Genomic DNA, 121,896 nt, shown 5'->3' with positions numbered 1-121,896 from the left:
CCTTTCCTTTTTTTAAAAAAAGATTTATTTATTTATTTCTCTCCCCTCTCCTGCCCGCCCGGGTTGTCTGTTCTCTGTGTCCATTTGCTGCATGTTCTTTGCCCACTACTGTTGTTGTCAGTGGCACGGGAATCTGTTTCTTTTTGTTGCATCATCTTGTGTCAGCTCTCCGTGTGTGCGGCACCATTCCTGGGCAGGCTGCACTTTCTTTCGCGCTGGGCGGCTCTCCTTACGGGGCACACTCCTTGCGCGTGGGGCTCCCCTACGCGGGGGACACCCCTGCGTGGCACGGCACTCCTTGCGCGCATCAGCACTGCGCATGGGCCAGCTCCACACAGGTCAAGGAGGCCCGGGGTTTGAACCTTGGACCTCCCATGTGGTAGGCAGACGCCCTATCCATTGGGCCAAATCCTCTTCCTTCTTTATTTTTTTTGGTTGAGATATAATTCACCTAGCATAACATTCATTCTTGTAAAGTGTACTATTCAGTGGCATTTAGTACAGTCGCAAGCTTAGGCAGCCCTCACCAGTATCTAGCTCCAGGACATTTTCTTCACCCCAAAAGGAAGCCCTGGACCCAAGAAGCAGTCATTCCCCACCCCTTTTTCTCCCAGGCCCTAGCAACCACCAAGCTGCTTTCTGTCTCTAGGGATTTGCCTATTCTGGACGTTTCCTAGGCATTGAATCAGACAACATGGGACCTTCTGTGCCTGGCTTCTTTCACTTAGCATTGCGTCTTTAAGGTTCATCCGTGTTATAGCATGTGCCAGTACTTCATTTCCTTTTTTTAAAAAATTTATTTCTCTCCCCTTCCCCTCCCCACCCCACCCAGTTGTCTGCTCTCTGTGTCCATTTGCTGTGTGTTCTTCTTTGTCCGCTTCTGTTGTTGTCGGTGGCACGGGAATCTGTGTTTCTTTTTGTTGCATCATCTTGTTGTGTCAGCTCTCCATGTGTGCGGCGCCATTCCTGGGCAGGCTGCACTTTCTTTCGCGCTGGGCGGCTCTCCTTACGAGGCGCACTCCTTGCACATGGGGCTCCCCTACGTGGGGGACACCCCTGGGTGGCACTGCACTCCTCGCGTGCATCAGCACTGCGCACGGGCCAGCTCCACATGGGTCAAGGAGGCCCGGGGTTTGAACTGCGGACCTCCCATGAGGTAGACGGACGCCCTAACCAGTGGGCCGAGTCCACTTCCCTACTTCATTTCTTTTTATGGCCAAACAATATTCCACTACATTGATGTACCATGATTTGTTTAACCAGTCATCTGTGGATGGATTTTTGGATTGTTTCCCCTTTTGGGATCTTATGAATAACACTGTGATGAATGTTTGTGTATTAGCTTTTGTGTGTGTGTGAAGAAAGTATGTTCTCATTTTTCTATGGTATATACTTATACCTGGGCTTGCTGGAGCGCATGGTAACTCTATGTTTGATAAATTGAGGAACTGCTAAACTGTTTCCCATTTGCGGCTGCACCACTTTACAGTCCCACCACGAGGGCTTCACCAACACTTGTTGCCTTTTTTTTTTTTTAAGATTTATTTTATTAATTTATTTCTCTCCACTCCCTTGCTGTTTGTGCTCACTGTCTTTTCATTGCGTGCTTGTCTTCCTTTTAGGAGGTGCTAGGAACTGAACCCAGGACCTCCCATGTCGTAGGAGGGTGCCCAACTGCTTGAGCCACATCCGCTTCCTGTTGCTTGTCTTCTTTTTAAATTGTCTTTTTTAAAAAAGATACATAGATCACAAAAAATGTTCCATTAAAAATGTAACATATTCCCTTATACCCCATCCCCCATCCCCCCCACTCCTCCCACATCACCAACCTCTTTCACCAGTGTGGCACACTCATTGCATTTGGTGAGTACATTTTGGAGCACTGCTGCACCACATGGATAATAGTTTACATTGTAGTTGACACTCTCCCCTAGTCCATGCAGTGGGTTATGGCAGGATATATCATGTCCAGCATCTGACCCTGCAATATCATTTAGGACAACTCCAAGTTCAGAAAATGCCCCCACATCACACCTCTTCTTCCCTCTCTCTGCCCTCAGCAATTACTGTGGTCACTGTCTCCACATCAATGATACAATTTCTTCCATTGCTAGAGTCACAGTAGTTCTATAGTAGAATACCAGGAAGTCCACTCTAATCTATATTTTACTCTTCCATCCTGTGCACCCTGGTATGGTGATGTCCACTCCACCTCTAAATCGAGAGGGGGTTTAGATCCCACATGGATGATGGATGCAATTTTCCTGCTTGCGGTTGTAGGCACTGTCAGTTCCCTGGTGTGGTGGTTGACTACCTTCTCCTCCCTGTTAGCTGACCTGGGTAAATCCAATGATCCGGAGAGTAGGATCTGCAACCCTGCGGAGGCTCAGGGCCCAGCTGGCACATGGCCAGTCCAGAGATTCAAGTCTCCTGAGTGTACACCAACCCCAGCGCCAACCACAGGTTCAGTAAAAGTGACAGAAGAGGCATGTGTAGAAAGGTCACATCTGAGTCCAACCCGATCACGCTCAGGAGCACAAGTTACAAAGTAGGGCCCACTGGCTAGGCCCTGAACTCCAGAGCCATCTGCCATGACTGTACAACTTTTTGATAGTAACCATTTTAGTGGGCTTGAAGGGGTGTCTCACTGTGGTTTTGATTTGCATTTCCCTGATGGCTAATGAAGTTAGCATCCTTCCAGGTGCTTATTGGTCATTTGTATACTTTATTTGGAAAAATATCTATTCAAGTCTTTTGTCCATTTTCTGAAAAAGTGGGTTGTCTGTCTTTTTGTTGTTGAGTTGTAGGAGTTCCTTATATATTCTGGACACTAGATCCTTACCAGATATATGATTCGCCAATACATTTCCTCATTACAGTTGTCTTTCCATTCCCTTTAGAGTGTCCTTGGGATTGCAAAAGATATTAATTTTGATGAAGTCTAACGTATTACCATTATTTTGTGTGTGTGCATGCTTTTGGTGTCTACTAAGGAACCATTGCCTAATCCAAGGTGGTGATAAGTTGCATCTATGTTTTATAGTTTTGGTTCTTACACTTAGGTTGTGATTCATTTTCAGTTAAATTTTGTGTATGGTGTGAGGGAGGGGTCCGACTTCATTCTTTGCCATGTGTGATAGACGGATTTTTTTCTTTGTATATTAGAGCCATTGTAGCGACAGAGGCATTTGGAATGAATGACTGCAGCAGGGCACAGGGACTCTGGGTTGACCATGTGTCTCCTCCCCAACCCTTTGACCATGCAAGTGCAGAAGCAGCCTCAAGATCTCACCTGGCATCCTTAGTCTAGGCTACTTGTGGTTCCATGGAGTTCCAGGCATTGCTATCCTCTTGGTCCTGCCTGTCTCCCCTGTTCTAAGGCCATCTGTCCTCCAGGAAACCTTCCTTGGCCTGGCCAGCCTGCAGTCTCCACAGCTTTCTCCAAGTGCCTGAAGGCAACAGAGTTTGTGCTACACGGTGGGGAGATCTATCTGATTAGAAGAGGTAGGGGGGAGAGAAACAGGAGCCACCCACGTGGACATTCCCATGCCTGTGAACTCCAGGGGGAGGCCAGCCTGGCCGCCCACATTCCTAGCCCTCACTGGAGGCCCAGCCTCTCAGCCACTCTTAACGGCGATGCAGAAATTGAACTTCTTCCTTGACACTGTCCACTTCCAGTCTCTTTCCTGACCTTTTCTCCATCCCATCCGAGGTACTAGCCTGACATTCCAGGGGCACTCAAGGCTGTTCCCAGAAATTAGTTCTACCCTTCAGAGGTCAGGTTCTTTGCCTAGAGCAGCTCCCACACAAAGGAGGCCAGAAATGCCTTGAAACTGCCCATAAATCCTCCCCTGCAGAGGAGGCCCCTTGCCAAAAGGGACAAGTTCCAACTGATGACTGGATAGTCAAGCATCAGGGCCTTTAGGCCACTCGGTGGACTGGTTCCCTAACTGTGCAGGAACGGAGCCCAGAGCAGGCCTCCTCTCCCGCTGAGCTGAGCAGAGACAACAGTTCTGCGTGGGGTTGCTTGATTTACAACAGAACATCAGAAGTCGAAAACACAGGCGAACAGGAAGAGAAGAGGACGGACAAAATGGAACAGAGTCTCAGGGAATCGAATGACAGTGCAAAACACACAAGCATTCACATTACTGGTGTCCCTGAAGGAGAAGAGAATGGAAAAGAGGCAGAAAGAAGATTTGAGCAAATAATGGATGAAAACTTCCCAACCCTTATGCAGGACATAAATATCAATATCCAAGAAGGACGACACACCCCAAACAGAATAAACAGAATAGACCTACCCCGAGACACCTACTATTCAGAATGACCAATGTCAGAGATAGAGAGGATTCTGAAAGCAGCAAGAGAAAAGCAAAGTATCACAAACAAGGGAACCTTGATAAGATTAAGTGCTGACCTCTCATCAGAAACCATGGAGGAGAGAAGAAAGTGATATGATGTACTTAAGGTGCTGAAAGAGAAAAACCGCCAGCCAAGAATTCTGTATCTGGGCTTCAAAAATGCGGGTGAGCTAAAAGTCTTCACAGACAGACAAAAACTGATAGAATATATTAGCAAAAGATACTACAGGGGTGCTGCAGCCTGAATGGAAAAAAACAAAGGCGAGAGATTTGGAGAAGAGTGTAGAAATGAAGATTGTTAGGAAGGGTAAACTAAAGGATAAGAAGACAGACTATAGAACAATACAACAACAGAGAGCCAAAGGACGAAATGGGTGAAGCAGTGTGAAGTTATCAAGGAGCCCTTCCGTCTCTCCAACGAACCCTGAAGTAAGGAAAGAGGAGCTTTCTTGGGCAGGAGCACGCCAGGAGCAGCAGAAAGTGGCACAGGATTAAAAAGAGTGACTCATCAGTGGAAGTAACAGATTTTTCACCAAAGTCCATTCCTGACTATGACTTTGAAAGAGATGAGATTGTTGCTGTTTGTGCAGCTATTGCTGAGAAACGGAAAACAGCTTCAATGAATAAAACAATGGCTATTGTGTCTGCTTCTGGGGCTGCAGAGTCTGCATCTGAGAAGGATGATGGTGCTCCAACACCAGAAGGCTCTGTTTTTATCAAAGCCTGATGAAGGAAAATGCAGAGCAGGAATTATTTGAATCCATCTTTTTAAACTATCATGTAAAGTTTTAGACATAGGGACATTTATTCTGGAGAAACAGGGCAAAATTCCTCTTTGTAAGTTTTTCAGCTGAAGCATCTAAATCTAAATGCTAGCATTGTTGTATAGTGTTTGGACTATACTTTGATAAGTTATGGTTGATATTTAAGGTTAGACTTCTAAGCAAAATGTTTTTTTTTTGTTTTTTTTTTTTTAAAAGATTTATTTATTTATTTAATTCCACCCCCCCCCCCCTCCCCGGTTGTCTGTTCTTGGTGTCTATTTGCTGCGTCTTGTTTCTTTGTCCGCTTCTGTTGTCGTCAGCGGCACGGGAAGTGTGGGCGGCGCCATTCCTGGGCAGGCTGCTCTTTCTTTTCACGCTGGGCGGCTTTCCTCACGGGCGCACTCCTTGTGCGTGGGGCTCCCCCACGCGGGGGACACCCTTGCGTGGCACGGCACTCCTTGCGCGCATCAGCACTGCGCATGGCCAGCTCCACACGGGTCAAGGAGGCCCGGGGTTTGAACCGCGGACCTCCCATGTGGTAGACGGACGCCCTAACCACTGGGCCAAAGTCCGTTTCCCTTAATATTCATCTTGATTCAAAGTTGTGGTTTTGTTACTTGGGAATCTTTGAATGTTCAGCCAAAAATGCATGCAAATGTTTTCACATTCTGAAGTTTCTCTTAATTCTGAGTTGTGCTTAAATTTTTGGCTTTAAAGAAGTTTTAACAATGGCAGTTGCCTCCTTCAGTATTTGTTCGATGTGTGCAGTACTGATGAATATCACAGTGATGGTTTTCTTTTTTAGATTATTACTGTAGGTAGGTTAGTCCTTACCACAAGTGAGTCATTTTTAAAATGTGCATTTTTTTTAATGAGCAGATTTTACAGATATAATATGGCTACTGTTTAAAAAAATAGGGGGTGATTATGGAAGTAAGAACAAGAGCGTGGCATGAACATGGGGAAGCAAAAGAAAGCAAGGAAGTGTGTGACCACGAAGCGAATGCTTAGTCTCAGAGATCAGAGGCTTAAAGGGAAGGACAGATTAAAATCTAAAAAGAAAGAAAAGAAAGATCCCAGCGCACTCAAGGAAAGAGAAGTGCCCCAACACCCTTCCTGCTTATTTTTCCAATATAACACACAGCTGGGCCCGCCTTACCACATCCTGGTTGATACCAACTTTATCAACTTTTCCATTAAAGCCAAACCGAATTGAGTGCAGTCGATGATGGACCGTTTGTATGCCAAGCGTATCCCGTGTATAACTGACTGTGTCGTGGCTGAAATAAAAAAATTGGGACAGAAGTATCGAGTGGCCCTAAGGATTGCCAAGGATCCAAGATTTGAACGATGACCATGCACACACAAAGGAACCTGTGCAGATCACTGCTCAGTACAGAGAGTAACTGAGCACAAGTGTTATGTTGTGGCCACAGTTGATTGGGATCTTAAGCGAAGAATTAGAGAGATTCCTGGAGTTCCTATCATGTACATTTCTAGCGAGAGGTACAACATCGAACGGATGCTAGATGATTATGAGCCCCTCGGTTCTAATCCTTGCAAGACAAAGTTTCTCTACCTTCCTTCTACTGACTCTCTATGAATAGTTCACTAAACACGCTCTGTTATGAGCCGATTGTGTGTCATTAAGTGCACTCGATTTTTGATACTATTCTGAAAATGATATCTTGTATCATTTAAAAACTCATTTCTCTCTTTTGTAAACCAGAAGCTTGTTTGGTTGCTCAAAAAAAGGTGGGGGGGGATGATGTGGGAGAGGGAGGGGGGTACATGGAAATCCCTCATACTAATGTAACTTTTCTGAAATCTAGAACCTCTTTAGGGAAATGGATATGGCTCAATGGATAGAGTGTCCGCCTACCATATAGGAAGTCCAGGGTTTGATACCCAGGGTCTCCTGGCCGGTGTGGCGAGCTGGCCCATGGGTAGGGCTGCCGCGTGCAAGGAGTGTTGCCCTGCACAGAGGTGCTCCCTGCACAAGGAGTGGCCCCTGCCCAAGGAGTGCAGCCCGCGCAGGAGTCAGCCTGCCCAGGAGTGGCACTGCCCACATGAAGAGCTGAAGCAGCAAGATGATGAACGAAAAAGACACAGAGAAGAGACAATATGAGACACAGAGAACTAGGGAGCTGAGGTGGCGCAAGAGAATGATCGCCTCTCTCCCACTCCGGAAGGTCCCAGGATGGGTCCCCGGAGCTGCCTAATGAGAAGACAACAGACACAGAAGAACACACAGCGAATGGACACAGAGAGCAGATAATGGGGGGCGGGAGTGGGGTGGGGAGGTGGAGAAATAAGAAAAAAAAATAAAACCTCTTTAAAAATAGGTTATTGTATTTTAAAAAATCAGTTGACCAGGGGAGCAGGTGTAGGTTGAGTGCCTGCTTCCCATGTACAAGGTCCCAGGTTCAATCCCTGGTATTGCCTTAAAAAAAAATCAATTGACCGTAGATGTGTAAGTTTCATTCTGGACTCAATACTTATGTGATATATGGGTTTCTTTCCAGACTCCAAATCTGTTCCATTGGTCTCTTTGTCCGTCCTTATGTCAAGCTAATTTGATTACTCTGGCTTGGCAGTCAGTTTTTTTTTCTCCCCGCTGAGATGGCTTCCTCATCTATTTGTTCATTGTTTGTGCTCATTGTCTGCTCGTTGTTTTTTTTCTCTACTTTATTTCCTTTTAAATGTTACGTTAAAATATTATGAGGTTCCCATATACCCCCCACCCCACCTACCCCACTTCTCCCACATCTCGCGGCACATCCACTGCACCCGGCGAATACCTTCTGGAGCACTGCTGCACCACATGGACAGCGGTCCACATTGTAGCCCACGCTCTCCCCTAAGGGAAGAAATTGTAGTAGTGATGTGGAGAGGGTGGCCATGGTGGCTGTTGATAGTAGGGAGATGGAAGACGAGCTATGGTGTGGGGGCATTTTCAGGATTTGGAGTTGTCCTGGGTGGCGCTGCAGGGACGGAGGCTGGATGTTGCGTGTCCTGCCGTGGCCCACTGGGTGGACAGCTCGTTGTTTTTGCTCATTGTCTGATTGTTTTTTTTTTTTAATTTAGGAAGCACTGGAACCAAACCTGGGACCTCCCAGGTGGGAGGCAGATGCTCAACTGCTTCACTCACATCTGCTCCCTGCAGTCAGTTTGGAAATCAGGAAGGGTGAGTCCTCCAACTTTGTTCTCCTTCTTCAGGATCCCTTTAGCTCGTTGGGCCCTCTTGTAATTCCATATCAATTTTAGGCTCATCTTTCTAAAGGGCCATGGGATTCTGACACGGACTGGGTTGAATCTGTCTATCTGGGGAATACTGACCTCTGAACAAGGTGCCAGGCGGTCACGCGGCCACGTGGAGGCCGAGCTGAGCAGAGAGCCGGTGGCCACAGAGGGAGGAGATGGCCCGAGATGGGCTGAGATCCTGCAGAGACTTTTCCCTGGGATGTGATGGCCCTGGGGCACTGCCTGCCCTGAGATTCTGAGAGCCTCCCGCTAGGCTTCAGTGCATTTCCCCTGGGTTCAGCCGAGTGGGCTGGTGTCAGGCCCTTGGTGAGGGAGGGAGATTGTGTGCTGTGAACCCCCCCGTGAGGCTGTGGGCATGGTGAGGACAAGACCGAAGACGAGGTTGGCCATACCACCCTGGGGATTCGCCAACAGCTGGCATGACATGGGGGCAGGGCAGGCGCTTGGGAAATGCCCAGTGAGAAAAGGTGGCATGGAAGACCAACACGAATTATGAGGTGTGGCCACGTGAGTTGGCCAAATACCCACACAGAAGACAAGAGACACTGGGGGCCTCACCTCAGAGCCATTACCACTGACCCCAGCAGGCTTATTTGGCTTCCTCCAAAGGGATTCTGGGTAAAAGAGGAGAGAGAGGGGACTGATGTCGTCATGGTTATTTCCCTTCAACACAAAGGGTTCCTCGATGTGGGAGAGTGAAGGCAGCTGGCGCTGGGGGCCCACACCCTCCACTGAGGAAGAAAGGAAGTCCGGGGTGGAGGCTCCAAGGCACCCCAAGGACCTTGGAGCTTTCAGTCCCATCTGCATCCTGGGCACACTTGACAGCCATGTGGAGGTGGCAAACCAGGCAATCCTCGCAGTGGTCCCTGGTGGGATGCGGTGCTGGGCAGGTCAGCGGCCAGGACTGAAGGCACACAGCTGGCTTCCGAGGGATTCCGGGCTGCACCAAGGCTTGAGGAAAGGCCTTTGGGAGACGTGGGGCCTCCCAGTGCTCTGGATAGGGTGGGATGTGGGTTCCTTATTCTTGGGGACCGATGAAGCCCTGGGTTTCGGAGGATGTGAGAAGCGAAAGCTTCAGGACACACAGGGAAAGGTGACACGGACGATGCCCCCTCTCTCTGGAAGATTCCAGCGTGGGTGCTGGGGGTTGAATTGTGACCTCCCCCAATAGAGAAGTCCTAAGCCCCGGTACCTCAGAATGTGACCCTATTTGGAAATAGGGTCATCACAGATGGACTTAGTTAAGTTAAAAGAAGGTCAGACTGGAGATGGGTGGGCCCTTGACCCAATGACCGGCGTCCTTGCAAGAGGGGGGAGGAGCCACAGGCAGACAAGCGTGGGGAGAAGGCCACGTGATGGCGAAGAAGGCTTCTCCCACAGGTCTCAGAGGGAGCCCGGCCCTGCCGACACCTTGAGTTGGACTTCCGGCCTCTAGAGCTGTGACACGAGAAATTCCTATTGTTTTAAGCCACCCCCGTTTGTAGTACTTTGTCATGGCAGCCCCCAACCCAGTCTTCTTCCCCTTGTCCTTCCAGGCAGGGCCCAGAGCTGAGGAGCGTCCCACCAAGTGCCTCTGGGAAACGCTGCCTCAAGAGATGGTCAAGAGGTGGAGGAAGTTTCCTGTGGTGGTGGGCTGAGAGGCTGAGCAGACTGAAGGGTGGAGAAAAGGGTGGTCTCAAAAGGTCTCCTTGGGACTCACCAACGTCTTCCCGAGGTGTAACTGCAGCTCCTCGGATGGTGGCTTTGGGGGATGAGGAGGCTGAGGGTGAGAGATGAAGCCACTTGCCCCCACCCCTAAGTGTGGGGAAAGGAAGTGAATCAGGCTGCCCACTTTGGCCAAGCGGGGCAGCAGCGTGCGTCCTGGTGTGGAAAGGGCTTGGCCAAAGGTGGCACGGATGTCCCCTGGCCAGGGAGGCTGGGCCATTTGGTCCTCCCCCAACCTTCTCCAAGTCCACAGGGTAAGTGATGACCACTGAACCCACGGTGTTCCTCTGCTGGAAGGCAGATCCAGCTTCCCTTGGCTACGCCTAATGGTTTCTCAAAATCCAGCTCCGCCATTGTGTCTTTTGGGAAGGCCCACCTGAGCCCCATCCCAGCAGCCCCTACTTCCTCCTGCTCCAGCCCTGACCGTGCCAAACATGAGCCCGTGTCCCCGGACACTAACAGAACCCGGTGGCGCCTGGGTGAGGCTGTCTAGAAATACTGCACAATGAAAACATTAAATGCACGGTGAGCCCGGGAGCCACATTTTGCCTTCTCTGAATCCTCCCCAGGGCTCTAGGGCCTTGAGGAGCAGGAGGCAAGAGAAAGTGGGGGCGCGTGTGCCAGAACAGGAGAGCGGCGCTCTGGGCTCGGAGCTGAGATGCCAAGGGACTGTTCTTCTCACTTGGCCCCTCCCAGTGCAAGCATCCAGAGCTGAGGTGCCACTTGATTTCCCTCCACTGAGTCCTCCTGCCTCTCTGATGGTATTGACACCCATGGCTGAGGGACCTCTGACCCAGCATAGGCACCCGGAGCTGAGGTGAAGATTGGCTCCCCTCATCTGTGCTCTCAGGTCTCTTCCCCATTGCAGGCACCCATGCTTGAGGTGACACTCGACTGTCCTTCCCTGGGTGTTAATGCCTCTGTCCCACTGTAGACACCCAGACTTGAGGTGATAGTTGACTACCCTCCCTGGAGACCTTAAGCTCCGGCCCCAGGATGATGTGACAGTTGCCCCTAGAACTGAGAGGAGAGCTGACTGTCCTTACCAGGGCTGTGGACATCCAGGGCTGAGTTGAAATTCGGCCTTCATGGCTTTGCCCCAGTGTGAACACAAAGACCTCAGGGGACACTCGACTGCCCAGAGCAGAGTGTCTTGCTTCCACCCCAGCAGAGAAACTCTGCTTGCTTCCACCCCAGCAGAGAAACCTATAGGTGTGCCAACAAATGCTGGTCCCTGCCTGGGCCCTCGTGCCCCTGCCCCTGGGTAGGCACTGAGAGCCACGGGGATGGCTCACTGCCTTCAGCTGGGCCCTCATACTGCTGCCAAGTATATGTCACCAGAGTTGTATGGCAGTTAAATGTCCTCATGTGGCCCTCAGACATCTGCCCAGGGGAGACACCCAGAATGAGAGGTGCCAGTTGATTGTCCCCATCTGAAACTCTTTTCTCTGCCCCAGTGTAAACGTGCAAAGTTGAGGTGACAGTTGACTGTCCTCACGCTGCTATCCTAGGCACCGAGAGCTGAGGTGACATTTGACCCTTCTTAGTTGGGCCCTCATGCATCTGCCCCATATAGGTACTCAGAATGGGGTGACAACTCACTGCCATCATCTGGGTCTTCCATATGTAAGTAAGGCATAGTGAGGTATCTTCTGCTTGTCTGCCCCAATGCAGACACTCAGAGAGCTGAGGTGACAGTTTAGAGCCTTCTCCTGGCCCTCATGCCTTTGCCACAGTGTAAGTACCCAGATCTGAGGTGACAGCTGACTGCCCTTAGCGGAGACCTCATGCTCCTGACCCAGTGTCAAAACCAAGAAATGAGGTGACAGTTGATTGTCCTCCCCTGGGCCTTAATTGTAGGCACCCATAGCTTTGGTGACAGTTGTCAGTCCAAGTGGGTCCTTGTGCCTCTGCTCCAGCGCAGGTACTCAGGGCTGAGGTGAGAGCTGCCTGCCTTCTCACCACCTTCCCCGGTGTAGATTTCCAGATCTGAGGTGACAGTGGACTGCCCTCATCCGGGCCCTCACATCTCTGCTCCAGGGTAGGCATCCAAGAGCTAAGGTGGCCACTGACAGCCCTCGCTTGGGCCTTCATGCCTCTTCCCCAGCAGGACACCCGGAGCCGAGGTCGGTTGACTGTTTTCACCAGGGCCCTCCTGCCTCTGCACTGTGTAAGCCAACGGATATGAGGTGACAGTTAACTGCCCTCCCCAGAGGACTCAGGATTTTGCCCCAGGTAGAAATTCTGAGTTGAGGTACAGATGACGGTCCCCACCTGGTGCTTCATTCCTCTGTCCCCGAGTAGGCCACCAGATCTGAGGTGAAAGTGGACTGCCCTCACGTGCCTCTCCCATTGTGTCAGCACCCAGAGCTGAGGCGAGGGTTGACAGACCTCCCCTGGGCCTGAATGCCTCTGCCTCTATGCAGTCGCCCAGATCTGAGGTGACACTTGGCGCCTTCACCAGAGCCCTCGTGCAACGTCCCCGGTGTAGGCGCCCAGAGCTGATGGGGACAGTCTTTGTGCCTCAGTCCCGGGCAGGCATCAGGAGAGGAGGTGATGGTTGGCTGTTCTTACATGGGACCTCGTGCCTCAGTCATAGTATAAACACGCAGACCTGAGCTGGCACTTGACTTCTGCTGGAGGCCTTGTGAATCTCCCCCAGTGTAGGAACCCCAGAGCTGAAGTGCCATTTGACAGCCCTCGCCTGGCCCCACGTGCCGCTGTCCCAGGGTGGAAACCCATGCCGAGGTATGACTGCCCTCACCAGAGGCCTTGTGCCGGTGTCCCTGGGCTGAAACCCAGAGCTAAGCTGCCAGGTGACAGTCCTCTCCTGGACTTCAGGACTCTGCCCGAGTGTAGGGACTCAGAGCTGACCTCACAAGAGCAAAATCCCCATCTGTGTGTCCGCATGCCCCTGCCCTGTGGTCAGTTGTCAACTGATTGCCCACACAGGTGCCTCGGTGGAGTGTCAGCACCCAGAGCTGAGGTGACAGTGGACTGTCCACACCAGGGCCCTCCAGCCTCTTCCCCCAGTGTAGAAAACTAGAACTGGGGGTGCCACGCAACTGCTTTCACCTGGACCATCATGCCTCAGCCAAGGTACCAAGGCTTGAGGTGGTACTTGAATGTCCTCACTTGGACTCTTTCACCCATCCTAGTGTAGCCTCTGCAACTAGGGGGACAGTTGACTCCTCACCTGGTCTCCCATACCTCTGTCTTTGTGTAGGCACTCAGAGCTGAGGGGACAGTTGACAAAACCTAGCTGGGCCCTCTTCTTGTGTGTAGGTACCCCGACTTGTGGTGACACCGGACCGCCCTCACCAGGGGCCAAGTGCTTGTGCCCCACAGTAGAAACCCAAAGATGAGGTGACAGCCTTCACTTGGACACTGAACCATCTGACCCACTGTAGATACCCAGAGTTGAGGTGACAGTTGATAGCCTTCACTTGGGTCTCAATGCATCTGTCCCATAAGGAAACCGAGAACTGAGGGGATAAGTCGAAAGACCTCACCTGGGTCCTGACGGGTCAGCCCCATGGTAAGCACCCAGACCGGAGAGAACACACGACTGTCCTACCGGAGCGCTCATGCTCGCGCCCCACTGTGGAAAGCTGGAGCTGAAGTGACACTTGGCTGCCCTCATCTGGGCATATCGGCTCAGCCCCAGTAGAGACAACCCAGCGCCCAGGTGTGTTGGTTTTCCTCACCTTGACCTTGACCTCATACTACTTTCTCAGAGGAGGCACCCAGAGCTGTGACGCTTGACTGTCCTCGCCCTGGGCCTTCATGCCTCTGTCCCAGTGTAAGCAGCCCTAGCTGATGTGACACTTGGCCCTCCAGCCCCTCCTCAGGACTTCTCTTACTGGCAGCCTCACGCTTCTGCCCCAGGGTCAAGGCCTGAACTGAGGGGACAGTCGACTGCCCTCATGCCTCTGCCCAGTGTCACTGGCCTCGGGATGACATTGGAGAGGGCAGCCACCCTTCTTCCTCACCCCAGCGCTGTCGCACTTGGTGGCACAGCAGCCACATTTGGAGCTCCGGCTGCTGCTGCTACGCGCAAAGCCTCCCCGCTGGCTTCCGGCAGGCCCACCTTGGTGGCGTCCTGCCAGCAGGTTCCCCAGGGCCAGGCCGGGGCCCGGGAGGACTGTCCCCGGGCTGAGGCCTCTGCTGGGTTCCCTCGCCGGCCGGCCAGGCCACCAGGGGGGCTGGGATGGGCCCCCACCTGTTGGGATGTTCTCCCGTGTCCACGTCTGCTTGGCCGATCTCCAGGGCGGTCTGGGCTTTTCGGCTCTGGCAGCGGGCCCGGGGGAAAGGGAGGCGGCGTCTTCACGGACCCAGCCTCAGGAAGACCCATGGGCCATCGCCAGCCTGGAGCAGGGCCCAGTGGCCACGGCCGGGACGGCGCAGGGAGAGCGTGTCTGTGGCCAGGCTGGCGCGCGTGGGTCCCCGAAGGCCCAGGGGCCCCATGAGGAGCCTTGGAGGGACACCCGCTCGCCTGCTAGGGGTCTGGGGATCAAGAAGGGGGTCGGGGACCGCCCACCACGCCATCGTCCCTCCTGGGCCCCCTGCAAGGCCCGCTCGTTCCACCCTGGAAGGCAGCAGAGGGGGCCGGCCTGGTGCCAGGGTCTTGCTGCCGCCGGGAGCTCCTCCCTCAGCCCGAGCCTCTGGGGACAAGGGGCCTAGGGCTGCCCCCCACCCCCCCGGAGCCCTCCCGGCTGCTCTGTGGGGACCCGGGGGATGAGGGAGCCACGAGGTCCAGCTCCCAGGCCCTCCTTCTGGGGCTGCCATCTGTCCTTCCATCCTTCTTTCCTGTCAGCCTGGTCTAGATGGACCCCACCATCCACCTTCGAACCCGACCCGGAGGTGTGGCCTCAGGTGGTGCCGCCTGTCCGGTCTACAAGAGGAGCCCCGCAAGACGGGGGACCCAGTGCGGGGGTGCGGCAGGGCCTGCCCGCTCCAGGGGCCCCAGCTCATCCCTTACATCCGGGGCTTTGCCCTCCTCACCCACAACCACAACCAAGCCCGCAGCGTTGCCATCCTGACCCCAGGAGTCCAGGCGGCACCAGGGCAGGATGACTCTCACCACGTGGGTTGGGAAGAACAGCCACGTGGCCCCCGCTAGAGGTAGGGCCAGCGGGGTCACCGTCCCAGGTCCACCTGCCACAGCCCCTGGAGCCACGTCCTCTGCGGGGGCCAGCGTGTCTCCCCCTGTGCCCCCTCAGCCGGAGCTCCTGTCAAGCTTCTGGTTCCTGGCCGAAAGCCCCGCTCCTCCCCGACCCCCGAGACCCCTTATCTTCCGGGCCCCTCCACACGCTGCACTGACACCTCCGAGGATTTCCTCTGCTCCTGCGGTCCCGGCTGCTGGCACTCTGGCCCCAGAGGGCAGCGACCCGCATGTCCCCTGCCAGCTCCGCAGTACTCAGCCTGGAGCGGAGGCTCAGGAAAGGACAGGCCGGCCACACGCTGCCCTCAGCTGCCCAGGGGCCGCGGTCTGCAGGGCGCTGGGTTGAGGAGTGTCACCCGATTCGGGCCCACCCAGAACCTCAGAGTGTGACCTTACTGGGAACCAGGGTCTGTGCAGAGGGCGTTAGTCCATTAAGATGGGGTCACGCTGGGGTTGGGTGCGCCCTAAGCCCAATGTCCTTGTAAGGAGGCCAGGTGACAATGGCAGGCGCAGACTGGGACGACGCATCTACAGCCCAAGGAACACCAGGGAACACTGGCAGCCGCTGTGGGCCAGGACGGAGGCGCGGGCTGGACTGTTGCTCAGAGCCACCAGAACCAAGCCTGCTGCCCCCTTGGTTTGGGACATCTGTTTGCCAGAACTGGGAGAGGCCACAGTGCCACTGCTCCCAGCTGTTGGCCTCTGTCACCCCAGGAGTCTGGCCCTTCCTACTTTGAACAAATGACCTGCCTGGTTAGAGAACACAGCCTTGTCACGCGAGCCCGGTCTAAATGTGTCCCCAGATGAATCTGCTGCCCCTTCCTTGCTGAAATGCCCCCGGCCTTGGCCCACGGTGCCCCTCTTCAACTGCTGCTGGGCCAGAAAGCAGAGTGCCATCCTGCGCCCTCCCCTCCTCCCCACAGCTGCTATCAGTCACCAACTCCTGCCACCTCTCCGACTACTTCTCACACGTGGGGCCTGGCTGCCCGGGTCAATGTCCTGCTGTGAGGACCTTTGGTGCCAGGGAGACTGGGAGGGTGGGTGGGGGGAGGAGCTGAGTGGGAATGTGAAAATCAAATGCCAGCTACCCTGGCACTCCCCGCTGGGCGCACGATGCTGGGCAAAGGGGACGGACGTGCAGGCGAGCTGGTGGGGTGCGCTTGGAGGAACTCGCTCATGCCTGGACGTAGGGTCAGGGATGAGTGACATCGGGGTTCCCGGCCCCCAGAGGGATGCCATGCCACAGGGCCAGCGGCCTGGAGTCAGAGGCGCAGAGGGAGGGCAAGCCAGGGTGGGTGCCCTGAGAGTGGCGACGTGGCAGAGGGGCTCAGGTGCAGGCGAGCCTTCTCTGGGGCCCAGGGCAGAAGGGCAGAAAGGACAGGGGGAGAGGCAGCTCGGCTTGTGGGTTTAATGGCAAGAGGTCAAAGCGGGGGGTCGTGGCTGCTGGCTGGTGTTTCCTGGGGCGCGGGTGGCCTCACCACCCTGGAGTGGGGATGGTCACGGAGTGAAGCGCTGAGGTGTCTGTAAGAGCTGCTGGGGCACAGGGCAGACGGGGCCAGGGGCACAGGGGCTGCTGGGTGGCACAGAGGTCCTTTCCGGCTGGTGACCAGGAATGTCGGGTGGCGCCCGGGCCTTCTCCCGGGGATGTGGGCGCCTCCGCAGCCTGTGCTCTGAGGGTGAGGAGTGTGCCCTCGGCCTCACAGCTAGCTGGGGGCTCGCCATGGCCCCGCTCTGGCCGACTGCCCCTCCCGGCCCGGGCTGGGGAGCGCCAGGCCGCCTGGGTGTGGAGTGAGGAGGGCTGGGTGGCTCAGGTCGGGAGGCCCAGTGCGGGCCAGGCCCGGGGCCTGGGTGAGCGCCCTTGAGGAATGTGGCCGGGCTCTGAGGCGCGCAGCTGTGCCGGGGGGCAGGGGGCTGGCCTGGGCCCGGGGGCTGAGGAATGTGAGGCGCAGGCCTGTGGTCCCAGAGTTCTACCTGAGGCGGGGCGGGAGCCGGGGGGTGGGAGCGGAGCAGGCGGGCAGGGGGGGCAGGGGCGGGCGGGCGCTCAGAGCTTGTGCGGGTTCACCCACTTGTAGGTGCCCTCGTACTGGAAGCCCGCTCTCTTCATCAGCTCGTCCGCCTCGGCCGGGCCTCGGCTGTGAAGGGAGGGCGGTGGCGGGAGGTGTGGGCGAGCCCCGCAGGCCGCTCGGGCCCCACCCCGCGCCCCGGCACCCCGGCCCCGGCACCCCGGCCCTGACCTGCCGTAAACGTAGGGGATGGGTGCGGACTTCTCGTGCTCGATCTTGTGCAGCAGCGGCGTGAAGATCCGCCAGGCCTCCCGGAGCTCGTCGCTGCGGGGACATAGCCGGCGCGTGTGGGGGTGGCAGGGGGCAGGAGGCCGCGTCCCTTGGCCGCCCCGGAGCCCGGAAGGGCGCGCTCACCTGCGCACGAAGTGCATCTGGCTCCCACAGAAGACGTCCAGGATGAGGCGCTCGTACGCGTCGGGGAGCTTCACGTTCTGGGGGGCGGGCGCCATGGGTCTCGCAGCCGCCACCTCCGCCCTTCCTTACGGACTCCCGCCGCCCCCGCCCCCGGCCCCGGCGGGCGCCCCCCGGCCCCTGCTCGGCCCGCACCTTGTATCTGTTGCCGTAGGTCAGGTCCAGCTCCGACTCCTCGGGGTTGAAGAACATGCCGGGCTTCTTGGTCATCATCTTGGTGTACACGGCCTCGTTGGGCTGCACGCGGATCACCAGCTCGTTGCGCTTGCACTGGTGGTGGAAGATGTCGCCGGCCACGTCGCGGAACTGCAGCCGCACCTCGGCCTTGCGCTCGTTCAGGGCCTTGCCGCAGCGCAGGATGAAGGGCACGCCTGGGCACGGGGGGCAGCGGCTGGCCTCAGGACCTCTCGCTGCCCACGGCACCCTGGGCCTCAGGCTTTCCCGGAGCCCGGCCGTGCTCCCTGGGAGCGAGCGTGAGTGTGCCAATGTGAGGGTGTGACAGCATGAGTGTGTCAGTGAGGAAAAGTGAACCTGAGTAACGTGCCAAAGAGTACATGTGGGAGTCAAAGTGTGAGTGTAAGTGAAAGTGTGGGCGAGTGAACGTGTGTGAGCGTTAAATGTGGGACGACTGTGTATGTTCATGTGAATGTAAAAGTGAGAATGAAGAGTGTGTGAATGACTAAGAATGAGTGTGCAAATGTGCGTGCATGACTGCCTGAGCGTGAGTGAAAAAGTGAGTGGACACATGTGACAACAAATGTGGATGTGAGAATACAAGTGTGAGTGTGTAAATGAAAGCGTGAACGTGTGAGAATGTACACGTGAGGGCAAGCTGATGTGTGAGGACAAGGGTGAGAAGGTGCAAGTATGCCAGCGTGACAGCACAAGAGGAAATGTGAATGTGTGAGATGAAAATGAGCGTGACGTTGCAGCTTAAGGATGGGAATGAAAACGTGAAAGCATACGCGATTGTGCCAGTGAAAGCATGAGTGTGCGAGGCAGCGTGAGTGAAAGCGAGTGCGAGTGCTGTGCGTGAGAACACCAGTGAGCCCGAGAGAACGTGTGCGGACGTGTGGATGTACGTGTGCGCACGAGGGCAGGTGAGCCGTGTGCGTGTGGCATGGGCCGTGGGGCGCCCCGCAAAGGCCCGTGCGCGGGCCTCCCCCCGCGGTGCGGTGCATGGGCCCAGCTCCGCCGGAGCGGCCTTCCCAGCCTCCCCAGCCTCGGCCGGCCCTCCGGCGCCACCTACCGTCCCACCGCTCGTTCTCCACGTAGAGGACGACGGCGGCGAAGGTGGCGGTGGTGGAGCCGCGGGGCACCGTGGGGTCGTCCAGGTAGCCCTTGGTGGCCTCGCCCTGCCCGTCAGGGTTGCCCACGTACTGGCCCAGGACCACGTTGTCGGCCTGCGCTTCTGAGATGCACTTCAAGACCTTGACCTGGGGGAAGCCGTGCGGCCGCGGAGGGCCCGGTGGTTAAGGAGACACGGTCCTGGGTGGGGCGGAGGGCAGGTCTGGGGGTGGCTGCCCGCTGGGGGCGGCGCCGGTCTCCTCCGCCTCCCGTGTTGGAGGCTTGGCCTCAGGGACGCCTGCCCCAGCGCTGGTGGCACTGGCAGGGCCGCCCGGGCCTCCGGAGGCGCCCTCGTTCTCTGGCCCCAGGTGGCCGGCGGCCACCTCAGGCCTGGGATGGGGTGACTGAGGCTTCCTGACTCCCAGGCCAGGGCGAGGCCAGGGCCGCCGGCTGCGCTCGGCGCCCAGGGCGCCCGCTCTGGTCTGCACGCCCGCACCCGGGCTTCTCTGGGCCCCAGGAGGGTGCCGCTGCACCCACCTTCTCGTCGCGGACGTCGTCGGAGTCGGTGGAGGCGGGCTTCTCCATGGCCACCAGGCACAGCATCTGCAGGAGATGGTTCTGCATCACGTCCCTGGCGACAAGGCGGGCGGGGCTGTGGTCAGGGGCCAGCCCCGGGCTGGGAGGACCCGGCAGTGCTGGCCCCGCCCCCCGTCCCCGAGGGGCCACGCTGCTTCCCAATCCCCAAGGCCCACCACCAGACAAGGAGGGGGACAGCGCCCCCAGGCGCCTGGGGAGCCTCCCGTGTGAAGGAGTCCCCCGTGGGGCAGGATGGTGCGGCCTGCGGGCAGCTGGAGCCCTGACTGCCCCCCAAGGCCCCGAGCGCCCCAGGCTCTCACCGGATGATCCCAAATTCATCGAAGTAGCCCCCGCGGCCCTCGGTGCCGAAGGGCTCCTTGAAGGTGAGGATCACGCAGGCGATGTTATCCCGGTTCCAGATGGGGCCGAAGATCCTGTTGGCAAACCTGGGGGGAGGGCCAGGCCTGGCCGGTGAGGCTGAGCCGGGGGCCCCAGCGCGCAGGCGCGCTTCCCCCGCACGGGGCCCGCCCCGGGCTGGGGGACCGGCGCCCGTGGGCAGGGTCCTGGCAGCCACCTGAGCACCATGAGGTTCTGCACCATCTCCTTGCCCAGGTAGTGGTCGATGCGGTAGATCTGGTCCTCGCGGAACAGGGAGGAGATGTGGTTGGAGAGGCGGTCGGAGCTCTGCAGGTCCTTCCCGAACGGCTTCTCCACGATGATGCGGTTCCAGCCCCTGCCAGGGTTCGGGACCCAGGGCTCCAGTCACCTCCCCCTCAGCGCCCTTGGAGGGCAGGGCCCAGAGCCACTGTCCCCTCTCCCACTGCCTCTTCCCCTGGGGGCAGGGGCCTTGTCACTCCCCCCCAGCCCCAGGCATCCTTCCAGAGGGCAGGGGGCCTGGGCGTCACCTGACCCCCCCAACGTCTCCCCAGGGAGCAGGGGTCCTGGGCTTCCCATCACCGCTGACTCCTCCCCAGGAGCCAGGAGGCCAGGGCCTCTGTGTCACCCCTGCCTTGAGGTCTCCTTGGAACATGGGCCCCAGGTTTCATGGCACCCCCGACCCCCTCCCCAGACTGTGTTCTCAGGTGAGCCGACTGCAGGGCCCTGCAGGGCTGTCCCCTTCCCTCCCTGCCTCAGCCCACTGCCCTCAGCCCCCGGGACACCGGTCCTTCTCGGCCATCGGCAGGGGCTCAAAACTTCCTGGGACGCCTTCCTGCCCAGATCAGTATTTCGGGGCAGAACAGGGGCGAGAGGGCCGGAAAGGCGCCTCTCTTTGCTCCTCCCCACGGAGATGTAACATGGCAGCCTGCGCTCAAAACCAGGACAAAGCCACCCTGAGAAGGCGGTGGCTTCCTGGGGGAAAACGCCCAAGAGCGGGGAGACCGAGCCAGCGGCGGCGAGATCGTTCATGGAGCAACACCGCCACCTGGCGGTCTGGTTCAGGTGGTGGCTTCCAGCACCGTTTCTGGGAGACTGGGCCCTAAATACCCGCGGTGGCAGGTGCAGTCAAGGCCGGCGGGAGATGCCGCGGTCCCGGCCTCTGCCATGCTCTGGAGGGCTGTCGCGGATGCCGACAGTAAACCAGGGGGCGCCTGTCTTTTCGGACTCCCCAAAGCGGCCTGCCCCCCGACAGCGGCCCGGGGTCCGGCTCACGTCTGGCTCATGCAGGTCTCGCGGATGTTCTTGGTGACAGCCTCGTAGACGGTGGGCGGCAGGGCCAGGTAGAAGAGGCGGTTAGCCTGCCCGCCCTGGTGGAGGCCACCCATGTGGCTGTTGAGGCGCTGGTAGGAGGCCGCGTCATCGTACTGGCCCGCCACGTAGGAGTTTCGGGCAAAGAACTCCTCCAGCTTCGGTTTCTCCTCTGGGGTGGCCTGGTGGGGCACAGAGAGGCCTCAGCCCCTTCCCGGCCACTTGGTGGCTCGGCCTCAGGGGTGTGGGGAGGGCTCCCGCAGGGGCCGGCCGGGCCTAGCCCCACCCTGGGTTCGCGGGAGGTGGGTAGCGGGTGCAGGCAGCGGGGAGGCAGGGGGACGGCAGCCCAGCTGCCCCCGGTGCCCGGTCCAGGAGCAGGGCCAAGGGGAGGGGGCCGATGGTGGACGTGGCACCCCTGCGTGTCCCTGGGGACCGCGTGCCCTAAGGCAGGAGCCTGATCTCAGGGCACGTTCCCCGGGTGAAAGGCACTGGAGAAAGCTCTCTCCAAAACCATCCCGTCAAACTGCCACCGGCTGGGGGGGATGCCCCAGCACCTGCAAGGGGTCCTCATTCCAGCTCCTGGCATGTCCCCAACTGGCCCTGGGCTGAGCCCCGGAGGCTGGGAAATGGGGGGAGTGTCAGGCTGTCACCGAGGAACTGGGGGAGCAGAGCCTTCTGCCCTGCTTTTGGCAGGTGGGGTGTGTGTGTCGGGGGGCTTTGGGCAGGCAAAGACAGAAGAGCTGGGGCTGGCGTGGCTGAGGGGCGGCTGCCCACGGCCAGGCCAGGGAAGCCAGCCCCTGCCCGCCGCGTGGCTGAAAGCTGGAGGAGGGGCTGAAGGAGTCGTGGGGGGCGGCCCCGGGAGCCACTCACTTTGAAGAAGGGCTCGCTCTGGCGGCGGAGGTCAGCCACCGTGAGGCGGGAGCGGGCATAGCCCACGATGAAGGTGTCCTCGGGGAGAAGGCCATCGCGGAAGAGCCACCTGCCAGCAGGGCACAGGGAGTGCTCAGTGGGCTGTGCCAGGCGCCCCGTCCCTGCCTGGCTGGTCGGGAGGTAGTGGGGGGGGAGCAGGGGTGGGGGCATGCTTACCAGATGGTGGGGTAGATCTTCTTCTTTGCCAAGTCGCCCTGCGGCAAAGGGAACAGGCATGATTGGGAGACGCTGGCCAGTGGGGGTGGGGGAGTGGGTCACGGCTCCCTTGGCTTTGACCTACACCCTTGCTCAGCTGGGGAGGGCACAGGCCGCCCCAGCTGTGTGGGAGAGTCTGGGAGATTAGAGACAGAGCCGTGGCTCTCTAACCCTGACCTTGAGCTGATACAGGCTGCAGGTCTCACCCAGCAGAGGCAACCGCAGGGGAGGCGTTTATGCAAACTGCCCTCCTGTAGGGGTGATCCCACCCGCCACGTTCTTGGCTTGAAACGCGGTCAAGGGCCACAAAGCCAAAGTGCAACAGAGAAATCCCCCGGCTCTCGTAAAAACAACTCCCGGGATAAAGGAGAAAATCCGAACAGTAAATACATCAGCACTGCAGGCCCACTGAAAATACCATGCAGCAAAAACATGTGGGATGTGACCTCCAATGTTTAAATTGTAAGGCCAAACAGATGATAAGGAATGGAATGAGAAAAAAAGCGAATGCAGTGGAAAACAAACCACCCAACAAGAGCAACCAAGCCAAAAGCCTGGAAAAGATCCATCAAGAGAGATTGGTTTTTAAAGCTAAAGCTAAAACACAGACATCAGGAAGGAGACAAAACTACCCAGATGATGAGTTTATGAACAACTTCACGCCATGCCTGGCAACTCTGAGGAAATGGTCAAGTTTCTAGAAAAATCCGACTGGTCAAAATGGACTTGGGGAGAACTGGGTGGGGGGGCCCGGGGGAGGGCGATGATCACTACAGAAATCAGGTCAGCTACAACCCTGCCCACCCATGCCCACCCAGACCAGCTCCTGTGTGGAGAGCTTCACCAGTGGGCCCTGCCAGGGAGCGAGGAGGAGAGAATTCCAGCGCGGGACAAACTCTTCCGGCAAACACAAGGGGGAACAATCTCTGCTGTGGCTTCAACTTTGACATCTCCCCCCACCCCCCCAAAAAAAAAACTCGTATGTTTGAGTCCTAGCCCCTGGCCCCGGGCACGTCACCTGATTTGAAAACAGGGCCTTTGAAAGTTTTATTAGCTGAGATGGGGTCAAACTGGAACCAAACCCAATATGGCTTAGAAGAAAAGGAGAATGTGCGGGGAGGCCCCGTGGTGGCAGAGGCACGGCGTGAGGTGCTGCAGGGACAAGCCAAGGACCGCCAGGGAGGGCTGGCGGATCCCAGGGGCCCAGGGAGAGGCCCGGGAGGACCCTTCCCGATGACCCTCAGCGGGAGCCTGGACCCGCCAACACCCGGATTTCAAGCTTCTGGCCTCCAGGACCGGGACGCGATGAAGTTCTGTTGTCTGAGGTCCCCAAGTTGGTGGCGATTTGTCACGGCCGCCCTGGGACTCTCAGATCGCCTTTGGTCTTGGGAAGCAGGGTGCTGCTGCAACAAATACTTAACATGTGGAAATGGCTTGGGAATGGGGCAACGGACAGAGGCTGAAAAAGGCCGAGCATGCCCTGAGTAGAAAGCCGGCCGAGAAAAGGGGCATGAAAGGTGCTTCTGGGGAGGCCACGGAAGGAAATGGTGAGCCTGACAGCGAGGGGACAGAGAGCTTGACCCGGCTGTGTTGTAACGTTGGGCGGGAGGTGGAACTTGCCGGCAATGAACTTAGGTGTCTAGCTGGGGAGCTTTCCAAGCAAGGTGTGACAGGTGCGCCTGGCTTCTCTCTGCTGCTTGTGAGGAAATGAGAGAGCAAAGGGAAGGAAATAGAGGAATGAACTGTCAAGCTGAAGGGATGATTCTGGAAGATCCCGGCCTATCCGGTTAGCGTTCTGCGGTGCCAGGGCCAAAGGTGTGGCCGGACGACCATTTGCTCAAGTCGTTAGGGTGTGACTTTCGGATGCAGCCCACCACCTCAGTGGAAGTCAGGGCTGGAGACGGGGTTATCCTGGGAGGACTCGTGCAGAGCCCTCATTTCTAAGGCTGCGGAGTCTCTTGACGGCCACGGAAGGCCGACAAGGTTTTTGGAGATTTTCTGCCAGCAGAAACGCTGCCGGCCTGGAGTGAATGGGACAGAGCCACGGGCGCTCTGATGGCCTAGGCCATGGGGACAGGCCCAGAGGCCAGAGCACTGAGCCACGGATGACCCCCAGGCCTTGGAATGAAAGGGCACTGGCCTTGCTGGGTGACGAAGGTGCTGCAGATCAGTGTGCCCCCTTTCCCTCCCCTTTGCTCCCTTTTGCAATGGGAATGTCTGCCCTATGCTTGGCCCCCTGTTGTATTTCAGAACCTTGAAGGATCACAGGTCCGTGGATGGAGAGGAAAATTTGCCCTAGGATGGATCACACTCCGTCTTAAACAAACTCGATCAGAAGATGAAATTCTGGACTCATTCACCTACCACATGGGAGGTGCAGGGTTCAAACCCAGGGCCTCCTGACCCGCGTGCAGTGGGTGAACTGGCCCGCGTGCAGTGCTGATGAGTGCCGTGCCATGCAGGGGTGTCCCCTGCATAAGGGAGCCCCAGCACAAGGAGTGCGCCCTGTAAGGAGAGCCGCCCCACGTGAAAAAAGCGCAGCCTGCCCAGGAGTGGCGCTGCACACACAGAGAGCTGGCGCAGCAAGATGACACAACTAAAACAAGACACAGATTCCTGGTGCTGCTGACAAGAATCCAAGCGGACACAGAAGAACACACAGTGAATGGACACAGATAGCAGACAACTAGGTGGAAGGGAGGAAGGGGAGAGAAATAAATGAAAAATAAAATCTTAAAAAAAAAAGATGTCTGGGGAACGTTAGGATGGGCTGAATGTACTTGACACCTGGGAAGGATGTGAATCTGGAGAGGGGGGGCAGAAAGCAAACTGCCACAGGTTGAACTGTGTTTCCCCCCAAACGTACGCTCCTGTCCTAGCCCCTGGTCCCGTGAAGATGACCTTGACTGGAAACCGGGTCTCTGACGACATGATTCCTTTAGATGAGGCCAAAGTGGATTAGCATGTGCCGGGATCCAACATGACTGGTGTCCTCAGAAGATGAGGGACGTGTGGACAAGAAGATAGGTGAGGCACGGGGGAGAAGGCAGCCCTGTGACGACAGAGGAGAGCCTGCAGCGGGAGCCTGGCCCTACGGCCCCGGGATCTTGGCCTTGGAGCCTTGGGAACAGAGAGAGACTACACTTCTGTGGTTTCAGGCCCCCAAACCTTTCCTGAGGGCAGAAGAACCTCAGGGCTGAGACCTGCTGAGAAAGGTATGTGGAAAAAAGGAACCAGTCTTGTTCACGTGCACAGATGCCAATACGGAAATATTACAACCTGCAGTGTTAGAAAACCTACTTCATCAGAACCACGTGGGGCTCATCCTGGAAATAAAAAGTTGGCTTGATATTAAAACACCAAAAACCCATCACTGGAATCCACCACATTAACAGACATAAGGGGGAAACCCACTAGAATGAATCTTTTTTTGCCTACTCCTCTGTGTTGGTTTTTTTCACCTAGCAACTTTGCTAAACTCAACAGATGTAGAAAAGATGATCCAGAAAATTAAGTATCTACTCATGAGAAAAGCTTCAATCAAACTAGGAAAAAAGGGAACTTCCTTAACTTGGTAAGAGGCATCTATTAAACAACTCTATAAACACCTTCCATAACGTGGGAATTTTGAAATACTTTCCTTTGAGAAATCAGGAACGAGAAGAGACTCTCTACTGTTGGCTCTTCTGGTCAACCATCAACTAGAGGTCTTAGCCCATGCAGTAAGGTAAGAAAATGAAAAAGGTGTAAGGACAAAGCAGAGAAGCAAAACTGGCGTCCGTTTATGTAACAAACAAACAAAACACAACAAACTCAAGACAATCTGTAGATAAATTAACAGACTTCAGGAGAGTTTGGTAAGGTTCTTCCTGAAGAACAAAGCAGGGGAGCTTGCTCTTTCATCTGCCAAAGCTCTAATTAAGAGAGTGTGGGATTGCGCGGGGCGAGCAAACCCATGCTCCTTTGGAGTGCTGCTAATTGCTGGGGAGAGACGACGCCACGCGGCACAGGGGCGCCGGCACAAAGGTTATCTGCACTTGGATCTTGACTCTCACCAGGAGGAAAAACTGACTCCAGGAACTAAGGCTGTGACTTAAAAGCAAAAAGAACTTTTAGAAGCCTTCCCTACAAAGACGTACCTGATTTTAAGAGACCCAAATACCATTTCTGCCAGGCTATGGCAGTCACAAATTTTTGCAGAACTTTGAGGTCATTTGGGGGGAAGTATCCGTCTGGGCTGCCTGACTTTTGCCGGGCTCGAAGGCACCTTCTAGAAGGCAGGTGTAACAACGCTCCCAGGCTCAGCCTGGCGTCACCTGGGAGCTGCTGAGTTCTGACTCAACTCTCCTCCACTGCTCCCCCACACCCCAGAGGCTTAGGAAATGAAAAAAACTACCCTAGACATGAAAGCTAAACTGACCGGGCCAGGTCATAGTTGGAGGAGCCTGTTCTGATGGATGGTTTCAAGACGGAGGAATGAAGCCAAGAGGATCCCGACCCGGTTAAAATCCCCCCCAGCCCCTCCCCGGTGATGGGAGAAAGGCTCCTGGGGGGCTCCTGGTCCAGAAGTTTCCGCTCCGTGGACATTGGGCAGGGGCAGGGCTCCTCAGGCAGGCCAGCTCTCGGATGGGGGGCTGGAGGGACGCCTGGGTTACTGGTGCCCTGGACGCCTGGAGCCGTGTGGCTTCTTTCCTTTGCCTCCGCTTCTCCAGGGGCGGCCTTGCCACTGCCCAGGGCTCTGGGGACCTCAGGCTGCCTGCCCCTCGAGTTTCTATCCCAGCCCAGACTAGGCCAAGCGCCCACACCCCATAGGCAAGAGTCCACTGCGCGTGCCTGGGCACCGACACGGACCCCCAAACTCCCAGAGCGACGTGTCCCTGCACGAGGGGCCCCTGGGTCGCTGCCCCGAGGGCCGAGCCCCTCCATGTCTCCCCCACGCCTGCCGGCTGCCGGCTGTCTCTCCCGTGTTCGGGCACCAGGTGGAGTAAGACTCCCCGGCGCGGGCAGCGCCACAGTCTGCTGGCGCCTGCCTGAGGGCCTTCGGACTCACACCCCTGGGAGAACCCGCACCCCGTGCATCACCGTCCCGCAAGCCAGCCCCCAGTGCTCAGGGACCCCCTGCCGTGGCGCTCCTCGTGGTGCGTCGGCAGTGCCCGCTGCTCGCGCCGCCCACCTGCTCCTATCACGGGGGCTTGGGGGTTGCCTCCCGCCCCCAGCCGAACAGACCGGCACTGGGGCTGGCTCCCTGCGTGAAGCAATGCAAACCCCGGCCTGTAAACAGTGCTAAGCCTGACTCACTGCAGGTCATGTTTGCTGACGACTAAATTCCAATCGGCTGCGAGAAATCAGGACCAACTGGGCGGGCTATTGGTGACATGGGACCGGGCTCCTGCTTGCTGAGTCATAGCTGGCCCCACACTGCGAGCTGTTTGTTCTTGCTGTTGCCTTTGGGATTAACTAGTGATAGAACCTGCCTGCCTTGTTTCAGCTCAGCCCCTCCAACCAACCGTCTGCTGGTCTCAAGTCACCCAAGAGGGAAGAGGTAGGATGAGGACTTGGCTGGGGGGGAGGGGGCGGCCAAACTAGGCCGTTCCCGCCCAGCCAGGGGACACGGGGGCCAAGCTGATCTCCTCAGGGGGCTCAGGGGTGGCCCTGCCCTCCTTACTGGCCTGCCCACTCTCACGGGACCCTTTCGGAGGGACGAACTGGAGGATGCTGGGAAACGCCACGGATGGGTTGATACAATCTTTCCAGATGCCACCACCCTGTGGGGGTAATTAAAGGGTCCCTGGTGAGAAGAGGATAGGAGCATCGCACTTTTCCAACCTCCTCATTTTGCTCCAAGGGAGCTGGCCCAAGGACATGTGGTGAGTCCACAGCAGGAGCAGGGCTGATTAAGATCTTTGGCCACCAGTACCTGGGCAGGCTGGGGCAGAGGGGCCTGGGCCACCTGCTGACACTGTCCCAGGGGCTGCCCCAAGGCTTGGCACAAGCAGTCAACCCAGCCCACTGCAGAGGTCTCTCTGGCATCGGGGATTTAGGGCCCGGCCATGCGAGTCGGGTGTGGGCCTGGCATCCTGGGGTGGGGCCCAGCTGGCTCCTGGTCAAAGGGGAGCGAGAACTGGGGGGCTGCTGGGGAAAGCTCCACCCTGGGGCTTGTGAATCACAGGCCTTTGGGGCAGTGCCAACATCATCGTGACACAGCAAGAATCTTATCGGCTCAAGGGGGAAGTCAGCCCAGAAATGTTCTGAGGAAAGGGTGTGGCTAGGGCTGGCGTGGGCTGGGTCCTGGGTAGCCAATGAGTGCTGAGCCCTTGGGGGCCCAGGCAGGGAAACTGAGGCCCAGAGAGGCGAGGGGCTGGCTGCGGACCCCACAGGGAGGTGCTCTTGCCCAGTCCTAGTCTCTCCCTCTCCTCTTGCCCGGCCCCCCACCTTCGAGGAGGTTCTTTGGGGGGAAGAGGTGCCCTCTGGCCCAGCACGTGTCCCATTAGGTGGGGAAGAGTCTTCCACGTCCAAGGCTCTTTCGCCCATGCAGGTTTGCAATGAGAAACTGGTTTCTTCCTTTCCAGAGCTTTCTGGACTAGAGTCCTTGCCCCTGGGAAAGTAAGCACCCTATACTGTGCTGGGGCAGGTGGGGGTGGGGGAAGGGTCCTCAGAAGGGGAGCAGTGGCCACACACAGGGGAGAAAAGCAAGTGGCTCAGAGCCCACTTTGCAAGGGAGGAAGCAGAGTCAGGCAGCCCCCAGGGAAGGAAGGCGGCTGAGCGTTGGGCAAGTGGGGGGAGGGAGGCGGAAGGGGCAGCCTGGGGCCACACGGGGCCCCACCTTGCCCCAGCGGCCCTGCCAGCCGCTGGCCTTCTGGTTTCTGGGTCACCTCCAGGTCACTGTCGACTTGGGGCTTTGCATCCCCACCCTTCCCTTGGGTTGGGACGCAGGATGCTGGGTACAGAGAAGGTGCCTGACCCGAGGCCTTCTTTGGGACCCGTGACCAGAGCAGCAGGTGGCAGGGAGGGGGCGAGCTCCACCGGGCACTGCTGCCGACTCCTGCAGCACAGGGGAGGAGGCTTGGAGGAGGCCTGGGTGGGGGGCTGTTCTAGGTGCTGCCTGACATCGCTGCGCCAAGGGAAGGGCCCGCCCCCCTGCAGCAGGCGGGAGGTGGGGAGAAGAGCACGGGCTGCTAGGACGGGCCCTTCCCACGTCTGCTTCAGGAGCCCTGGCAGTGACTCCCGGGCACAGGAGAGCAAAGGGGAAGCCGCCTGGTTGCACGAGCCAAGGTTGCCCAAGGCCAGGCCCGGGGTGGAGGGGGGTCCAAGGACCTGTGGCGCTCCTGTCAAAAGCCTTCCTGGGCTCCCTGGAGGGGCTGGGGACACTGCTGGGCCCAGTCACTCAGCAAGTCTGAATGCTCTCCCTGAGACGTCCCAGAGTGGAGGGCCTAGACAAGCCAAGACTCTGTCAAGGGGCCCCGGGCTTGTGTCTGGGACCTAGGCGCTCAGTGGCAGTGTCCTGGTCACAGGCCAGCATGGGCACGGCCGGGAGGAGGAAAAAGTACCCCAAGTCACTTTCACCTAGAACTTGACCCTTGGATGAAGGATCTAACGTTTGCAGCCCGAGGTGTGAAGGTGGGTGGGGGACACGGGTCTGGTTCTAAGGGGAGACTTCCTGGGTGGGGGTAACCAGCCCCCCTCGCCCACATCTTGGGGTGACAGGGAGTCAGCGGACAGCGCCTCAGGCCCCTCCCTTGCTCTCCTGCTCCCACCTTGTACTGGCTCTTGCCCTGGCTTTCGACCTTCTTCCCAATTCCTCCAGGGAACACTGGGGGGGCAGTGAGCCTGTGAGGTGGGAGCCGCAGGCAACCACAGCTCACTGTGTCCAGCGCCAGCTAGTTCTGGGAGAGATCTTGCTCAGGGTTACGCAATACATTAATGGCCGAGGTACCTGGATGACAAGGAGCAGGTTCTTGGTGGTGTCTAGGGGTGAAAGGGAAAAGCTGAGTGTACTCTGAATTCGAGATGAAATCCCGGTAGCAGCTGACAAGCCCCTGTGTGTGCCCTGCTGGCCAGCAGAGCTTGTTCCATATGAACTGCCCCTCCCCACCACCTTGTCCCTTCAGTGCACTACACCTCTGCCACATCTTTCCGAGACAGGCGCAAATGGCAGTTCCCCTGGCTAGACAGTCAGGGCAGGCTCGGCTCCTCGGCAGGGCTTAAGAGTTGGGGACACTGTAGCATGGCCCCCACCCGCGTCTCAGGCATGTCCTTTGCCTTTGTCTCAATAAACTCTTTACTCCCTCGCCCCATGCCTTTAAAAAAAAAAGTTGGGGACAAAGAGATCTTAAAACAAACACTGAGTGTTTGTCCCCAGGGAACTTGATGTGGTAGAGACAGATGAGGTAGATGTGGGGCCTCAGGTTTCAGCTCTGCAATGCATCGACTGGGTGACGCTTGTCTAACCCCAAACAAGTCAGAAAAAGGGACTGTGGAAAGGAACAGCCGCCGCCGCCTGCATCGCCTCCCCTGCCTCCACTTCGCTTTTCTCTGTGGGGGAGGAAGTCCATCTAGACAGAGCTGAAGGACCTTCCGGCTGCCCGATGTTGCAAGTGCATGTAGATGGGGGAGTGCCAGCAAGGTGTTAGAGGCCTGGGGGGGGGGGATGTGAAACCTGGCCGAGTGCACGCCGTCCCAGACAGCCAGTCGGGAAATTGGGGCACGGGTCAGGGCAGGGCCCTGGGGGCTGCCCTGCGGTCAGCCTTTTCCCCCACAGGGCCCGGGGACACTCACCGAAGCGCCCATGATGATGAATATGTGCGTGTCGGACTGGTGGAAGGCATCGCCCTGGTACAGCTCTTCCCGGAGGATCCCGCACACCTGCGTTCGGCTCAGGGCCACCTGCTCTGCCATGGTGTTCTCTGGTGGAAGAAAAGCTCGTTGACAAGGCACCCAGAGGAGCCTGGAGGAGGGGATCGGTGAGTGCTCACAGGCTGATGCCTGCGGTCGGCAGCCACTGGCTGTGGGGTTAGAAAGCTCTCCCGGCTGCCTTCTTTCAGGTATTGCATTAAAAGTTTCCCAAAGCCTAGTGGATTCCAGCCAGAGGCTCGATCCTGGGCGACAGAGTCACCCCCACTAGACCATCAGCCAATAGCACCGGGACCGTCCCATCCGACAAACCCCGACTCGGGCGGAAACTCGACGACGAGCCGGATGGGCTTAGGGTTTGCAGAGGATGGGAGTGCGGCTCCAGCTCGACCCCCGCTCACCTGGGCGCCCCGGGGCAAGCCCCCGACCCTCCCGGGGTCTTCGCTGCCCTCAGCGGCCCCACGGAAGGGGTCTCGGACCGCCAGGTCTTTGCAGACCCTCCCCGGCCCGGCCCGGCCGCTTCCGAATCTGACAAACAAGACGCATCCGAAGCGCCTCGCGCGCCGCCGGGCAGCACGCTCTCCGCTCGCTCTGCCCGCGCCCCGTTACCTGCGCCGCGCCGCCGCCTGCTGCGCTCGCCACCCCGAAGCGCACGGCCGTTTCCGGGGGCTGCACCCCGCCGGCCCATTTAAACGGCAGCGGGCGGGGCAGACGCTGAGCCGACCGGCCTCGGCCGGGGGGCGGAGCCTCGGCCGGCCCCGCCCCTCGCGGGGGCGGGGTGGCGGGAGGGCGGAGACAGGTGCGCGCGCAGCCCCGGCCCGTCCCGCCCCACAGGCACCTGCGCCGGCCGCCGCGCTGCGCTCGGCTGCCTGCCGCTCCGCGTCACCAGCCAGCTTTCTCAGGCTGCTGCGGGGCGGCCCCGGGCGCCCCTCAGCCGCGGTCATCCGGGTCCCCATCTCCGGTCCCGCCGGGCCTCAGCTTTCCCGCCTGTCCCCAGGCGGCCTTGCGCCCTCGCGGTAGGCTCGACTTCCGCCGGCGGCGAGGCCACGCCTCCTCGGGGGCCCCCCTCTGGGGCCCCGCCCCCTGGCCAGCCTCGTCGCCCGCTCGGGTCAAGCCGGCCCTATTGGGCAGCCTCGCCTAGGCTCCTCCCCCGGGAGGGGCCGGGCGGCGGGCGCGCCGAGCTTGGAAGCCCGCCGGCCCGGGAAATGAGAGGGCATGTAGACCGCAGCGCCCTGGGAAGCTGCGGGTGGTGCTTATCGTTTGGGGGCCGGCCAGCGGGGACCGGCGGGCTCGGGCTTCCTTGTGGAGCAGGCCACAGCCCGGCGGCGCCCGCGCGGCTCTCACCATTCTCCGGGCTCCTGGGGGCGGGGCTTGCCCGATTCATTTCCGGATCCCAGGCTCTGACACCGGAAGTCGGAAGTGGAGGTTTCGGCGGCCGGAGAAAGGAAGGGCGACCGCCCTACCCGGGCTTTCTCGGAGCGCGGGGGACCTGGGGGCGCTGGTGGCCCGCCGCTCCCGTCTCGCGTCAGACCGACTCTGCTGACAGGTGTGGTTCTAGTTCCTGAAGGCAGGGTACCATCGGCGGCCGCTCGGCCGCCTCTCAGCGACTCCCCGGGATGTCCGGGCTCCACCCCTCTCCTGTTGGGCCCGGCCCGTTCCTGCCGCGCGCTGCTAGAGCACCGGCTGAAGCGGGCCGATTCGGGACCCAGGGGACTTCAGCGGCGAACGGGCCTGTTTCGGCCTCCCATCCTCTACCGTCCCTAGTGCGAGGGGGGCTCGTCTAGTTCAGAGGCATTTGCGGTTCATCAAACTTGAATGTATTTAAGATCGCTCAGTTCTTTTTAAAAAGCTTCAAGCTAAATCTCTTCCTTCGCGTGCTTCAGTTTGTTCACATTGCAAAGCCGTTGTTACTTACCGGACCTCATACCATTTCTGTGAGCTGAGGATCAGTTGACTGTGCCTGGCACGTTCTAGGAACAGCAGGGAAGTCAGTAGAGGTGGAGCAGAAGAGCGAGGGAGAGACTAGGTGTAGAGGAAGGAATGGAGGGCCAGATGGTGCGGGGCCGGATAGGCCGTTGTAGGGGCTTTGGCTTTTACTCGGAAGGCGATGGAGAGCCACGAGAAGGTCCTGAGTAGAGAGGGGACTTGATCGTAATTACCTTTTAGATGAATCCGTTCTGGTTGAGGTAGGGAGCACAGATTAGGTGTGTTTGGGGCGGGGCAAAGGTAGAAGCAGGATGGCTTGTTACCAAGTTGTTGTAATCCAGGTGAAAGGCTGTGGTGCTTTGAGCATTTTATTACGAAAAGTTTCACAGATGTACAAAGGTAGAAAGAATAGTAAATTTATGTACATGTAGTACTAGAGAGACCCAGGAGAACTTAACTGTTAAGGCATTGTATTCAACCTTACAATGTTAGAAAACTTCATTGTGACTCTTGCCGGCAAGCACGCAGCAGTGCTACAGATTTAACTTTACCCAGATTTAGCTTCACCAAAAATGTACAATATGCACTTCCTCACTCCTTATCTTGTATCCATTGTCTATGTCTTCACCCATTATCTGTACTTCTTCCATTGTGGTTATCTGTACCTTCACATTCTTACCAACCCCTCCCATCTCTATCACCCCAAGATTGCTGGACCCCCGGTACCATGCATATTTTAAGAGAAAAGCAAAAAAAAATTTTTTTCTGGACCTTTCTTAAAAATGTCACCCTAATGATTAACTTTCTTTGTTTCAACCGATGTGAAAGCTGTGAGAAAAACCCTTAATGGGAAGGCAGTTTTGAGACACCCCTGTCCCGTCTTTCCACGGGCATTATTAAACCTGCTTTCTCTCACGACCATCCCTGTGAGGGCTCCAATTCATCTGCTTCTGCCAGGAACCCAGAGGGACCCCTGTGGGGTTTCCTTCATACCCATCTCCCAGCTTCAAAGATGACCAACTTGTGACTAATCTTGTTTACTTTATAACTCCTCCCCACCCTCCTCCTGTTATTATTATTGTTAATTTTTCTCTGCATGCAAAGCTCTCGTTGATATTTGTAATGGCAACTTTGCTGAGATATAATCCACACACTGCACAATTCACCCCATTAAAGTGTACAATTCTGTGATTTGTAGTTCATTCATAGAATTGTAAAATCATCACTGCAAGAAATCCCCTTATCTTTTGTCATCATTCCCCATTTTTGCCTCCTTCCCCCAGTCCCTGGAAACCACTAAGTTATTTCCTGGATCTGCACGTTTGCCTCTTCTGGATATCTTGCATAAAGGGCTCCAGACAGCCTGTTATCTTTCACGTCTGGCTTCTTTCACTCAGCATGTTTTCGCTGTTCATCCTTGCTATCGCATGTCTAAGTACTTCATCCCTTTTTATAGCCGAGGAATAAATAGTCTGTTGTGAGGCCGCACTGGATTTATTTATCCATTCATGGGTCGATGGTCGTTTGGGTTGTTTCCCCTCCTTGGCTGTTATGAGTAATGCTGCTATGAACGTTTGCATGTGGACGTGCATTTTCACTTCTTTTGGGTATATACCTAGGAGTTCCCCATTATCTTGAAGCACATTCCAGGCAGAACGTAATTTCATCCTTAAGAAAGGATTTAGTGTCATCAAATGTCTTCTGGAGTACATTTGGACAGGATTTCCCGACTTGTTTCATGGATTAGATGTGAGACACAAGAAAAAGAGAGGAGTGACTCTGAGGTTTTTGTCCTGATAACTGGACAGACAAATTCCCCATCAGCTGATAGTGGGAAAGGCTGTGGGTGGAACGGCTTCTGGGGACTCTCTGGCGTGCAGCTGGGGATGGGTTAGTTTTGAGAGGACTTTTTGATAACCAAGCGGAGATGTTGAGTTTGCTACATGAGCCTGGAGTTCGGGAGAGAGGGGTCTGGGCTGCCCGGCCGTCTCAGGCCCAGCTCTCATGTTCTGACTCGTCTCCACGTGGCAGACACCAGGTGTCTTCTCTGCCCCCTCGCTCCCGGGAACACTCCTCAGGCTCTGAGTGGCCTCCTTGACGCTCCTCTTACTAGCTCTGTTACTTTCTTGGGGGCTGCCGTTACAAAGGACCACAAACCGAGGGGCTTCAAACAACAGAAAGTCATTCCCTCCCAGCTGGGGTGGCCAGAAGTCTGAAATCAGGGGGTCAGCAGGACCGGCCCTCCAAGGGGTCTTGGGAAGGAGCCTTCCTGGCCTCTTCCGGCTTCTGGGGGCTCCAGGTGTTCTTGGCTCATGGCTGCACCTTGCTACCTCTGTCTCCCTCTTCACATGGCCCCTCCTCCTCCGTGTCTGCGATCTCCTCTCTGTCTCTCTTACAAGGACATCGGCCATTGCAATTAGGGTCCGCCTGCATCACCCAGGAAGCTTTCATCTTGACGTCCTTAACTCAGTTGCATCTCCAAAGACCCTTTATCCGAATGAGGTCACCTTCACAGGTTCTGGGTGTAGGATGTGGGCATGTATCTTTTTTTGGGGGGGGGGGGCTGCCATTCAACCCACTATACTCAATGAGGGGCAGGCACCTGCCACTCCTGCTTGTGTGGGTGTGTGGGTGTGTGGTGGGGGTAAGATTCTCGGCACACTGACACCTCCCTCCAAAGGTAAACCTCTCCTTAATTCTCCACCTCTGGGGAAATTCTCCACTTCATTTATAGGCCAAAGGTGCTAGGCGGCGATCTTAGAACTAGTGCGGAGCCCGGCCTTTCCCCGTCCCATGCGGCCTGCTGGTACCTTCTTTTGGTTTGCGCATCCTTGCTCGCGCTCCTCTTGGGGCCTCAGCCGTAACTGAGACCCACAAGAGCATTTGAGCATCCCGTTTCACTAGACAAAGTGACAGGCATTCTGCTTAAAACGCGGCTCCTGAACGCCTGCACAGAAAACAGCAACAACAACAAAAACCGTTGTGTCATTGGGTAGGAGAATTCCAGAAGGGCCTCTTGTGTGAAGCAGTGGCTGCCTTTCTCTTGCAGAGCTGGCCTTGAATGAACAGGCGTCCCGGGAAGAATCCGCTTTGGGAAATGGTGCAGCCCAGCGGTGGTCCAGTAGGGGACCAGGACGTGCCGGGTGAAGAGTCTTCTCTGGGGAAGCCAGCCATGCTCCACCTTCCTTCGGAGCAGGGTGCTCCCGAGGCCCTCCAGCGCTGCCTGGAGGAGAATCAAGAGCTCCGAGGTGAGAAGGGCGGTGGGGGGTGGGGGGCAGGACAAAGCCAGGGAACCCCGCCTGGTGGAGGGGAAAGCTGACTGTACTCGCCTTGACCCTCTGCATTGGCGGGGTGGCGCTAGGGGCAGCTGTCTGGAAGCCAGCCGGCGTGGCAGGCGTAGCCCCCCTTTTTCTTTGTTTAGCTCCTCTTCCTCTTTGCTTAGAAGTAGACTCTGAGGTGCAGGCTGGCGGGCCGGAAGTTTATTTAGAGTGCACTGGGGAGCAGCACCTGAGGCAGGAAGTTGGGGAAGGGAGTGGAAGGGAAGAAGCGGGTGGCTGCGGTACAGGCCTGAGGGAGCTCTGGGGAGGCAGGATGCTTCCCCGCTGCCCAGGGCTGGGCCCACAGGCCAGGCCTTTATAGCAACGCCTAGGTGGGGTAGTGGGCGCTGGCTGGCCCCCCGGGGGGGGCGAGGCAGGCCGCTGTGGGAGGGGCCACCAGGGCAGGGGGCGGGGCCCTCCCTGGGAAGGGGCGTGGCCTCAGGCTCTGCCACTGAGGGCTCTTCCCACCGCCATCCCAGTGGCGGGGCAGAGTCCTCCATCCCAGCCCACCCCTTGCACTGCTGCGCCCTGCTTCTGCACACGTGTTCAGGGAGCAGCTTTCCCCAGATGCCAGGGGCCCTGGCTTCCTGCAGGAAACTGTGAGGAGGCCGGTGGGTGGGGCAGCCGGCAGCCGGGCCCAGGGCCACAGCTGATGCTCGCGCCCGCCCTGTTCCACTGCCCCTTCTGTAGTGCCCGCTCACTCGGCTGCACTTCTGCTGCTCTCCCTGGCCACCCTGGGCCCTGAGGGGACTGAGCACCCAGCCACCGTGCCCTCGCACCACCCCTTGTCCCATGTGTGGCAGCTCTCCTCAGGACCAGGCCACCACAGGGACTCCTCGCCTTGCCTGCTGCTCCTTCGGCGCGCAGAGCCCCAAGTGCCCTGGTGGCAGCTGTGGCTTACACTTCAGGGGCCTCTTGACACCTTCCCGCTTTGGGGACCAGGCCTTCCAAACTGCTGAGCCCAGAGTTGTGGGCCGGGGAAGCATGGGTTCCTCAGCCCGGTCGGCGGGGGCTGCGGGTGCCTGGCTAAAGGCGCCCCTCCTTGCCAAGCCTCGCCCCGCAGCCGGTGTCTCAGCTGGCTTTTCTGTCGGCCCCTCCTGTGTTCTGGCAGGCGTGAAGGGTCCTGGGTGAGGCCCCCTTCCTGTCTGCTTTGCCCGCTGTGGGGCCGTTGGGTGCAGCCCTGTGCAGATGACCGGGCCTGGCTGAGGCCCTGACGTGGCGCGCCATGGTCCCTCCTGGGGCGGCCGGGGCGCAGTGCGGTTGGCTTGCCCCCAGGGACTCAACGGGACCTGCCTGCCTTTTGGGCAGCATCCCTCCACCTTTGCACTCTTGACACTGGGGTCCGCAGCATTCTCTGGGGCGGGGGCTACATCGTGCATTGTGGGATGTTTACGTCCAGTTGTGACAACTAAAAATGTCCCCAGATGTTGCCACATGTGCCCTGGGGTCACAGTTGGCCCCGGGTGAGAGCCGCCCTGATGGGGGTCTTCAAAATGCTGGAGGACCCGGGGTGGGCAGGTGGGCAGCAGCCGGGCGCGCGGCCTCAGGCCAGCCCCAGGTGGGCACTTGGGGGTGAGAGCGTTGCGGGCATGGCTGCTTGGGGTGCTGGCGTGGGGCCAAGACCCCTGCGCCGCCGACGGCGCTCCTGGCTCTCCGCGGACATGTGTCTGCGTCCCTGCTGAGCGCGGAGGGATGGGATCTGGAGGCCGCACGCTTCTCCCCTGCTGCCCGGCCATGCTCAGAGGGCAGCAGGCAGAGCAGGTCGGCTCACCACATTTCCTTTGGATGGGGGTCCCGGAAGAGAGGGTCCGGAGAGGCCCATGACTGTGTGTGGGAGCTAGAGAAGGGAGGCTGGAGGGGCGAGCAGGCTCTGCTTGGAATGTTTGGGGGGAAAACTGCACGGAGGAAATGGTGTGTACGTAGTGTGCAATTCCGTTTGTGCAGAATGTCCCGTTTCAGCAATCTGTCGAGATGGAAAGGTCTGTCAGTGGTTGCTAGGGGCTGGGGGAGGGAAGGGGGAAGGACTGCTAATTGGGCTAAACAGTGTCTTTTTGGGGTGATGGAAATGTTCTAGAATGAGAGAGTGGCAATGGTGACACAGCCTTGTGATTGGACTAGAAATGACTTAAAAATAACGGAAACGGGGAAGCAGCTGTGGCTCAAGCAGTTGAGCTCCCGTTTACCATATGGAGGACCCGGGTTCGATCCCCAGGACCTCCTGGGAAAAAAAGGAAAAAAGAGAAAAGGCATCCCAGACTTGTGCGGAGAGGTGCAGGCCCCCGTGCAGCGAAGCTCCGTGCCACCAGGTGACTTTTCATCTCAGTAGGAGAAGATATCCCAGAAACCAAAAAAAAGCGAGTTGCCCGGGAGTGGAGCTTGGCGACTGGGTTGGGCACTCCCCTTGGTGGAGATGGGTGTGTGCGCGTTCCCAGAAGAGGGAGTAGTGTGCACGGAGGCCCGGGGCCTGTGCGAGGTCAGGTGTGATGGGAGGTGGGCACGTCCTCCGGCTGTATTCAGCCTTGTAGTCGGGAGAGCCCGTCTGTGTTGCCCCAGGCACCCCTGAGCTGCACGCTGGTGGGACCTTGGCCTCTTGGGAGCTGGGACTGTTGTTCCCCTCCCTGGGGTGGGGTGGTCCCGCGGTCTGTCTCTGTTCCTTGGGCCCCGCCAGCTTCTGGAGATTGTTCTGCTCGCCCTTCGGCCTGGCAAGAGGAGGCAGGGCTTCTCAGGGGTGAGTGCAGGCTCCGCCCTGGGCGCTCGGTCAACTTGCTCGCCGGGCCCCGCTCAGCCGGCCAGATGGCTGCTGTCGCCCCTGTGGAGGGCGCAGGGGAGCACACCGAGGCGCAGGCAGACCAGGCGTCACCCGAGGCTGCGGTCAGCAAGTGGGGTCCGGGTTCCAGCAGGTTCCGCCTGCCTGGGCCTGCCAGGCTGCAGCCAGCAGTGCTGCTGTGAAGTTTGCCCTGGTGGCCGTCCCCGCCAGCCTGCGGACTTGTGAGGACTCCCTGACCTGACAGCCCGCCGGGATAGAGGCCGGGGGAAGCTGGACTGAAGGCTCTGGACCTGCCCGGCACACAGAGGCTTCCCGGAGTCCGTTAAAAGGAATGTGCTTGTGGCACCTCCTTTCAGCAAAGCCGAAGCGTTTAGTAGTTTGTTGGCGGTACCTGGAGGTGCATTGTTAGTGTAGCCGACTCTGAAGGCATTGACAGAAATAGGAGGCAGTGTTCAAAGGCCACCTGCCTGGGGGAGAGGCCACGTGGTCCTGTGGGGACAGCACGGTGGCGGGTGGCCTGGCTTCTGGCCTCTGACCTCCTGGGCCCCGGGCAGGGCTGGCGGGACGGGCCTGCCAGGACTCACTTCCCCTCTGCCGCCCCCTCTGCCGCCAGATGCCATCCGGCAGAGCAACCAGATGCTGCGGGAGCGCTGCGAGGAGCTGCTGCGTTTCCAGACCAGCCAGCGCGAGGAGAAGGAGTTCCTTAGGCAGAAGTTCCAGGAGGCCAGGAAACTGGTGGAGCGGCTGAGCCTGGAGAAGCTCGACCTGAAGAGGCAGAAGGAGCAGGCCCTGCAGGAGGTGGAGCACCTGAAGAGATGCCAGCAGGTAGCAGGAGGGCGGCGGGGGCCCTGTCCCCGCAGCGGGTGAGCTGGGGGCCCCGGTGCCGCCTGTGCCCAAGTCTGGAAAAGCCACCCGGGACGCCAGTGTTCCTGGAGGGAGCCCGTGGCCAGGGCTCCCCGAGAGCACCCTCGGGCTGATGAGGCGCTGGAAGGACTCGTGGGCTCAGCAGTGCTCGGGTGCCCAGTTCTGCTCTAGATGGCGAAAGGCTGCCAGTTACCATGGGCAGAGGGAACCAGGGCGTGGGGCAGGGCCAGCTGTCCCCTCCCGGGGGTGTGCGGACAGCGCTCACGTCTCCCAGCGGCAGCGCCTGACGCTCGCCCGCGCCTCGACGCCCAGCCTTTCCTTGGGGACCCCGCCCGGCTGGCCTCAGTTGCCCAGTCCCCGGCCCCTCCAGAGGTCCACCCCGACCCGGCGAGGCCCCTGGACGACACGGCCTTGGCCTGGGCTAGCTGGCCACTCAGGGCCCCAGGTGTCCAGTGAGACACTTGTCAGGCAGGACCTTCCAAGGGCTCAGAGGCCGCCTCCCACTCCTCCTTTTCTTTGGAAGGTTCAGGGTGGGGATGCACTGCCAACTGGGTTAACCCTTTCCTGCCCAGAACTGCCCCCAGAGGTCGGCGTGGTTAGGGCTCGCCAAAGGAGGGCCCAGCTGTCCCAGCCGGTCTTCCCAGGACCCCGGCAGCGCCAGTCCAGAAGGCGGCAGGCTACTCGAGGGGCACGGTGGGCTACTTGAGGGGCGCAGTGGGCAAGTGGGTGGAGAGGGCCATCTGCCGGTGCGTCCCTGAGCCCCGCTGCCAGGCCCCCTCCCTTGAGGATACGCTTCACCTGTGCGGGCAGGGCCCAGGTGTGTCTCCCGGCTTCGGAAAGAGAGACTGCTCAAGGCTCTTGTTTCCCTTCGGGGTGGGGCGGTGGGTGATGGCCTTGTGTCCACAGGCGCGGCCCTAGGTGCTCGTGAAGGGCAGGGTGTGGGCTTTGCTGCCGGCCCCGAGAGCCTGGCCTGGCTCGGGGTGTCAGGTGGGGGCTTTGGCTCCTGCTGCGGCACTCTGGGGAGCCCGGTGTGGGGCTGGGGCCTTGGGGGCTTCTCCACATAGTTTCTGTTTTTTAAGCTTTTTCAATTAAAACAACCACGTGCTAAGCGGAGTTGCTGGAAGAGTAGGAAGAGCTTTCGCCTTCTTGAATTGTGGGACAGTAAGGTGCCAACATGATGTTAGTCTGTATGCTGTGCCATTGCCATCTCATCTAGAAGGAACCTCAGTCCTTGTCCGACCTGGTCTTCAGACCCCACACATGTGCCACGGCTGTTCCTGTCACATCCTTTGTTGCCAGCAGCTCCAGTGGGACTCACAGTGCATTTCGGCACCATGTCTCTTGCATCTCCATCAGTCTAGAACAGTCCACAGCCTTTTCACCTGTGCCCCAGTGGGTGTCCCCTGGGGAGATAGGCTTTGGGGGGCCGACCTCACAGAGCCTGAACGTCGGGCTTAAACAGGGACACACCTAGGAAGGCAAGATCAAGAGCCCACCCTTTTGATGAAGAGAGCCGCGTGCACTGGCCACAGCGCCTGGGCACGGCCCCGCGGCCGCGTTGGGGGGTCACCCTCCTGGCTGTCCCTCATGGCCTGGAGGCAGGTGTCCCAGAGCGTAGACTCAGGAGTGGGGTGGCCAGCTCATGAGGTGGCCCCGCTTCTCCTGTCACTAAGCACACACTCCCACTAGCAGCCCCTGAGGGTGCCGTCACCCCATCCTGAGCATAAAGTGATGACCTGGGGTTTTCGGATTTTCCGTGAGATGGGCCAGCTGCTTGGGTGTCCTGTCTATCAAGCGCCTTGTTGACATCCTTTGCCCATTTCTTCATTCTCCTATTGGTTCTCTTGTCTTTTCTTTTGGGGACCTGGGGAGGTTTGATTTGTGGGAATTCTTGGTATTTTCAAGATATTAACCATGTGGTTTTGTTTTTTTCCCAAAGGAGGTACCAGGGATCGAACCCAGGACCTCGTACATGGGAAGCAGGTGCTCAACCACTGAGCTACATCTGCTCCCTGATCATGTCTTCTGGGCTGTCACCCTGCTGTCACCATGGTCTGTGCCCTTGGTTGTCCAGAAATCATCACTTTGCACGTGGTTTCAGACTTCATCTGTTCCCCAGGGTCTTATACCTTCACCTGTGGGTCTGTAATCCAGTCGCACTTGGCCTTGACACGTGGCACACGTAGGGACACGGCTCTCTTTGCTCTTCATGTAGAGTCTTGGAACCACCATCTCCCTAATGGTACATCTCCCCCCCCCCAGAGGGGTCACATTTTATCCCCCACGGTGGTTGCTTCCATATCCTCTCCGAGCTGGCTTTCCCCTTTCAGGATCGCCCTGCCTCCTTGATTGTAGGGTGTAGCTCTACGTTCCGCAGGGCTGGCCTCCCTTCTTTGCTTCTGAGAATCAGTGTAGCAATCTGTGGCCCCGAATTCTCCCGTATACATTTTAGAATGTTTTGCCCGGTGCCTCAGAAAAATCTTGCTGGAATCTTGGTTGGAATTGCTTGGAATTAACTGAGGGAGAATCGACCATCTCTCGCAGATGCGTATCATCTTCCCACAAGGTCTCGCTAGGTTAATTCCTAGATACTTTCCGGGGTGTGTTGCTTTTGTGAATGACAGCTTATTTTAGTTATTAATGGCACAGAAGAACGCAGTTGATTTCCATAAGTTAATTTCATACCTGCCATATTTTGCTAAGCTCACTTTTGTGAGGGTTCTTGTTTGATTAGGCTGGGTTTTTCACGTCGGTGACTGTTTCATCAGCACGTAACGGCGGTTCCTTTTCAAGCCTTGTACTTCCTCTGCTTTCCGCAGTCCTCTCTCTCATAATTTGTCCAGCACTGGTGAGAGCGGGCACCCTTGACCTGTTCCAGATTTTAAGGAACTAAAGTGCCTTTGTTAAGTAGGACGCATGCTTGTGTGTATTTGGTAGTTAGTTTTTATCTGGGTAAGGCTAGTCCCCTTTTGAAATTTATTATTTTTATTGAGGTACTGGGGACTGGGGATTGAACCCAGGACCTCATATATGGGAAGCCGGCACTCAACCAGAGCTACATTGGCTCCCCTGAGTTGGTTTTTTCATTGATTTTGCTAGTTGTTTGCTTTTTTGTTTTTTAAGAGGCACTGGGGGCAACCTAGCACCTCCCAGGTGGGAAGCAGGTGCTCAACCACTTGAACCACATCCGCTCCTCTGCTATTCTCTCTTTAAATGGTCATTTTCTCTTACGGTCATTTATCGCCTCTGTTATTCTATTTCTTCTTGTGCCAGTTTTCCAAAAATGCATGACCTTTTCTAGGATTTTCACATTTGTTAGCATATAGCCGTTCACAGCCCCTTGAATCTGTTGTGCTCCTAGATACTGGGCCCTTTTCAGATTCCGTGTTTTGCTTGCTTTTGCCCTGTGTTGGGAGTCCCCAAGTCCTCCAGCGGGCTTGATGATTCTTTAGGGCGCCCAGGCCTCAGCATGTGGTCATCCCCACCGCTAAGCCTTAGTCCAGTGAAAGGACACAGAGCGCTGTCAGCGCAGGGAAAAGTCTGGAGGAAACCAGGTCCAAGGTCTCGGGGTCCTCTCCCAGGGAAGTCACCCAGGGCATGCTTGCTTCCTCAGCCTTGAGTGGTGACAACATGTGGGAAGTGTCGTCCAGCAGGGCAGCTCGTTGGAGACTCAGCACCCAGGGTTTTTCTTGGGGGCTGGTCACACAGGCCCCCAGTGTCTGGTTGGACCCAGATCCCAGACTCCTAGAAGAGAAGCATGTGTTCCGCATAAATCTCATTGTTTGCATAGTCTGGGTGCGGGAATGCCTTCAAAGCCAAGTTCCCAGAGGCCGGCCAAGGGCCAACCTTGCCCGCTGGCCTTCGTAAGGAGCCAGCCTCAGCCCTCCTGCGGTTTTTCCTGCACACACCTTTTTTCCTTGAGCAGCAGCACCAGGAGTTTATCTGTTTCATTAATCTTTACAGAGGGCCAGCTTTTAATTTTGTTACTCTCTCCCCCATCGCCCCCCAATTTGTTTGATTCCTGCCTTGATTGTCTTTTTTATTCCTTTTCTTTTTGTGGGGGGGTTAGATTAACTCTGTTATTCTTTCTACAACTTTGAGTTGCAGGTTTGCTCCATCGGTTTCCATCTTTCTCTTTTTCCTGAGAAAAGTATTTATTTAGAACGAGAAGTTTCTAAGTTCTGCGTTAGCCATGTTGCCCATTTTCCCAGGTAATCCTTTTGCTGTTCAGTTTGTAAGGGTTTTGTAAATTTCCGTTTGGGTTTTCCCTTTACCCCAAAGATTATATTCAGGAATGCTTTTTAGTTTTTAGACATAGGAGGTTTTCAAAATGGAAATTCCTTTAAAAATTGACTTCTCATTTTATTTTGCTGTGTTCAGAGGGCAGAGTTGTACAATGTTGATTCTTTGGGATTTGTTGAGCTTCTTTTGACCTTGCCCATGGGCTATTTTGTGGCTGTTCCATGTGTCCCTTTTTTTTTTTTTTTTTTTTTTTAAGGTACTGGGGTCAGGGATTGAACCCGGGACCTTGTATGTGGGAAGTCGGCACTCAACCACTGAGCCACATTGGCTCCCCGAGTTGTTTTTTTTCCTATTTGTTTGCTTGTTATTTGTTTTTATGTTTTTAGGAGGCACGGGGAACTGAAACTGAGTCCTTCTATGTGGGAAGCAGGCGCTCAACCTCTTGAGCCACATCTGCTTCCCACATGTGCTTTATAAAAAAGGTGTATTCTCCAGGGGCAGACTTCTAGGCTTCTTAGTTTAGGCCGCTTAAATGTGTTAATCAAATCTGTTCTTTGCTTGTGTTTTGTTGGCTCTTTGTCACTTTCTGGGAGGGCCGTTAAAGTCTCGGTGGTGGTTTGAAGCTACGTGTACTCCCAGAAAACCACATTCTTAAGTCTAACCCATTCCTGTGGGTGTGGATCCATTGTAAGGAGGACCTTTTGATGAGGCAACCTCAGTTAAGGTGTGGCCCACCTCAATCAGGAGGGGTCTCAGTTCTGTTATTGAAGTCCTTTATAAACGGAATGAAAGACGGAAAAAGCCATGGAAGCAAGATGCTGAAAACAGTGAAGCCCGGAGGAGAAGGGAGAGCCCAGCAGATGCCACTGCGTGTCTTGCCACATGGCGGAGGAACCCAGGATTTCTGACAGCCGGTCTTTGGGAAGAAAGCATCGCCTTGACGATGCCTTGATGTGGACATTTTCCCTGGCCTTAAAACTGTGAGCCAGTAAGTTCCCATGGTTTAAGCTGACTCATTGCATGGTATTTGCTTTGAGCAGCCTAGGAAACTACAGCAGTCTCTAGTGGCAGAAGTTGATCTCCCCCCTTTCCCTGGAGTCCCTGTTGTTGCTTTCCCCACTGTGAAATCCCTTGTCGGGATATGTGTTGGTCCCTGATCCCTCCCCCTCTTGATCTTTTTTTAGTCTTAGATTTTTTATTTCAGAGTAATTCCACACCTATGGGACCACTGCAGAAATAATAGAGACCCCACACAGAGAACGCCAACATAACTGCCCCCTCCCCCCCATACCCAGATGCACCAGGTACAACCTTTTGTCACATTTGCCGTATCATCTTCTCTGTCCCTCTTCTTGAGCTTTGTTTCTTTTCCCATCTGCTTTGATTGGTGTGGTGGCTTGGAGCTTTCTACCCCAGAAAAACATGTGCTTCAACTTAACCCGTTCCTGCCGATGGGGACCCTTGGAAATAGGACCTTCTTATGAGGTGACTTCGGTCCGGGTGTGGCCCAGCTGACTCAGGATGGGTCTTAATCCTCCTTCGGCATGCCTCTTAGGGCAGGTCACGGGGACAGCCGCAAGAGCGAGCAGCCACAAGTCACCAGAGGCAGAAGCCTTGCTTTTGGACTTCCCTTGGCCTCAAACCTGCGCGCCAGTAAGTTCCCGTTGTCTGGGCCAACCCATTGCGTGCTATTTGGCTTAGCAGCCAGGAAGCCAAGCCAGGTGGCCTGAGAGCTGCTCCTCAGGAAGTTGGGGTTGGCTCGTGGCTGCCACTAGGCCACCTAGCCGTGGGTGCGTGGCTTCCCTCCAGCTTTTCAGCCAGACTGGCTCTGGCTTGCAGTCTTCCCAGGCTGGAGTTGCCTCTTCGAGTCTTGGGAGGGGCAGCGGGCAGCCTGGGCTGGCTCGTGCTGTGGCGTGGGCTAGCCCAGCAATCCCACGGGCTTACCGCATAGAAGGCTCATCTCTTCCTTCAGGCTCGGGCTGGTGGCAGGCTGTAGAGGGGAGGATAGCCCCTGTGGCGGGGGAGAGAGTCGCTTTCCTGAGCTTTGGGCAGGAAATGACACCCATCCTTTTAGCCCACAGCCCAGTGGCCAGAACGCATCTTGCGTGCTACCTGACTGCAAGGGGGTGGGACAGTGTGCAGGAGCAGAATGGGGTGCTTGGGGAGCCCTTCTGTCGGCAAAGCCTCCCAGCCTTGTCTGTGGAGCCCCGCTTTGGGGGCGGGGTCCCCTTGGGGTGGGCTGCAGCCCCTGCCACACTGGGAGGCACGCTGAGTGGGGCCTGGGGACCCAGGTGAAAGCTCGGAATGAGAGTGAGGTCAGTGAAGGTGCCACACTGGCAAAGGTGTCACGTTCTCTGTGACAGTTTTGGGCATTTTATGAATCCCAGCAAAGATGATGTTCTTGGAGCTGATCTACGCCTATGATTGGCTCGAATTCAGTTGTGGGGGCCTCTGACTGGACTGCTGCAGTGAGGTGTGACCCAGGGTGGGTCTCGGTCCTCTTGTTGGAGTCCTTTACGAATGGAGCACTGAGAGCAGAGACACACAGAAAAGCCGCAGAGACCGAAGGAGCGGTCCTGGAGGCCGGAGGCTGGAATCAGCGGAGCACGGAGGCTCGGGAAGAGGCCCCGAGAGGCTTGGTCCCTGAAGCAGCTCGAAGCTGAAGAGATGAGGCCCGGAGGAGAGGGGATGGAGGAACGGACGGTCATCGTGCCCTGCCCTGTGCCTGACCGCTCACGGCTGCAACTTGGGGAGCCAGTGTCTCTTGATGACGCCTTGATTTGGACACTTTTCAGCCTCAGAACTGTAAGCTTTTAACTGAAAAACTACCCATTAGAAAAGCCAACCCATTTCTGGTGTATTGCCTTGGCAGCTTCTAGAAACGAATACACTACTACCGAAAGCCACTCCCACCCGAGGGAGCAAGGTGAGGCCTCCCCTGCCCTCTCCGTGGCCAGTGGCTCCTGGTCCCGTCATGACGCAGCTTCATCCAGGAGCTGTCAGGTGCAGCTGGGGCCAGGCTCGTTCTGGAATCAAGCAGCACCCCCGACAGTCTCTCTGGGAGTGAAGCCAGATGGCCCAGCTGAGGAAGGCAGAGAGACTGGGAAAGGGAGAATGCAGGCTCCTCGTTGCTGCCTCTGACCCCTCTGGGACCTGTCCCTGGCGTTTGTCCTCCGCAGTCCCCCATGTGCTTTCTGGCTGCCAGCCTGCCTGCACTCTGAACAGAGACCGGCCTGCTTGTGGCCACAGTGGGCTTTGACCACCTCTTTCCAGCTCTGCTGGCTTCTGGCGCGCTCTTGCCTCGATTCCTCAGCCAGCTCGGACTGTGGCTTTGGTTTCGCAGGGTCTGCCGTAACAAATGACCGCAGAGTTGGGGGGCTTACAGCGCCAGAAGTTCAAAATCAAGGTGTGTGTGGGGCTGTGCTCCCTTCGAAGGCACTAGGGGAAAATCCTCCCTTCCCTCGTCTGGCTTCGGATGTTTGCCGGCACTCCTTGGCATGCGGCCATTTAACTGCCCTCCTGGCCCCTTCTTCTTGGGGCTTCCTTTCCTGTACGTCCGTGGGCCTCCTCTGAGGACACTTGGCATTGGATTGCAGCCCCTCTGTGTAATCTGGGACGCTCTCGTCTCGAGGTCCTTATTGCCTCAGTCCCATCTGCCAAGACCATTCCTCCAAATAAAGTCACACCCACTGGCTCCTGGGGTGAGGACACAGATGCATCTTTTTGGGGGCCACCATTCTGTCGGGTCCAGTCCCTCACTGGTATGCTCACTGTCAAGGAAAGGAGGAGAAAGCTGCCCCTCACAGCACGCCTCGCGAGTGCCCGCTCAGCACAGTGCCAGGTGCTCCCTGTCCGTAGCCCCGTGGAATGCTCACGGCATGGTGGCCATGTGGCACAGCACCTGGTTTCACGCTTGTGACCAGCACCGCCACGACAGCCCATGTCCAGTTGCACCCTTGGTAGAAGTTGACAAGGCTGACAGCAGCGGCTGTTGTGGAGGTTGTGGCTTCCCATTACTTTTTTTTTTTTTTAATAATATAAAGTTTGATTTTAAAAGAGGTTTTAGATTACAGAAAAGTTACATCGAAAGTATGAGGGATTCCCGTGTACCCCCTCCCTCTCTCACATCATCCCCTATTTTTTAAAATGTAGCAGTACAATTTATTATGATGTATCTGTAAAAGCCAGTCATTAAAAAATACACATTTAAAAAATGACTCACTTGTGTTAAGCTACCTACAGTAATAATCTAATAAATAAAATCGTCATTGTGACATTGATAGCACTTCACACATCTAACAGATACTGAAGGAGGCAGCTACCATTGTTATAACTTCCTTAAAGCCAAAAACTTCAGCACAAATCAGAATTATGAGAAACTTCAGAATGTTCATATTTGCATGCATTTTTGGCTGAACTTTCAAAGATTCCACATGTAACAAAACCACAACTTTGAATCAAAATGAATATTAAAAACATTTAAGCCTTGTGACGAACTTACTCTACAGAAGCAAGGAAAGTGGAGTGAATAGTGACAGCAGTATATTGCTAGGAAAGACAGCAATCACCTCCTTCCTTTGTCATAAAACAGAAGTCAGAGTCAACATTTTAATAACGCTGACCAAGTTATTTACTATTCAAGAATTTGCTTTTCAAGTGGTGTCTTTAAAATGTATCCATCCATATATTTGGATTAAATTAAATTTATACATCAAAAACATTTTGCTCAGAGTCCAATCTTAAGTTTAAACCATAACTTAAAGCATAGTCCAAACACTATACAATAATGCTAGCATTTAGATTTAGGTGCTTCATCTGAAAAACTTATATTACAAATGGGAGTTTTGCCCTGTTTTTCCAGAATAAATGTCCCTATGTCTAAAACCTTAAGTGATAATCAAAAAAGACAGACTCAAATAATTCATGCTATGTGTTTTTTCATCGGGCTTTGATAAAAACAGCTATCTGTTGGAGCACCATCTTCCTTCTCAGGTACAGTCTCTACAGCCCCAGAAGCAGACACAATGACCATTGTTTTATTTGTTAAAGCTGTCTTCTATTTCTCAGCAATAGCTGCACAAACAGCAACAATCTTCTGCTGACTCACATTTTAATCCTCTGTGCCACTTTCTGCGGCTCCTGGAGTGCTCTGACCCAAGAAAGGTCTGCTTTCCATATTTCTGGGTTTGTTGGCTAGATGGGAAGGGTTACTGAAAAACTTCAAATTGCTTCATCCATTTTGTCCCTTCAGCTGTTTGTTGTCATATTGTTCTATTGCCTTCTTACCCTTTAGTTTACCCTTCCTAACAATCTTCATTTCTAGACTCTTCTCTAAATCTCTCACCCTTGTTTTATCTTTTCAGGCTGTAGCACTCCCTTTAGTATCTCTTGTAATTCTGGTCTTTTGGTAACATATTCTGTCAGGTTTTGTTGGTCTGTGAGGACTTGGAACTCACCCTCAGTTTTGAAGGACAGCTTTGCTGGATACAAAATTCCTAGCTGGCAGTTTTTCTCTTTCAGTACCTTGAATACATCATACCACTTTCTTCTCTTCTCCGTGGTTTCTGATGAGAGGTCAGCACTATAATCTTATCAAGTTTCCCTTGTATGTGATGGTTTTCTTTTCTTTTGCTGCTTTCTTTATTTCTGATATTTGTCATTCTGAATAGTAGTTGTCTCGGGGTAGGTCCGTTCAGATTTATTCTGTTTGGGGTGTGTCGTCCTTCTTGGATATTGATATTTATGTCCTTCATAAGCATTGGGAAGTTTTTGGTCATAGTTTCCTCAAGTATTCTTTCTACCCCTTTTCCATTCTCTTCTGGGATACCAGGAATGTGAATGTTTATGCATTTTGCATTGTCATTCAGTTCCCTGAGACTCTGTTCCATTTTTTCCATTCTCTTCCCTTGTTGTTCTCTTGTCCTTTCCAGTTCAGATGTTATGTCTTCAGCATCACTAATTCTGCCTTTGAGCAATTCAAATCTGCTCTTATGTGCCTCTAATGGATTTTTATCTTGTTCATCATGTCTTTCATTCTCATAAGGTCTGTTACTTTTCTTTGCAGGCTTTCAAATTGTTCTTTATGCTCTCCTAGTTTCTTCTTAATAGCCTTTATTTCTTTAGTCATATTTTATTTAAATTCTTTGAAGTGATTTAGGAGAGTTGTGTGATTATCACTGATTATCTTAAATCCTGTATCTCTTCAGGATATTTGGTTTGTTCTTTTGGCTGGGTCATCTCTTCCTGTTTCCTAGTTTGACTTGTAATTTTTTGGTGATGTCTAGGCATCTGAATATGTTGGTGTATTTACTCTGACGGCTAATTTTTTCTCTTATCTATTGTTTTTATTTTTCCCACAGCTCTTCTTTGATATTTGATTCAACTGATTCTCAGTCTTTAAAATTGCCCAGCTTAAGTTTTAAAAATTGGGCCAGGGACTAGCACTAGTGAGCCACAGATTTTCTCCCAGGATATGGATACAGAGAGTAGGAACAGTTTTGTTCATGCAATTTCCAGATGGGCCAGGAGATGGTGCTAGTCAGCACACCTTTCTATAGAGGTATTTGTCTCAGCTTTCTTGTGTTCCTATGTTGAATCTCCACATGGAAGATTCCAAGCAGGCACTGCCAGCCGAATTCACTGAAGAAGAGCACCCCGACTCCCCTCCCTTTTCCCTTGAAACGGCTGACAGGGAGGAAGGTGTCTGCTCCCCTCTCAGGTGGCCACAGTGAGACAGGGGTTTACCCCAGCTTAATAGCTTGGGGATTGGGGGAGAGAAACCCTTCCCGACCACCACGGGGGCTTAGTAACTCACCTTTGTCTTTTCGGCTTCTTTGTCTCTCCATCCCTCACCCTCCTGGGAGTTGTGTAGCGCTGTCCTGGTCTGTGGAACCCCAAAGCAGGTCCCCCGGACAGCTTTTGGCTTTCTCCATTGTTTTTGTGAGAGCTTCCAGCTCTGTCAGTCCATTGTTATTTTCCCACAATCCTCTGCCATAACTCTTGAAGTTGAACTTCCTAAACCCCCTAACCCAGTAGCATCATCCTCAGGCACATACTTAAAAAGAAACTCTTGTACACAGATTGCAGGGGATGGATGTAAGATGCTTGCCCCCAGCACAAACTGGGACGTAACCCCAGCACCTGTTGGTAGGAGAGTGGCTGGAGACCCTGTGGGATGGCCACAGATCAGCCTTTCGTTTCTCGGAACAGCTTCGTTGAGAAATAATCCATACACCGCAGAGCTCATGATCCACAACTCAGTGGCCTGTGGTGTCTTCAAAGCTGAGCAGCCATCACCACTCTCCCAGTTTAGAGCTTTCACAGCACCCTATAGAGGAGACCCCGCACACACGAGCAGCCACTGCCCACCCCTTCCCCCAAGCCCTGGCTGCCCCGCGTCTCCTTGCTGTCTCTATGGAGTCCACCTATGCTGGGCATTTCAGATAAATGGAATTATATAGCATGTGATCATCTCTCTCTATTTTCTTCCTTTTCTCGTTTTTTAAAACTGGAGCAATTGTAGGTTGACAGAAGCATCATGCTGAAAGCCCCGAGGTCCCAGGTTCCTCTTCTCCCTCCCCGTTTTCTCTCTTAGCCACATTTTGCTTTAGGGTGGTACCTTTGTTCCAGGGGGTGATACAGTGTAATTACGCTATTAAGTATAGGCCAGGCTTTCCCTGAGGGCTCACTCTTCGGATTGTACAGTTCTATGGCTTTTGTAAAAAAAATTCTTATTCTAGAGACATATCCACTACCTAAAATTTCCCCTTTAACCAATTCAGACATATAATCTAGTGGTGGTAATGACCTTCACCGTGTTGTGCTGTCATCACCACCCTCCATGACCACAACGTTTCTCACCCCCAACGGGAACTCTGGACCAACTAAGCCTGAGCTCCCCATTCCCCAACCCTACCCTGGGCCCAGGTAACCTGTGTTTCTAGTTTCCAACTCACTGAATTTGCTTATTCTAATCATCCCATATCAGGGCAATCAGTCTTTGTCCTTTGGTGCCTGGCTTCTTCCACTTAAATTCATGTTTTCAAGGGTCTTTCATGTTCTCGCATGTATCAGTACTTCATTTCTTTTCGTGGCTGAAGAATGCTCTTTTGTGCGCACATTCCACCATTTGTTTATCCGTTCATCAGTGGATGGTCATGTGGATTGTTTGCGCTCCCTGGCTGTTATGAGTGATGCTGCCGATGGCACTTGTGTGTGGACGTGAGCGAGAGAAAAGCACGTGCAAAGGTCCTGAGGCAGGAGCGTGGCTGGCACGTTCAAGGTCCAGCAGAGAGACCGGCGTGGCTGGAGCCATGGGTGTGGCCGAGGAGGGCAGAGGTCATGGTGGGGCAGGCCGTGCCAGGCTTCTTGGGCCAGTGGAGGCCTTTGGCTTTGACTCTTGCGTGATGGGAGCCCCGGAAGGGTATTGAACAGGGAGAGACATGACCTGGCTTCCTGCAGAGAAGAGACCATAATGGGGGTGGTGGTGATGAGAGTAGACAGATGCTGGAGTCAAATGGAAGCTCTAGTGGACAGGGCTTGCTCTCAGATCAGCTGTGGGCTATGGGAAGCCCTGCACTGAGCTGGAGGAACCATTTTGAGGAAATATCAGGAGATCAGCATGAGATACCTGGCAGACCTGGACATAGACGTGGAGGGTTTTATTTCCTCCCCCACCTCGTTTGCGCTTGCTGTCCGCTCTCTGTGTCTGTTCGTTGTGTGCTCTCTGTGTCTGCTCCTCTTCTCTTAGGAGGCACTGGGAACTGAACCCCGGACCTCCCATGTGGGAGGGAGACAATCACTTGAGCCATACCCGCTCCCTCCTTGTCATGTCTCTCGTGATGTCTCTGCATTGTGTCAGCTCGTTGTGTCATCTTATTGCATCAGCTTGCCACGCCAGCCTGTCACGTCACCTTGCTGTCTTGTCTTCTTTAGGAGGCATCGGGAACTGAACCCGGGCCCTCCCATGTGGGAGGCGGGCACCCAACTGCTTGAGCCACATCCGCTTCCCGACGCAGAGGTTGTAAGTAGGCAGTTGGATATCTGAGTTCAGGGGAGGAGTTGGAGGCGTGAATTTCGAGATCACTGGCCTTGAGACTGGACCAGATCACCCCAGATGAGAACGTAGCTGGAGAGGAAAGGTGGTCCTGGGACTGTCCTAGTGAAGGTGACGGGAAGCCGGGGGGGAAGAGGGGCAGGGATGTCGGCTGCTGCCCCGGTGCCTGAGGCCCCCCGTGGGACCGAGCAGTGTGGAGGGAGGCCAGGGCAGGGGGCGTTAAGGCAGCTCTTGAGTTCCGTTGGTGGTGGCAGTCTTCTGGAAATGGCGCGTATCAGCCTAACAGGGCTGCCGGCGCAAGACACCAGCACTCTGTTGGCTTTAAGGAAAAGGGCATTTATTTGGGGTGAAAGCTTCGTTACAAGACTGTAAACAGTCCACCTCAAGGCTGCCTTCTCCCCGGTGTCGGCTGCCACGGGTTGAAGCAAGTTGGCTGCTGACCCCCGCCTGGTCTCTCCTCCCCAGCTGGCCTTCCTCTTCCTCCCGAGGCTCCATGGGCCCAGCCCCTTGAGGTTCAGTGCTTAAGTGACCCTGTCGCCCCCCTCCCCTGGCACAGGGCCTGTTTCTTTCCCGGCCTCCTAGATCAGTCGCGTTGGGCCACTCTCTTCCCAGTCTCAGCCGTGAGCATCAGGCAAGCGGCTCCTCTCTCCCCCTGGCCTCGGCTGTTTGAGCCATCTCCTTTCTGTCCCTTGACACGATCAAAAGTGACAGGGCTCTCTCTGCATGTGTGTGTCAGGATGTGTGTCATTTTTATCTGACCCAGCAAGGGGGCGGGGACTCGACCGGAGTTGGTCGAATCAAACCCCTGCATCAATCTTACCAGGTGATCGGATCAGGGCCCCTTGGCTGAATTTAATGTAATCATAGGGTGTCAGGTCCAGAAGACTCGAGTAGTTTACAGGCATACTCTTTCTCTTGATGGGGTTCATAAAATAATCTCAGACTGCCGCCGAGTGTCAGCCTGCCATCCTTGCCAGCGGACCCACGCCTGTGGAGCAGAGCAGACGCTTTCCCCGCTGTCCTTCTGGCTTGCCTCCCTTCTGAGGCACCTGAGAGAGTCCTGTTTTTGTGCTGTGGCTGCGAGGCGACGCAGCTCGGCTCAGCCCTGGTCGCTGGAGTGCAGCCTGGCCGGCGGCGTTTTTCCTTCCTCCGGCTAGTTCCTCGCAGGCACCTCATGCTCTTGCTTTCCTTCAGGGTCTCGGGTCGCTGTGTCCCCACAGAAGACGAAGGTGGCCTGGGGGTGGACTGACAGGACTCATGCCGTCGCCTGTGCCTGGCTGGCCTTTCTGGGGTGGGGGGCCGTTGGACGGGAGACAGGGGTGTGTGAGAGGGCGGGGGCCTGGGGGCGGGCGCAGGCGGGCGCTGGGCTTGCACGGCGCCAGGACACACCCGAGTTTGGAGGCACCAAAGGCAGGAGAGGCCCTCAGGGTGCCTGTGGCTCCCACTTTTGCAGCAGCCGGCGACCCCAGGGCTGGGCAGCCGGGAAGAAAGCAGTGCTGACGGGACGTGGCTTTTTCTCATGCAGCAGATGGCCGAAGACAAGGCCTCGGTGAAGGCCCAGGTGACGTCCCTGCTGGGCGAGCTGCAGGAGAGCCAGAGCCGCTTGGAGGTCGCCAACAAGGACCTGCAGGCTTTGGAGGGCAGGTGAGTGGGCAGGCAAGCCCGCCCTGGGGCCCTTCCTGCTACGCCCGAGGAGAACGAGGCCAGTTTAGGGGCCTTTCGGGGCTCCTCCGTGTGGGGACCGACTGGAGGCTGCCGTGGGAGCACCTGCCTGTGACAAGAGCCGTGTGGACCCCCTGGGGCGCATGGGCGGGTGCTGGGAAGAGCCTGGCACTCAGCACCCAGGAGCTGGGGCCCCCGGCGCTCTGTGGCTTCTGGGCTGTCTGGCCTTTTGCTGGATTTTGGATTTTTTTCCTTAGGGGGACACTTTGGGGTTCCCCAGGGCCACTCCTGCAATCGGTGTTTCGCTGGAAGGGCCACCACCGTGGCCTCCAGCCGCGCTCCCCGCTGAGGTCCAGTACAGCGAAAGGCCACGCGGCAGGGTCAGCAGGGGACGGAGACCCAGGCGGGGTCTGGAGGAGCCCCGTGCGGGCGCCCCACCTCCCTCCCCGCGGGCGAGCTCCAGCCTCCGTCCCGGGTGCGCCTGCTCCTGCCCAGGGAAGCCCGCTAGGGACTCGGCCCCCGAGGTTTTGCTTGGGGGCTGCTCACGGAGGCCCCCCTGCTCGGGGAGGACCCGGCTCCCAGGCTCCCAGAAGGGCGTTCTGTGGAAACCACGCAGTTTGCACGACAGTCTAGGCCGGGGCCCCTCCCAGCTCCAGCTGCCATGGGGGTTCTCCAGGTGCAGTCGGGGCCCAGACAACAATTTGGGGTTTTCCTTTGTTCTCCTTTTCCTGTGTACCTGAAAGCAGCTCCTTGGGAGGTGACACTGCCCGTGCAGTTTTGTAGCTGACACTTTTCACTAAATCACACTGCAGTGGGAAATAGCCTCTTCTGTCCCCCCCTGCCCCACGTCAGACAGTTCGGTCAGTTCCATTTGTTGACCGTATAAATGCTGAGATGGGCAGATAGCCCTGTGCATGTCTGGTGATTTTGGGGGACCATTTAAATAGCCTCTGACTGCACGTGTGACCCCGGCCAGCCCCTGGCCCTCACCCGTGCTCAGGCCCCCTGGCGGGCAGAGCTCTCTTCTGGGAGGGAGGGTGACAGCAACTGACCTTTGTCTTCGTGCACGTGGAAACAACTGTTCAGTATACATGGGGAGGTGCTGGGCAGCACGGAGGCAAATGGAAACCATCAGTGACCCTGCCACTCAAAAACACCCACTGTTTCCACTTTGGGGTGCAGTAGTTGGGGGCCAGCTCCTGTTGTGAGACCCTTTGACTGAGGACAGCAGGATGACACGGCCAGAGCTGGAGAAGAGATTTGGGACCTGTGGGGTGATAGGGGGGCCTCAAGATGGGGGATCTGAAGGGCTGGACCGGTGACGCAGGCGAGGGGAGGTGAGCAAGCTCTTGCGGTGTGAGTGTCAACGGAGAGGGCAGTTCCCCGCCAAGGCCATTGACGTCACACCTATCCCCACCAATCCCCGTGACTCTGGCAGAGCAGGTAATCAGGTCAAGTTTGCAGGTGTGGAAACGGAGGCTCAGAGCAGGGCACTGGGACCCCAGCCGAGTCGTGGGTGGCTCAGCTGGGTGCTGGGACTCCCAGGGGCCATGTGCCTGTGCCGGCATCTGAACCTGACCCCTGATTTGGATGTATGGCTGAGGTACCTTTGATGTCCCCACTCGGTTGGCTGCTCAGCCTCTGCCTGGCTGCTCCTTAGCTGCCGCCCCCTCTTGGCTTCCTGCAGTTGTCCCCATCTCCTGTGACAGTGCCCCCATCCTTCCCATTGCATGGGCCCGGCCCCTGGAGCCACCTTCTCTTTCATTCTTTTTCTCAGTCCTGTGGCCAGTCACCTTGGCTCTACCTCCAGGAGACATTTGGACTCCAACCTCTTCTCCCAGCCCCCTCACGCTTCCCAGATGAGGGTGGGGTCTCAGCTGTTCTCCCAGCCCACCCTGCCTCAGCTGGTGTCAGCCTAGCCGCTGCCGGGATCCCGTCTCAGTGCTCGGCCCCCTCTTGCAGCCAACTGGGGGCTGGCCATGACCTCTCCCTTTCTTCTGCACCAGGGCCCGGGCAACCAGCGAGCAGCTCCTGCAGCTGGAGAGTGAGCGGGAGGTGCTGCAGCAGCAGCACAGCGTGCAGGTGGATCAGCTGCGCATGCAGAACCAGAGCATGGAGGCCGCGTTGCGCATGGAGCGCCAGGCCGCCTCAGAGGAGAAGTGAGTGGGTTCTGGGGGGGCGGAGGGGGGATGCTCCCTGCCCTCGGGTGGGCAGGGCTGCTTTTGGGCTGGCAGCTGGCAGGGAGGGAGGGAGATCAGCGCGTCTGAAGGCTTTTCTGCCTTCTCGAAGCCCTGTATAGGGAATGGCTGGGGCTAAGGGGCAGATTCTGTCCCTTAGCCTTGCAGATTAGTGAGTTACAGGCACTCAAGGTTCAAGATTGGAGGCATGATAGTTTGTCCAGGGGAAATGCCTCTCTACCCAGCAGCCTTAAAGTGCTGCCGCCTGGCACTGGGCTCCCAGTTGGCTTTGAGCAACAGGGTCTAGGTGTGGTTGGTTCCCATACCGTCTGTTAGCTGTGTCCCGTGGCTCTGTGTGGTGGCTGCGTCTGGCCGCTGCATCTGGTGGCTCTGCTCCGCAGGCGAGAGCTGCTCTACACTGCTTCAGTGGAGCTTCCTTTCCAGGCCCTGAAGAGAGAGGCGGGTGACAAGCTCTTACGTGGCTAATTTTCACTAGGGTCTCCGCTGACTTTTCTTTTTTAACTTAAATTGTGTTTCCCAAAGAGGTAATTCTCTTACATGGTACCCTTTTAAAACTGCAAAAAGGCTGTTGAGTGAAGTGAATCCCTCCTTTTTTCATCCTACCCCTCTCCGCCCCATTGCTAGAGACCTTCTGTAGTTACGTGAGCAAAGCAGGGGTCCGCACGCACACGTACAACTTATTTGCACAATTACTTATGTCACTTACTTGTATAATTTACATGTATTTTATATAAAGCATAGTTCTCCTCTTCTACCCACATGATAGCACTTCAGGATCTTTTCTATAACTTGTTTTTTCCCTTAACAGGTCTCTTGAAGGTTGCCCGTGTTAGCACATACATTCCTTTTTTATAGCTTTTTGTTTCAAACGAGTTGAGTTGGATTTTAAGTTTGGTTCTGGTTGGAGGAGGTGAGGCCTGCTGGGAAACTAGGCCACAGTGCAGGAGAACAGGTAGTTTGTGACTCCCAGGTCCCAGGGGGTGAGGAGGGCCACGAGGGTTTGACCGGAAGCATGAGTGGCTTGAGGGGAGACTCAGCAGCAGGCAGGGTGAGGGGAGCCCGTGGGCTGCGGCCTTTATGGCAGTGTAGGGGTGGAGGTCAGGAGATTTCGCCCGAGGGTCGGGGTTGGTTAGTTTAGAGCACACGCATGTGGGTAGGGAAAGGGCCGGGGGGTTCTGAGGATGTTGGGGATGGTGAGCTTATCGTTTGGGACCACCTGTGGGTTCTGGCGGAGGTGGGTGGGCATGATGGTAGCAGCCACAGATGAGGGCTTGGAAACTGCCCTAGAGCTGGACAGCTGCTTGTCGGCTAGGCCAAAGGCCAGTGTGCAGGCCAGTGGCTTGGCCAAAGTAAGATGGACGCCAGGGCAGCGCACACAGTGGAGCTTCTGTGGTCAGGACCCCGTGTGGCTTTCCATCGGGTGGGGCTCGTAGTGTCCTTGTGTTGATCCCAGTCTTGGGCCAGCTCTCAGCACCTGATCCCAACATGGCGTTTGCCGAGATGTTAACAATTAGTAGCATTATCAGTAATATATAATAATAATAAACAATAAATAATATATTAACACGTATTTAATAAAATCTTATTTTTTATTCTGGCAACATATAAAACATCAAAGTGACCATTTAACCCTTTTTAAGTGTACAATTTAGTGGCATTTAATAATTTAGTGACAATTATTATTGTTTTACCATCACCACCATCCATTACCTAAACTTTTTCATCTCCCCAAACAGAAACTCTGCCCCCAGTCAGCAAACACTCCCCACTCCCCCTGCCCCCAGCCCCTGGCAACTTTGCATCTCCTTTCCATCTCTGTGAATTTGCTTATTCTAGAGATCTCACACAAATGGACTCGTACGATTTCTGTCCTTTCGTGCCCGGCTTCTTTCACATAGCAGTGTGTCTTCAAGGCCTGTCTTTGTTGTCGTGTCATCAGAACTTCGTTCCTTTGTCCAGTTGACGAGTACCCCGTTGTGTGTATGTCGCACAGTTTGTTTCTCCGTCCCTCTGCGGGTGGATGCTGGGGTGGCTTCCACCTGTTGGCAGGTGTGCATGATGCTGCGTGAGCACTGGCTGGCAAGTACCCGTTGCGGTCCCTGTGCTAAGAACAGGATGGCAGGGCCATGTGGTCATTCTACGTTGAACTTTTTGAGGGACTGCCAAACTGTTATCCCCAGCCACCGCACTGTTTTACGTTCCCCTCAGCCGTGCCCACGGGTGCCAGTTCCTCCACAGGCGCTCCAACACTGAGTCTCTGTTTTTCTTTCTTTTTTTTTAAAAGCAGTGTTATTGAGACATATTCACATACCACACAGTCTGTCTGAAGTGTACATTTGATGGCTTTGGTGTAATCACAGAGCTGGGCACTCATCACCACAATATTAGAGCGTTTTCATTCCTCCAAAAAGAAAAACTCCATGCTCCTTAGCAGTCACCTCTCAGTCCCTCTGTCCTTCCCCTGCTGTACATCTCCACTACTTTTATTCCATCTCTATAACTTTATTTATATTCACAATTTATATAAATGGAGTAAAATAATTCGTAGTGCTTTGTGCCTGGTTGCTGTCACTTAGCATAACTCTCTCTCTCTCTTTTTTTCACAATCGATTAAATAATAGCCTTTCCAGTGGGTGTCAAGTGGTCTTGTGATTTTGGTTTGCATTTGCCTAATGGCTAATGACGTTGATAATCTTTCCACGTGCTTATTGGCCATTTGTCTTCTTTGGCAGAAACATCTATTCAAGTCCTTTGCCCATTTATTAATTGGGTTGTTTGTCTTTTAGTTGGTTAAGTTGTTGGAGGTCTTTATATATGTTCTGGATACTAAATCCTTATCAGAATGTGATTTCCAAATATATCCTCCCAGTCTGGTCTGGAGGTTGTCTTTTCCCTTTCCTGATAATGTCCTTTGATGCATTAAAGTTTTTAATGCTGATGAAGTCCATTTTATCTATCGTTTCTTTTGTTTGGCTGCTTTTAAAATTCTTTCTTGGTCTTTGCTTTTCATTAAATTTGTCCTATTATTTTTCCCACTGTTTTGTTTTGAAACATTTAATCCTGCAGAAAAGTTGAGAGAACAATACAGTGATCCACCTTTTGCTACGTTGTCTTGTTCTCTATCTGCTGTTGCATGTTCGTGTGGGCCCACACACAAACACAGTTTTGTTTTGGGGTGGGGCAGGTGGCCGTGTGAAAGTCAGTTGCAGCCTTGTAGCCCCCCTCTGCGGCAAGATGGAAGTGCCCCCACATGGCTACAGTACTGTTCTCTCACCCAAGCAGTTCATTTTTTTTTTTTCGAGGTACCAGGGCCAGGAATTGAACATGGGACCTCGTATGTGGGAAGCTGGCGCTCAACCACTGAGCCCACATCGGCTTCTCTGAGTTGGTTTTTTTGTTTGTTTGCTTGTGTTTTTTTTTTTTTTTTTTTTCAGGAGGCACCAGGGACGGAACCCAGGACCTCCCGTGTGGGAAGCAGGTGCTCAACCTCTTGAGCCACACTTGCTCCCTAGCAATTCATTTTTTTTTTAAAGATTTATTTTGTTGATTTCTCTCCCCTTCCTCCCTGTCGTCTGCTCTCTATGTCCATTCTCTGTGTGTTCTTCTGCATCCGCTTGTATTATTGGGCAGCACTGGGAAACTGCGTCTCTTTCTCATTGCATCATCTTGCTGCGTCAGCTCTCCATGTGTGCGGCCCCACTCCTGGGCAGGCTGTGCTTTTTTCTTTTTCCATGCAGGGCGGCTCTCCTTACGGGGCACACTCCTCGCACACGGGGCTCCCCTACGTGGGGGTGCCCTTGCGTGACACGGCACTCCTTGAGCACGGCAGCACTGCGCGTGGTCTAGCTCAGCACACAGATCAGGAGGCCCTGGGTATCGATCCCTGGACCCTCCATATGGTAAGCGGACTCTGTGTACAGCTGAGCCACGTCTGCTTCCCCCATTTTTGATATAATAATGTTAACCGCTACACAGTCCACATTTGAATTTCCCTGTGTCCCAAATGTGCTCTTAGAAAGCTTGTACCAGGATCCATTTCGGGGTTACACATTGCCTTCGTTGAATCTAGAGCAGACCCCTTGCCTTCTTCAGGAAGCTGATTTTTTTTGTGTGTTTGTTTTTAATAACACTCTACTTTTTATTTTATTTTTTTTTAAGATTTCATTTATTTTTTCTCCTTCCCTCCATCGTCTGCTCTCTGGGTCCATTTGCTGTGTGTTCTTCTGTGTCTGTGTGTATTCTCATCAGGCAGCTCTGGGAACATCCTGGGACCTTCCGGAGTGGGAGAGAGGCGATTACTCTCTTGTGCCACCTCAGCTCCCTGTTCCGCTACTTCTCTTATTGTCTCTCGTGTGTCTCTTGTTGTGTCATCTTGCTGTGCCAGCTTTCCACATCGGCTGGCGCTCCTATGTGGGGCAGCATTCCCGCGTGGGGCGGCTTTCTCGCACGGGGTGGCACTCCTGCGTGGGCCGGCACTGCGCGTGGGCCAGTTCGCCCCGTGGGCCAGCTTGCCTTCACCAGGAGGGCCTGGGCATCGAGCCGTGGGCCTTCTGTACAGTAAACGGGAGCCCAGCGGCTGGAGCCACAGCCGTTTCCCCCTGATGTTTTTCAGAGTGCAGGACCGTTCCCTTCTGTTGTAAGCATTTTCCTTCCTTTTAAAATGCTTTCTGAAGGAAAATTAGACGAAATGCTTTGCAATCAGTTCAGCCACGGTAATAACAGTCAGCAAACCTTGCTGACAAAAAGGAAGATGGTAGGGTTTTGAACAGCAGAAGCTGCGGCCGGGCCAGGGAAAGGTTGCGTCTCACTTAACAGTTCCTTTCTCTCAGGCGGAAGCTGGCGCAGCTGCAAGTGGCTTACCGCCAGCTCTTCCAAGACTATGACGAGCACATCAAGAGCAGCCTGGCCAGCAACGAGCGAAACCGAGTGAGTGCGGGTGGGAGGCGGGGGCTGGCCGGCCGGGGCCCCCGCGCCCCCGCGCCCCCGCAGAGTCGTCCTGGGCTGTCGAGGGCTGGACCCTCTCCTGTCCCTCTCCTTGCCCTCTGCGAAAGAATAGCCCGGGGCCTGCTCCCCCCAAATTCGGGGCTTTCAGAACTCAAGGCCCTGCCTTAAGATGTGACAGAGCTGGCTTTGGGGAGGGACACTTGCCAGCCTGGAATTCTGTGGAAGGCCGCAGCAGGGCTGGTTCAGAGAAGGCCGTGGCGAGTTGGGGGATGCTTGGGCTGGCTTCACGCCGCCCAGAGGATGTGCTCGGGCCAGGTCCCCCCGGGTGCTCTCCCCAGGGGCCAGGGAGATGCCTCTCTCCATTTCCATTTCCTCCTGGCTCAGCCCCTGGCGTGATCTTCCCAGAGCCCAAGAGAAATCCCGGTAACCTTCCCATTCCAGCCTTGAGAGTCGCAGGTCATCCTTTGCCATTTTGTCCCCATCCCAGCGTCCCTAAACTGGGTGCAGTTTCGAGGGATCCCATTTTTAAGAAGGACGTTGGCAAGGAGCACACCCAGAAGAGGCTTAGAAAGATGCAGCCCGAAAACCAGGTCCGATGAGGAAGAGTTGAGAAAGCGGGGCCGTGAAGTCTTGAGAGAGGAGGCTTGGTGGGGTCGGCCCTGAGCAGGCCTGTGACCAGGAGGGCCCAGGCGAGGGCCCGGTGGGGCCCCGGCTAGCCGGGCACGTGGCGGGCAGGTAGTCAGTGGCAAGCGTTGGCACGTCAGAGCGGGTGGCCTCCGGGGGCCGCGTGGCCCCCTGTCCTGTGAGGGGCTGGCGGAGGGCTGCCATCTGGGGAGCAGAGACTACTTCCTGCCTGGGGTGGGAGGGTGTGGCCGGAACCTCGAAGGGGCCTCAGGGGCCCAAGGGCCTGGGCTTGCCCCCCACCCTGCAGCCCGGGGCCACTCTTCCATCCGCCTTCTGCCCCAGGCGGTTAGCCTGCCTGGGAGGCGGGCTCGGGGCACGTCCCGGCCCCATAAGGGTGCCCTCAGCTCCCACCTGCCCGTGCCCAGGGCATCCAGCTGGAGGACCTGAAGCAGCAGCTCCAGCAGGCCGAGGAGGCCCTGGTGGCCAAGCAGGAGCTGATCGACAAGCTGAAGGAGGAAGCCGAGCAGCACAAGACCGTGATGGAGACGGTCCCCGTGCTGAAGGCCCAGGTAAGGGCGCGCCTCTGGGCTGGCCTTGCCTGGTGACGCCAGCTGGGCATTGGCTCCCGGGAGCTCTTCTAGCCCCTTGGGCTGTTCCTCGAACCCCCGGCGCCCTCGGAATGACTGGTCCACTCCCCTGCTCCCCCCCCACCCGCCCCACGCTCTGGGAAGGCAGGGCGGGTGGCCGTCTGGTCCCCCGGTGTCTGGCCCAGTCGTCACGAGCGGGTGGCTGTCTCGGGCGTTCCAGGCGGATATCTACAAAGCGGACTTTCTGGCTGAGCGGGAGGCCCGGGAGAAGCTGGCTGAGAAGAAGGAGCTCCTGCAGGAGCAGCTGGAGCAGCTGCAGAGGGAGTACAGCAAGTTGAAGGCCAGCTCTCAGGAGTCGACCAGGTGGGCCCCCTCCCGCCGCCCCCGGTGCGTGCCTGCTCGCTGGCGTCGGGGCGTCGCCAGGCGGCGCGGCAGGAGACGAAGCCCCCCCTGCCCTCCGGCCTGGCCCGCGCCCCTCCCTTGCCCCAGCAGCCCTTTCCGCCGGTCAGGCTGGGAGCTTTGCGCGCCCGCTCTGACGGCCAGGTTTCTGTTCTCAAAGGGCTCTGATTGAGGATATGAGAAAGCGGCACGTCGAGGGCTCGCAGCCTCCTTTACCTGCTGGTACAGGTGAGCAGGGTGGCGCAGGGGGGGATGGGTGGGGGGAGGGAGTTGGCAAAGGGGAGGAGGAGGAGGAGGGGGGAGAAGGAGGCGGCTCTCTGGCCTCCTGAGCACTCTGCAGTGAAGCCAGCTGTGACGCTGGCCGCCTGGCACCAGGGCTGCGACTTGCTTGCCAGTTGGGGGCTTGTGGGCTGGTCCCACCCTGGGAGGCCAAAGGGGAAGGGACACTGCGGGAGCTCCTGGTCGCCCTTGGGTGGTGCCCCTTGGGTGGAATCAGATGGTCCCGAGTTAGTACTTTGTCTCCCCTCCCCTCCTTGTACCCAAAAAGCCCTGGAAGCCGCCCCGCCCCACGCCTGTCCTCTTTTCCTCCAGCTCACCACTCCTTCCACCTGCCCCTGCTCAGCCAGAGGAGAAGCCCCCCCGACGAGCCACCTGATTTCTGTTGTCCCAAATGTCAGTACCAGGCTCCGGATATCGACACCCTGCAGATCCACGTCATGGAGTGCATCGAGTAGGGCCAGCCACCCCCGGGCGCCAGCGGCCCCCAGCCCGGAGCGGTGTCCCCGTGCTTTCCTCTCCCCACCCGCCCCGTCCCGAGGCCAGAGCCCACAGAGCTCGCCGCAGGGCCCGAAGCGCCGGCGGGGGGGCTGCTGGCTTTCCCCTTTGAGTGCCCACCGAGCCCCATTTGGGCCTGATGCTCTGCTCTTTTTGTTCCGATCGCTCTGCTCCAAGTGCTTCCCGCGGGGGGCTGTTCCCCTCCCTGTCCCAGCCCCAAGGGGGGAAGTCAGGAAGGAAAGCCCCGGCTTTCGGGGAGAACTGCCTCCCCCAGCAGAGTGGGCAGCAGCTCTGCCTCCCGGCAGCCCCCCAGCCTCTGCTGAGCTCCAGGCACGGGGTGCTCGCCCGCAGGTTCGCTTCTGGCCGCCCAGCGTGTGGTGTACTTAGCCAGTCCGCTCCGGCCGGGCATTTGGGTCGTTTCTAGTGTTTGGCTGGCATAGATGATGCCACAGGGAAAGCCCCTGCGTGGAAATCTGGTGTACTTGGCCTTGACTCTGAGGGGTGGGACCTCTGAGCACCTGACAACCTCGTAGCCTGTGCCCAGGGCTCCCCTGTGGGCTGGGAGCCTCAGTTGGCACTCCCCCCACCCACTCGTTGATACCTGGGTCTTGGCCTCCTGCCAGGTGTGCTCTTCCGCTGAGAATGAGGCTGAGCTGCTCAGCAGAGGTTTAGCACCATCCTCGATTCTTCCCGGGCCTGCCTCTTCGGCACTTGCTGTTTTCTTTCAGACGGTCGCCCTTTTGTTCCTGGGTTTGTCGGAGCGCCTTGCTTATTAGCGGGGTTAGCGCTTGTTTGCAATAGAAGTTGCTGGTCTCTCTTCCCAGTTTGGTTTTGCTACTCATGTTGTTTGTTTTTTTTTTGCCTGGAAGCTTTTTTATTTTTGTGTAGTCCCATTTATCAGTCTCTCCTTTCACCTCTTTGGGTTTGGAGTTGCGGGGCCTGATGGCAGGAAGCTTCAGACTCTTCTCGTTTCTGGCATCAGAGCGTGCTCTGGTCTCGGGCCTGCCCACGGGAGCTGCCACGCGGGTAGCTCATCCCGCTCCCTAAGTTTGTGATGCCGATCCCCACGGCGGCCCCACGCGCCCCCGGCTGTGCCAGAGGCAGCCATTTGGCACCGATGGGGAGACTCTGTTGATGTGCGGTTCTGAACATTTCTCAGCAACGGCAAGGCCACGGCCACTGCCTGGCAGTCGCAGTGAGGAAGGAAGCAGGAGGCTAAAGAAAGGACACAGCGCATCCGCCTCGCCGCCCCCTTGCGGCCCTCCTCCCCGGCTCCCCTGGTTGGGAAGAGGATGCCGTGCCGCCTTCCTGCCTTCCTGGCAGGGCCTCCTGCCGTCTAACACCGAGAGACAGCCCTGCCACCAGCCTGTTCCAGAAATTCTGGGGCGGGGCCGCCTCAGCACCTCCAGGGGGTCACGAGTGAAGTGGCGATTTCCTCAAGCCCAGATACCTAGTTGCAGCGTGGACTCCGGGAAGAGGGCAGAGGCACCAGCGGGCTCCCCGTTGGTGGCTGCTGCATTCAGATCCCGCCCTGCGTTTTTCTACAAGAGCACATTTCGTCCTCGAGGGGCCATCGTCATTCCCTGGGCCTGCTGCAACAAACGACCACAACCTCGGCGGCGTCACCCAACGGAAACGGGTACTCTCCCCGGTCTGGAAGGCCTCAAGTCCGAAATCAAGGTGATGCAGGAGGCTCCCACCTCGGGATCCATAACTTAATTCCGCCGGCAGAAACCCTTTTCCCAAAGGTCACACGCACCAGTTCTGGGACTGGGATGGGACCGTGTCTATTCGGAGGCCGCCATTCAGAGAGCCCACGGGTCAGGGCCCCTGCAGCCCGAAGGCCGCCACCTGCAGGGTCCGCGGCTCTGCCGGCGGGATTCGGCCCGCGGTGGCGGAGCTGCCCGCACGCAGAGGAACATGGCGCGGAGAGCTGGAGTTGGCTTGCAGGGCAGGCCCCGAGCCGCCGTGGGGAGTGTTGTTCGTTGGGAGCGCTCGTCTCCAGCTGGACACGGCAGCAGGGCCAGCGGGACGTGCAGTGGGAGGCGGGAGGCGGACGTGGGTAGGACGGGGCGGTGGAGCCTGTCCGAGCCCTGGAAGTGGGCCGCAGGCGTGTCGGGGTGGACCCGGCGTTCCTCAGGCGGGAGCAAGGGCGGCTGGGAGCTCTTCTCTGACCAGCTCCCTCTTCCGAAAGACGGCCCAAAGGAAAGACGGTGAAACCTGCTGGTCAACACCCAAGAGACAGCCACAAGGCCAGCCAGCAATCAAGGCATTTTACTGTCACTTGGGCCTAGAATGCAATATCAAAGCGTAAGCAAAATACCATGTAAAATAGCAACAGATCAAGGACAGCGGGTGGCCGACCAGGTGCAGGGAACAGGCCTTGTGGTGGCGCCCTCCAGGGGGACCGGTTTGGACGCCGGAAAGAGAGACTTAGGAAGCGTTCTTAGCCCACTTGACCCTGAGACAATCAGAGATACACTGACTCCTGCACCGGGTCAGCACAGGCTGCACCGTTCCTACCAGCAGCCGGAAGGCGGCGCTGAGGCCCGGGGTTAGGGATCTGGACACCGTGGGTCGGCGCGGCCATGGTTTTGCACATCGTCACCTGGAAACACGCGTGACAGTGTGTTGAATGCAAAAGCCAAGAGACAAAATGGTGTAAAAAGCACGACTCCAATTCTGTGTGTATCCATGTAAAAAAGTAAAAGCTGCAAGTGCACACACTGCTAATGTTTGGATGTATATGAGTGGTAATTAAAAGTTCTCCTTATATATATATGTCTTCTCTAAATGCCTGTTATTTGCACGCATTGTTTGCTTTTTTTAGAAGGTACTGGGGATTGACCCTGGGACCTTGCACATGGGAAGCAGGTGCTCAGCCACTGAGCTACACCCGCTCCATGAGTTGACGTCTGAGAGCTGGCTGTAGTTGCCGTTTTCCACACCAGTGGGCAGAGAAGAGGGGCTAAGCGTTGGACTGCGGTAGCAGCGCGTGGCAGGACTGAGGCAGTTCTGGGGGTGCAGCTGCCTCGTGGCTTCTCTGGTCCCAGCGCTTGAGCAGTGTGCCTCTCTTTCGTGCGGATGAAGCCCTTTAACAGTCTTGACCCAGGCAGGGCTGGAAACTGCAGTGAGCTGAACTTGTAGCGAGTTCAAGTTGAGGACTTCAGAGTCGAGCAGGCAAAAGACTTGACCACTGGATGGCAGTAACACACTGGCCATTTATGGGGAGGAAGGCTTTGCCTGGTGGTGACGGATCTCCGTCTTGGCAAGAGACCCAGTCTGTGGCATGAGGGAACTGCCAGAAGGGGAAGCAGGAAACCTCAGGAGAAAGGGAAAATTGGGAGGGGATAGCAATTAGAAGTCTAGGCAATGTCGCAGAGTCAGCACGACAGGAGCTTCTGGGCCAGTGACTGCCAAGAAGGGCCTGGGGCATGAGAACTGCAGGGTCTTACTTTATGGCGGGCAGATATTGTGGGCAGATTTGTGGGGGTCCGCACAGCAGGCCAGCTCCAAATATTGAAAAATGGCCCACTTAGGCTACTGTTAAAGCAATTGGATGCGTCCGAATTTGAGTTGGGTGCTGGCAGGCTTGTGTAAAGGAGCCAGCCTGCTCTGAAGAAGTAAACAGCACCCAGGGTGAAAGCAGAGGCCAGCCCTGGCTCATTTACTGTGACACCAAGGTGGAAACGACAGGCCAGCCCAGCAGACCTCCCGATCTATAGTCGAACCACCACGCCATTGCCCCAGGATGGGGCAGGGTGGGGGGGGGCGGGGGTTGTCCAAAAAATTCAGCCCGTTAACCCGGGCACATGTGGCTGCAAAGTCAGGGACCTGGGTCGCATCACGGCTGCGTTTGCATTATCCGGGACGTGCCCGCGTGGGGCTTCGCTGGGTTCTCTCGTTTATTTGCAAAGACTTGTTTCGCCAGGTGAGGAGTGTCTTAGGTGTTGAGGCCCACGCGGTGAGAGACTGTACTGTTCAGACACGCTGTCCTGTACGCCCGGAGGCTCCTGGGTGAGCGTGTTCTGCTTTTCACACTCCCCAGGCAGCCCGGAGGCGCGAGGGCAATTAAGTCTCAACGCTGCACGGAGGGTAGGAAGCACTTTTGGCTGACCTCGGCCTGGTTGAGAAACACACTACTGGATTTCAGAAGTCCCTGTGTTCTTGGGTGAATTAGGCGCTCAGCTAGCCACACGGGTGGCAAATCCTGCCTTTCTCGCGGAAACGATGAGTCAGTGCTTTTGGAAATCAGGAGGAAGACAGGACTGTGCATGAATGAGGCCGGGGTTCGCCGGCGTTGGCATTGGCAGCAGCTCGGGTTCCGAAGAGCTTGGTATATATAAGCACGTCCCCAGAGACTGCCCTGCCTCGCCCCGGAAAACCACAGACGCACGCAAGTAAATGGAATCTGACTTTGGTTAACTGTTCATTAATCCCTCGTCTGCCCAAATGAAATGTCTGTGCTTTTCTAAGCAGAGAGAAGGGTCCGCCGAGGCGTCTCGCTTCCCGCCCCTTGGGGCTCTGATGTATTATGTAGCCCACTCCTGGCCTTTGAGCTGGCATGCTCCCCAACTCGCTGTCCTGTGACTCACTGCGTTTCTCTAAATGTAATTTCCAAACTGAAAATGCATTTTGAATCAATGACTAGACTGTCATTTAGTACCAACTTTTTTTTTTAAAGGAGGTACTGGAGATCAAACCCAGGACCCCGTACATGGGCAGCAGGCGCTCAACCACTGAGCTACATCTGCTCCCCAATGAGAGTTGATTTTTTTGTTCTTTTGTTTGCTTTTAGGAGGTACTGGGGATTGAACCAGGACCCTGTATATGGGAAGCAGGCACTCAACGCCTTGAGCTACATCCACTCCCCTAGTACCAGGTTGTTGTTTTTTCCTTTATGTGACACTCCTCTTTTATTTATCAATTTGCATAATAACACAGATCTTGGGGAAGTGGACTTGGCCCAGTGGTTAGGGCGTCCGTCTGCCACATGGGAGGTCCGCGGTTCAAAGCCCCAGCCTCCTTGACCCGTGTGCAGCTGGCCCATGCGCAGTGCTGATGCGCGCAAGGAGTGCCCTGCCACGCAGGGGTGTCCCCCGCATAGGGGAGCCCCACACGCAAGGAGTGCGCCCCGTAAGGAGAGCCGCCCAGCGCGAAAGGGAGTGCAGCCTGCCCAGGAATGGCGCCGCACACACGGAGAGCTGACGCAGCAAGATGACGCAACAGAAAGAAACACAGATTCCCGTGCCACTGACAACAACAGAAGCGGACAAAGAAGACACAGCAAATAGACACAGAGAACAGACACTGGGGCGGGGAGAGGAAGGGGAGAAAAATAAATCTTTAAAAAAAATAACAGATCTTGCAGATTAACAATATCTGTCATCATCCTCAGTGGTGGTCGGTAGATGAATGAGTAAATTACAATAAAATGGCTAGGCATATGGAAAATGTAATATAATATCAAGGTAGGTTTAAAGCAGGAAATACAAATGGACACAATTATTACTAAAAAATGTGTTTACATATAAAGCTTAATAGTAATTAGTCTAGAACTTAAAAAATTAAAACTAATATCACGAGCAATTTAGTCTCAGTTTTATTTTGTATAGTTCTGTTATTTTTATACCTGCTCCCTGGGCATTTCCTGACTTCATACTCATGCATTTCTTTATATGAGCTACTCCTTTACATTCATTAAGAGCACCCCCTGAAAATGAGCAGTAACTGAGTTCAAGTCTCTGCAACACTGAAGGATGACCAGCTGAAGCTCAGGTCCTGCGTGGTGATAGATCACACATGCACATACATACCTACAGATCTGAATGTTCATAGATTTTCTCTGTGGCTGAATAGACAGCTCAGAAAAATCTTGTTCACATTATTTGAAATTCCTTGGCCAAGTGTTTTTCAAAAGTCTCCTGGGAAATAAAGGTTTTTTTACATCTATTTTTATCTCTAGGGAATAGAGCCATTTTTTAAAATGTTTACATTTTTATTTTTTTATTAAACTGTTTTTAAAGATACATAGATCACAAAAAATGTTACATTAAAAAATATAAGAGGTTCCCACATACCCCACCCCCTACCCCCCATTCCTCCCACATCAACGACCTCTCTCATCATTGTGGCACATTCATTGCATTTGGTGAATGCATTTTGGAGCACTGCTGCACCACATGGATTCTAGTTTACACTGTAGTTTATACACTCCCCTAGTCCGCCCAGTGGGTCATAGCAGAACATGCAATGTCCAGCATCTGTCCCTGCAGCACCACCCAGGACAACTCCAAGTCCCAAAAATGCCCCCACATCACATCTCTTCCCTCTCCCGGCCCTCAGCAACTACCGTGGCCACTTTCTCCACATCAGTGCTACAATTTCTTCCATTACTAGTCACGATAGTTCTATAGTAGAATACCAGTAAGTGCGCTCTAATCCATATTTTATTCCTCCATCCTGTGGACCCTGGTGAAGCTCGTGTCCAGGACAGTGGTCAGACCGCCCATTAATGCCATCAGCTGTCATATCTAAATGCTTTGTTATCCCCATTTTCTGACTGTGACTAGCCACCAAGTTTCCCAGAGTTTCTAGGGAAACAAAACACCAGTGATAGAAGTAAGAAGTAGACCTGGGAACCTGAAGCTGCAGGAGAATTTGCTGCTTTCTACGTTTTCCTGCAAGTCCGCTTGAGTAACGGTTCTCAGTGGCAGCAAACTATCCAGTAAGTTTTAGCTTATAGTTGTGAACTTGACTTTCTTGTCAATAAGAGATTAAAAAACCAGCCCCCCATACACTGCCTTCCTGGAACATGTCCTAGAAGCTGTGCTTTCTGGAGTCCTGGTGGGGGTAGACAGATACCATGGTCAATGGCCGTGGTTTTGAAAGAATTCCAACTTTTCCTTTATCTCCAAATGACTCTAATTAGTCTGGCCATGCTTTCTTCTTGCCTCGTGATACGCAAGCACCAAGAGCTAGTTTGGGTTTATAAGGGTGAACGTGATTTCTAGATAACGGGACAGGTAAAAGACGAGTTCCGTAGGTCAGGCCAGTGGAGGTGATGTGGCTGTGTGATCAAGCCTGGCTGAGCGCCATGTGTGTACCTGCGCCCGTGGAGGGCTCCCTTGCCTGACGGACCACAGGAGCCACTCCACGACAGTAATCCAAGGGCATGCCAGTTTGTCCACCCATCACTGTTGTGCCTCCCTTCCCAGGAGCATCCCCAGAGTCTTTGTAAGTAGCATGATCTTTTTGCTCACCCTTTGCTTTCAAGGTTCCCTATTAATCTCGTCACAAGCCCACAACTTGTCCCGTGGCGGTTGAGCCAGAATTCATTTCCCACCACCACATGGACCTCCCTACCTCTCTCTGTGCCCGCACTCTGCCTTCTCTCCTGGGCCAACTGTCCGTTCTGGCCAAGTCAAAGCCCTCCCCCTACGTGTGCTGTGTGCACCCTCCCCCCCCTCCAGGGGCGGTCAACCTCTCTTCAACATCAATTGCTCCCTCTGGCTTGTTCTAAGTGGCGTACAAATATGAGCATGTCTTTGAAAAACCTCCCTCCCGAACCCCTGTGGCTCCTGCCCCTGTTTTTCTCCAACCAAGCACTTCCTGGCAACTCTTCCCCTCTCATTGTCTCCTGGCCCCCTTGAATCAGGCGTCCCCACCTGCCACTCCACAGAAGCTGCTCTCATCTACACATTGCTAGTGACTCCCACGTGGCCAAATCCAGTGGCAGCTTTTTGGTCCTCATTTCACACCACCTGTCAGCAGCATTGGGCACAGGGCATCCCTCTCTGTTCCTGGAAATGCTTTCTCCATTTGGCCTCCAGAGCCCTCTCTCTCCCGGGTTTCCCTCCCACCTCCCTGGGCATTCCTTCTCAGGCTCCTGGTTGGCTTTTCTTATTTATTTTTTTAGATTTATTTTTTATTTACTCCCCGTCCCCCATCCTGTTGTCTGCTCTCTCTGTCCATTTGCTGTGTGATCGTCTGTGTCTGCTTGTATTCTCATTAGGTGGCTCTGGGAACCGATCCTGGGACCTTCCGGAGTGGGAGAGAGGCGATCGTTGTCTTGTGCGACCTCAGCTCCCTGTTCTGCTGGGTCTCTTGTTTTCTCTCCTCTGTGTCTCTTGCGTCATCTTGCTGCACCAGCTCTCAGCATTGGCTGGCAGTCCTGCACGGGGTGGCTTTCCAGTGTGGGCCAGCTTGCCCTCAGCAGGAGACCCTGGGCATCGACCTCCTCTATGGTAGACAAGTGCCCTGGACCTCCTGTATGGTAGACAAGTTCCCAATTGGTTGAGTCACATCCACTTCCCTCCTGGCTGGCTTTTCTCCTCAAGTTCCAGGGCTTGGACTTGGTTTCTCCTCTTCTTGCCCAGACACTGTCCCTGGACATCTCATTTGGTCTCTGGGTTTGAGATCATCTACTGATACAGATGGCACCAATTTCTATCTCCAGCCCTGATCTTTTCCTTGAATTCCAAAGTCCAGCATGAAGCTGTCTGTGCGACATCTCCCTGTGGGACTTTTACACTTAACCTGCTCCAAACAGAACTTTAAAAAAGATTTATTTTATTTATTTCTCCCCACCCTCCTGTTGTTTTACATTTGCTGTGTCTGTTCATCTTCCTTGTTTCTTTAGGAGGCACCAGGAGCTGAATCTGGGACCTCTGATGTTGGAGGGACGTGCCTAATCTGTTGAGCCACCTCTGCTTCTGGCTTTGCTGTGTCTCTCATTGAGTTAATCCTCCACATCTCGTGTGTCTCTTGTTGAGTCAGCTAGCTGCTTGCTTGTCGTGTCAGCTCGCTGTCTTCTTTAGGAGGCACTGGGAATCTCTGCTCCCTGCTTTGTTATGTCCCTCATTATGTTTTTCTTTTTGTGTCTCTTGTGTCAGCTTGCCATGACTGCCCATTGTACCAGCTCGCTGTCTTCTTTAGGAGGCACTGGGATCTGAACCAGTGACCTCCCATGTGGTAGGTGGGAGCCCAGTCACCTGAGCCACATCTGCTTCCCTGAACAGAACTTTTTTTAAAAAAAAGATTTATTTATTTCTCTCCCCTTCCCCACCACCCCGGTTGTCTGTTCTCTGTGTCTATTTGCTGCATCTTGTCCACTTCTGTTGTTGTCAGCAGCACGGGAATCTGTGTTTCTTTTTTTGTTGTTGTGTCATCTTGTGGTGTCATCTCTCCGTGTGTGCGGGGCCATTCCTGGGCAGGCTGCACTTTCTGTCACGCTGGGCGGCTCTCCTTACAGGACGCATTCCTTGCACGTGGGGCTCCCCTACGTGGGGGACACCCCTGCATGGCAGGGCGCTCCTTTGCGGGCATCAGCACTGCGCATGGGCCAGCTGCACACGGGTCAAGGAGGCCCGGGGTTTGAACCGCGGACCTCCCATGTGGTAGATGGACGCCCTAACCACTGGGCCAAGTCCGCTGCCTGAACAGAACTTTTGACCTTTAGCCCTCTCCACCTAACTCTTTTCTTTCCCTCTCCCTTGCCTTTGCAGATGGCCTGGTGTTCTCAGTTGTTTGAGTCCAAAACCTAGGAGCCATCCTTGATTCCTCTTCCTCTCACCCTCCGTAGCCCACCATCATGTGTCTTGTTGACCATTCCTCCAAACTCATGACTCCGCTTTCTCCTGGGTCCCTTCATCTTTTTGTCTCACCTGTGGTGGTGCCCTGACTTGTTTCACAGTTGCAACTGTAAGCTCCCATAATCCATTCTCAGTGGTAAAGCTGTACAGGTATTGGCAAGTTGGGATGCACGGTGACCCAGGGATTGTAGTTTTTCATGTATGCCATTGGCTCAGAGTTTTGCAGTCATGGGGGTGGGTGGGATGAGATTTTTTCTAAGCCCGGCAGAGCCATACTAAATGAATGTCTGCTATGCCTGGAAATAAGGCATATTTCCTAGGGGATCTCCTGTGTTCCAGGCAAACTCTTCTTTACCCCCATAATGTAGATGCAGTCCTAGTTCCCTTTGATATGATCAGTCACCCCAGCCAGTACAGTAACTTCCTTCTTTGCCTGTTGATTCAGAGCCACGAGGAGCACAAAGTGGCCAGGTGGCAGTCTTAAACTTCCAGTTCAGTGGGGTCATTGTGTCCCTGGTGGAAGCACTCCTCCTTTTGGAACTAAGACCTGTATACCAGCAAGCGGAACTTAAGGCTTCAGGGACAGGAAGGAAAATTTTCCTAGTGGATCACTAGGGGTAATAGTGAGTGGTACTACTCCTATTTCCACCCCTTAATTCCTGGACCCACGAATCCTGGTTATGGGAGAAAGAGCATCACAGAGTGGACGCTGATTTAGAGAATACACAGCCTCCTGGAGAACATTGCTCCACTTCTGGAAGGTATTGCCACCTAGTTGGTGCCATAATTGAGTCTTCAAAAGGCCATTCCACCATTCTATCAATCCAGCTGCTTCAGGGTGATGGAGAACATGGTAAGACCAGGGAATTCCATGGGCATGTGCCCATTCCCATGCATCATTTTCTGTGAAGAGGGTTCCTTGAGCAGAAGCTATGCTGTGTGGAATGCCATGGCAGTAGATAAGACATTTGGTAAGTCCATGGATGGCAGTTTTGGAAGAAGCATTGCATGCAGGGAATGCAAACCCGTATCTGGGGTATGTGTCTATTCCAGTTAAAACAAATTGCTGCCCCTTCCATGATGGAAGTGGCCCAATGTAATCAACCTGCCACCAGGTGCGGGCAGATCACCTTGAGGAATGATGTCATATTGGGGGCTGAGTGTGGGTCTCTGCTGCTGGCAGATGGGGCACTCAGCAGTGGCTGTAGCCAAGCCAGCCTTGGTGAGGGGAAGTGCGTGTTGCTGAGCCCATGCATAACCTCCATCCGTACCTCCATGGCCACTTTGTTCATGAGCCCATTGGGCAATGACAGGAGTGGCTGGGGAAGGAGGCTGAGCATTAGCCACAGAGTGGGTCATCTTAGCCACTTGATTACTAAAATCTTCCTCTACTGAAGTCACCCTCTGGTGAGCATTCACGTGGGACACAAATATTTTCATGTCTTTTGCCCACTCAAAAAGGTCTATCCACATACCTCTTCCCCAGACCTCTTTGTCACCAATTTTCTAATCATGTTCCTTCCAAGTCCCTGACCATCCAGCCAAACCATTGGTAACAGTCCATGAATCAGTATACGAACACACCTATGGCCATTTCTTCTTCCAAGCAAAATGAACAACCAGGTGCACTGCTCGAAGTTCTGCCCCTGGGAGGATTTGCCCTCACTATCCTTCAGGGATGTCCCAGAAAGGGGCTACAGTGCTGCAGCTGTCCACTTTTGGTACAATATGTTACCTGCATATTGTGCAGAACCATCTGTAAACCAGGCCTGAGTTTTCTCATCATTGGTCAACTGATTGTAAGGGACTCCCCAAGAGGTCAAAGCTGTGGGCTGGGATGTAGATGCAGTGCATTCCCCCCAGTGAGGGACATGACACCTGGGGATGAGCCTCCCTGGCACCGAGGAACCACTGCCACATACCAGCTGAAGATACAACTAGAAAATGGCCTTGAATTAAAGGTTCAATACGGATCAGCAGAATATCCCTGTCTACATATAATAACATGACTTCAAAATGCTGATTGACCTAATGTAAGGGGGAAATGGAAAGGAGAAATGAGATTATAAGGCTATGAGTCTCTAAAAAAGAGTCTGGAGGTTGTCAGAAGGAATGCCCTTATGCACAACTGAGCAGAGTCTGAGAGACAGATAAAGTAGATACAACCCCAGGTATTGGTTCTTTTGAGGGATAAAGAGACCCACGGGTTCTATGGTCATGGCAAATGGGGTTCACTGCCATGGCAGATAGCCCTTCTTTGGAGCTGGTGTTTCTGCGTGATGGAATTGGACTCAGAGGGGATCTCTTTTCACAAGACTTCCATGCTACTTTATTGGAATTGTAGTAGGTGCTGGGGTTTAAGATATATTTAGGGGATTTGAATCTCTGGACTGATAGTATGACACCCAGGCCCAGAGCCTCAACAGACTTCAGCTCCTACACTTTGATTTATTGGCCTTACCCCACTCAGCTAACATGGAGTTGAAGAAGGTCAACCACCACACCATGGAGCCTAGAGTGTCTACAACTGAAAGCAGGAGGAGTGCATCCAGTATCCATGTGGAATCTAAGCCCCCACTTGACATAGATGTGCAATGGACACAACTAATCCAATGTCCACAGAGAAAATGTGGAATGGGTGTGGCTGCTGGGTTTGGGGAATGGGAGGAAGAGATGAGATGTGGAGCTGGTTTCGGGACGTCGAGTTGTCCTGGATGGTGCTTCACGGACAATTACGGGACATTGTAGATCCTCCCAGGGCCCACTGGATGGAACGTGGGAGAGTGTGGGCTATGATGTGGACCATTGAGTATGGGGTGCAGTGATGCTCAGAGATGTACTTACCAGGTGCAATGGATGTGTCACGATGATGGGAGCGAGTGTTGCTGTGGGGGGAGTGGGGGGTGGGGGCGGTGGGGTTAAATGGGACCTCATATTTTTTGAATGTAATTTTTAAAAATAAATAAATAATTTAAAAAAATTTATAAAACAAAAACAAAAAAAAGTGGTGGCCCTTGGTAATAGCAATTGAGAAAAAAGCATTTGCTAGATCATCAGTGGCATACCAGGTACCAGGGGATATGTTGATTGGCTCAAGCAATGACATCATATCTGGGACAGCAGCTGTAATAGGAGTCATCACCTGGTTAAGTTTTTGATAATTTGTCATCCTCCAAGATCAATCTGTTTTCTGTACAGGTCAAATAGGAGAGGTAAGTGGGGATGTGGTAGGAACCACCACCCCTGCATCCTTCAAATCCTTGATGGTGCTTCTAATCGCTGCAGTCCCTCCAGGAATCTGGTATTACTTTTGGTTCACTATTTTGCTAGGTAGGAGCAGTTCTAGTGGCTTCTGCTTGGCCTTTCCAACCATAATAGCCCTCACTATCAGGGATCCAGTGTGGGGATTCTGCCAGTTACTGAGTATGTCTATTCCAATTATGCAGTCTGGAACTGGGGAGATAACCACAGAATAGGTCCTGGGATCCATTGGACCCACTGTGGGATGGACCCGAGCTAAAACTCCATCAGTCATCTGACTTCCGTAAGCCCCTGCTCTGACCGGTGGACCACAGTGATGTTTTGGGTCTCCTGGAATTAATGTCACTTCTGAGCCAGTGTCTAATAATCCCTAAATGTCTGATCATTTCCTTTTCCCCAATGCACAGTTACTCTGGTAAAAGGCTGAAGGTCTCCTTGGGGAAAGGGGAGAGGAAGATTAACAATATAAATTTTTGGCAGTTTAACAGAAAGGCGCTCTGGGTCTGTAAACTGTCTCAAGTCTGGGAATTGATTAAGGGGCCACGATTCTCTGTGTCTGTAATTTGAGTTAGGGCTTTGTTCACTCGACCTAGAACTTTTCTGCTTATACAAATCCATAAGAAATTTATTAGCCTGCCCATCTATTTCACTTCTAGGTACCCCATGATGTATTAGCCAAGGCCATAACTCTATGTGACTCAGACCATTTTGAGTGCTTTTTTGAATCTGCCTTTCATTGCAGTAGCCACACTCACCTTGTCTTTAGTGATTAACTGCCGATGCTTGACTTTTACCCGACGGACATCCGATCATCCCCATAATGTTCAAGGACTCTAATTCCATCACAGCCCTCCCTACAGTAATATCTGGACTACAGAGAAGAGCTACCACAGAGCTCTTCAGGGAAGACGGAGTTAGTCTTACAGATTTACTCCTCACAGTCCTGGTTAAAGGTGTGTCCTTTGGACATTCCTGGGGTGGGTGGGCAGCTCTCAAAAGGTAAATCCGTCCTAGTGGTTCCATCTCTCTTAGCCTTTCAATTCTCTCTTCTAGTTTTCCAGGGCAAATCAGGCATCTCAACCTCAGATGTGCTAGGCCATCTTTTGATCCATGTTTCAGTCAGCCACCCAAACAAACTGTTAGAGCCCTTTCTAACCCCTCAAGCTACAGTGTTGAATCCAGAATTACTGCTTAGTGGGCCCATATCAATAAATTCAGCCTGATCCAAATTTATATTCCTTCCACCATTATCCCATACCCTTAGTATCCATTCCCACACAGGTTCCCTGATTTCTGTCTGTGTAAGTTGGAAAACTCATGCAGTTCTTTTAGACTATATTGTATTTTCTCATGGGTCACACTTTGTACTTCACCTTTGGGGGCTTATTGTGATTTTAGTCTATCAATAAGTCTCAAAGACAAGATAGTGGGGGTGGGTAAGGAGAAGGATTAGAAAAAAATGCCTTGCAAGCTACTGGCCTCAGGACATTCCTTTGCATTTTCTTCTGGTGAGACAGGATTAATCTCTTCAGACACAGGTTGGAAGGCAGATTCCTCAGGGTAGGGTGGGGGCTGGGCAGTGCTGGCTGGAGTTTGGCTGGTACATACCTCAGGGCTGGGAGGAGGTCTGGACTCCCTGCGGCAGGGAAAGGAAGCCACCATTTTTGACCTTGCCATGTGAGCGGCCAGAGCTTAAGCACCAAGCCCCCAAGAGGCTGGGCCCACCGAGCAGCTCAAGGCTGAAGAGAGGAGCTGTATGCTGAGAGCCCACAGCTCGGTTCAGAGAGAAAGCAGAGCAGCTGAGACTGAGAGAGGAGACCCAGAAAGAGCCAAGCCCTCTGCTTGGTTGCCCACAACTGAGCTCCAGGAAAAAGTAGATTCTAGAGCGGATGGCAGGGACCTCAGCAGAGACCGGCGGCCTTCTTTGCTACACAGCAGGAAGCCAGGATAGCCAGGAGCTGATTTTCGTGAGGAAGCATCTCTGATGGTACTTTGATTTGGACATTTCGTGGCCTTGGAACTGTAAGTTTTTGCCCTAAATAAAATTCCCATTATAAAAGCCAATCCATTTCTGGTACTTTGCATTGGTAACCCTTTGACAAACTAAGACAAAGGCCTAGCTTATTAATTCATTAGAGGTTGCAAAATGGTAATAATATATATATTTTTCATTTATTAGCAAAGATACTTCTAAAAAGAGAAATTACCTCATTTTCCATGTGGTTACTCTGAAGTACAGTTTGTATAGGAATGGAGGCAAGATAAATACTCGATACTTCCTCTTAATTGAGAGTTTTCAGAATAACTAGTTACCCGGCATCTTGGGAAGGTGACTGTGATGGTTAGTGTTAGAGGTTTGCAATAATTAACAAGCTGTACCTCAGTTTCCCCTGATAAGCATTGGGAAAAAGGTAAACCCTCTCCCCTGTGGCACTTTCCCACAGGTTAAACAGAGGAACCCAGCACAGAGGCAGGAGTAAAGGGAGATAGAGATCTTCACCATCCGCACATCAGAGGGAGATGGACATCTTTACTACCTCTACCAGCATATCAGAGGGAAGCGAAACCTTCATGTTTACATATTGGAGGAAATAAAGAAACCCTTTAAAGCCTTACAGATCAAAAGAAACATTTGCTCCTGCAGCATTCCAAGAGAACATAAGCCCCCTAATCATTACCAGGAAAATTTTCTCACCTCTAAAGCTTCCTATTGGTCCCTGCACCTCACTCGGACCCTCAACCCCCTCCCACTGTCATTCCCCTGCCTAGGAATGTACTGTATAAACTCAAATCCCCCCTTTCCAGGAGTGGGCTGAAGTTTGTTCTTCTGACCCCCTCCATTGGGAGAGCTTCTCAATAAATAAATTCTTTGCTTATGGTCAGTCAGTCTCCGTGTCCCAGTAAGAGCCGCATTTTCTCCAACAGTTAGGCTAATGTGTCAACTCAGCCAGGTAATTGTGCCCAGTTGTTAGGTCAAGCAAGCACTGGGCTAACTGTCAGACAAGGGCATTTATGGACTTAGTTACCACTGACTTTGCTGCGGTGGTAAATCTTAGATAGCTGGTTACAATTACATCAATCAGGGAGATTGCCATCAGCAATGAGTGACACTTAACCCAATCAGGTAAATGCCTTAAAAGGGGAAGTGATCCCAGCATTGAGTGAGAATTTCCCAGCTGGTCTTTGGACAGCCAACATCTCCCAGAACTCGTCAAGAACCTTTATTGGACTTTCATTGGAGCCCCTGGTTGCACCTGCCCGCAGAACCTGGACTTGTGCATCCCCATGGTCATGTGAGAAACTGATAAAATCACATCCTATTGACAGGTATCTCTTGTTGATTCTGTTTCCATAGAGAACTCTGACTAATACAGTAACCAATGAGTTTTCTATGCATTATTATGAATTCATGGATTTAAAACTATTTTATGTGTTTTAATCCATTGACATTATTCTCACTGATGATCAACTTGTCACATCTTTGGCCAGGGTGAACCCATTCAAGGTGGCTCCTGAGTCCTTTCGAAATCACCTCAGTTGTCGCCAATACCTTTCTTGCTTTCTGGTGTGACAAGATGTTCCAGACTCTTTTTGTATATATCCTGCCCCAGTCTCAAAATCTCCAAGGAGCCCTGCTTTATATTAGTACAAAATGGAGTTTCAATACCAGAGTCTGGGTACTAGGGGTGACATTGGTACTGGGTTCATAATAGTATGTTTTAATAAATAGAAATTCTTAATTTAAATATCTAAATTAAAATTCTTTCCTTTTAATGGTTAGTGCTGATTGTGTCCTGTTTATGAAGTCCTTTCATATCCTAAGGTCATGAGAAAAGGTTAGAACATGTTCCCCCCTTTATTAGAGAAGTTGTGGGCTTATAGAACAATCACACATAGTATTCAGGATCCCCATGAACCACCCCACCACCAACACCTTGTATGGTGTGGAAATTTTTGTTACAACTGATGGTAACCCTTTTTGTGATTGCACTATTGAAGTCCATGGTTTAACTTAGGTTTCACTGTTCAGTGTAGGTCCATGTTTGGTTTTAAATTTTTATTCTGATACCATATATACAATCTAACATTTCACCCTTTTAATTATATCCATATATATATATTTTAGTACTGTTAATTGCATTCACAATGTTGTGTTACCATCACCACCATCCATGATCAAAACATTTTCATCATTCCAAATAGGAACCCTGTAAATTTTTAATAATTTTTTTAATTTTTAAAGAAGCTTTAGACTTTATAAATGTTACATCAAAAACATAGTGGGACCAACTGATGATGCAATTGGAAAATGACCTTATACGGAAGGTTCAATGCGGATCAGCAGAATATCCATGTCTACATAAAATACCATGACTTTAAAATGCTGTTTGACCTAAAGTAAGGGGGAAATGGAAAGGAGAAATGAGTTTATATGGCTACGAGTTTCTAAAAAAGAGTCTGGAGGCTGGCAGAAGGTTTGCCCTCATGCACAACTGAGCAGAGTCAGAGAGACAGATAAAGCAGATACAACCCCCAGATATTGGTTCCTTTGAGGGCTAAAGAGACCCATGGGAGTTATGGTCATGGCCAATGGGGTTAACTACCAGGGCAGATGGCCCCTCTTTGGAAATGGTGTTTATGTGTGATGAATCTGGACTCAGATGGGATCTCCCTTCATAAGACTTTCATGCTAATGTGCTGGAGGTGCAGTTAATGTTGGGGTTTAAGATATATTTAGGGGATTTGAATCTCTGGACTGACAATGTGATAGCCAGATCCTGAGCCTCAACAGACTCCAGCACCTACAATCTGATTTATTGGACTTACCACACTCAGCTAAGATGGAGTTGAAGAAGGACAACCACCACACCATGGAGCCTAGAGTGATTACAACTGAAAATGGGAGGATTGCATCCAGCATCCAGGTGGAATCTGAGCCTCCTCTTGACATAGAGGTGCAATGGACACAACCAATCCAATGTCCACATAGAAGAGGTGGCATTGGATTGGGAAAAGTGGACATAATGGACAAAGGGTATGGGGAAAGGCAGGAAGAGATGAGAGGTGGAGGCGTCTTCGGGACATGGAGCTGCCCTGGATGGTGCTTCAGAGGTAATCACCGGACATTGTAAATCCTCACAGGGCCCACTTGATGGAATAGAGGAGAGTATGGGCCATGATGTGAACCAATGTATATGAGGTGCAGAGGTGCCCAAAGATGTACTTACCAAATCCAATGGATGTGTCATGATGATGGGAACGAGTGTTGTTGGGGGGGGGGAGAGGGGGGGTGGGGGGGTGGGGTTGAATGGGACCTCACATATATATTTTTAATGTAATATTATTACAAAGTCAATAAAAAATAAAAAAATTAAAAAAAAAAAAACAAACAAAAAAAAACATAGTGGGGAAGGACAACCAGCAAGATGGCAGTGGAGTAAGGAGCTCCTACAGTCACCTCCTGCTCCAGGGCAGTTAGCAAACACCCAGAGCTCTCTGGAGCTAGCTGAAGCACCTATCTCAGGGCTCCAGGAGACCAGAAGAGCATCCTGCCACATACCTGAAGGAGTGGAAGGAGGAGACTGCCCACCTGCAGAGAAGACTCTACTCTGTAGAGTAGTCCATGCCCCAGAGGCCAGTGCCCATCCTCCACTGGGGGGCACAAGCCGCCTCAGGAGCTGTTCCATGACTGGAATTGGAAGCTCTACTCCCCAACAATGGGGTTGGGCACCAACTTCAGCTACTGATGAGTAAGTTCAGCTGGATAAAGTATAATCCTAAGAATAGCTGAAGTTTGAAACTGTCCAAGTCAGGAAGAGGCCAGTAGCTGTCATCTTAACTCCACACCTGGCACAGGGGGAAGCAGGGTGGACTGAGAATCACAGAGCTGGTAGGCACCAGCTTCTTTCCATCCAGATCAGATTGCAGCTCTAGCCTAAGCCACAACCCCACCTCTGGCAGGGAGGAAGCTGGGGGATGTGTGCCAGCCTCTCTGGGAAATTACTGGCCAAGCCATGGAGGTTGGTGGTTATCCTAATTTGGCAGGGCAAGCTGTGCCAGGAGCTATTCTGTGACTGGAATTGGAAGCTCCATTTCCCAAAAACAGGGGAAGAGGAGATGGTTGGCCACTGATTACAGCTACTGCTTAGTAGACACGGCTGGCTAAGGTATAAACTTGGGAACAGCTAGGTTGTGAATCTGTCCAGGTCAGAAAGAGCCTGGTGGTTGCCATTTTGGCTCTGCCCCCAGCATGAGGGGAAGCCATGACCAAAAATCACAGTGACAGTAGGAACAGGTTTCTTTCACCCAGATTGGCCTGTAGCCCCATACTAGGCTCCAGCCCCACCTCTGGCAGGGAGGAGGCTGGCAGGCCCTGCACCAGCCTATCCAGGTAACTACAGGTACCTTTGGCCAGCACAGGCTGAATAATTGGAAATCTACCAGGACAACTGCAGTCATCTTGGCCCCGCATTGCATGGATTGCTGCCCATACCTGCAGCTCCATCCCCACCCCAGGCAGGGGAGAAAGGGGCATGAAGCTTCATCAGTTTCTCTGGGCAACTACAGTCTAGGCCTGCTTGACTTAGATTGTTCCACACAGCTGTGACTCTGTCCCTACCCCTGGCAAAAGAGAAAGTTGGGAGAAGCTTCACTGGGCAATGAGGACAGCTTGAGCCTCCACAGCTTACAGCACCAACTACATCCTTGGCTCCTATTGCATAATGAGGAAGGGAGAAAGGGCAGGAAGCCCTAAACTAAAGAGAAAAACTGTACCCAGAATAAATCCTCTAGTAAGCCAGATGCCAAGACATCAACAAAAAATTACAATCCACACCAAGAAACAGGAAGATATGGCCTGGTTGAAGGAACATGGTAATCCTCCACATGACATAAAGGAGTTTTGACAACTAATCATAGATGTTCAAACAAATCTCCTTAATAAATTCAATGAGATGGCTAAAGAGATTAAGAAGACATTGGATGAGCTCAAAGAAGAATTTGAAAGCATAGATAGAAAAATAGCAGATCTTACGGGAATAAAAGGTGCAATAAATGAAATTTAAAAATACATTGGAATCATATAACAGTAGATTTGAGGAGGCAGAAGAAAGGATTGGTGAGCTTGAAGAAATAGCCTCTGAAAGTGAACATACAAAGGAACAGATGAAGAAAAGAACAAAACAATTGGTTCTGAGAGAACTAAATGACAGCAAAAACATGCAAACATACGTGTCATGGGTGTCCCAGAAGAGAAGAGAAGGGAAAAGGGGCAGAAGGAATATTTGAAGAAATAATGGTAGAAAATTTCCCAACCCTATCGAAGGACATAGATATCCTTGTCCAAGAAACACAAAATATTCCCATCTGACAAAATCCAAATAGACCAACTCTGAGACACATACTGTAGCAGTTTGATATTATTGATGAATTCCAAAGAGAACATTGGATTATGTTTGTAAACTGATCTTTTCCTCTGGGCATATTAGATTTTATTGGATTCATAGGTTTACTTGATTAAGTAATTATGTAAACCACTTGTGACAGTAGGGTGTTGAGTCCCCTAGCACTGGTGGGTGGGGACTCACAGATAAAAGGCATGGCAAAAGACAGAGTTAGAGAGTTTTTGATGTTGAGTTTTGATGTTGGAGTTTGATGCTGAAGCCTTAAGCTGGAACCCCAAGAAGAGAGGAACCCTGAACCCAGAGTGAAGCAAGACCCTGGAAGGGAGGAACCTAGGAAGACTGAACCCTCACAGACATTGGCAGGTATCTTGCTTCAACACATGAAAACAACTTTGGTGAGGGAAATAACTTATGCTTTATGGCCTGGTATCTGTAAGCTCCTACTCCAAATAAATGCCCTTTATAAAAACCAACCAATTTCTGGTATTTTGCATCAGCAACCCTTTGGTTAACTAATACACATACTAATCAGAATGTCAAATGCTAAAGACAAAGAAGCAATTCTGAGGACATCAAGAGAAAAGCAACACATAACCTATAAGGGATACACAATAAGATTAAGTGCTAATATCTCACCAGAAACCATGGAGGCAAGAAGACAGTGGTCTGATATATTTAGGATACTACAAGAGAAAAACTTCCAGCCAAGAATCTGATATCAGGGAAACGGACTTTGGCCCAGTGGTTAGGGCGTCCGTCTACCATATGGGAGGTCCGCGGTTCAAACCCCGGGCCTCCTTGACCCGTGTGGAGCTGGCCATGTGCAGTGCTGATGCGCGCAAGGAGTGCCCTGCCACGCAAGGGTGTCCCCCGCGTGGGGGAGCCCCACGCGCAGAGTGCGCCCGTGAGGAAAGCCGCCCAGCGTGAAAAGAAAGAGCAGCCTGCCCAGGAATGGCGCCGCCCACACTTCCCGTGCCGCTGACGACAACAGAAGCGGACAAAGAAACAAGACGCAGCAAATAGACACCAAGAACAGACAACCAGGGGAGGGGGGGAAATTAAATAAATAAAAAAATCTTTAAAAAAAAAAATCTGATATCTGGCAAGATTGTTTTTCAAAAATGAAGGGGAGTTTAGAATATTCACAGATAAACAAAAACAGAGAATTTCTAACTAGGAGATCAGATGTTCAAGAAATACTAAAGGGGGCAGCAGACTTGGCCTAGTGGTTAGGGCATCCATCTACCACATGGGAGGTCCGTGGTTCAAGCCCCGGGCCTCCTTGACCCGTGTGGAGCTGGCCCACAGGCAGTGCTGATGCGCGTGAGGAGTGCACTGCCACACAGGGGTGTCCCCACGTAGGGGAGCCCCACACACAAGGAGTGCACCCCATAAGGAGAGCTGCCTGGAGCAAAAGAAAGTGCAGCCTGCCCAGGAATGGCGCCGCACACATGGAAAGCTGACACACAAGATGATGCAACAAAAAGAAACACAGATTCCCGTGCCGCTGACAACAACAGAAGTGGACAAAGAAGATGCTCCAAATAGACACAGAGAACAGACAACCGGGGTGGGGGGGAAGGGGAGAGAAATTGAAAAAAAAAAAAGAAAAGAAATACTAAAGGGTTGTTAGAGCCTGAAAAGAAAAGACAGGAGAGAGAGTCCTGGAAGAGAGTCTAGAAATGAGGATTATATCAATAAAAGTACAAAAAGTGTCGAGTGGTGAAAATAAAATATGACAGATAAAACTCAAATAGTCAGGAATAAACTTAACCAATGATGTAAAGCACTTTTTATTCAGAAAACTGCAACTCAATATTAAAAGAAAATTTAAAAGTCCTAAATAACTGGAAGAATATTCCATGCTAATGGACTGGAAGATTAAATATCATTAAGATGTCAATTCTACTCAAATTGATATACAGATTCAATGCAATCCCAATAAAAATTCTACCAGCATTTTTATTTTTTTTTTTTAAATTTTATTTTATTTATTCATTTTTAAAAAAATATTACATTAAAAAAATATGAGGTCCCCATTTGCCCCCACCCTACCACTCCGCCCACAGTAACACTCTCCCCCGTCATCATGACACATCCACTGCATCTGGTGAGTACATCTCTGGGCATTGCTGCACCCCGTGGCCAGTGGTCCACACCATAGCCCATACTCTCCCATGTTCCATCCAGTGGGCCATACTACCAGCATTTAAAAAAAAAATTGAAAACACTCTTATCAAATTTATTTGGAAAGGTAAGGGATCCTGAAAAGCCAGAAACATCTTACAAAGGAAAAGTGAACTCTCATCTTCAGACTTTTAATCATATTACCTAGTGATAGTGGTAAAAACATCATGGCACTGGCATAAAGACACATAGACCAATGGAACCAAATTGATGGTTCAGAAACAGACCCTCACATGTATGGTTAAGTGATTTTTGACTATCCTGTTAAACCCATACAGCTTGGGCAGAACAGTCCATTCAACAAATGGTGCTGAAAGAACTGGATATCCATAGCCAAAAGAAGGAAAGAGGACCCTTATTTCTTACACCTTATACAAAAATTAACTCAGAATGGATCAGAAACCTAAAAATAAAAGCAAGAACCACAAAGCTTCTAGAAGACATTGTAGGAAAATGTCTTCAAGGCCTGGCGGTAGGTGGTGGATTCTTAAAGGAGTTAAGAGGAGGACTGAGATGGACTACTGATGTTTAACATATGTAGAAGTTTTAATTGGCTTTACTGTAAAAGTGTGTAAATGTGCTGAGTGGATGGTAACACAGAGTAACGGCTAGTTTATAAATGGGGATGTGGCTGAAAATGGCAGTCTAGGTATGTAAATGCCAACTGACAGAATGCTAGAGAATAATCTAGGAACTGAATAGCACAGTAAACCAAGAGGTGGATGAGAATTGTAGCTGATGGTACAGATGCAAGAGTGTCCTTTGTTAGGTAGAGCAAATGTACATCACTACTGCAGGGTGTTAGGAATGTGGAGAAGCATGGGAAAAATACAACTGGAGTGACCTATGGACTGTCGTTAGCAGTAATGTAATATTCTTGCATCTATGCTGTAGCAGTTTGATATGGTTATGATTTTCAAAAATAGATATTGGATTATGTTTGTAATCTGATCTGTACCTGGGCATGATTGAGTTATGATTAGGGCTTTAATTGGGCCACATCATTAGGGCATTGAGTCCCTGCCCCTTGGTGGGTGGGGAATTCACAGATAAAAGGCATGGCAAAGAACAGGGTTGCAGGTTTCTGATGTTGGAGTTTTGATGTTGGAGTTTGATGCTGAAGCCTTAAACTGGAGCCCCGGGGAAAGAGACAGAGCCATTCCCCTGATAGTCTACAGCTGACCTTGTGGAGAGAGGGAAAGCCTAGAGAGCCTCATAGTCTACAGCTGACCTTGTGGAGGAACCAGAGGAGCTGAGCCCAGAGGAACCCAGAAAGCCTGAACCCTCCCAGACGTCGGCAGTCATCTTGCTCCAACATGTGGAAATAGACTTTGGTGAGGGAAGTAACTTATGCTTTATGGCCTTGTGAATGTAAGCTCCTACCCCAAATAAATACCTTTATAATGCCCAGCAGATTTCTGGTGTTTTGCATCAGCACCCCTTTGGCTGACTAACACATATGCTGAAGATGTACTATGTTGATAACAGCGCAGTATGGAAAATGTGTGTCAAATGTACAATATGGATGTGGTAACAATCAAATGATATGAACTTACCTATAGCAAATGTTCCACCACAGTGTGGTGTGTTGATAGAGGGGTGTTGCTTGGGAATTCTGCACATGTGCATGATTGTTTTGTAAGTTTACAATTTCTATCATAAAAGTGTATTTAAAAAATAATAGGGTGGGTTGGGGGAAAATACACCAAATGTAAGGTAAGGACTATAATTAGTAGTATAAGATTTTGACAATATTCTTTCATAATTTGTAACAAACATCTCACGACAATGCCAGCCACCTCCCTGCCAGAGGTGGGGCTGAAGCCTAGGCTAGGGCTGCAGGCAGATGTACGTAAAAGAAACCAGTTCTTACGGTCACTGTGATTTTTGGTCAGTCCGACTTCCCCTCAGGTTGGGGGTGGAGTCAAAATAGTGGCCTTGGGCCTCTTTCCAACTTGGACAGATTCGTACCCCAGCTATTACTAGGGTTATACCTTAGCCTGCCAAGTCTATCAATCAGTAGCCAAAGCCAACCGTCTCCTCCTCCCCTATTTCTGGGAAATGGAGCTTCCAATTCCAGCCACAGAACAGCTCCTGGGGCGGCTCCTGCTGCCAGAGTAGGATAATCACTGGCCTCCGCGGCTTGGCTGGGAATTTCCTGGAGAGGCTGGCGCAGGTCCCCACAGTTTCCTCCCTGCTGGAGGTGGGGCTGGAGCCTAGGCTAGACCGCAATATGATCGGGATGGGAAGAAGCCGGTCCCCACCAGCACTGGGATCCTCAGTCCTCCTGCTTCCCCTAGTGCAGGTGTGGAGTTAAGATGGTGGCTCCTGGCCTCTTTCTGACCTGGACAGGCTCAAACTTAGCTGTTCTCAGGATTATACTATAGCCCACTGATTTTACTCCTCACTAACTGAAGTTGGTCCTCCCCCATTTTTGGGAACTGGAGTTTCCAGTTCCAGCTGCAGAACAGTTCCCGAGGTGGCTTATGCCTCAAGTGGAGGATGGGCACTAACCTTTGGAGCATGGAGTGCTCTACTTATGAATCTTTTCTGCAGATGGACTATCTCCTCTGCAGCTGTGTGGAATAATCCATGTCAAGCGCTGGATGTTTCCTAACTGCCCTACATCAGGAGCTGACTCTAGGAGTACTCTGTCGCCATCTTGCTGGTTGTCCCCATCCTATTATTTTTTAAAATATATTTTTATTACAGAAGTTGTGAACTTACTAAACAATCATGCACATGTGCAGAATTCCCATTCAACACCCCCCTATCAACACATCACACCATGGTGGAACATTTGTTACGGATTATGAAATAATATCATCAGACTATTACCACTAATCATGCTCCATAGCATACATTTGGCACACTTTTTCCATACTCCCCACTATCTTCTTTGGCATAGATGCATAAATATTACAGTATTTCAGTATTACTGTTGTTAACAACAGTCCATAATATTTCCAGTTGTATTTTCCCCATGCTTCTCTACATTCTTACTACCCTGCAATAGTGATGCATATCTGCTCTAGTTCACAGAGGACACTCTTACATCTATACTATTAGCCACAATTCTCATCCACCTTTGTGTTTACTGTGTTATTCAGTCTCTGGATTATTGTCTAGCTTTCTTTTAATTGACATTTACATCCCTAGACTACCCTTTCCAGCCACTTTCCCATTTATAAACCAACTGTTATTCACTATCATGTGTTACCATCAACTCTATCCTTTTTTCTATACTTTTACAGTAAAGTTAATCAAAACTTCTATATACAGTAAGCATCAGTAATCCATCTCAGTCCTCCTCTTATCTCCTTTAAGAATCTACTATCTACCACCAGGCCTTGAAGATGTTTTCCTACATTTTCTTCTAGAAGCTTTATGGCTCTTGCCATATTTAGGCTTTTGATCCATTTTGAGTTAATTTTTGTATAAGGTATGACATAGTGGTCCTCTTTCCTTATTTCAGCTATGGATATCCAGTTCTATCAGCACCATTTGCTGAATGGACTGTTTTGCCTCAGCTGGGTGGGTTTGACAGGCTAGTCAAAAATCACTTGACCATGGATGTAAGGGTCTGTTTCTGAACCATCAATTCAGTTCCCTTGGTGTATATTTTGTGTTTATACCAGTATCATGCTGTTTTTATCACTGTAGCTAGGTAATATGATTTAAAGTCCAGGAGTGTGAGTCTTCCAACTTCACTTTTCCTTTTTAAAATGTTTCTGGCTATTTGGGACCCTTTACCCTTCCAAATAAATTTGATAATCATGTTTTCCATTTATTTAAAAAAATGCTTGTGGAATTTTTATCAGGATTGCATTGAATCTGTATCTCAACTTGGGTAGAATTGACTTATTAATGATAGTCTCCCAATCTGTGAGCATGGAATGTTTTTCCAATGCTTTAGTTTTTTAAATAATTTCTTTTAACAATGCATTATAGTTTTCTGAATACAAGTGCTTTACATTGCTGGTTATGTTTATTCCTAAATATTTGGTTTCTTTTAGTCACTAGTGTAAATGGAATTCTTTTCCTGGCTTCCTCCTCAGATTGTGCATTACTAGTGTCTTTTAAAGTCTATTTCATCTGATATGTGGATATCAGGATTATACTATAGCCCACTGATTTTACTCCTCAGTAACTGAAGTTGGTGCCCAACCGTCTCTTCCTCCCCCATGTTTGGGAACAGCTATTCTGGCTTTTTTGTTTGTTTGTTTACTGCATGTGTGGAATATGTTTTTCCAGTCTTTTACTTTCAGTCTATTGGTATCCTTGAGTCTAAGGTGAGTCTCTTGCAGACAGCATACAGGTGGCTCATATATCCTTATCCATTCCTCCAGTCTGTGTCTTTTTTTTTCATATTTGCATGCATTTTTGGCATGCAAGATTCCATATATAACAAAACTGCAACTTTGAATCAAAATGAATATTAAAAACATTTAAGCCTTGTGACAAACTTACTCTACAGAAGCCAGGAAAACAGAGTGAATTGTAACAGCAGTATATTTCTAGGAGAGACAGCAATCACATTTCCTTTGTCCTAAAAGAAAAGTCAATGAGTCAACATTGTAATAATGCTGACTAACGCTGACCAAGTTATTTACTATTCAAGAATTTACTTTTCAAGTTGTCTTTAAAATGCATCCATCCATATAGTTGGATTAAATTAAATTTACACATCAAAAACATTTTGCTGAGAATTCTGATCTTAAGTATAAACCATAACTTATGAAAGCATAGTCCAAATACTATATAATAATGCTACCATTTAGATTTAAATGCTTCATCTGAAAAACTTCTCTTACAAACAGGAGTTTTGCTCTGTTTCTCCAGAATAAATGTCTCTATGTCTGAAACTTTAAATGATAATCAAAAAAGACAGATCCAAGTATGTTGTGGGAAACTGGTTTACCTATTCCTTATTGTAAATGTTACACCTGTTCTATTGTAGATGTTGCAGTTGTTCCCTATTATAGATGATGTTGCAGTTCTAATAGCAAACAGTTGCTTGGTAGTTTCCAATAAATACGAGGTGGAAACCAGGGTCAATGCTCTCAGTTCCAGAAGCTGGTAGTCCCCTGGTCCTACCTTTATCTTCTCTCTTGTGTCTCTCTCTCTGTCCCTTTATTTCGTTAAGTTCTGCGTTGCCTTCCTTTAGAGCCAACCTGTCACTGAGCTGATCACAGCAACTGGTGCACAATGTGGGGCATGAAGGGAAGAAGGCTCACAGCAACTGGAGGCCCCAACAGGGACCTGAGCGGAAGGAGGATCACCTCGAGCAAAACTAAAGTGGTTGTAACAGCACAGAACCCCAAGTGGTTTGGAAAGCCTTTGAAGTCCTTGAGGGTTTGCTTGTTTTTTCCCCAGGAGACAGAATGTCCTGTGTGGGTACCAGCTTGTCGGATAAAGCCGTACCATGAACACCAAGAGACAAGGAAAGTTCCTGTGGAACCCAGAACCTCCGGTCATGTAGATGGAGGGATGGACCCTGAAAACTGCATGGCTGGGTCTCATTCTGAAGACTAGAATGGCTTTACATCAAAGTATCTAAACTACAGAACTTGTTCAAGTATGGCATCATAAAGCAAGTATGACTTGGGGACAGAAAGAGTTTAAGAAAGAAATTGAGAGGAGGAGAACTAGAAATGTTGAATTATAAAAGGAAGTGATGAAGAAATTCTAGATTAATGGATTTGAAACTTCTTTTGTATTTGTCTGTTCAATGTCAGTGTGTGTTGTGATTGTTTCAGTGTGTGTGAAAAAGAAAAAGAGAAAGAGAAGGGCGGGTGCCCAGAAAGAAAAAGAAAACGGAAGGAAAAAAGAAAAATGTAAAAGTTAAGCGAATATTGAAAAAGGTGAAAAGTTTGTGGGAATGCTAACTGAAATGTTATAAGGTGTATTTTTAAAATGGTTTTGTAAGATCAGAAAGGGAGATATGTGGGTGGGAGCTAGTATGCATATAGCAAGTTGTAAATGTATTGTGGTAGCCTTCAGTGAGATAATGTGTTTTGTACAAGTAAAACACGTCTGAATGAATACAAAAAGTGCAAAAACTGTGTGAAAAGGTCAGCAGTGGACTTTTGCAGTTCTTCAAGGCTTTCTGCCCTGGACTGATGGTAATGAATCTGGCTGCATAGAAGAAACTTGTGGCAGTGACCCTACTAAGAAACATCAGAGACATTTGGTACTTGAAGGGCCTGAAAGAGGCAAACAATTGGGACAAGCTGTAGGGTCCCTGCTATTGTATCAATTTCTTAAATGTTGTTTGGTTGGGTAAGACAAAACTATACTCTCTGCTGTAATTGGTAAATACAATGTGTTCTCATGTGAATGGAGTTTGTAATGACTTAGCCTGTGACTTGGATGTGGCCAGCACTAATATCGAGTACTGGCCTATTTAGCCTTGCCAGCTGGGAGTTTTAAGCCCATGAGAAATGAAAGTCTATTCATTAAATGTCTGTTGGATGGAAGTCTTATTGTTTGTTGTTGCAGTTATGGATTATGTATAAAATGCTTGAATACTAATCAGAACTTTAATAATGAAACATATTGTATACTTAAGTGATTTGATGAACTGTAAGTGATATGAAATGTACCTTGACGTAAATCTCTTAAGTTTGAACAATCCTGGGACTGAATATAATGAGAAAAAAAATTAACGAGTATTGTTCAAACCTAAAGGTGAAAATACGCAGGAAGCTTTGTTAATCAGTGAAACGTCATTTGCATAGACTTTGCAAAAACAAAAACGGGGAAATGTTGTGGGAAACTGGATTACTTGTTCGTTATTGTAAATGTTACACCTGTTCTATTGTAGCTGTTGCAGCTGTTAGATGTTGCAGTTGTTCCCTATTATAAATGACGTTGCAGTTTTAATAGCAAACAGCTGCTTGGTAGGTAGTTTCCAATAAACATGAGGTGGAAACTAGGGTTGAGGCTCTAAGTTCCAGAAACTGGTAGTCCCCTGGTCCCATCTTTATCTCCTCTCTTGTTCTCTCTCTCTGTCCCTTTATTTCGTAAAGTTCTGTGTTGCCTTCCCTTAGAGCCAACCTATCACTGAGCTGGTCTCAGCACAAATAATTCATGCTCTGCATTTTACTTCATCGGGCTTTGATGAAAACAGAGACTTCTGGTGTCGGAGCGCCTTCTTCCTTCTCAGTCACAATCTCGACAGTTCCCCAAAACAGACACAATAGCTATTGTTTTATTTGTTGAAGCTGTCTTCTGTTTCTCAGCAATAGCTGCACAAATATCAACAATATTATCACTTTCAAAGTCATAGTCAGGACTTGACTCTGGTGAGAATTCTGTTACTTCTGGTGATGGATGATTCATTCTTTTTAATCCTCTGTGCCACTTTCTGCTGCTCCTGGAGTGCTCTTGCCCAAGACAGGTTTTCTTTCCATATTTCAGGGTTCATTGGAAAGATGTGAAGGGCTACTTGATAACTTCGAATGGCTTCATCCATTCTGTCCTTTGGCTCTCTGTTGTCATATTGTTCTATTGTCTGTCTTCTTACTCTTTAGTTTACCCTTCCTAATAATCTTCAATTCTAAACTCTTCTCCAAATCTCTCACCCTTGTTTTTTCCTTTCAGGCTGCAGGCTGCAGGCTGCAAATATTCTTTCTGTCCCCTTTCCATTTTCTTCTTTTTCTGGGACACCAATTATGCGATTGTGCATTTTGCATTGTCATTCAATTCCCTGAGATTCCTTTCAATTTTTTTCCATTCTGCTCTATCTTTTCCAGTTCAGATGTTCTATCTTCAAAATCACCAAGTAATTCAAATCTGCTCTTATGTGCCTCTAATGTATTTTTCTTTTTTTGTTATTTTCTTTTATTTTCTAATGTATTTTTTCCCATTTTTCTTCTCTTTTTTAAAAGATACACAGATCACACAAAATGTTACATTAAAAATATAAGAGGTCCCCATATACCCCACTCCTCCCACATCGACAACTTCTTTCATTAGTGTGGTACATTCATTGCATTTGATGAGTATGTTTTGGAGCATTGCTACACAGCATGGCTTATAGTTTCTGTTGTAGTTTACACTCTCTCCCAGTCCATTAAGTGGGTTGTGGCAGGATATATAATGTCCTGCATCTGTTTCTGCAATATCATTTCTAATGTATTTTTAATTTCATCCATCGTGTCTTTTGTTCCCATAAGATCTGTTACTTTTCTTTGCAGCCTTTTGAATTGTTCTTTATACATTCCCAATGTCCTCTTGATATCCTTTGTTTCTTTAGTCATATTTTCTTTCAATTCTTTGAAGTGATTTATGAGTGTTTTGTAACTATCACTGATTATACTAAATCCTGTATGTCTTTTTTTTTTTTTGGTGCAAGGAGACTTTATTTACATCTTAATATTTGATATCTTTAAAAAAGAAAGGAAAGAAATACAACAAAATGTTAACAGTTATTACTTCTGAAAAGTGGGAATGTGGATATTTAATATTGTTTATCCTTTTCTGTTATTTTTTCAAGTTTTCACTCACTTCCTCTGGTGTTCTACCACATGCTCTTTTGCAATACTGGGAGAAAATACTGGTGGTGCTAAACACATTGACCAAGTACAATACTAGACCTCAAACATGATTTAAATCATGTTCAAAGTAAATGTTGGGAGAAGCAGACGTGGCTTGACTGATAGAGCATCTGTCTACCATATGGAGGGTCCAGGGTTCAATCCCCAGGGCCTCCTGACTTGTGTGGTGAGCTGGCCCATGTGCAGAGCTGCCATGCGCAAGGAGTGCCGTGCCATGCAGGGGCGCCCCTGTGTAGGGGAGCCCCATGCGCAAGGAGTGCGCCCTGCAGGAGAGCCACTGTGTGTGAAAAAAGCACAGCCCGCCCAGGAGTGGCGCCACACACACAGAGCTGACGCAGCAAGATGGTCAACAAAAAAGAGACGCAGTTTCCCAGTGCTGCCAGATGATGAAAGTGGATGCAGAAGAACACACAGCGAATGGACACAGAGAGCAGACAACGGCGGGGGAGGGGAGGAGGAGAGAGAAAGAAATAAGATAAATCTTTAAAAAAACAAAGTAAATGTTGGCTATACATGATTTTAAACTTAACTGACAACTCTAGTATTTTTTTTTTAAATTTTTTTATTTTTTATTGACTTTGTAATAATATTACATTAAAAATATATATGTGAGGTCCCATTCAACCCCACCCCCCCGCCCCCCCTCTCCCCCAACAACACTCGTTCCCATCATCATGACACATCCATTGGATTTGGTAAGTACATCTTTGGGCACCTCTGCACCTCATATACATTGGTTCACATCATGGCCCATACTCTCCTCTATTCCATCAAGTGGGCCCTGTGAGGATTTACAATGTCCGGTGATTACCTCTGAAGCACCATCCAGGGCAGCTCCATGTCCCAAAGACGCCTCCACCTCTCATCTCTTCCTGCCTTTCCCCATACCCTTTGTCCATTATGTCCACTTTTCCCAATCCAATGCCACCTCTTCTATGTGGACATTGGATTGACAACTCTAGTATTAATCCTCTTTTAAGACTAGACTCACAACATTCATTAACATGATAGCTTAAAAGCAAACTACATGCAAAACACTTTCTTTATAAGGATTTTTGTAGGTTCAAACTCTTGGGCAAAATTATGTGAATGAAAATTCCCTTTTCTCCAGCGCCATCTGGTGGAGAGAAGCCGCAACTTCATCTGTACCTTCTAAAACAACCACGGTTGGGGTTATCATGGCAATTTTTTTCAGAGATGCCTCCTCTTTTAATCTGAGGTTACAGTATAGCATACTACCTATGACTGTTTACTTTCTTTAGAGCCTTCCTCAAAATTTTTTAGGAGGTACCAGGGGTTGAACCCAGGACTTTGTGCATGGGAAGCAGGTGCTCAACCACTGTGCTACAGCCCCTCCCCCTTCTCAAACTTTAAATCCTCAGCTTACAGGTTAGGTAAGAGGCAAGTGGCTATTTCACCTTTATTCTCTTAGCTAAACTTTCTTTTTTTGGTTTCATGGCTTCCACTGATTTGCCTTTAACAAGAAAAACTAATCACTTAGAAGAGTTACTCTTTCTCTTCTCATAGATTCCATTTTAAATTTTTTTAAATCAAATGATGCCTGAACTTCTGTTCCAACCAGACCATTCTGAAATCATAATCTGCATCCATCCACATTCCAAACTGTCTACAAAAATAAAAATTCCCAACAGTTAATTCCTATACAAAAGAATTTAGTGTTACTTTACATAAACATGATGGTAAGAATTTTTCGTTTAAAGGATAGAACATTTTTTTTTAATATAGCATATTGTTCCTATAAGTATAGAGTGGGAATTACAGAATAAACCATTTCTTCTCTCAAACACCGGATAAGATAGTAAAAAACACAGTGTCTTACCATGAGCCAATAAAACAGGTTAGATTTTCAGAGTAAAGAAAAATATCAACATAGGAAAAAGGAAAGAAACACAGTAGCAAAGTAATAATTCCCCATTTTACAATAGTGCATTCCTTCACCCATTTACAATCTGAAGATGGAGTTGAGCAGGGCGGAGAAATTACTCTGGAAAATGCCAACTGCCCTCAAAAGAATAAGTCATTTCTAAGCGGTTTTCCATTAGTGCTTTATGTGGCTATGATTTCATTCAAACTTTATAACCTGCTAGAATAGAAGGTTTTTCAACTGTTTGCAAATCAGCAGAGGGCAGAAATAAAGCCAAAGGCACTCCCTCATAAGCTCAAAATTGTTAGATTCCTCTTAGTGGGTTTCGGTCACTCTGTTTAGATGCTTCTGTAGGTTCATACAAACACAGCGAATTGTCGGTGTAACTTCTTTTCCTTCCTCCAAGTTTGTGATAAAGAGGCTGTCAGGGCTGCCGTGTCGCAATCTCAGATTTGCTCAGAGGTACTGCTAAGGAACACTTAAGGTCGGCCAGAAAATAACCAAACAGGCTTCTCCTATAACTCTGTGACTCACACCTAAGACACTGGCCCCTAATCCTGGAGGACCGCCATTTGAGTTAAATCTAAATCCAAAGTTTTTTACTAAAGGAAATATTTCTGCTGAAGAAGTTTCCAGAGAGTTGCTTGGTGTGCCTTGTGAGATCTGTTCTTTTTGACCCACTTCTTTCAGGATCAGCTGACGAAGAAATTTAAAAAATTCTTTCCCAGGCATTGTCACCTGGTCCAGAGTCTCTTCTCCAAGCGGGTGAAGGTAGGGCACTCCTCCCCAGCCATATTCACCAAGGCCCTTAGCTCACTCAGCTCCTTGCCTTCTGCAACCCCGTATTTCCTTTCTCGAAGTCTTGAATCATTCTTGACTGTCATCATATTGCAAAATGTGCTTTTCTCCAAAATCACATGCATAGTCCGCTTGGTTCTCATGAGATCGCTGGGGAAAATGTGAGTAAACTGGACATTTTAAAAAAAACCTTTATTTCTTTTTATTTTTTTTCTTCTTTATTTTCTTTTAAATGTTACATTAAAAAAATACGAGGTCCCCATATACCCCCCACCGCACCCACCCGCCCCTCCCACATCGACAACCTCTTGCATCATCCCAGCACATCCAGGGCACCTGGTGAATACATTCTGGAGCACCACTGCACCACATGGACAGCGGTCCACATTGTAGTCCACACTCTCCCCCTGATATTTTTAAGAAATATGCCAACGGCGACTGCTTGCTTAAGTCCAGTTTCTGAAAGAGGCTTGTCTGCACCTTGGCCTTGAAGTATTTTCTCCTTGTTAAATCTCGTTTCAGATTTATTTGGATGGGAGTAGGTTGTGCTTCTTGGACAGGGATATCTATGTCCTTCCATAGGGTTGGGAAATTTTCTACCATTATTTCTTCAAATATTCCTTCCGCCCCTTTTCCCTTCTCTTCTCCTTCTGGGACACCCATGACATGTATTTTTCACATCGCTCGCTGTCATTTAGTTCCCTAAGACCTTGTTCAACGTTTCCCATTCTTTTCTTCATCTGTTCTTCTGTATGTTCACTTTCAGAGGCCATTTCTTCAAGCTCACCAATCCTTTCTTCTGCCTCCTCAAATCTGCTATTATACGATTCCAATGTATTTTAAAATTTCATTTATTGCACCTTTCCTTCCTGTGAGATCTATTTTTCTATATATGCTTTCAAATTCCTTGTGCTCATCCAATGTCTCTCTCTTTTTTTTTTTAGAGATTTGTTTCTATTTATTTATCTCCCCTCTTCCCCATTGTCTGCTCTCTGTGTCCATTTCCTGTGTGCTCCTCTGTGTCCACTTACATTATCAGGCAGCACTGGGAAACTGCGTCTCTTTTTTGTTGTGTCGTCTTGCTGTGTCAGCTCTCCTTGTGTTTGGTGCCACTCCTGGGCAGGTTGCACTTTTTTCACGTGGGGTGGCTCTCCTTGCAGGATGCACTCCTTGCGTGTGGGGCACCCCTATGCGGGAACACCCCTGCATGACACGGCACTCCTTGCACGTGGCAACACTGCACATGGGCCAGCTCACCACATGGGCCAGGAGGCCCCGGGTTCAAACCCTGGACCTTGTATATGGTAGGCGGATGCTCTATAGGTTGAGCCACATCCACTTCCCCCAATGTCTTCTTAATATCCTTAATCTCTTTAGCCATCTCATTGAACTTATTAAAGAGATTTGTTTGAATATCTATGATTAGTTGTCTCCACTCCTTTATGTCATCTGAGGCTTATCTTGTTCCTTCAACTGGGCCATAGCTTCCTGTTGCTTGGTATGGATTGTAATTTTTTGTTGGTGTCTTGGTAGATGAATTTATTCTGGGTGCAGTTTTTCTCTTTAGTTTAGGATTTTCTTGCCCTTTTCCCCTTGCTGACTGTGTAGTAGGAGCCAAGGATGTAGTTGTTGCTATAAGCTGTGGAGGCTCGAGCTGCCCTCATTGCACCAGGGACCAATGAAGCTTCTCCCACCTTTCTCCTTTGCCAGGGGTAGGGACAGAGCCACAGCCGTATGGAATAATCCAAGTCATGCAGGCCTAGACTGCAGTTGCCCAGAGAGACTGATGAAGCATCACACCCCTTTCTCTTCCTGCCTGGGGCAGGGATGGATGAAGCTGCAGGTGTGGGCAGCAATCTATGCAGTGCTGCAGGTCCAAAATAACTGCAGTTGCCCCAGTCGACTACTGACTGTTCAGTCTGTGCCAACTGAATGTACCTACAGTTACCCAGAGAAGCTGGTACAGGTCCTGCCTGGCTCCTCCCTGCTGGAGGTGGGGCTGGAGCCTACGCTAGGGCTGCAATATGATCTGGATGGAAAGAAGCCAGTTCTACTGTTACTGTGATTTTCAATCAACTTGGCTTCCCTTCATGCCAGGGGTGGAGTCAAAATGGCAGGTACTGGCCTCTGTTCCACTTGGACAGGTTCAGACTTTAGATGTTCTTAGGGTTATACTTTAGCCAGCTTAATTTACTCATCAGTAACTGAAGTCAGGGGTGAACCAACTTTTCCTCCCCTGTTTTTGGGAAATGGAGCTTCCAACTCCAGCCACAGAACAGCTCCTGAGGTGGCTCGTGCCACCAGAGTAGGATGATCACCAGTCTCCACGTAGTGGCCTGTATTTTCCTGGAGAGGTTGGCACAGGTCCCTCCATCTTTCTCCCTGTCAGTGGTGGGGCTGGGGCTTAGGCTAGAGCTGCAATCCAATCTGGATGAAAAGAAGCTGGTCCCTACCAGCCCTGTGATTTTCAGTCTGCCCCACTTCCCCTCATGCCAGAGGCAGAGTTAAACTTGTGACTGCCTGATATGGACAAGTTCAAACTTTGGCTGTTCTTAGGATTATACTTTAACCCACCGAATTTATTAATCAGTAACTGAGGTTGGTGCCCAACCATCTCTTCCTCCCCTGTTTTTGGGAAGTGGAGCTTCTGATCCCAGCCACAGAATAGCTCCCATGATGGCTTGTGCCACCAGTGAAGCATGGGCACTGGTCTCTGTGATGTGGAGTGCTCTACTTATGAATCTTCTCTGCAGGTTCTTCCATTCTTTCATTCTTTCAAGGATGTTGCAGGATGCTCTTCTGGTCTCCTGGAGCCCCCAAACAAGTGCTTTAGATAGCTCCGGGTGCTTACTAACTGCCCTGTAGCATGAGCTGACTCTAGGAGCTCCTTACTCTGCTGCCATCTTGCTGGTTTTCTCCTCATTGTCATTTTAATTTGCATTTCCCTAATAGCTAGTGATATGGAACATTTTTATGTGCTTTTTGGCCATTTGTATTTACTCATTGGAGAAATGTCTATTTAAATCTCTTGGCCAATTTTAAATTGGACTGCTTGCTCTTTTATTGTTGAGTTGCATCATCTCTTTATAAAGAATGGAAATCAAACCCTTATCAGATATGTGGTTTCCAAATATTTTCTCCCATTGAGTGGGCTGTCTTTTCACCTTGACAAAGTCCTCTGAATCACAGAAGTGTTTAGATTTAAGGAGGTCCCATTTATCCATGTTTTTTTCATTGCTTGTGCTTTCAGTGTAAGGTTTAAGAATGTACCACCTACCACCAGTTCTTGAAGATGTTTTCCTACATTTTCTTCTAGGAGTTTTATGGGTCGCACTTTTATATTTAGGTCTTTGATTGATTTTGACTTAATTTTTGAATAAGGTGTGAGATAGGGACTGTGATGGTTAGACTATTGTGTCAACTCAGCTAGTAATTGTGCCCAATTGTTTGGTCAAGCAAGCACTGGGCTAACTGTAATACAAGGGCATTTATGGACTTTAGTCACCATTGACTTTCCTGCAGTGGTAAATCATAGATAGCTGATTACATCAGTCAGGGAGATTGCCATCAGCAATAAGTGGCATTTAACCCAATCAGTTGAATGCCTTAAAAGGAGAAGTGATTCCAGCATTGAGTGAGAATTTCCCAGCTCGTCTTTGGCCAGCCAACATCTCCCAGAACTCATCAAGAACCTTCATTGGAGTGCCTGATTGCAGCCTGCCTGCAGAACCTGGAATTGTGCATCCCATTGGCCACTTGAGAGGCTCTTATAAAATTGCATACTATTGACAGATATCTCTTGTTGATTCTGTTTCCCTAGGGAACTCTGACTAATACAGCTTGGTACCAGGAGTGGTTCTTTAGGAACAGAGTCATTAAAAAAAAAAAAAAAGATTTATTTATTTATTTATTTTTCTCCCCTTCCCCCCCCCACCCCAGTTGTCTGTTCTCTGTGTCTATTTGCTGCGTCTTCTTTGTCCGCTTCTGTTGTTGTCAGTGGCACGGGAATCTGTGTTTCTTTTTGTTGCGTTATTTTGTGTCAGCTCTCCGTGTGTGCGGCGCCATTCCTGGGCAGGCTGCACTTTCTTTCACGCTGGGCGGCTCTCCTTACGGGGCACACTCCTTGCGCGTGGGGCTCCCCTATGCGGGGACACCCCTGTATGGCAGGGCACTCCTTGCGCGCATCAGCACTGCACATGGGTCAAGGAGGCCCGGGGTTTGAACCATGGACCTCCCATGTGGTAGATGGATGCCCTAACCACTGGGCCAAGTCCGCCGCCCAGGAACAGAGTCTTAAACATGGGATGTCTGAGGTGAATCTGGGAGTTTTGCAATTGGCTCCCTACTCTAATTGGACTCAAGGGTACTGATGACTACCTTTCTAATAACGAAGAGGCTGCTAACAGTCCATGGTGCGAGTTGGCAATTGAGATGTGCAAATAGCATCACTGAATTCCCCTACTTCCATGCTTGTAAGACGCAAGGATCTGGGTGGGAGTGTTTTCAACACCTTAACAGAGTTTTGTGAAGTCAAACAGTATAAGGATGTTGGCTGGCTCCTCCTTGATACTCTGGATACTGTTACAAAAGAAAGAGATGAGTTGAAGGCTTCAAATTTGAAATTTAAACACTGCATGAATGATGCGAAAGTTTCTATGCATGCTCTGAAAGAAAATCTTCTCTCCTGTAGTCACAGGCTCGAAATATCTGAGAACCAAACTCAGGTCTCATTGTAAGAGTAGCAGAGTTACAAAGGAAACTAAAATCTCAACCCTGTGAAAAGAGTGAAATCCAGAGAATTGGAATGGAGACATATGGGATGATGATAATATTGGTGGAGACATTGGAAGCCTGAATTCTGCTGAGACTTTACCAGATAAGGCTGCCATGGCCTGCCCTGTCCAGACCATACCTTGTCAACCTTGTATCATGCAGCCTCCAGTCTGCCCTAGGGAGTCTGAAACAGCTTCCAGCCTGGAGTTGGTACCAGCCAAACTGAAGCCTGCCCTGCTCAGCCTCTGGCCTGTCCCAGGGAGTCTGGACATCCTCCCAGCCCTAAGGCACATACCAGCTAAACTCCAGCTTGCTCTGCCAAGCCTCCAGTCTGCCCTGAGGAAACTGCCTTGCAACCCCTGCCTGAAGAGATTAATCCTGTCTCACCAGAAGAAAATGCAAGGGAATGCCCTGAGGTCAGTAGCTTGCAAGGCAGTTCTAATCCTTTTCCTTACCCACCCCCACCACCGCTCTTGTCTTCTGGATCTATTACTAGACTAAAATCGCAACAAGCCCCAAGGTGAAATACAAAGTGTGACCCATACTCAGAACTAATACAGTTCTGTCTGTATAAGATACAACTGATACAGACAGAAATCAGGGGAATATATGTGGGAATGGATACCAAGGTATGGGATAATGGTGGAAGGAATATAAATTTGGGTCAGGCTTAATTTATGAATATGAGCCCACTAAGCAGAAATTCTGGATTCAACGCTGTAGCTCAAGGGGTTAGAAAGGGCTCTAACAGTTTGTTTGGGTGGCTGACTGAAACATGGACCAAAAGATGGCCTGGCATGTCTGAGGCTGAGATGCCTGATTTGCCCTGGTACACAGTAGAAGAGGGATTTCATAGGCTTCGGGAGATTGGAATGCTAGAATGGATTTACCATTTGAGAGCTGCCCACCCACCCCAGGAATGTCTAGAGGACACACCTTTAACCAGGACTGTGAGGAGTAAATCTGTAAAACTAACTCCATCTTCCCAGAAGAGCTCTGTGGTTGCTCTTCTCTGTAGTCCAGATATTACTGTAGGGAGGGTTGTGATGGAATTAAAATCCTTAAATATTATGGGAATGATCCGATGTTGGCCTAGTAAAAGTCAAGTATCTGCAGTTAATTGCCAAAGTCAAGGTGGGTGTGACTACCACAATGAAAAGCAGATTCAAAAAAGTACTCTAAATAATCTGAGTCACATAGAGTTATGGCCTTGGCTAATATATCTTGAGGTACCTAGCAGTGAAATAGATAGGCAATCTACTAAATTTCTTCTGGGTCTGTATAAACAGAAGAGTTCTAGGTTGAGTGAACAAATCCTAACTCCAATTACCGATGCAGAGAATCACGACCCCTTAAATCAGTGCCCAGACTTGAGACAGTTTAGAGGCCCAGAGCCCCTTGAATGAGGAGAAGGCTGGGTCTCCTTGGGGAAGGATCCTGTTAAACTGCCCAAAATTTATAATCTTAATCTTCCTCTCCCCTTTCCCTAAGGAGATCCATGGCCTTTTACCAGAGCAACTGTGCATTGGGGAAAAGGAAATGATCAGACATTTCAGGGATTATTAGACACTGGCTCAGAGGGGACATTAATTCCGGGAGACCCAAAATGTCACAGTGGTCCACCAATCAGAGTAGGGGTTTGTGGAGGTCAGGTGATTAATGGAATTTTAGCTCAGGTCCATCTCACAGTAGGTCCAGTGGGTCCCTGGACCTATTCTGTGGTTATTTCCCCAGTTCTAGAATGCATAATTGGAATACACATATTCAGTAACTGGCAGAATCCCCACACTGGATCCCTGACCTGTGGAGTGAGGGCTGTTATGGTCGGAAAGGCCAAACAGAAGCCACTAGAACTGGCTCTACCTAGCAAAATGTAAACCAAAAGCAATACTGGTTTCCTGGAGGGATTGCAGAGATTAGTTCCACCATCAAGGATTTGAAGGGTGCAGGGGTGGTGATTCCCACCACATCCCCATTCAACTCTCCTATTTGGCCTGTACAGAAAACAGATGGTTATTGGAGGATGACAGCAGATTATAGTAAACCTAACCAGGTGGTGACTCATATTGCAGCTGCTGTTCCAGTTGTGGTATCATTGCTTGAGCAAATCAACACTTCCCCTGGTACCTGGTATGCAGCTGTTGATTTGGTGAATGCATTTTTTAAATTGCTGTTGGTAAGGACCACCAGAAACAGTTTTCTTTCAGCTGGCTAGACCAGCAGTATACCTTCACTGTCCTGCCTCAGGGGTGTATCAACTCTCCAGCCCTATGCCATAATATTGTCTGCAGGGATCTTGATCGTTTCTCCCCCTCACAAGACATCATACTGGCCAATTATATTGATGATATTATGTTTTTTAAAAAAGATTTATTTATTTTAAAAATTTAGTTCTCTCCCCTTTCCCCCTCCCAGTTGTCTGCTCTCTGTGTCCATTCGCTGTGTGTTCTTCTGTGTCCACTTGCATTCTTGACAGCGGCACCAGGAATCTGTGTCTCTTTTTGTTGCATCATCTTGCTGCATCAGCTCTCCATGTGTGCAGTACCATTCCCGGGCAGGCTGCACTTTACTTTTGCATGGGGTGGCTCTCCTTATGGGGTGCACTCCTTGCATGTGGGGCTCCCTTATGCGGGGACACCCCTGCATAGCACAGCACTCCTTTGTGTATATCAGCATTGCACGTGAGCCAGTGCACTGCATGGGTCAGGAGGCCCTGTGTTTGAACCCTGGACCTCCCATGTGGTAGGTGGACACTCTATCAGTCGAGGCACATCTGCTTCCCATGATTATATCATGTTGATAGGACCTAGTGAGCAAGAAGTAGCAGACTCTAGACTTATTAGTAAGGCATTTGCGTGAGAGAGGATGGGAGATAAATCCAACTAAAATACAAGGTCCTTCCACCTCAGTGAAATTTCTAGGTGTCCAGTGGTGTGGGATATGTCAAGATATCCCTTCTAAAGTGAAGGATAAGCTGTTGCATCTGGTCCCACCTACAACCAAAAAAGAGGCACAACGCTTAGGTGGTCTCTTTGGATTTTGGAGACAACACATTCTTCATTTGGGTGTGCTACTCCAGCCCATTTACTGGGTGACCAGAAAAGCTGCTAGTTTTGATTGGAGACCAGAACAAGAAGAGGCTCTGTGTCAGGTTCAGGCTGCTATGCAAGCTGCACTACCACTTGGGCCATGTGATCTAGTAGCTCCAATGGTGCTGAAAGTTTCAGTGGCACATAGAGATGCTGTCTAGAGCCTTTGGCAGGCCCCTGTAGGATAAGCACAATGCAGACCCTGAGGATTTTGGAGCAAAGCCCTGCCATCCTCTGGAGATAACTACTCCCCTTTTGAGAAACAGCTTTTGGCCTGCTTCTAGGTCTTGGTGGAGACTGAACACTTAACCATGGGCCATCAAGTTACCATGAGACCTGAGTTGCCTATCATGAGCTGGGTATTGTCTGACCCAGCAAACCATAAAGTTGGCCGTGCACAGCAGCACTCCATAGTAAAGTGGAAGTGCTATATACGAGATAGGACTTGGGTGGGGTCCTGAAGGCACAAGTACGTTATATGAGGAAGTAGCCCCAATCCCCATGGTCACCATTCCTGCCATGTTACCTTCTCTTTCCCAGCCCACAGCTTTGGCCTCTTGGGGAGTCCCTTACAATCAGTTGACTGAGGAAGAGAAAACTCAGGTCTGGTTTACGGACGGTTCTGCATGATATGCAGGTACCACCTGGAAGTGGAGAGCTGCAGCACTGCAGCCCCTTTCTGGGACATCGCTGAAGGACGGTGGTGAGGGCAAATCCTCCCAGTGGGCAGAACTTCGAGCAGTGCACCTGGTTGTTCATTTTGCTTGGAAGAAGAAATGGTCACAGGTATGTTTGTATACTGATTCATGGACTGTTACTAACGGTTTTGCGGTCACCAGTCAGGCTGAAGTGTGGTTTGCTGGCCTGGCAGGGGAGCAGCCGCAGTAGGCCAAGCCGCTGCCCGCATAATAGGGTGGCTGGTCGGGCCCACCGCCACCCCTGAAGGAAGCTCGGCATGGGCGCAGAGTGCCCTCGGGTCTCCCCTTCTCGGCAGCCATGCTTCCGCGGCCACCCCTCCTCCCAGATGGCGCCACCCGATGCCTTGTGGGGCGGCACCCTTCTTCTTCCTTCTCCCTGCGCAGGCGCAGGGCAGAAAATTCCAGTCTGCCCTTTTCCCCTCCCCCGACAGCAGCAACAGCCAGGCGTGGGCGGAGAAATCCAGCCCGCCCTTTTCCCCTCCCCCGACAGCAGCAACAGCCAGGCGTGGGCGGGAAACTCAAGTCTGCCCTCCACCCCAGCAACAGCAGCCACCAATCCCTAAACCCTGCCCCTTCCCCCAGCAACAGCGACAGCCAATCCCTAACCACCGCCCCTCCCCCGTCCAGTACCGCCCACTGACCTTTCGCCGGCAACCAATCAGAACAGGGCGTGGCTTCGACCAATCAGCCTTCCCCAGCCCCTATAAAACTGTTGCCTCTCCCTCAGTAAAGTGGACTTGCGTGTTTACCTTGTCTCCGCGGTAGTTCTTCTGCCGTGCGCCCTCCAGTCCTGAGAGCCCCCGACAAGGGCCTGGCCTCCCTTGTCCCCACTTCGTCGCCGGCTTCTCCGGGCGACCCCTTCATCGCCGGCTTCGCCGGGCGACCCCGTCAGCTGAACCGCGCAACCCCTTGTGAGACCGATCCCTCGTCTGCTGCCGGACCGACCCCTCGTCCCAAGTGGGACCGACCCCTCGTCCCAAGCGGGGACCGACCCCTCGTCCAGAGCTGGACCGACCCCTCGTCCGCAGCCAGACCCCACCTCTACCGACCGAGCAAGCCGCCGCAGTTGGCGCCCAACGTGGGGCAAAGCAACCCCACCACAGCACAACGTGGGGCAAGGCAACTCCACCACAGCCTCACTCCATAACCTGGCGCCCCCCCCCTCCTCTCTTCTCACCGTGGGACTTCTCTCGTGCAACATTGCTGCTACCTGAGCCTTGGCTACCTCATATGATCCACGGCGGTCTGGGAGAATCGCTGGATGGCTTTCTCCTTCCATGTCGGGGGCTTATACCGACCCGCTATGATTAAGAGGAGCCTTGGATTTCTCGGGAGCACGCGCTTGCACGTCTGAAGTAATCCTACCACAGCCCTACGCCCTCCTCTCTTCTCACCTTGGGACTTCTCTCGTGCAACATTGCTGCTACCTGAGCCTTGGCTACCTCATACGATCCACGGCGGTCTGGGAGAATCGCTGGATGGCTTTCTCCTTCCATGTCGGGGGCTTATACCGACCCGCTATGATTAAGAGGAGCCTTGGATTTCTCGGGAGCACGCGCTTGCATGTCTGAAGTAACCCTACCATAGCCCTACGCTCTCCTCTCTTCTCACCCCTATCTTTTCGCTCTGCATTGCTGCTCCTGAACCTTGGCGACCTCATATGATCCACGGCGGTCTGGGAGAATCGCTGGATGGCTTTCTCCTTCCATGTCGGGGGCTTATACCGACCCGCTATGATTAAGAGGCGCCAATAAAACTCTCAGGAGCACGTGCCTGAGCACCTCCACCCCTGCCTTCACCTCTGCCTCCTCCCCTTCACGCTTGCTCCCCTTTGCCTTGCTCCACTGCTCGTCGTCCCGCCCTCCCCTCGTCGGGGCCTTCTCTTGGCCCGCGACCACCGTCGGAGCCCCACCGGCTCCGACCCCTCGTCTCACCGCGCACCTCGGCTCCCATCGCCACGCTCTCAAGGTAAGGGCCCCTTTTCTTATCGGCTCCAAAAGGCCATTAGCAATGGGTAACATCCTATCTGCTAAGCAAGCCCCACAAGTTCGGGCTCTTGCCGGTCTCCTAGACACTCACCGGTGTAAGATCTCTTTCAAACAGCTTCAAGTATATTGGGACCTTCTTCTCCCCTTTAATCCATGGCTTACCACGTGTTAGCTCTGGGACCCGGATACCTACACTCGCCTTATAGATAGGGTCACTTTTGCTGTGGAGCAGGAAGGTAAAAGATTCCCTCCTGGCTTATTACAGGCAACATGAAGTCCAGAAGAAATCTTGAAGGGTATAATCTATGATATGCTATATAAAAAAGGATTTAAAAGCAGCTATACCAAGAAAGTAAGAGTTATGAGTCAACTGTAAATAAATTATATATTTCTGTTAATGTGTTGTAATTGTTCTGTGTTTGTCTGTCTGTTCGTTCAATGTCAACGTATATTGTGATACCTCCGGATGGTAAATATAAATTACTAGAAATCTTTAAAAGAGCTCTATTCAAATGGCCAAAGATTAAATAAGCGCTTATATTAATACTTAAGTTTATTATATTAATACATAAGTTTAAATGCTAATAAGATATCTACAATTTTAAAAAAAAATTGTAAGTCTTAATTAACAAAATTAACTGTACGTCTTCATAAAAAGTTGTTCTTGCCTAGATTAAAATGAATAACTTATTTTTCTTCACAGGATAATATAAAGAATGTAAAACTTATATGAATATTAAAAAGGTTAAAAGTTTGTAAAAATGCTAACAGAAATGTAATAAGTTTTGCAAAAAGACGTATTTTGTCCTAAAGTAAGATGGCTAATTTTTCATAAACTCTTGAAATTTAATTTGCATGCAGCAAGTGTAAAAGGTATTGTGATAACTTTAGGTAAGGGAATGTGTTCTGTAAAGAAAAAATTTATCTTCAATAGTTTACATTAAGGTATTAAATGGCTAATTCCAAAAGGTCATTCTTAAATATATATATATAAAACTGAATTGATGATAATAATAATAAAAGGTAATTTTGTAACAGGAAAGATTAACAGCAACCAAGCTCCCCTGCCAACTTGCTTTTAGGAAACGGTTTCTAATATTGCATGCTACTAAGTATTTAAAGAAAAGTTATTCTTAAGGAAACAGAGGATGATTTTGTCTTTGCAGCCATTGTCTACTTAGCAACACCCCTCGCTATCGGCCTAGCCACTGTTGCGCCGGACGATTGAAACCTTAAACAAAGACTCCTCCTCACTGTCATCTTCCTATCTATCGTTACTATATTTACTGCCCTCATTCTCCTTCGTTTATAAAGCAGTCTCCTACAAACCACAAAGCTTCTGTCTTAAACATACCATTCTCAACCCTATCCTCTAAATGATCTTCTCACTTCCCCCACAGCCTTTAATACTCTATTTCTTTCTCATAACCTTTGCTTTCTTGATAATATTTTCCGCTATCTGTCTAGCCACTACCACCCCAGAAGATTGTAACCATGGCCCCCATGCCGCCATCGCTCTCAAGCAGCTCCAGCCCTGCTAAACGGCCCGCAACCCGCTTTCCCCAGCCCGCGGCCTGCTTTCTAGCATCCAATAATGCTTCTGCTCTTGCCTCCCCATACTTCTGCGGAGCTTCCTCCTGTCTCGACCTCACTCCTCTTCTCAGCCATCCAAAGCATCCTTTCTCGTCCCCCGCCCCCCTCCTTTTTTCGCTTGAACCCCTACTGTGTTGGAGATTGGGCCGCCCCATGTCGGCCCGCCCCATTAACATCGGCCTCTCTCGCACCCGTGAAGACTTTGGCCTTCTTATTGTCCTCGCCTACGTCTCCACCACTCCCGACGCTGCCACCACCACCGTCGCTGGTGCCCTGACGCGACTTGTCCTCACCGCTGCGATCCTCCAGACCATCACACAGTCTGCCTCTACCGCTCTTCGCCGCCAAGAAGAGATCAACTACCTGTAACGTGCTGTCATTCGGGACTTTTAACAGCAGATGGACCTTATAGCCACCGAGATCAACAAGAATTGGACATTGGCCACCCTTGCTTGCAATGGCAAGATACCGCCCCCTAAATTGTACATTTATATCCCCGTCATACTCACCTCCCTCTTCAGCCCCACTTCCCTCATTGCTTACTGCCTCTTGGGCCTCGGCTACTTGTTGCTGCTGCCATCCTGGCCCTTATTTGAAAAGAAGGGGGAAATGCGGTCACCAGTCAGGCTGAAGTGTGGTTTGCTGGCCTGGCGGGGGAGCAGCCGCAGTAGGCCAAGCCGCTGCCCGCATAATAGGGTGGCTGGTCGGGCCCACCGCCACCCCTGAAGGAAGCTCGGCATGGGCGCAGAGTGCCCTCGGGTCTCCCCTTCTCGGCAGCCATGCTTCCGCGGCCACCCCTCCTCCCAGATGGCGCCACCCGATGCCTTGTGGGGCGGCACCCTTCTTCTTCCTTCTCCCTGCGCAGGCGCAGGGCAGAAAATTCCAGTCTGCCCTTTTCCCCTCCCCCGACAGCAGCAACAGCCAGGCGTGGGCGGAGAAATCCAGCCCGCCCTTTTCCCCTCCCCCGACAGCAGCAACAGCCAGGCGTGGGCGGGAAACTCAAGTCTGCCCTCCACCCCAGCAACAGCAGCCACCAATCCCTAAACCCTGCCCCTTCCCCCAGCAACAGCGACAGCCAATCCCTAACCACCGCCCCTCCCCCGTCCAGTACCGCCCACTGACCTTTCGCCGGCAACCAATCAGAACAGGGCGTGGCTTCGACCAATCAGCCTTCCCCAGCCCCTATAAAACTGTTGCCTCTCCCTCAGTAAAGTGGACTTGCGTGTTTACCTTGTCTCCGCGGTAGTTCTTCTGCCGTGCGCCCTCCAGTCCTGAGAGCCCCCGACAAGGGCCTGGCCTCCCTTGTCCCCAGTTCGTCGCCTGCTTCTCCGGGCGACCCCTTCGTCGCCTGCTTCTCCGGGCGACCCCTTCGTCGCCTGCTTCTCCGGGCGACCCCGTCAGCCGAACCGCGCAACCCCTTGTGAGACCGATCCCTCGTCTGCTGCCGGACCGACCCCTCGTCCCAGGTGGGACCGACCCCTCGTCCCAAGCGGGACCGACCCCTCGTCCAGAGCTGGACCGACCCCTCGTCCGCAGCCAGACCCCACCTCTACCGACCGAGCAAGCCGCCGCAGGTTTGGCTGGATGGTCAGGGATTTGGAAGGGACAGGATTGGAAAATTGGTGACAAAGAGGTCTGGGGAAAGAGGTATGTGGATAGACCTTTTTGAGTGGGCAAAAAGCATGAAAATATTTGTGTCCCATGTGAATACTCACCAGAGGGTGACTTCAGTAGAGGAAGATTTTAGTAATCAAGTGGCTAAGATGATCTGCTCTGTGGCTAATGCTCAGGCTCCTTCCCCAGCCACTCCTGTCATTGCCCAATGGGCTCATGAAAAAAGTGGCCATAGAGGTAGAGATGGAGGTTATGCATGGGCTCAGCAACATGGACTTCCCCTTACTGAGGCTGACTTGGCTACAGCCACTGCTGAGTGCCCAATCTGCCAGCAGAGACCCACACTTAGTCCCCAATATGGCAGCATTCCTCAAGGTGACCAGCCTACTACTTGGTGGTAGGTTGACTACATTGGACCACTTCCACCATAGAAGAGGCAGCGATTTGTTTATTCTGGAATAGACAAATACTCTGGGTATGGGTTTGCATTTTCTGCATGTAATGCTTCTTCCAAAACTACCATCCATGGCCTTACCGAATGTCTTGTCTACTGCCATGGCATTCCACACAGCATTGTTTCCGATCAAGGAACCCTCTTCACAGCAAATGATGCGTGGGAATGGGCACATGCCCATGGAATTCCCTGGTCTTACCATGTTCCCCATCATCCTGAAGCAGTTGGATTGATAGAATGGTGTAATGACCCTTTGAAGACTCAATTATGGCACCAACTAGGTGGCAATACCTTGCAGGCCTGGGGCAATGTTCTCCAGAAGGCTGTGTATGCTCTAAATCAGCAACCACTCTAGTGGATGTTTCTCCCATAACCAGGATTCATGGGTCCAGGAATCAAGGGGTGGAAATGGGAGTGGCACCACTCACTATTACCCCTAGTGACCCACTAGGAAAATTTTTGCTTCCTGCCCCTGCAACCTCAAACTCTGCTGGTCTACAGGTTTTAGTCCCAAAAGGAGTGTTGTCACCATAAAACACAACAATGATTCCTTTGAACTGGAAGTTAAAACTGCCACCTGGCCATTTTGGGCTCCTCTTACCTCTGAATCAACAGTCAAAGAAGGGCATTACTGTACTTGCTGGGGTGACTGATCATGACTGTCAAGGGGAAATAGGACTGCATCTACATAATGGGGGTAAAGAAGAGTTTGCCTGAAATACAGGAGATCCTCTAGGGCTTCTCCTAGTACTCCCATGTCCTATGATTAAAGTCAATGGAAAATTGCAACAACCCAATCCAAGCAGGTCTAACAGCAGCCCAGAATCTTCAGGAATGAAAGTTTGGGTCACCCCACCAGGCAAAGAACCACGGCCACCTGAAGTGCTTGCTGAGAGTAATGGACACATGGAATGGGTAGTGGAAGAAGGTAGTGATATATAGGAACTTTGACAATGTGACCAGTTACAGAAAAGAGGACTATAATGGTCATGAATCTTTCTTCCTTGTTTCATGATGATGATGATTGTATATGTACACAAAATAAATTTCTTTGTCTTCTTCCCCAAACTTTTCCCTTATCATATAACAAGTTGTATCAGTTTCATGTCATAATATTTGAGGAAGTCAAGATTGAGAGTGAATATTACTCAAGAACTTGCACCCCATTCTGTATGGAATTAATGCATTTCTGGTTGTACACAGGAGAGTTGAACATTGTTAGGCAGAAATATATATATATGTATATATGTATATATACATGTCTGTTATTGTTTTTACTTAGAGACTAAGTATGGTTTAAGGTAATGTTTATGGTTGCCGAGTTGACAAGGGGTGGACTGTGATGGTTAGACTATTGTTTCAACTCGGCCAGGTAATTGTGCCCAATTGTTTGGTCAAGCAAGCACTGAGCTAACTGTAATACAAGGGCATTTATGGACTTTGGTTACCATTGACTTTACTGCAGTGGTAAATCACAGATAGCTGATTATAATTACATTGATCATGGAGATTGCCATCAGCAATGAGTGGCACTTAACCCAATCAGTTGAGTGTCTTAAAAGGGGAAGTGATTCCAGCATTGAGAGAAAATTTCCCAGCTCGTCTTTGGCCAGCCAACATCTCCCAGAACTCATCAAGAAACTTCATTGGACTTTCATTGCAGCCCCTGGTTGCAGCCTGCCTGCGGAACCTGGACTTGTGCATCCCCTTGGCTGTGTGAGAGATTCTTATAGAATTGCATACTATTGACAGATATCTCTTGTTGATTCTGTTTCCCTGGAGAACCCTGACTAATACAGGGGTTCTCTTTCTTTCTTTTGGCTATGGTTATCCAGTTCTCCCAGCACCATTTATTGAATAGACTGTTCTGCCTCAGCTTGGTGTGTTTGACAGGTTTGTCAAAAATCACTTGACCAAAGATGTGAGGGTCTGTTTCTGAACCATCAGTTTGGTTCCATTGGTCTATGTGTCTATCTTTATGCCAATACCATGCTGTTTTTACCACTGTAGCTAGGTGATATACTTTAAAGTCTGTAAGTGAGAATCCTTCAAGTTCGGTTTTGTTTTTACGATGTTTCTGGCTACTTGGGGCCCCTTAACCTTCCAAATAAATTTGATAATTGTTTTTTCCATTTGTTTAAAAAATGCTGGTGGAATTTTTTATTGGGATTGCATTGAATCTGTATATGACTTTGGGTAGAATTGACATTTTAATGATATTTATTCCTCCAATCCATGAGCTTGGAATGTTCTTCCAATATTTAGGCCTTTTAAAAAACTCTTTTAACAATTTTCTGAAAAAAAAAAGCACTTTACATCCTTGGTTGAGTTTATTCCTAAGTATTTGATTCTTTTAGTTGCTATTATAAATGGAATTTTTTCCTGACTTCCTCCTCAGATTGCATATTACAATTGTATAGAAACACCACTGATTTTTGCCTATTGATCTTGTATCCTGACACTCTACTGAAATAGTTTATTAGCCCCAGCAGCTTTGTTGTAGATTTTTTGGGTCTTTCTAGATAAAGGATCATATCATCTGCGAATAGTGTAAGTTTTACTTCTTCCTTTCTGATTTGGATGCCTTTTATTTCTTTTTCTTACCTGATTGCTCTAGCTAGAACCACCAGCACTATGTTGAACAACAGTGGTGACATTAGGCATTCTTGTCTTGTTCCTGATCTCCTCGGGAAAGCTTTTAGTCTTTCACCATTGACTACAATGTTAGTTGTGGGTTTTTCATTGCTTCATACACTTTTGTAGGTTTTGGCAAAGTTTAAAATAGCCTGTGTCCATTATTGCAAGACCATGCAGAATGATTCCAATGCCCTAAAAATGCCCTATGTTCCATCTATTCTTTTCTTCTCCCCCCTCCCCTTGGAACCTATGGTAACCACTAAATTTCAATTTTTCAAGAATAAGGTTCATAGTTATACACAATAATATTGAGGACTTGGCATATTGTTGTGTTTTCTTTTGTTAGGCACCCCCAGTGTTCTTGAGAGATTCTTGCTCCTCTACTTGAGAACATAGCAGGACTCCCCAGGGTGGGAGCTCAATATTTTCTTGTTTATTGTATGGGTCTGAACCCACTGAGATAACACACTATGACAAGGTGAACACTTTCATATTCTTTAGAGGCATGTTCCAGGCATGCTGTATCCCTCATATCCCCCTACCCTTGACGGCCTATACCAGTAACCCTCCCCTACTATGTTTGCCAAAAGAACATACTCACCATTGTAGTTTTAACCACAGATCTTCAAATCCCCAGAGTTCACCTGCTCCTTCCTCCAACCCTCTGCCCAGTACCATGGACAATCCAACCCAACTCCCCTACTCTTCTTATCCTCACATTCCAGCACCATCAAATCCAATCACATCATTGCACCACTATCATCCCCATCTACTGCCCAAACCCACCCTTCCACCTTATCATAGATTTTGCACATATTGAGCATCAGCTCACCACTCTTTACACCCACCTGTCACCTGTCTTCCAAACACTAGCTCTGTAAGTCTGCTCAATTTGCTTAATTGAGGTCATGTCATACTTGTCCTTCAGTGACAGGCTTACTTCACTGAACATAAGGTCTTCAAGATTCATCCATGTTATCTTGTGTGTTAATATAGGATATTCCATAGTGTGTATAGACCATGATTTGCTTATCCATTCACCTGTTGATGGACACTTGGGTTGCTTCCAACTTTTGGCAATAGTGAATAATGCTGCTATGAAATTTGGTGTGCATGTATCTGTTCATGTCCCTGCTTTCAATTCTTCTGGGTATATACCCAGAAGTGGGATTGATGGATTATATGGCAGTTCTATAGTTAGCTTCCTGAGGAACTGCCAAGCTACCCTCCACAATGGATGCACCATTCTACATTCCCACCAGCAGTGGATAAGTGTTCCCTTTTCTCCACATCCTCTCCAACACTTGTAGTCCTCTGTTTTTTAAATAGCTGCCAGTCTAATAGGTGTAAGGTGATATCTCATTGTAGCTTTCATTTGCATTTCCCTAATAGCTAGTGATGTTGTACATCTTTTCATGTCCTTTTTAGCCATTTGTATTTCTTCTTTGATAAATCATCTATTAAAATCTCTTGCCAATTTTAAAAATGGGCTGTTGTGGGGATTACTTCCACCACCTCGGCAAGGGCGTGGTTAAATGATTTATTAAAGCTCATCTGTTCTTGCTTCAGAGCAAAAATAGCTCTGCCCTTGCTTATCTTTGCACATGCTGTCTCTTTTCACTAGAAGTTTGAAAACAGCTTCCTCTTGCCTTTCTGCTGCTCGACAGGATGTGAGTCTAATGACAAGGTTTCTTGTTCCAAGACAAAATATCCTTGAGAAATTTAACTTTAACCACCACCCTTGGTTGAATCCAGAGATACATGATATATAAGCAAGAGAAATAAAGTAGACAGGACCCTCTCTGCATATAAGTTTTGGTGTGTGAGTCTTTCATTCCTGCGGCAATTGGTGCCCAATGTGGGGCAGCTGATTTTCCCCCTAGCTGAGGGGAATTTTTTGGGAGGGCCCCCCAGGAACAGCCCAGGGTAACTACAGTCCAGACGTTTGTCACTGCCAGTGATCCCAGGCACCCTTGAGGTAAGCTGCTTCCTGGGTTCGGTCATGGAAAATGCATTATCAAAGCAACAGGAGATCTATCTCTGCACATTACAACAACTATTGAAAGCAGCTAATTGTAAAGTGAAGGGAGAACAAATTATTACATGGCTTCAAACAGTACAGATCTTTTGTCCATACTTTTCCAACAAGGGAACCTTAGATTTTGAATTATGGGAACGTGTCTGTGTAGTGAGATTGGTTCAGGCTCTACATTCTACACAGACTGGACATCAGCTGCCCTGAAAGAAGTAAGCTGACTGCAGACAACAGTATAACATGGGAAATACCCTAACGCGAGGTCAGACAGTACATTTAAGAACCTTGCAACAGCTGCTAAAAGCGACTGATTGTTCTGTCAAAGAGGATCACCTCTTGGAATTACTTAAAGTAATGTGATGTATTTGTTCTTATTTCCCAGATGAGGGAACACTAAGCCTAGAATTATGGCTCAAATTGTAAACTTTATGTTTCTGTTGGTGTGTTATAATTGTCTTTATGTTTGTCCTAAATTGCAATGAATAGTTTTTTTTCTTCACAAGATAAAATGAAGGCTGTAAAACTTAAATGAATATTTAAAAAGGCAAAAAGTTTGTGAGAATGTTAACTGAAATTTAATAAGTTTGTTCCAGAAAAGTGTGTTTTGTCCTAAAATAAAATGGCTAGTTTTCATAAAATCAAAATGGAAATATGCAGGACAAACCTTGAATGCATATGGCAAGTTGTAGAAAGTATTGTGGTAACATTAAATAAAGGAATGTGTTCTGTGAAGGTGAAATTTGTCATAAGATAAAATAATTATAGTCTATGTGGTTATGAATAACTATAAGAAGTTTGTGGAAGCATTGTTTGAATTAAAGTGTTTAAATAGCTAATTCCAGGAAACGGACTTTGGCCCAGTGGTTAGGGCGTCCGTCTACCATATGGGAGGTCCGCGGTTCAAACCCCGGGCCTCCTTGACCCGTGTGGAGCTGGCCATGTGCAGTGCTTATGCGCGCAAGGAGTGCCGTGCCACGCAAGGGTGTCCCCCGCGTGGGGGAGCCCCACGTGCAAGGAGTGCGCCCGTGAGGAAAGCCGCCCCGCGTGAAAAGAAAGTGCAGCCTGCCCAGGAATGGCGCCGCCCACACTTCCCGTGCCACTGACGACAACAGAAGTGGACAAAGAAACAAGACGCAGCAAATAGACACCAAGAACAGACAACCAGGGGAGGGGGGAAATTAAATAAATAAATAAATCTTTAAAAAAAAAAAAGCTAATTCCAAGATGTCACTATTAAACAGAAACTGAATTGATAATAATAACAAATAGTAACTTCATAACAGGAAAACTTACTAGCAGTCAGCCTCCCCCTGCCAACTTGCCTCTAAAAAACTGTTTCTAGTATTGCATGCTACCAGGTAGTTGAAATAAAGAAAAGTTATATTTGCATATAACCAAACTGAATAATTTTACCACATTTGTTTAGTGCTGATGGTAATTGTATGTTGTAAGAAGTTTGCTTAGAGACAGTTTCCAAAATCATTTTGGTAACTTATATTTGTAGGGTGTATAGAATGTGTTTTTATTATTAAAGAAACAGAAAATAGTCTTGTCCAAAGATAAAATGACTAGTTATTAAGAAAAAGTGGTGGGTGGAGCTGCAGCACCAGCACCGCGGCCGCGATTCCTGGAGGTTCTGCGGTACTGGGGAATTCATAAGCCCTGAGCGGGCTACTGGGGGGCTAACAGGGCAGGAGGCCTTTGCAGACTGATTTGGGGAGATAGACGGGAGTTTCATTGCGAGGCAGGGAATTTTTGATTGCGGACACAAATAATAGTGCTTCTGGCTAGAGCCCCGCCCCCTAAGCCTAGCTGTGGATCTACAGCATCCTTAAATTGGCTGCAATATAGAGACACCCCCAACTGGCTGTTTCGGGGGCCTGCAGGGCAGGAGGTGTCCTGAAGTCGAATTGGTAATACAGCCACACAAGAGACCCTAGTGAAACGGGGGAATTGCGGGTTTCAGAAACATAGATCAGAGTTTACGGACGTGACGGCTCCCATAGGGCTGGCACCCAGCTGCGGGGATCCCTGAAGGCTGTGTTGCACTGCGGTGCTCCCAGGCTCCCTGTTAACCAGATTTGAGGTTGCCAGGTCTGTGTCCCTTAAACCCTGGTGGCCCACACCCCAGAGACTCACACCTCTTGAGTCTGCAATATCACAGACTTTCCATCCCTGAATCCACCATGCCCTGAGGTCCATCTGAGGTTCTTGATTGTCCTAGCCCTCAATGTTTGCATATTTTTTTAAATTCTAATTTTAATTTTTTATTTGTTATTGTCCTGGTTGCTAATATTGCATTATTTCCTAGTCTTTTCTCCCATTGTATCCCCCAAGGTCTTTTTCTTTTTTCATTTATTTAGGGGTTTATTTTTATTGCTGCTGTTGGTGTTCTATATCTCCTTTTCTTTTCCTTACTTGTTCCCCTCCCTTTTCTTTACCCACCCCCCTTTTTCTTTCTTTCTTTCTTCTCTCCCTTTTTTTTCCTCTCTTTTCTCTTGTCCCTCATTTTCTTCTTATTTTATTTTATCTTAATTATACAATAGGTGCTGCAGGGAACACCTCACATTTGCTGGGTTTCCTCATCCTCTGTTGCCTCATTTCTGTGTGAATTGATTTTGGCTACCTATACTATCCCCTTTCCCCCACATCTTGATATCCTCCATCATCTACTGTCTCTCCTATATTCCACCTCCCTTTCTTTGATCCCCAAATCGTCTAACTCTTAATTTCTAATACCTTTGTTATGTTTTCTGTCTTTTATCCACTCTTGAAACTATTGCCTCTCTTTTCTCTTTCCCTCTCTCACAAAAATACTAGCCTGTTAATTCATACCATATTCCTCCCATATTCAGTCAACTACCTCATTATAGGTACTCTACTTACTGCTATAACTCTATACAACTTACATGAATCTAATATCCATCCTCCCAGATTTCATATTGTTGCCCTGTTAACATTTATTACCAATACTACTTTAAACATTTTCCTTTCTTACACAATTGCCTTTCCCTGGTCCTAATACTTTCCTTCAAAGTGAACTCAGTCAGCAATAAGAAATTAGAATAAGAAGAACAAAGTGACAAAGAGAAGATATAATACTTACGCAAAAACAACAGCTAATTAATCCCCAAGACTAGACAAAGAAGCTAAGGAACTGATTAAACCCGTCAAGATAAAATGATGACCAGACAGCAACAAAAATCTACAAACCAAACCAGTAATCAGGAAAACATGGCTGAATCCAATGAACAAACTAAAAACCAGGAAGGGGAGCAGAACTTTGCACAAGTAATTAAAGATCTCAGAACATATATCACAGAAAAATTTAATGAAGTAAAGGAAGAGGTTAACAATATGAACACAACACTTGGAGGGGAAATTGCAGACATACGCAAAAAGATAACAGATATGATGGGACTGAACACCACAGTTCAAGAAATCAAAAATATACTTGCAGCAAATAGCAGCAGATTAGAAGAGGCAGAGCAGAGAATTAGCGACGTGGAAGACAGTACATTGGAAATCAAACAGATAGTAGAATTGATCGATAAAAAGATAGAAAAAATCCAGCTAGGACTCAGGGACCTGAATGACAATGCAAAATGCACAAACATACGTATTATAGGTATCCCAGAAGGAGAAGAGAAGGGAAAGGGATCAGAAGGAGTGTTGCAGGAAATAATGGCTGAAAATTTCCCAAATCTACTGAAAGAGACAGATGTACATATCCAAGAAGTGCAACGTACCCCAAGTATCATAAACCCCAACAGGCCCACTCCAAGACATATACTTGTCAAATTATCCAATGCTTAAGACAAAGAGAAAATTCTAAAACCAGCAGGAGAAAACCATCACATATAAGGGAAGCTTCATAAGATTAAGTGCGGATTTCTCATCTGAAACCATGGAGGCAAGAAGTCAGTGGTATGATATAGTGAAGGTACTAAAAGAAAAAAATTTCCAACCAAGAATACTTATCCAGCTAAATTAGCATTCAAAAATGATGGAGAGTTCAAAATATTTACAGATAAACAGAAATTGAAAGAGTATGCCAACAAGAAACCTCCCATTCAAGAAATTCTAAAGGGAGTTCTGCAGGAAGAAAGGAAAAAACAGGACAGACAGAGTTGGAGGAGAGTGTAAGAGCAACAAAAAAGACAAAAAGAGAATAAAAAACAAACAAACAAAATATGAAAAACAAGTCCAATCAAAATATGGCTAACATAAATAATTCCTTGAAAGTAATAACACTGAATGTCAACGGATTAAACTCACCTATCAAAAGATTCAGACTGGGACATTGGATAAGGAAATATGACCCATCTATATGCTGTCTATAAGAGACACATCTTAGACCCAGAGATTCATGGAGGCTGAAAGTGAATGGCTAGAAAACAATCTTACAAGCAAACAATAACCAAAAAAAGGCAGGAATAGCTATATTAATATCAGATAAAATAGACTTTAAATGCAAAACAATTGTGAGAGACAAAGAAGGATACTACATATTAGTGAAAGGGACAATCTGTCAAGAAGAACGAACAATCATAAATATTTATGCTCCTAACAAGGGCGCCTCTAAATACGTGAGGCAAACGCTGGAAAAACTAAGTGAAAGAATAGATGCATCTACAATTATAGTGGGGGATTTTAATACACCACTATCAACTCTGGACAGAACATCTCAAAAGAGAATCACTAAAGAAA

The 121,896-nt window shown here is 51.2% G+C and overlaps 2 protein-coding genes and 2 pseudogenes across 8 annotated transcripts; 2 read left to right on the top strand and 2 right to left on the bottom strand.

Moving 5' to 3' along the window:
* Positions 1–6,086: 6,086 nt before the first annotated feature.
* LOC101440476 (rRNA-processing protein FCF1 homolog pseudogene) lies at positions 6,087–6,682 on the top strand (annotated as a pseudogene).
* A 9,972-nt stretch (positions 6,683–16,654) lies between these two features.
* Positions 16,655–32,216, bottom strand: G6PD (glucose-6-phosphate dehydrogenase). Of its 2 annotated transcripts, none has more exons than XM_004482859.5 (13): positions 32,097–32,216; positions 31,184–31,311; positions 22,370–22,407; positions 22,154–22,262; positions 21,248–21,465; positions 20,172–20,330; positions 19,918–20,043; positions 19,559–19,652; positions 18,984–19,170; positions 17,870–18,105; positions 17,678–17,754; positions 17,495–17,587; positions 16,655–17,392 (listed from the first exon to the last, which is right to left on the bottom strand). In XM_004482859.5, the coding sequence occupies exons 1-13, from the start codon at positions 32,212–32,214 to the stop codon at positions 17,302–17,304; spliced, it is 1,674 nt and encodes a 557-aa protein (XP_004482916.2). In that variant the 5' UTR covers positions 32,215–32,216; the 3' UTR covers positions 16,655–17,301. The 2 variants fall into 2 exon arrangements, with proteins under 2 accessions (XP_004482916.2, XP_004482917.2); XM_004482860.5 differs by lacking the exon at positions 32,097–32,216 and adding an exon at positions 31,868–32,022.
* IKBKG (inhibitor of nuclear factor kappa B kinase regulatory subunit gamma) lies at positions 27,852–67,396 on the top strand. 6 transcript variants are annotated; one of them, XM_058291508.1, is made up of 12 exons: positions 27,852–27,950; positions 28,163–28,275; positions 31,167–31,368; positions 36,234–36,432; positions 39,882–40,093; positions 54,955–55,073; positions 57,098–57,250; positions 62,119–62,215; positions 63,283–63,426; positions 63,665–63,807; positions 64,004–64,071; positions 64,435–67,396. In XM_058291508.1, the coding sequence occupies exons 4-12, from the start codon at positions 36,246–36,248 to the stop codon at positions 64,575–64,577; spliced, it is 1,266 nt and encodes a 421-aa protein (XP_058147491.1). In that variant the 5' UTR covers positions 27,852–27,950; positions 28,163–28,275; positions 31,167–31,368; positions 36,234–36,245; the 3' UTR covers positions 64,578–67,396. The 6 variants fall into 6 exon arrangements, with proteins under 6 accessions (XP_058147491.1, XP_004482919.1, XP_058147489.1 ...); XM_004482862.4 differs by lacking the exon at positions 28,163–28,275; XM_058291506.1 differs by lacking the exons at positions 27,852–27,950; positions 28,163–28,275 and having other exon boundaries at positions 31,239–31,368; positions 54,883–55,073.
* A 30,426-nt stretch (positions 67,397–97,822) lies between these two features.
* Positions 97,823–98,885, bottom strand: LOC101413407 (fructose-2,6-bisphosphatase TIGAR pseudogene; annotated as a pseudogene).
* Between the last annotated feature and the right edge of the window lie 23,011 nt (positions 98,886–121,896).

The sequence above is a fragment of the Dasypus novemcinctus genome, chromosome X, assembly GCF_030445035.2.
Source record: "Dasypus novemcinctus isolate mDasNov1 chromosome X, mDasNov1.1.hap2, whole genome shotgun sequence".
In the NCBI taxonomy this organism is placed as follows: Eukaryota; Metazoa; Chordata; class Mammalia; order Cingulata; family Dasypodidae; genus Dasypus; species Dasypus novemcinctus.
The sequence above is the reverse complement of the archived record's forward strand: the minus strand, read 5'-3'. Positions and strand labels throughout refer to the sequence as shown.

Bases quoted from the DNA above. Each gene is read 5' to 3' on its own strand.
- G6PD (XM_004482859.5), bottom strand. From the start codon at position 32,214: ATGGGGACCCGGATGACCGCGGCTGAGGGGCGCCCGGGGCCGCCCCGC. The intron at 20,331-21,247 runs GTGAGCCGGACC...GAACCCTGGCAG, and splicing joins GAGACCTGCATGAGCCAGAC to GGGCTGGAACCGCATCATCG. The intron at 20,044-20,171 runs GTGGCTGCCAGG...CCCTCCCCCCAG, and splicing joins CAGAACCTCATGGTGCTCAG to GTTTGCCAACAGGATCTTCG.
- IKBKG (XM_058291506.1), top strand. From the start codon at position 36,246: ATGAACAGGCGTCCCGGGAAGAATCCGCTTTGGGAAATGGTGCAGCCC. The intron at 55,074-57,097 runs GTGAGTGGGCAG...CTTCTGCACCAG, and splicing joins CTGCAGGCTTTGGAGGGCAG to GGCCCGGGCAACCAGCGAGC. The intron at 62,216-63,282 runs GTGAGTGCGGGT...GCCCGTGCCCAG, and splicing joins CCAGCAACGAGCGAAACCGA to GGCATCCAGCTGGAGGACCT.